The 140,272-nt window shown below is 38.4% G+C and overlaps 6 protein-coding genes and 2 long non-coding RNA genes across 17 annotated transcripts; 3 read left to right on the forward strand and 5 right to left on the reverse strand.

The window, feature by feature from the left end:
• Nucleotides 1-10,644: 10,644 nt before the first annotated feature.
• Nucleotides 10,645-14,227, forward strand: LOC114282792 (uncharacterized). The gene is made up of 5 exons (XM_082917483.1): nucleotides 10,645-11,759; nucleotides 12,628-12,758; nucleotides 13,334-13,607; nucleotides 13,747-13,819; nucleotides 13,985-14,227. Exons 1-5 carry the CDS (start codon nucleotides 10,645-10,647, stop codon nucleotides 14,225-14,227), a joined length of 1,836 nt encoding a protein of 611 aa, XP_082773609.1.
• Nucleotides 14,228-47,423: 33,196 nt separating this feature from the next.
• On the forward strand, nucleotides 47,424-68,702 carry LOC114282809 (2,3-bisphosphoglycerate-independent phosphoglycerate mutase). 3 transcript variants are annotated; one of them, XM_028225553.2, is made up of 9 exons: nucleotides 47,424-48,317; nucleotides 49,149-49,276; nucleotides 50,945-51,095; nucleotides 51,198-51,401; nucleotides 52,058-52,482; nucleotides 56,355-56,547; nucleotides 56,657-56,752; nucleotides 67,577-67,732; nucleotides 68,250-68,702. In XM_028225553.2, the coding sequence occupies exons 1-9, from the start codon at nucleotides 48,138-48,140 to the stop codon at nucleotides 68,412-68,414; spliced, it is 1,698 nt and encodes a 565-aa protein (XP_028081354.2). In that variant the 5' UTR covers nucleotides 47,424-48,137; the 3' UTR covers nucleotides 68,415-68,702. The 3 variants fall into 3 exon arrangements, with proteins under 3 accessions (XP_028081354.2, XP_028081357.2, XP_028081355.2); XM_028225554.2 differs by having other exon boundaries at nucleotides 47,772-48,317; nucleotides 49,163-49,276; XM_028225556.2 differs by lacking the exon at nucleotides 49,149-49,276 and having other exon boundaries at nucleotides 47,479-48,317.
• Nucleotides 68,703-68,949: 247 nt separating this feature from the next.
• On the reverse strand, nucleotides 68,950-81,215 carry LOC114279103 (uncharacterized). Of its 3 annotated transcripts, none has more exons than XM_028221299.2 (9): nucleotides 80,300-80,423; nucleotides 79,390-79,602; nucleotides 77,136-77,283; nucleotides 76,876-77,026; nucleotides 76,642-76,767; nucleotides 76,468-76,548; nucleotides 70,431-70,623; nucleotides 70,071-70,341; nucleotides 68,950-69,499 (listed from the first exon to the last, which is right to left on the reverse strand). In XM_028221299.2, exons 2-9 carry the CDS (start codon nucleotides 79,588-79,590, stop codon nucleotides 69,249-69,251), a joined length of 1,422 nt encoding a protein of 473 aa, XP_028077100.1. In that variant the 5' UTR covers nucleotides 79,591-79,602; nucleotides 80,300-80,423; the 3' UTR covers nucleotides 68,950-69,248. The 3 variants fall into 3 exon arrangements, with proteins under 3 accessions (XP_028077100.1, XP_028077099.1, XP_028077098.1); XM_028221298.2 differs by having other exon boundaries at nucleotides 79,390-79,692; nucleotides 80,300-80,419; XM_028221297.2 differs by having other exon boundaries at nucleotides 79,390-81,215.
• Nucleotides 81,216-81,368: 153 nt separating this feature from the next.
• LOC114279101 (mediator of RNA polymerase II transcription subunit 33A) lies at nucleotides 81,369-105,032 on the reverse strand. Of its 6 annotated transcripts, none has more exons than XM_028221291.2 (12): nucleotides 104,660-105,032; nucleotides 102,996-103,106; nucleotides 100,960-101,313; nucleotides 95,008-95,306; nucleotides 94,802-94,893; nucleotides 94,336-94,717; nucleotides 93,955-94,165; nucleotides 93,756-93,870; nucleotides 92,932-93,093; nucleotides 86,038-86,713; nucleotides 84,460-84,666; nucleotides 81,369-83,042 (listed from the first exon to the last, which is right to left on the reverse strand). In XM_028221291.2, the coding sequence occupies exons 3-12, from the start codon at nucleotides 101,235-101,237 to the stop codon at nucleotides 81,949-81,951; spliced, it is 3,516 nt and encodes a 1,171-aa protein (XP_028077092.2). In that variant the 5' UTR covers nucleotides 101,238-101,313; nucleotides 102,996-103,106; nucleotides 104,660-105,032; the 3' UTR covers nucleotides 81,369-81,948. The 6 variants fall into 6 exon arrangements, with proteins under 6 accessions (XP_028077092.2, XP_028077090.2, XP_028077094.2 ...); XM_028221289.2 differs by having other exon boundaries at nucleotides 104,290-104,994; XM_028221293.2 differs by having other exon boundaries at nucleotides 104,645-104,960.
• On the reverse strand, nucleotides 87,042-87,383 carry LOC145822293 (uncharacterized). The gene is made up of 2 exons (XR_014363390.1): nucleotides 87,247-87,383; nucleotides 87,042-87,204 (listed from the first exon to the last, which is right to left on the reverse strand). It is a non-coding gene; the product is annotated as an uncharacterized LOC145822293 (long non-coding RNA).
• LOC145822294 (uncharacterized) lies at nucleotides 90,598-92,110 on the forward strand. Its single transcript, XR_014363391.1, has 2 exons — nucleotides 90,598-90,899; nucleotides 91,662-92,110. It is a non-coding gene; the product is annotated as an uncharacterized LOC145822294 (long non-coding RNA).
• Nucleotides 105,033-108,360: 3,328 nt separating the features above from the next.
• On the reverse strand, nucleotides 108,361-111,677 carry LOC114273138 (PKS-NRPS hybrid synthetase cheA-like). The gene is made up of 7 exons (XM_082917484.1): nucleotides 111,615-111,677; nucleotides 111,191-111,268; nucleotides 109,921-111,107; nucleotides 109,291-109,840; nucleotides 108,855-109,119; nucleotides 108,623-108,690; nucleotides 108,361-108,537 (listed from the first exon to the last, which is right to left on the reverse strand). The coding sequence occupies exons 1-7, from the start codon at nucleotides 111,675-111,677 to the stop codon at nucleotides 108,361-108,363; spliced, it is 2,388 nt and encodes a 795-aa protein (XP_082773610.1).
• Nucleotides 111,678-113,581: 1,904 nt separating this feature from the next.
• On the reverse strand, nucleotides 113,582-115,399 carry LOC114279104 (unknown protein 1). Its single transcript, XM_028221300.2, has 2 exons — nucleotides 115,091-115,399; nucleotides 113,582-114,649 (listed from the first exon to the last, which is right to left on the reverse strand). The coding sequence occupies exon 2, from the start codon at nucleotides 114,611-114,613 to the stop codon at nucleotides 113,885-113,887; it is 729 nt and encodes a 242-aa protein (XP_028077101.2). The 5' UTR covers nucleotides 114,614-114,649; nucleotides 115,091-115,399; the 3' UTR covers nucleotides 113,582-113,884.
• Nucleotides 115,400-140,272: the final 24,873 nt, after the last annotated feature.

A 140,272-nucleotide genomic window follows, 5' to 3' on the forward strand; every position in this document is an offset into this window, starting at 1 on the left:
GTTCTTGACTTAGAAAGTCTGTATAAAATCCGTGGAGGATTGCTCCATTTGTAAAGAGGTTGTTAGCACCCCCGTGAAGCTAGAGCATAGTGGAAAATTTCAAGTGAAGCTTGAGCAGTGGACGTAAGCCGAGTTGAAGCCGAACCACTATAAATTTGTTTGTCTCTCTCTCCCTTATCTCTTTATTTTATTTAAATTGCTGTAGTTGTATTTCACATTTTCACTGTGCTAAAATCATTAACTGACATAGTTGTTAGAACACTTGTTTTAATTATTTTTTATTTCATTAACTATATTTATCTATTGTGCTAGTCATAATTTTTATTAGGGTATTATTAATTTTTAATTGTAAAAACCTAATTCACCCCTCCTCTTAGGCTGTCTTTTGGATAATAATTGGTATCAAAGCCTGGGGCTTTTGTTTAGATTTAACAATCTTGACTTTTTTATCCATAGCAACCATGTATTCTACTTACTCTGCTGTAGGACAAGCTAGCAATAGGCCACCTCTCTTTGATGGTAGTAATTACATTCATTGGAAAGAAAAATGACTTTGTATCTTCAAGCTATCAATTATGCTTTGTGGCTCATTATCACTAAAGGTCCTAAAATCCCTACCAACGTAGTAGACCATATCAGTGTGCCTAAACTTGAAAATGAATTTGATAAGCGTGATTATAAACTCCTTCAAGCTAATGTTAAAGCCAAGCTTATTCTTGTGTGTGGACTAGATGCAAATGAGTACAATAGAATTTCTGGGTGCATTACTACTAAAGAGATTTGGGATAAACTTGAAATCATCTATGAAAGAACTAGCCAAATAAAAGAGTCTCGGATTGACATGCTCATTCATGATTATGAACTCTTTACTATGGAATCATTTGAATCTATTTTTGAGATGTTTTATAAATTTATCAATATTGTTAATGCTCTAAAATCTCTTGGTAAATCTTATACTAATGATGAGCTTGTAAGAAAAATACTTAGGTCTTCGCCAAATGAATGGGAAGCTAAGGTTACAGCTATCCAAGAAGCAAAAGACCTAGCAAAATTAGGCATTGAAGAACTCCTAGGCTCACTCATGGCTTATGAACTTTCAATGATGGATGGCAGCAAAAAGGAAGCCATTTGGGAAGAAAATGATGGAGTAGCCAACCTGTGTCTCATCACTCTTGGAGAAGAAGAATCTACTCAAGATGAGGTAATTTCTAATTATGTCGAACTTGAAAGTACTTTCAATGAATTACATGACATATTTAGAAATGTTTGTGTTAAGAATTCTAAATTAAAGAAATTAGTTACTTCTTTTTCAAATGATGTGGGTGTTTTAAAAATGAAAAATGCTACTTTGAAAAATGACTTTACACCTATTGCCAATGAGAAAAACATTTCGAAAAACAATGTTAAGGATTTAAACAAAACTCTTGAAAATTTTGTAAAATAAAAAGAAAACCTCAACAAGCTTCTTGGAAATAAAAAATGTGTTTTTGAAATTAGGCATTGATTGTGATTCTCCTAAACCTTTTATGAGATTAAATGTTCTTGAGACTAATCCCCATGGACCCAAGAAAGTATGGGTACCAAGAAAGAAATCAAGATATTTTGTAGGTGGAATCTCAAAGAACGCCAAGGATTTCGAGAGAAAATGCACAATAAGAGTGTTCAATCTAAAGAGCAAAATCAGCTCCTACAAGAAGAAGAATGATGAAATGAAAATCACCAAGATGAACAAAAGAGGTAAATGAAGGTATAACTCCTAACACACCTTTAAGCTTAAAGTTCTATATTCTTTAAGGTGTGATTTGTGTACAATAGGTTGTGTCTAACCATTGTTTCCATGTAACCTAATTGTACTAAGTTTGCTAAGTCATGTTCTGTTAGTTTCTTTCAAACATTCATTGAACTCAAAAATGAGAATTATATTATTTTGATGAATGCCTATTAGAATATGAATGATTCATGTATTAATTAACATTTTATATCATGCCATCCATTGCTATGAAAAAGAGATAAGAAGTGATAAATTTTTTTGTGAGCATACTTTTCACATCTTATATATGACTTCATACTAATATGTTAATTCCTTTTTGAGTCATATCTTTGTAAAATCAATTTTGATGTCATAGGATGTTTTTGAGATGTATACTATCTATATTTTGAATTCTATATTTGTGATCTCAAGAATATGCTCAATATGAAAAATTTATGCTTATATGCTTTACATTGGAATATTTGAATGAGTTATAAAATTCCTTGATTATGATCCATTAACAATGTCTAAATGAAAAAAAGTATCATACGTTTGTAGAGACATTGTATCTATCCTATTGAATATCTTTTGAATATGGATTATATTGGCATACATCTCATAAAATGCTTTTGATTGATAAATTGTTGAATTAATTGTTTATAACATTCATGTTGTGTTCCACATTAAGTAAAATGTTTTATCACACTTGAGTATGTGGATTGAATTGATGAAAATGCCTCTTGATAATGTTATGTGATTAAATGAGATTGTTGCATAATTTCTTAATAAAACAAAGAGCATAACACTATTTTCTTATGCATATTATGCTATGTGCTACAACTTGAAAATTCTGAAAAATAGCATTCCAAACTCTTGTTTGATCATTGAATTATTTTTCACCTTTTGAGTTTGTGATAAGAAGTGATTTGTGTTGTATTTTTATTAAGTAATAGTGATTGTTCTATGAATGTCATATTTACACAAAATCATATTAGAAAAGGATAACACCAACTTAGGGGGAGAAATCATTTTGTTAACATACTTGTTAAACCCTTTTGAGATGAACTCCTCATGAAAGAAAATTAAAGATTGAAAAGCTTCTAACTCATGAACTAAAGGTATGCCTCCTACACTCAAGCTTTTGAGGTAAAAATTTTACCTTATATCCTTTGAGCTAATACTGTTATTACTTTGATATGAAAAAGATTGATTATGCTTCGTATGATTTGCAATGTATACTTTTTAATGATACTCTTGCTTAAGAATCATGCATATGCTTAAATGTGTGCTATATATTGAAATTCATGATTTTTCTTGGCATATGGTTTGCTATACCTTGAACATGCTTCATTTTTTGGAATTACATTAGCGCCATGAAATTATATTGAGTTTAATCTATTATGAGCAATATTTGGTATTCTACATAATGCTTGAACTATGATTGTTGAATCTTCTAGATTGCATATTGGTATCCTTGGTAGATTGCATGTTAGTATCATTTTGGCATCCTTATTGGTAATATTTGGCATCCTATTTGATATTATTGAGGAGAACATTGCAATTATGAGCTTTCATTTATCATATCTCCTATCGATTTTGCCAAATGAAACAAGGGAAAGAATTTAAACTAGATTATTTTTTTTAAAAAAAATCCTCTCAAATTCTATTCTATTTTTGATATCACACTTATGAGCTTGCACCTCACATATTTTTTTTAATTATCTTGTATAAAATCTGTACGCTCTTGCTCAAATCGATTATTAGATCATGCTCAACTGCTTCACATATACTTTTAACAATTTGGTATCTGCTTGACTCTCACTTGAAAATAGATTAAAATAACATGAATTCTTCATAATGGATAAGCTCATTGATTCATTGTTGCCATATTATCTGTCTCATTCTTGACCTTTGGAACTTCTCCTTATTGTACCCATGGCATTTATCTAAACTTGATGCTACATTGTGATAATACTAGTGCCATCAATTTAAGCAAAAATACGGTTCAACACTCACGAACAAAACATATTCAAATTCGACAACATTTTTTAAGAGATCATGTTCAAAAAGGGGATATTCTACCTGAATTTGTAAACACCGACAGGCAATTGGCGGATATTTTCACAAAACCTCTAAGCGAGGATCGTTTCAATTTTATTCGTGGCGAGCTTGGAATGTCGATTTCTACTTTAAAAGTTTTGTTATGACTGTGAAACTTGAATTTTGTTAAAATGATATATGTGTATTGCTACATTGATATGGAAACATTTACATCAGTTGAATGCTCACAAGTCCTTCATACATCTATTCTCCTTAACAGTTTGCTATTTTGTATCTTGAGGTAAAATTAACTTTGCATACATTGATTTTTTTTTAAACCCTCATTGTATTTTTTTTGCATTACCATTCTAGCAATACCAACGACTCATTAAGTTTAATTTATGTTGGTATTATTTTATTTTATTTTGCTATTAGGCTTAATTTCTTTTATTTTTATTTTTTTCCTCATTATTATTTTTTGTTTAGGCTTAATTTTCTTATTTTTCTTCTCTACTTTTTAATTTCATTTTTCAATCCTTAAACATAAACACAAGAGCAAATCAAAATATAAATATTTACATAAATAAATAAAAAAACACTCTTCATTTTTTCACGGCCATACGCTGATCAAAATAAACATATTTACGTAAAAAAAAAAACCTTCATTTTGTTTACGGCCATACGCCGATCTTACTTCCTCGCCTCTTTCACCGCTCTCTTCTTCTTTTTATCACCTTGGGCGACGCTTGATGTCCCTACCCCCGTGCTTTCGTCGGGAGCGAGCACTCCCCGCCAACTATCAAATGCCAAGAACGACATTGCTCCAAATCGGGCCATAAAGGTGGTCTTCCGTTTAAGCTCTTTATTTTCGGCCTTCAGTGCGCTTATCTCTGGTCGCGCATCCTTGTACATGTGTTGGAGCGAAGAGAGTTAGGCGCTGACCTGATGGAGCTCACTCATCCTGTTCTGCAGTCGGTGAGCTAATTTTGTAACTGCAATCACCATCTCCATACAAGACGTTAGTGTGAAATGATTGGCTTCAATGTCTAATTGAGCTGCCATTATTTGCTGAATCAACATCATAAGAAGGTTGGGAAGAGTAGGAGCCGGGGCACTTGGCCAAGTAGTGCTTATAGGATCAATTAGGTCCGGAAAGAGAGTAAAGGGACGGGACGAGGGCATGTAGTAGGAGAGAGAGATGTAATCGAAAGGAGGGTCATTTTTGGCAGCCTTTCTGCTCTGCTCAGTCTCTCGAGGAAGAAGAAGATCGAAGAGAATGATGAAGAAGAGATAGAAGAGAGTGAGGTGAAGAAGAAGAAGAAGCAGACGAGTGTGATTAAGAAGAAGGCTAAAGATAAGAGGCTGAAGAGAAGAAGACAATGAGGGAGAGATAGCCGAGGCGAGCGGCAACCAAGGAGAGCTACTTTTGTCGGCCAATGAAACAAAAGCCAGGCCGCGTGGGAACCGCGTTTTGCGAAAAAAGAGAGAGACGCGGGAGAGTTGTATGTATATGCATATGTGTATATATATATGTGTGTGTGTGTGTGTATGTGTTTTGATTATCTATTTTTTGATGCCATTTATCCCTATCATTTTCCTCCTCCTCCTCCAGATTCTGACCCATGATTTCATTTTGATAATGTCACAGGGGGAGAAAACTTATGATGTTATGATGTTATGTATTATGGTATTATTTTTAAATTATGGTATTATTTTCAAACTAATCTGATGTTATGTATTTATAGTTTGATATTTTAGTCTCATATCATGTCTCTAATTAAAGCATATTTATTACACATGTATTAACCTATGTATTTAGAAATGAATTCAGGGAGCATGACTTGAGGGAGAAGCTTTTCTTACTCCCAAATCAAATCAAAACATCATTGTGTGCCATCATCAATTGAAAGAGAAAAATAGAATCCAAACTTTATTTTGATAATTTATTTAATTATATTTTAATTTATTTGGAAAAGAAAAATAGAATCCAAAATTTATTTTGATGATTTATTTAATTATGTTTTAATTTATTTGAAAGAGAAAAATAGAATCAAAATTTATTTTGTCCCATTATTTCTCACCTAAACCTTTATCCTAAATGTTGTTAGAATGTATTTAATATTTGATTAAATCAGGAGTTCAAATAGCCCAAAAGAGAGGTTCAAACATCCCAGCACAGCAACAGTTCAAAAGGTTCAAGTGAAAGATATTCAAATTTGTAATGATGGAGTACAACGGCTATAAACGGCTATAAATTCAAATGAATACAACGGCTATAAACGGCTATAAGTTTCATTATATACTAAAGCCTTTAATGTAAACAAGTTACAAAAAAAACCAAAAAATATTTTTTGATCTCTAATCACTCACATCTATTCTCTGAAAAATTCTCTGAGAAGTGTTTTTCAATTTTTGTTTATATCCTCTCTAAAAAATTATACACTGAGCCTTATAGCATTAAGCTCATCTTTTCTGTGTGAGATTTACAGAAAAATCAAAACTTCATTTTATATATCTATCTTTGAGAGATAATTCTTGTACTTTCTGTGAAAGCAAAAACACCTTATTTTCAATCTTGTAAGAGTGTAGTACACTCAGAATTCCTGACGTAGAAAGTTTGTGTAAAATCCATAGAGGATTGCTCCATTTGTAAAGAGATTGCTAGCACCCCTGTGAAGCTAAAGCATAGTGGAAAATCTCAAGTGAAGCTTGAGGAGTGGACGTAAGTCGAGTTGAAGCCGAACCACTATAAATTTGTTTGTCTCTCTCTCCCTTATCTCTTTATTTTATTTAAATTGTTGTAGCTATATTTCACATTTTCACTATGCTAAAATCATTAACTAACATAGTTGTTAGAACACTTGTTTTAATTATTTTTATTTCATTAACTATATTTATCTATTGTGCTAGTCATAATTTTTATTATGGTATTATTAATTTTTAATTGTAAAAACCTAATTCACCCCCCTCTTAGGTTGTCTTTTGGGTAACAAAAACAAGGTCTTATACATTTACAAAACATGACCACATGACTTTCGGAACCTCCTCGGGAGGTAGAAGGGTTGGCTGACAAAACAAAGCTCCAGGCGATCATCATTGAGCTTGGTCACGTGCCTGATCACCTACATACATAAATAATAAAGTAAGAAGAAGCCCAATGAATATTAATAAAGTAAAGAATTTTAATTGAATAATGTCCCATATTAGATTTAGAAATCAGAATTTAGATTCATATTCTTATTCAGATCATATACAGAATTCAGAGTTCATGCTTAATCATACGTGGTACATCCATTAGCGCTAACAGAACATAACAGATACAAAACAAATGCAGGACAGATGGTGGTTATGTATAACTAGTTCCTTAAAGGAATCTCCAAATTCGAGTAACAGATAATAGATATGCTAAGCTCCAAGATGGAGCCTCTAGTACGGGTAACAGATTACAGATATAATAAGTTTCATAATGAAACCTCCGATACTGGGTAACAGCTAACAGACATGATGCTAAAAATGCCACGAATACATGTTAGAAATTGGACAATCATTTATTGTACAGAGCATAACATTTCAGAAAACAGATCTTATTTCATCATACAGAAACTAAATGAAGTTGAACATAACTTTACTAAGTTATTACTCACAGATGGCTCCAGAAGCAGACAGACAGAGCAGACAAATCAAATAGCTTACGGAATGTGACCTACACAAACATAACAAATACACATATTAAAACACACACTCGGATAGTACTTAACTTATTTCATTTCGTTCTTAGTGTGTTTCTAGTCCTTAATCTCATCATTATGTCTTAATCATGGCCTCGGAATGCCTAGCATGCAATAAGGATGACAAAACATTGTAACAACCCTGACCTACGATTAGCCGTTAAACCATGATTATGCATGCCTAATAAGTAATTAAGAAGAAATCCTGAGTTAACTACATGTGCATTGCATTATTTGTGTTTATATCTATCTATCGTAGGAATATATGTTCATGTTTTTGTTTTGTTCTGAGAATTGAATGCCTTATTGGCATCCAAACACAAAATTGACTTGATTTATGTGTTATGTAGGAGTTTTAGCATTTTACGGTAGGTTTAATTAAAATACGATTTGGAACGATTAAATTAGAATAATTAATATCAATTAATTAACCAACTCTTAATTAAGGCTATATAAGGCTAATTTGACCCTACTAGTTCATAATTACACCCTTATTTCCTCATCTTCAAGCTCCAAAACGTGTGAGAGAGAGAAGAGGAGAGAAATTGGGATCAAAAGCTAGAGAAAATGGAGATTGCTAGGAATTGTTGAAGAATTGAAGAGCATTTAGAAGTTTAAGCCTCTACACTTGTGAATTCAAGGTTTAAGATAAGAAATCAAGCCTTTGGTCTTGCTTTTGGATTGGTGAGTTTATGAATATAAGAGGTTTAAGTGCTTAACATGATAATTGAGCTTAAGAGCTAGAAATGAAGGAATTTGCATTAAATCATGCATGCATGCATATATCATAGCATTTTGAGTTTGAATTTCAAACAAATCCCTCATGCATGTGTCTATCTTGACTTTGTTTTGAGAATTCATCACATTTTTTTACCATTTGACCTTAATTGATCATGTTTTGGAAAGTTCAAGTTCATAACAAGTCATACATGTCATGTTCATATCATATTTTTAAAAGTTTGAATTTGTACAATTTCAAGCTTTTGGGCCTTAATTTTGCAAAATTATTTTGAATTCTCAATGTTTTACAAGTTTCCAAGTGTTTCCTCAAGTTTTGGGCCCAAGAGAATGTGTTTTGTTGGTTTGAAAATGAATTTTGAAGCTTGGAAACAAATCTGGAAACTCCAGATTTTGCCTCTCCGCTCAAGCGACAAATCCTGCACTTGAGCGACCACCTTTATTTTCGTACTTTCGCTCGAGTGACCAAAAGTTGTCTCGAGCTTAAAATCCACGCTCCCAAAAGTTTAATATTTTTGCGGACCACTCGAGTGACAAGAGTTGCGCTAAAGCGAAAACTTTAGTCTAATGCTCGAGTGACCATCGAGAGGTCGTCGAGCGGAAAATTCAAGCAACTAGTACTTTTGCAAAGTTTACACATCGCTCGAGCGAATAAAGTTGCACTCGAGCAATCACTCACATATCTCCCCTGTTTTCAACATATTTGCCTAAGTGTTTTCAAGTGCATTTTAGCATGCTCATCACATCCTAGGCATTCCTAAGCCCTAGTTAAGACATAATAATGAGGATAAGAAGTAGAAACACACTTAAAGAAGAAAGAACTCTGTTAATAATTTCGGGTGTGTAATTCAGTACACATTCGTTCTGTATCTGTGTAGGTCACGCGCCGTAAGTTACCTGATTTGTCTGCTCTGTTGTTTGTTTTGGAGCCATCTGTGAGTAATAACTTAATAAAGCTATGTTCAACTTTATTTGTTTTCTGTATGTGGAATAAGATCTATTTTATGAAATGTTATGCTTTGTACAATGAATGATTGTCTAGTTTCTGACAAGCACTCGTGGCAATAATTTCGTGGTTCAAGTATATGATCTGTTCCCAGTACTGGAGGTTCCTTTGTGGAACTAGCAAGTATGTAATCTGTTCCCAGTACTAGAAGTTCTTGTATGGAACTGGCAAGTATGTTATATGTTCCCAGTACTAGAGGTTCCTGTGTGGAACTGGCAAGTATGTTTTCTGTTTCCAATACTGGAGGTTCCTTTGTGGAATTGGCAAGCATGTTATCTGCTTCCAGTATCAGAAGTTCCTTTATGGAACTAACAAGTATGACCCTTAATGCTCTGTATTTGATTTGTTTGCGCTAATGGATGAACCATATATGAACAAGCATGAACTATGATTTCTGAATATGATTTGAATAAAAATATGAATAAGAATTTGTTTTTGATATAAACTCAGATTTCTTAATCTAGTAGGACATCATTCATTTAACCCTTTGCTTTGTTATTATTCATGGGGCTTTGCTCATTATTTATATTATGTATGTAGGTAAGCAGGCGCGTGACCAAGCCTAAGCTGCTGCCTAGAGAGTTTTGAGTCAGCCAGCTACAGTGCCTCCCGAGGAGGTTCCAGGTTTATCGAAGTCAAGCTTGTGAACCATGTTAAAGACATCTATTTTGATTTGTTTTGTTGTTTGTACATTAGGCTAAGTCGCTTTTTGGTTGTATATGCATGTTGCCATCAGCCTTATGTAATGTTGACGTCATGTATGTATGTATATAAGTTTTAAAATTTATGTCCCATGTATGTTAGCACGGCTCAATGGACTACGTATATTATATATTTAATTCCGTAGCCCCTAATTATATGTTATTTTATTCAGAGGCCTTTGGTAATCCAAGGATTACTGGCCGGTTACGATGCTAAACTTATAGGGACGGGTTTGGGTCATGATAGTGTGGTATCAGAGCACGTGTTATACCGCACACACGAGTCCATATGAGCTATAGGATGTCCTAGAAAAGAATTAGGGACATTTTATTCACATGTGTGAGTGTGTGTGTTCTATAAATGTGAATATTGAACCTGACTATGAACATATGAAATTGAAATGAATGAACTGAGGTTGAATGATCTGAATATTGTGAAAGGGACTATTTGCCTATGTTTATAAGTGCTTTGTTTACCTCTAGCAAATGGAAAATACAAGAAGTAGTGATGCCAATGAATCCTTTGAGACCTGAATGAGTCGAATGGAACAAATGCTTGCAGTTTTGACTAAAGCAATGACGCAACAATAGAGGTAACAACCTTTACCTCCTCCGCCTCCTTCAGTCCAAGTTGAACCGGATAACAATGATATTATAAATCTAATTCAGAAGTTCATGAAGATGAAACCGCCGACTTTCTTGGGTGGTATTAAACTCTTAAAGGCAGAAACATGGTTGCTCGAAATGGAGAAATTGTTTGAAGTATTTCCTTATTCCGAGACACAAAAAGTTCTTTTGGCCACCTACACTTTAAAAGATGAAGCTCGGAGATGGTGGTTATTGATCCGAACTAATAATAGGAACATGACATGGATTCAATTTAATGAGATCTTCTATGACAAGTACTTTCCCCAATGCTTCAGAAATCGGAAAGTGTTAGAATTTCAAGAACTTATGCAAGCCAGGATGTCTATAGCCAAGTATGAGGCTAAATTCATTGAGTTAGCCTGGTTTGCTCCATACATGGTGGATACTGATTACAAAAAGGCACGGAAGTTCGAAGGCGGTTTGGATCTGGAAATGTTTGATCGAGTAGGCGTTTTAAAGTTGCCTACATACATGGAGGTACTTGATAGAGCATTGATGGCAGAGGCCATTCTGGCAGCAAAGAAACAAGTTCCAGCTCCAACAACAGAATTGAGAGGTAAAAAACCTGGATCTAATTTTCGGAAAGGTCGTTCATCGTTTACAAACAAAAAGCAAAATATTGGGTCATCAAGCATTTCAAGACAAAGCAATGGATCCATGTCAGTCTGTTCTAAGTGTGGAAAGAAACATAAAGGCATGCACTACCGTGTATCTGGTATTTGTTTTCGGTGTGGCAAGACTGGCCACATGATTCGAGATTACCTGCTGAGATTTGATAATGCTAATTGTCCTACAACAAGTTCAGCCGGATCTGCTCCTGCAATGAGGACCAATGCAAGAACTAACGCCAGGGGCAATACCGAGAATGAAACGCTAAGGCAAGGAAGAGTGTTCGTACTAATGCCTGGGTATGTACAAAATACTAAATCTGTGGTGTTAGGTATAATCCCTATCTATGCTCAGAATGCCTATGTGTTGATAGATTCTGGTTCCACACATTCATTTATATCGTATGCTTTTTCTCGGAAATTAACTAGACCATTAGAACTTATGAATTGTTTACTAGCTGTGTCTACACCATCTAGAGGTTCTATGATATGTGCTTATGTATACCCGACATGTGAAATTATGACTAGTGATAAGATATTGTACGTTGATTTGCTGCCTTTGAGCATTTATTATTTTGATTGTATTCTGGGTATGGATTAGTTAACAAAATACTATGCCACCATCGATTGTGTGAGTAAATTTGGCATATTTAGACCACTTGGTATGCCTAAATTTGTATTCGTTGGGAATGAGGTAATTCCTCCACTGTATTTGATTTCTTTTGTGAAAGGCAAAATGTTTTTAAGAAAAGGATGTCGGGGCTACTTATGTTGCGTTTTGAATGTGACCTCTGATAGTTCTACTGTTGAGAACATCCCCGTAATAAATGAATTTTCTGATGTATTTCCAAATGAATTGCTCGGAGACTTAATTGATAGGGAAATCGAGTTTACTATCGATGTTATACCCGGGACACAACCGATTTCTAAAACCCCATACAAAATGTCCACTTCTGAATTGAAAGAATTGAAAACTAAACTCTAGGATTTGTTAGACAAAAAGTTTATCTGCCCGAGCACTTCATCCTAGGGTGCTCAAGTCCTATTTGTTAAGAAGAAAGACAGATCTTTAAGGCTGTGTATAGATTACTTGGAGTTGAAAAAGTAACTGTCAAGAACAAGTACCCACTACCCCGAATAGATGACTTATTGACCGACTTTAGAGAGCACAAGTGTTCTCCAAGATAGACCTTAGATCCCGGTATCACCAGCTAAAAGTTAAAGCAGAAGACATTGAGAAAACTGCATTCAGAACTAGATATGGGCACTATGGGTTTTTAGTAATGCCATTTGGGGTAACAAATACACCTGCAGCATTTATGGATCTGATGAATAGGGTTTTCAAACACTTTCTTGATGAATTTCTTGTTGTATTTATTGATGATATACTGGTTTACTCCAAAAGCAGGGAAGAGCATAAGAATCATTTGAGAACTGCTTTACAGATTTTAAGAGAAAATAAATTGTATGCAAAGTTATCCAAATGTGAATCCTGGCTTGACAGTGTAGCATTTCTAGGGCATGTAATCAACAAGGAGGGTATCTCTGTTGACCTATAGAAAATCTAAGCTATTGTGGACTGGCCTAGGCCAACTAATGTGTCAGAAGTTTGAAGTTTTCTGGGGCTTGCTGGCTACTATAGAAGATTTGTGAGAGACTGCTCAAAACTTGCTATGCCATTGACACAATTGACACAGAAAAATGTACCATTTGATTGGAATGATCAACGGGAGTCAGCCTTTCAAGAATTGAAAACTAAACTAGTAACTGCACCATTCTAACCTTGCCTAACGAAACCGATGGCTTTCAAATTTACAGTGATGCTTCTTACAAAGGTTTGAGGTGTGTGTTAATGCATAATGGGAAGGTAATTGCTTATGCCTCTCGGCAACTCCGTCCACATGAAAAGAACTATCCGAGCCATGACCTGGAACTCGCAGCTGTGGTTTTTGCACTAAAGATTTGGCGACACTACTTATATGGAGTGACATGCGAAGTGTACACTGACCATAAAATTCAAAAATATTTCTTTACCCAAAAAGAACTAAACATGAGACAGAAAAGATGGCTGGAATTGATCAAAGACTATGACTTATAGATCTTGTATCATCCAGGGAAGGCATATACCATTGCAGATGCAGTAAGCCAAAAATCTATGAGGAATTTGTCATGTCTGCTCACTGGTCAGATAGAGTTATTATGTGACTTGGAGAAGAATGAGATTGAAGTTGTACTGTATGAACAACGTGGGATATTGGCCGCCATTTCTACCCAGCCTGTAATCATTGAAGAGATTAGAGAGAAGCAACTTGAAGATGAGTTTTTGAAGAAAATTGTTGATGAGATTGACTCAAAACCAAGGCCAGGACAATGTATTGACATTTTAAGGTAAACTTTGTGTACCGGACCATTTTGAATTAAGGAAACATGTTATGACTAAGGTCCACAACTCCAAATTTGCTATCCATCCAGGGAATACAAAGATGTATCATGACCTAAAACAGACTTCTGTTGGCCTGGAATGAAGAAATGTATTGGAGATTTTGTGGCAAGATGCCTACATTGCCAAAAAGTTAAAGGCGAACATCAACGATCTGCTGGTTTGCTATAGCCGCTCCCAATACTGGAATGGAATGGGAGCACATTACCATGGACTTCATTATGGGATTGCCTCGCTCTTCTTGAGATATGGATTCTATTTGGGTCATAGTTGACCGTTTAACTAAATCTGCTCATTTTTTGCTGTTAAAACTATTTATAATGAGGACAAGTTGGTTGACGTTTATATGAACGAGATTGTGAGGTTGCATGGTGTCCCAATATCCATTATATCTGACAGAGATTCGAAGTTCACGTCAAGATTTTGGCAGAGTTTGCAACAGGCTTTGAAGACTAAACTGCGATTGAGTAGTGCTAACCACCGACAGACAAATGGCCAATCTGAACGAACCAATCATATTTTGGAAGATATGCTCAGGATGTGTGTGTTGAACTTCCAAGGGAATTGAGAGATTTACCTTCCTTTGGCCGAGTTTGTGTACAACAACAATTACTATTCAAGCATTGGAATGGCTCCTTATGAAACTTTGTATGGTAGAAAGTATCGATCTCTGATTTGCTGGGCTGAGGTAGGTGATAGACTATTGTTGGGACCGGAACTTGTGCAAGAACAATTGAGAAAGTGAAATTGATTCAACAACGTTTGAAAACTGCATAGAGCCGTCAAAAAAGTTTTGCGGATATCCGGAGAAGGGACAGAGAATATGAAATTGGTGACCATGTATTTATCAAAGTAACTCCAATAAAAGGCCAGACATGATTCGGGGTGAAAGGAAAGCTAGCACCAAGATACAATGGCCCGTATGAAGTTTTAGAGAAAATCAACTCAGTAACATACTGGGTGGCCTTACCTCCGGTCATGGAAAATATGCACAATATGTTTCATGTCTCAATGCTTCGGGATTATTTGAGAGACACGTTGCACGTGATCGAGCCAACCCATGTACTTCTAAAAGATGACTATACGTACGAAGAGAGTCCAATTCAGATTACGAATCATAGAATCAAACGACTAAGGAACAAAGAAATACCCTTGGTAAAAGTTGATTGGCAAAACCATGGAGGAACATATGTAACCTGGGAGACGGAGGAAGATATGATGAGAAGATACCCTGATTTGTTTCCTTTGGATCCGTTGTTCTTCCAAAATAAAGGTAATTCGAGTTTGGAGGACCAAACTCTTTAAGGAGGGAAGACTGTAACAATCCCGACCTATGATTAGCCGTTAAACCATGATTATGCGTGTCTCATAAGTAATTAAGAAGAAATCCCGAGTTAACTACGTGTGCATTGCATTATTTGTGTTTATATCTGTCTATCGTAGGAATATCTGTTCATTCTTCTATTTTGTTTTGAGAATTGAAGGCCTTATCGGCATTCAAACACGAAATTGACTTGATTTATGTGTTATGTGGGAGTTTTAGCATTTTATGTTAGGTTTAATTAAAATTCGATTCGGAACGATTAAATTAGAATAATTAATGTCAATTAATTAACCAACTTGTAATTAAGCCTATATAAGGCTAATTTGACCCCACTAGATCATAGTCGCACCATCATTTCCTCATCTTCAAGCTCCAAAACATGTGAGAGAGAGAAGATGAGAGAAATTGGGATCAAAAGCTAGAGAAAATGGGGATTGCTAGGAATTGTTGGAGAATTGAAGAGCATTTAGAAGTTTAAGCCTCTACACTTGTGAATTCAAGGTTTAAGGTAAGAAATCAAGTCTTTGGTCTTGCTTTTGGGTTGGTGAGTTTATGAATATAAGAGGTTTAAGTGCATAACATGATAATTGAGCTTAAGAGCTAGAAATGAAGGAATTTGCATTAAATCATGCATGCACGCATATATCATAGCATTTTGAGCTTGAATTTCACATAGATCCCCCATGCATGTGTCTATCTTGACTTTGTTTTGAGAATTCATCACATTTTTTTACCATTTGACCTTAATTGATCATGTTTTGGAAAGTTCAAGTTCATAACAAGTCATACATGTCATGTTCATATCATATTCTTGAAGTTTGAGTTTGAATTTGTACAATTGGTAAGCTTTTGAGCCTTAATTTTGCAAAATGATTTTGAATTCTCAATGTTTTACAAGTTTCCAAGTGTTTCCTCAAGTTTTGGGCTCAAGAGAATGTGTTTTGTTGGTTTGAAAATGAATTTTGAAGCTTGGAAGTACTCGAGCGAAGACCTTAGTCTCACACTCAAGCGACCATCAAACTGCCGTTGAGCAAAAAATTCAAGCAACCAGTATTTTTGCAAAGTTTACAGACTGCTCGAGCGAATGAAGTTGCGCTCGAGCGACCACTCACGTGTTTGGATGTCCGCTCGAGCGAAGGAAGTTGCGCTCGAGCGAGGCCCCTGTGTAGCTCGGCTTTTTCGCGCCCTCTCTTTCAGAAGTTTGAAAGAAGCCCTACAGTTCGGACTCCCATGATTCTAAATCTAATCTCATAAGTGTAATGTAAAATTGATAAACATCAAAGATTCCAAATCCAACAAATCTTTTGGAAAATCAATTTTGAATCCAAAAATGTAAAAATTGGACTGTTTTGCTAGATACAGAGTAGCCACCTAAATATTTTATTTTGGAAAAATTTAGGAAACCCATGACTCCTGCCAAAGGCCATGTGTCCGTCATCACCAAGATTCTCTCGGCTCGGGAACTTAGGTACGAGAGGGGAATGTCATGAATTGAGCACCCTCGCTCGCCCGATCAAAAATCGACCTCTACTAATTATGATATGATTTTTATCAACATTGTATGCTTTTTTTCCGGTTTATTAGGCTAGCATTTACTATGTGATGCGCGCACACAAGGTATAGACTAGTTTGCCTGAATTGGAACAATTCAATTTCATGTTTGGTTTTTCGAAAAGGGTTTGATTTTGCCACTTAACAAAGTGGGCTTAAAATTTATGAATTTGCTACTTGACAAAGTGGGCTTAAATGTACATTCATTGAATCATTCCAATTCAGGCAACAAGCCTTCATCTACAGGCACTCAAACAGTTTTACAAGTAAGCATTTAGCCTCATAAAAAGCATGCTAGTCATGGCAGTCACTCACACTCATGCAAGTATGCTAAGGTACTAAAAACTCATCTAGTACTCCAAACTAAGACAAAACAAAAGAGTTAGAAAAATATACATGATACCTAACGATACAAGATGGCTAATGCAACACATGCAATAATGCAACTAAAGTAGGCTCGGCTACTTAACATGTTATTTGCAACAATTTCATAGTATGCGTTTAAACACGTATTCAACGAGGTAATAAACGACAATGCAAGTTTGAATGATAAACTGAGCCTCGGTGCATGCAAGACAATGAATGGATGAAAATATGCGATATACTAATTGAAACGTGATGCTCCTAATCTAACCATAAAAAGCGGATAAATAAAAAAAGAGAAAGACGTGGGGTTGGAAGACATACACATTATTACAACATTGATGCCCTTGCGCAGGAAGGCCCAAATGAATAAACTAACTAAGCTAAACTACTTAACTAATTATTACAAAACTTGAATAAATAATTAACTACCTCTAAGCTAATTAAATATTGCAACAATTAAATAATTAATTATGCTAAGCTAATTAATTAATGAACTAATTTAATAAACTACTTTAAGCTAATTAAATAAGTACAATACGAAGCTAATTAGTTAACTACATTAACTAATTAATTATAAAGTGACTAATTAAACTAGCTAACTAATTAATCAACTAGCCTTAGTAAATTATTAAAACACGTAAGCGCAACAACTAAATGAGAAATGACTAATTTAAACTAATTAACTAGTCCGGGAAGCGAAGAAGGCCCATGCATACTTGGTTTAACTAGTTCGGGAAACGAAGAAGGCCCATGCATACTTGGTTTCCACCCGAAGAACGTCCATTGTTTACTCCCGAAAGCCTCTGTTGCACAACCCTTGCACTGGTTTTCCTCTTCCAGATCAATTCTGCTCAAAATTCACTGGTGGCCGGCCTGCCACCAGTAGAGGGTTGTCGTCCAACACTGATGGCCCGCAGACTAGAAATAGTGGCTGGCCGGCCACTGATGATACACCATTTCTTGCTGCAACAGAGAGCAAACAGAGCAAAGAGAGAGTATTCTCACAGGTTGTTTGTACTGTGTATCCCTCCTTATCATCAAAAACAAGCTCAAATGAGTGATACACTTGGTTCAAAGACCATCAATCAAGCAATTTCATTGCATGATGGCTAAAGAATCAAGGTGAACTAGTTTAATCAATGCACAAACAAGACTAAAACCTTCACCCTATCATGTATGATCAAGGGCAATGGAGACCTAGGAAACTTGACACATTTCATCACTTTGAGTATGAAATGCAATTAACGTCCGATTTGAACACACCAAAACAAAACAATTCTTGACTTTGCACAATTTTAGTTTCAACTTTTAGTTACTCATTTTAATTACCAACCATTCTTTAACCAATTTAGTCCATTTATGAGAAGTCCTCTAAAGAGAAGGAAGTGTCAAACAAGGGATAGTGTAAGGCAAGAGAGAGATGCCATGCCGTTGATAATGAACTCCCAAAAGAGGATTAAACCATTAAGCATGGACCTCAATCTCAAGCTTAAACAATCCTAAGATTGAAACAACCCTCAAAACAAACAAAGAGTCAAGAAATGAGGAAGGTTGCAGAGATTATGCTTGCTGAAATTAAAAGTAAGAAAAGCACAAAAACAATGCAATCAACTCAAACAAGTAATGTCTAAAGGCCTAAAACACCAAGCTTGTGAGGACACTTACACTAGAAGCATGCAAAACAAAACTCAAATGCAATAACCAGCTAAAAACAAAGGCAAGACAATCCAAAACAAAGGTTAAAACATGTTGGAATTAAGCTATAAAAGGCTAGAAAATTAAGCTAACACATAGAGCTAACTAGGCTAGCAAACATGACATAAGGAGGGGAGGCTAACCCCTCTAAATTTGGACGTCAAAACAAGATTTTCACCACTGAAAATACTCTAAAATTCAGTATTTAAAAGCTCAAAAAAAGATGGTTTGAAAGTTGGAAACAAAGGTAGATAGGCCTTATAAACAAGGAAGAAAGAAGGGTGAACCAACCCTTACCTTTAAATAGCCTACAACCACCAATTTTAGCCCACAAAAACAGAGCTTTTATAGTCCAAAAATAGCCCAAAATTAGTGGGAAAAGATAAGAAAAACAGGTATGCAAAGCAAGTTAAAAAAAAGCAAGTATTATACCTCTTGAAGGGAATATCAACTTTAGGCAACAATTCAAGCCAAAACCACCTTCTAGAGCTCCAAGAAGGCCTCAAGAAACCTTAGCTCAAAGATGAACCACTTTGGTTAAGGAGGTGTAGGCAAAAGTGTGGTGTATCTAAGCTACTATGCACAAACTTGTAAAAGAGAGAGAGAAATGTAGAGAGAGAGAATTTTTGCTCCAAAACTTTTAACCTTTAAAAATAGGGAGGAGACCCCCTATATATAGAAAAACATGCACTTGGTTGAGATATATCCCTCCATACATGTATAGGGAGATGCATCTAATTGTGCCAACAGCTGGCACAACTGTCAACAAAATATCTGAAAAAGGACACTGATGGCCGACAGGCCACCACCATTGGCTAGCAAAGCACAATTGGTGGCCGACAGTTTCAAACAGTGGCCAACTGGCCACTAGGGTTTGCAGGCTTGAAGGTTTTGGTCCAAAACAAGGCATAAAATGAATAGGGTTTAAAGGCTCAAAGACAGGGCATTCCGGCGAGGACGTCGGGCACTAAAATGAGCACATGCAGTCATAATCATCGAGTGCATAAACGATGACGTCCAAGTCTTAAGGACTGTCAAAAATGGGGTGTCTATATCCTGTTTTCAACATATTTGCCTACGTGTTTTTAAGTGCATTTTAGCATCCTCATCGCATCCTAGGCATTCCTAAGCCCTAATTAAGACATAATAATGAGGATAAGAAGTAGAAACACACTTAAAGAAGAAAGAACTCAGTTAATAATTCAGTATGCATTCGTTCTATATCAGTGTAGGTCACGCTTCGTAAGTTACCTGATTTGTTTGCTCTATTGTTTGTTTTGGAGCCATCTGTGAGTAATAACTTAGTAAAGCTATGTTCAACTTTATTTATTTTCTGTATGTGGAATAAGATCTGTTTTATGAAATGTTATGCTCTGTACAATGAATGATTGTCTAGTTTTTGACAAGCACTCGTGGCAATAATTCTGTGGTTCAAGTATATGATCTGTTCCTAGTACTGGAGGTTCCTTTGTGGAACTGACAAGTATGTGATCTATTCCCAGTACTGGAGGTTCCTATGTGGAACTGGCAAGTATGTTATCTGTTCCTAGTACTGGAGGTTCCTTTGTAGAACTGGCGAGCATGTTATCTGTTCCCGGTACTAGAGGTTCCTTTATGGAACTAACAAATATGACCCTTAATGCTCTGTATTTGATTTGTTAACGCTAATGGATGTACCACATATGAACAAGCATAAACTCTGATTTCTGAATATGATTTGAATAAGAATATGAATAAGAATCTGTTTTGATATAAACTCATTTCTGAATCTAGTGGGACATCATTCATTTAACCCTTTGCTCTATTATAATTCACGGGGCTTTCGCTTCATTATTTATATTATGTATGTAGATGAACAGACGCGTGACCAGGCCTAAGCTGTTGCCTGGAGAGTTTTGAGTCAGCCAACTACAATGTCTCACGAGGAGGTTCCCGTTTTATCGAAGTCAAGCTTGTGAACCATGTTAAAGACATCTATTTTGCTTTTGTTTTGTTGTCAGTATACTGGGCTAAGTCCCTTTTTGGTTGAATCTGCATGTTATCATAAGCTTTATGTATGTTGACGTCATGTGTGTATGTATATAAGTTTTAAAATTACTGTCCCATGTATGTCATCACGGCTCAATGGACTACATATATTATATATTTGCTTCCTTAGCCCCTAATTATATGTTATTTTGTTCAGTGGCCTTTGGTAATCCAAGGATTATTGGCCAGTTATCACGCTAAACCTATAGGGACAGGTTTGGGTTGTGACGAACATACTATTTAACACTTAGTCAAATTTGTTGAAAATAGGGTCCTCGCTCAAGCATAGCTTCCCTCGCTTGAGTGAAGGGTCAAAAATAAAAGTGGTCGCTCGAGCGCAACTTCCTTCGCTCGAGCGCAAGCGGTCTGTAAACTCTACAAAAGTACTGGTTGCTTGATTTTTCCGCTCGACGCACTCTCGACAGTCGCTCTAGTGTGGGACTGAAGTCTTTGCTCGAGCGCAACTCCGGTCACTCGAGTGGTCTACAAAATGTGTAAATTTCTGGGAGTATGCATTTTACACTCGAGTTAACTTTTGGTCGCTAGAGCGAAAGCGCAAAATAAAGAATGGTCATTCGAGCACAAGTTCTGTCACTCGAGCGGTGAGACAGAATTCTGTAATTTTTAGATTTGCTCCCAAGCTTCAAAACTCGAATTCAAAGTTACAAAATTGATCCTTTTGGGTTAAAAGCTTGAGAAAACATTTGTAAACTTGTAAAACATCATGAATTAAGGTTCATTACACAAAATCAAGACCCAAAAGCAAGTGAATTCTTCAAAACCAAACTTAAACAATATGTATACATATCATGCATGTGTTGTCAAGAACTCAAACCTTCCAAAATATGTACAAATTGAGTGTTAAAGTGCAAAACCACAATGAGCTCCCATAATTGAACAAAAATAGGTCCCTGGATGTATGAATTTGTTGGAATTGACACTCAAAATCCATGAAATGCACATGCATGTATGACATGTTCATCCTCTCTACATTCTGAGCTTAATTCTTGCATAACTCTACTTAATTCTCTAGAATTCATGTCCTAGATACCATGATTATACAATCCACGTGTTGAATTCCTTACCTCAACTTCTCAATCAAGCTCTAGATGGTGAAGTCACTAAGATTCCAAACCAAATCCTTGAATTCCAAGCTAATTCCTTTGTTTGAACTCAATTCTATCTTAGTCTCTCTCTCTACACGTTTGAAGTCTCCAAGATGGTAAAATGAGAATGTGAGTGATGCTCTATAATCAACTTAAGCCTTATATAAGCTTAATTAGTGGTGATTAGTTAAAGCTAATCAAATGGACATTAATTATTCTAATTTAATCGCTCTGAATCAAATTTCAATCAAACCTACCATAAAATTCTAAAAATTCCAAATAACACATAAATCAAGTCAATTTCGTGATCGGATGTCGATAAGGCCTTATATTCGCAAAACAAAGCAGAAACACAAACAGATATTCCTACAACAGACAGATATAAACATAAATAATGCAATACACATGCAATTAATTCAGAATTTCATCTTAATTACTCATTAAGCATTCTTGATCATGGTTTAGTGGCTAATCATAGTTCGAGGTTGTTACACATGCATGAGTTTTGCCTTTAAATTTGCATTTGGAAGCTCAAAACTCTGTTTTGAACACCTGAAAAATTCGCAGACTACTCGAGCGACGAATCTACCGCTTAAACAAAGAATGCAAGCCCCCAGGAGTTTTGCAGACTTAAGCATTACGCTCGAGCGGCAGAATCTGTGCTTGAGCGACCACCTTTATTTTCGATCCTCAGCTCGAGTGACCGAAGTTGCACTCGAGCATAAAATGACAGCTTCTAAAAGTTTTACAAAATTTTGCAGACTGCTCGAGCAACCAAAGTTGCGCTCGAGCGAAGACCCTATTTTCAAAAAGTTGACTAAGTGTTTCAAAGTGCATTTTGGCATCCTCATTGCATCATAGGCATTCCTAAGCCTTAATTAAACCACAATAATGAGGATATGAATTAAAACCACACTAAGAAAGAAATATACTAAGGTAATAGATTACAGAGTGTGTTTCAATGTATACAAGCGTGTGATAAGAAAGAATAAGAAGCTAATATAAAGAAAGCTAAGCCGTGATGGCCATATGAATATGTAATAATAAGGCATGTTTTGTGCTATGTACATTTTGATTGTAGGTCGAGAATTGGAGACCGATCAACTGTTTCTAGAAGCCCACTGTGAGTAATATTATTGTAAAGATATGTTCATATAAATTACGTTCCAAATATGATTTGATAAGGTATGATTTCTGAAATGTTATTTGTTTAAGTGAACGAATATCCTATGTTTGAAATCTATTATGGAATCTATAGATAGTCCCAAGTCATGGGAGACAGCATGTTAATGCGGGTCCATGACATATATGTGTAGACACCCCATTTCTGACTGACCTTAAGACTCAGACGTCATCGATTAAGCGCTCGATGATTGTGTATGTTTGTGCTCGTTTCGAGTTTCTGGAGTTTTCGGCTGAGTACCTTGCCTCCAGGCCTCTGAACTCTTTGTGTTTTGGCTTGGTTTGTAGACCATGCCTTGTTGCCCTTGCCTGGAGGGAGAGAGAGGTCTGTAGACCACTTTTTGTGGTCGTAGACTACTTTTTCCTCTTATAGGCTAGTTTCCGGTTTCCGGAGCCTTCGGCCAAGCGCCTTGTCTCGGAACGTCTTAACGTTCTCCTCTTGGCCTGGTTTTTAGACCATGCCTTGTTGCCTTTGCCTAGAAGGAAACAGAGGTCTGTAGACCACTTTTTGTGGCTGTAGACCACCTTTTGTTGTCGTAGACTACTTTTCGTGCCCGTAGACTAGTTTTCGAGGCTTTCGGCTGCGTGCCTTATCCCGTGGACTTCTGTCTTGCTTCCCTTTTGGTTTGGTTTTGAACCAAACCTTGTTTTCCATGATTGGAGGGTGGAATAAGGGGTGTAGACTAGTTTCTCTCCCTGAAGACCACTTTTCTTCCCTGCCAGCCAGTTTTCTGGTCGGCCAGCTGGTCTTGGTGGTCTGTGGACCACCAAAAGTGGTCGGCAGCCGTGCCACCACCTTGCTTTGTTTGTGCAAACCACTTTTTCTGGTCAGCCGACCAGTGCAAGTAGCTGGCCGACCACTTCAATTGGTCGACAACTTTCCTGCACTTTCTGTAGATGTTTTCCATGCCAGCTGTGCCTGCTATTGGGCACAGAAAGCATCCTCCATACACATGTATGGAGGGATTGATTCAAGCTTCAAGCTTGCTCAACAAGCTTGATGCATGTTTTTCTATAAAAAGGAGCTTCCTCCCTCTTGTCTCTGGTTCAGAAAATTGCGGAGAGCTATAGATACATCTCTATCTCTATATTTCTTCCTTTGCTCCATATTTGTACTTGAAAGTGTCTTTGCTTCACACTTTTGCACAAAAACACATAGTGAAACACCTTCAATCTTGGACTGAGGTTCTTGGAGGTTTGTTTGGAGCTTAAGGCTTGGTTTTTGTCTCAGAAGTTGCTGTCTTGCTTTGATTCTTCAAGGGTGAGTCTCTAATTCTTTTAAAGCCTTGTTATAGTTGCTTACTAGGCCACCTTTGCATGCTTATTTTGGCTTAACTCTCAACTGCAAAAGGTTTTGATTTTAAGTGCTTGAAGTATTTGTTTAAGACTTCTTTGGTATTGGGGGTGATCTACTCCCTTGCATGCCTTATTTGCTAGGCTTTTGAGCCATCCTTTTAAGCTATGGGGACCACCTCTTTTTGGCCTTCTCACCACTGAAACTCAGAGGAATTTCAGTGGTAGAAAGTGTGTTTTGAAGTCCCAAATAGGAGAGGGGACCCCTCTCCTTGTGTCTTGGTTGCTTGCCTTGTTGGCTCATCAAAGTAGCATGTTTGTTAAGCTTGTTTTGGCTTTATCTTACCATGTCTCAGGCCTTATTTCAGCATGGCATGCCTCTTTTTTGGCTTGGTTTGGTTACCTCATGCATGCATTCTACACTTGTAGTGTAATCTTGCAATCTAGCCTAACATGCATCATGCTTTGGACCATCATTCTAGCATGTTTTTGGCTCCACTCCAGCAAGCTTTCACTCATGTTTTACCATGCTTAAGCTCTGTTTTATGTTGTCTTGGTCATGCATGCCTTGCTTTGTATAGCCATAGTTCATTCTTGCTTACTAGCTTTGTGTTTTGAGTCCACTAACATGCATTGCTTGGGCTATTTGCATGATTTAGCATCACTTGATACATGATTTCAGAGCATGTTTCATGGCCATACACTCACATCTGTCACTCTTTCAATGCTTTGGAGGGGTTGTGCTTTATGCCTTAAATATGAGCCAATTTGTATGCCATCTTGCCTAAGCTTTTGGGCTGCTATAGACACCCCATTTTTGACCGTCCTCAAGACTTGACGTCATCGTTTGAACACTCGATGATCACCCATGTTTGTGTTCGTCTTGAGTTCTCGGAGGTTTTGGCTACGCGCCTTGCCTCAAGACCTCTCGACTTGTTTGTTTTGTGTTTGGTTTTACACCAAACACTTGTTGTTTTGCTTCTGAGGGTGGGAATTAGCTTGTTGGCCATCTCCACACCTCACCGACCATGGCCTGAGGCCACCGACCCTGTTTTCTTGCTACCTGTAGACACCCCATTTTTGACCGTCCTCAAGACTTGGACGTCACCGTTTGAACACTCGGTGATTATCCATGTTTGTGTTCGTTTGGAGTTCCCGGAGGTCTCGGCTCGCGCGCCCCGCCTCAGGATCCCCGAACTCGACCGTTTAGTGTCTGGTTTTGCACCAAACAGTTGCATCTTGCCTTTGAGAGGCAGAGTGGGGCTTGTAGACCATCCCCACCCTTCACCGGCAGTGGCTAGATGCCACCGGCTAGGTTTTGCTGCCACCGGCAATTTAGTTTGCCGGTCGGCACTATTTGTTGCCGGTCAGCACTTTTTTGTGCCGGTCGGCACTTTGTTTGGCCAAGATGGCATTTTTTGCCGGCCGATTGCTGTTCATCTGCTTTTGCAGATATTTTTGGACAGCTGTATAACTTTTGCTCCCCTCCATACACGTGTATGGAGGGATCTCCCTCTTGCAAAGCTTGTTTGGTAAGCTTTACAAGAGGCTTATAGAGAGAACTCTCTCTAAGGCAAAATAGGGGAGGCTTAGACATTTTTGAGAGAGAAAAGACAGAGGAGAGCTCTGGTTTTTCTAGGGTTAGGGTTAGATATACACTTTCTATCTCTATTTCCCTCTCATTTTGCACACTAGGTGTTTTGTGCCTTACTATTGCACACAAACACCTAGTGTTTCACCTTCCTCTTGGAGCTGAGGTTCCAAAGATTGTGTTTTGAGATTTTGGTGTTAGATTCAAGCTCAAGAAGGCCATTGGAGCACCATTGTTGAAGAGGACTACAAGGGTAAGAAACTAGTCCCTTTTTCCCCCATTTTTGCCTTGATTTTATACCTATCTTAGAGCTGTTTTTGTGCTTGTTGTATAACATAAAAAAGTTCTGTTTTTAGGCCCTCTTTATTGTTTATTAAGAGTGTTTTGTTGTTTGAGGGGTGTTGACCACCCTTAGGCCTCAAAAGGCCTCATTTTGAGCCATTTTGTGCTAGCTCCGGGATTTTGGTGTTGAGGTCTCTTCACCACTGAAATCTTGAGGGATTTCAGTGGTGAAGATGATCCTTTGAAGTCCCAAGAAGGAGAGGGCCACCCCCTCTCCTTGTTGTCCTTGAAAAGGGCACATTTTGGCCTCCTAAGGAAGCCTATGCTTGAGTGTGTGTTGAGCATATTTGGTTTGTTTTTCATGCTTATATATCCATGATATAACATGATTTAAAGTTGGTTTTGGAACCTTATGCATGTTTAGCATAGTTGCCATGTAATGCCATGTTTGTGCCTTAACATGATCTAGGTTGTTAGCCTTAGTTGGAGCATGTTTTAGGCTTGCATTTGTGAAGATTATGTGCTTATTTTGCCATGCTTTAGCTCTGTCCATAGTCGTTTGGGCCGATCTTTGCATGCCTTATATGGCTCCTTTGCATTTAGGCTTGTTGGCTTTGAGTATGTGCATGTGTAGCATGCCATCTTTGCATGAATTTGATGATTTGGGATCATTCTATATGTCATTTCAGTCCCATTTCCATGCTTGTTTGATTGCCTCGCATGCCTCTTTAATGCTTTGAAAGTATGTGTTGCAATGCTCCATGTTTTGGCCATGGTATATGCCTTTGTATTTGGGCCATTTAGATGCCATCTAAGGGGTCCTTTAGGTTTGTTTTAACATGCTAAACCTCTGATTTTGGTCTCTCTTTGCATGCCTTGTTTGGTCTTGCTTAGTGTAGTTCAATGCCTCATTGATTTGCTTTGAACGCTTAGGCCTTTTGGTGCATGTTTTGGCTTGATTTATAACTTGATTTGGCATCATTTTATAAACATAATTTTAGGGTTCATGTTGCATGCTAATTAGTCCATGATCCCTCCATTCAAGTGTGCTTGAATGTTGTTTGATTCATGCTTAAGTGTTGATCCTTATGTGCATGTGTGTGTGCATGCCATTTAGCCCTCACCTCTTAGCACATTGGCTACTGTTTTAGGCCTTTTTTAGAGCCGCCTAATTCATGTTTAAGTCCATCTTTGCACTCATTTGTATTGCCATATGCATGCTTGTATGCTTGCATGAGTTGATTGCCATGCCATGTTGCATTCCTAGCTTGTATGCCTAGGTTGCATTGCATTTCGCATGCATGCCTTGTTCCTTGAATTGGTGATAGGAATTGGGCCTTATTTGTTTGATTGGTGTGCATACATTTGAAATCAAAGATGCATACTCGGTTCTTTGGGCCACCATGCATGGAAATGCATGATTGGTGGTCCAAGAACCGAGGCACATGTCCCTTTGAGTCATCACAATGATAAGAGACATGGTTGATGCATACATGCCTTGAAATATGCTGCCATGCCTTGTTTTGCCCTTTGTTGCTGTGAGTTGCAGGTTCTGCAGGAATACTCTGCCGACCGGCAGTGTAATGTGCCGACCGGCACATTTTTCTCTGCCGACAGACCCTATTTTGTGCCGATGGCCATACTACACTGCCGGTGGAAGTTTCATTCAGCCGGTGATGATCCCCTCTGTCCAAGGATGTAGTCCTGAGGCTTTGACAGCCTCCAGAGGAGGAAAGGAAGGAAAACAGAGGCAGCTTGCGCATGGTGGCGCGTCTCCCGAGACGCTTTCCTGCTTTAATTAATTTAATTTAATTTGTTAATTAAATTAGTTAATTTGTAATATTAATTAGCTTGCGTAGTTAGTTAATTTGTAATATTTATTCGGTCCCTCCGAGCGAGGGCAAATCTGTAATAAGTGTGTGTGGGTGTGTGAATGTCTTCCAATCCCCACTTCTTTCTTCCCTTTTACTTACCTGCTTTGATGGTTAGTATTAGGTCACGTCTAATTTAGCATACCTTATGCTATGCATGCGTGCATCCATGCATTTGTATTACATGCATTAGGCTCGGTACATCACGCTAATTGCATCAATACTTCAATTTTCAAACTGAATACGTGATAATTGTGCATTTTCACATGACATGTATAGGATAGCCGAGCCTATTCTAGCAACATTTTGTATGCGATGCATTAGGCACTTCACATGGACTTGGATCATGCATATTTGCTAACAAGTTCTTTGTTTTGGCACGGAGTACTATGTAAGTATTTCTGCTTTAGCATATCGCATGAGTGTGAATGTTGCCATAACAGCATGCTTAACATGTGGCTAGATGCTTATGTGTTAAACTGCTTTGAATGCCTGTGGGTGAAGGTTGGGTTGTTTGAGTTGGAAAAACTCGTTGAAATCCGTATTTTAGTCTACTTGCGAGTAGCAAATTCCAAAGCATTTTCAAACCAAACGGATATGCAATGTTTATTTCCAAATTAGGCAATCTAGTCTATACTTGTTTGCTGCGCGCATAACATAGTAATGCTAGGCTAATAATTGGATTAAGAACACATAACGTTTTCAAAATTGGATATCACGGTTAGTAGAGGCCGGTCTTCGGACCGGGCGAAAGGGGGTGCTCATAGCTGACCTTCCCCGATCGTACCCAAGCTCCCGAGCCGAGACAACTCCGGTGATGACGGACATGTGGCCTTCGGCACCGAGTTAGGGTTTCCTAAATTCTCCCATAAAAAAATATTTAGGTGGCGACTCTGTATCTGGCAAAGCAGTCCATGTTTGGCACTACTTTTTCAAAAATCTGTTTCTCAAAACGATTTGCCAGATTTGGACTCTTTGGTTCAGATTAAGAACCACGACACAAATCGAGTCCGAACTGTAGCACGAGGCCCACGCGGGCGCTGTTACACTACCGGCCAAAAGTGTTGGCCGGTCGGCAATGTTTTTGGTCGGCCGGCCATTATTTTGATCAATCGGCCACTTTTCTTGGCCGAGACCTTTTCTCGAGGGAGCTTAACCTTTTTGAACCTTTGTTTTAGCTTCTTGAGGAAGCTTGAACCTTTTGAACCTTTGTTTTAGCTTCTTGAGGAAGCTTGAACCTTTTTTAGCTTCTCCAAGAAGCTTGACCCTTTTGCTCCAAGCTTCCAAGAGAAGCTTGAACCTTTCTTAGCTTCTTGAGGAAGCTTGACCCCTTTGCTCTAGCTTCCTCAAGAAGCTTGAGGCTTTTTGATTTAGCTTCTAAGAGAAGCTTGGCCCTTTTGCTCCAAGCTTCTTAGAAGCTTGGACCTTTGTTCCTCTATAAAAGAGGGCCTCTCCTTCCATTTCAAGGGTTGGAAAAATCTGATATATAAGATATATATATCACTCTCTCTCTATATCTCCCTCTCTCTCTACATTTGTGTAGGTTAGAGTGTTCCAAAGTGAGTTTTTGTTCTTGTTTTTGCACTAGAACACCTAGGAGTACACTACTCTTTGCTTACTAAGGTGCTAAGGAGTTGTTTGAGGGGTTTTTGAGCTGGTTTTGATCCAAAGAGGCTGCTGGTTTGGTGTTCTTGGAAGTGGTCTTCAAGGGTAACTTGTTTTCCCTCTTTTATTCTCCGTTTTTGTACACACTTTTAGACTATCTTGCACACTGATTTAAGCTTAGCTATAAACTGAAAAAAGTTTTGTATTTGCATTCTTTTGAAGTTTGTTTAAGGTCATTTTGGTGTTGGGGGTCGTCCACCCCCTCTTAGGCCTTGTTTGGCCTCTTTTTGAGCCTTTTTTGTTGAGCTTCAAGACCACCTTGTATTGGCCTTCTCACCACTGAAATCCAGAGGGATTTTAGTGGTGGGGATGGTGTTTTGAGGTCCTAAGAAGGAGAGGGGTGACCCTCTCCGTTGTTGTCTTGTTTACTAGTATCTTTGGCCTTACAAAGGAACCCTTATTTGCACACTTCTTGAGATTGGTTCAGACCTTTTTTAGTGAGTTTTAGGGCCTGCATGAACTCTTTCCAGAGCTGTTTTTGTCATTTAAGGCTTGCCTCTTGCATGTGTAGAACAACCCTCTTTATAGCCTTTCAAAGTAGCACCTCATTCTTGCATGTATTGGACACATTTCAGTGGGTATTTGGTCATATTTTGGCATTTCATGAATCTTTTTTCAGCTGGTTTGGTGGTCCCTCATATGCTCCATACGCTTGTAGCGTAAACCATGCTTACTAGCTTACATTGCATGTTGTTTTGGCCCTCCATTCTAGCATATTTTAGCCATGTTTCAAACATGTTTTGTTCATATTTTGGGCTGCCTTAGCTCTGTTTTTAGGCCTCTTGGTCGATTGGTGCTTGCCATGCATGGTTGTAGTGTAATAGCCTTGCTTACCTTTGAGTTTTGAAGCCCCTTGCGTGCGTTGCTTGAGGTTTTTGCATGTTTTGGTATCATAGGGAATGCTATTTCAAAGCTTATATGTGTGCCATATTCTCATGTTTTGCATGCCTTCGATGCGTTTGAGAGTTGCATCATTATGCCTTGTTTATGAGCCTTTGCATGAGCTTCATTTTGGTGCATGTCAAGCCCCCATTTTAGCTCATTTTGCCACTGTTTAGGGACTGCATGAGGTCTGTTAGGAGTTGGTTTCATCATTTGTGCATTGCTTTGCATACCTCTAGTGTAATGTGTTTCACTAGTTTCGGTATTTGAGCTTTCCTACATGCATTGCATGAGTCGTTGCATCATTTCGAAGTCATTTTGTATGCTATTTCAGAGCTGGAGTGTATGCCATTGTACCTCATGTTTCATCCTTGCATTGCTCTTGGAGAGTTGCATTTTGTGCCTTAGGCTTGGAGCCCTTGCATTGTGCATGTTTGCATGAATCTTGGGCCTTGTTCTCATCTCATTTGGCCACTGATTTGAGTGTGGCTGAGGCCCACTCATTTTAGTTTAAGTCCATCTTGCATTGTGTATGCCATGTTACAATGTGTTGTGCATGTTATGTTGTTAGCATTGTGTATGCCATGTCACTCCTTGCATTGTATATGCTAGGTGGTTAGTTGCATTGAGCATGCCATAGTTCATATAGCATTGTGGGTGCCATATAGTCTATAGCATTGTGTATGCTAGGTTGCGTGTTTGCATATTTAGGTTATATGCCTATTGCATATTGCTTGCTAGCATACTCATTTTGCATTAGTTTGCTTACATGCTTAGGTTGCATAGCATTGAGCATGCATCCCTTGCCTCTTGACCAATCATGATAGAGGTTGGGGCTTTGATGTGTTTTGTGTGCATTTCATTTGATATTGAAGTTGAACACTTGGCTTCTTGGGCCATCATGCATGGAAATGCGTGATTGGTGGCCCGAGGGTCGAGAACCATACCCCCTTGAATTCATGACATGATAGGGAGGGTGGTTGTGAACACATTTGCTTTGAAAATGCATTGCCATGTTTTGTCTGTCCTCTGCTGCTGTCAAACAAGGTCCTGCAAGAACAGATGGCCGATTGGCCATCTTTAGTGCCGGCCAACTACCAAAATCCAGCCGATGGCTCCACTTTTGGTTGATGACCATGTTTCCATGGCCGGTGGCTTTTTATCTTGGCCGGTGGCATCCCATTCTGATCAAGGGGTGGTTTAGAAATAACCTTGGGATTTGTGCAAGTCTCAGAGGCGCATAACAGTGTAAACAGAGGCAACAGTGGCATGGCATTGGGTTTCCGAGCGAAGCCAATCCGAGCATGCATTCATCCCTCTTCCTGAGGCTGTTTTACTGCTTTAGTAGCTTAATTAATTTGTTAATTAGTTAAGGGTTTTGTAATATTTAATTAGCTAGGGTAGTTAATTATTTATTCGGTTTGTATTATTATTCAGACCCTCCGAGCGAGGGCAATTGTGTAATAAGTGTGCGTGCGTGTGTGCATGTCTTCCAACCCCACGTCTTTCTCCCTTTTATTTACTAGCTTACGATGGTTAGATTAGGGCATGTTTCAATTAGCATACTTATGCTCGCATGTTTGCATCCATTCATTTGTCTTGCATGCACCGGGCTCGGCGCATCATACTAACTACATTGTATTTCAATTCCAAGTTGAATACGTGTTAGCTGTAGCATCATCACATGCCATCTTAGAATAGCCGAGCCTAGCTTAGTTGCATCTTGCATGTGTTGCATTAGCCATCTTAACATGAACTAGGATCATGCATATGATTACTAACTAGTTTCTATTTTGGCTCAGAGTACACAGTAAGCGTTTATGCTTTAGCATCCTTGCATGTGTGTGAGTGACTGCCATTATAGCATGCTTACCATGAGGCTATGTGCTTATGTGATATAACTGCCTGGTTTCCTGTGGGTGAAGGTTGGATTGCTTGAATTGGAACAATTCATTGAAATCCATGTTTTAGCCTACTTGCGAGTAAGGAACCTCAAACTATTTTCCAAGCAAACGGATATGTAATGCTTTGTTCCAAATTAGGCGATCTAGTCTATACTTGTGTGTTGTGCGCATCACATAGTAAATTCTAGCTAATTAACCGGAATAAGAACGCATATGTTTTCAAAACAAGATATCATGTTTAGTAGAGGCCGATCTTTGATCGGGCGAGCGGGGGTGCTCATAGCTGACCTTCCCCAATCGTGCCCAAGTTCTCGAGCCAAGGCAACTTTCGTGATGACGGACACGTGGCCTTAGGCACGAGTCAGGGTTTTCTAAATCCCCCAAAATAAAATATTTAGGTGGCGACTCTGTATCTGGCAAAGCAATCCATGTTTGGCACTTCTTTCTAAAAATCAGTTTTTCAAAACGATTTGCCAGATTTGGACTCTTTGATGATTTATCGGTCTTGCATTGCACTCTACGAGATTAGATACAGGACCGTGACATTGAGTCATGAACTGTAATAAGCCCAATGAACAAAACGGGATTCCCTCCCGGGACGTTCGGGGACGTCTACAGCTGCCATCTCAGTGTATTTTTGGTGTTATTTTGCCATGATATAACTCTGATTTTTGTTGGTGAAGTCATCTCATGCTTAGTTTTGGTAGGTGTAGTGTAATCCTCCTTATTGGCCTTGCATACTCCATGCTTCATGTCCTTCATGCTATCTTGTTTTGGCTATACTCCATACATGTTTTAGCATTATTTTGACATGCTCTAGGACTGTTTTGGGATGTCTTGGCCATATGGTTCATGTATTGCATAGCTATAGTGCAAGTGCCTATGTTAGTTTCAAGCTTTGATCCTCCTAGCATGCTTTATTTGTGACATGTGCATGATTTGGCATCATTTAACATGTTATTTCAGAGCATATAGCATTTCCATATCCTCATGCATGTCACTCTTTGGTTGTGTTTGAGAGTGGACCCTTATGCCCAGTTGATGAGCCATTACATGAGCATGTGTTCTTGCCTTTTTGTGCTTGAGTTTTGGTATTTTGGCCACTGTTTTGGCATGACTTAGGTCTGTTCATATTCGGTTTAAGTCTATTGAGCATTGTATTGCGTGCCTCTTGTGAGATGTTCTTTCCTAGCCTTGATGCCTTAGGCTTCTAAACTTGCCATGCATGCATTGTTCATATGTTGGAACCTCATGCATGCCATTCTAGCATTCATAGAAGAGCATGTTGTTTGCATGTTGTTGCATTACATTGTGTTTGCATTTTGTTGCATTTCATGTTGTTTGCATGTCGTTGCATTACATTGTGTTTGCATGCCATTAGCATTGATAGATTGATCATGTTGCATTACATTGTGTTTGGATAGGGTGTTAATCCAAACACGAGAAACGAGGGACGTTTCATACTTAAAGTGATGAAACGTGCCTCATTTCTCAGTCGCCGACCCTTTTGATCATGCATGATAGAGGTTAAGGCCCTTATGTGTTATTTGTGCATTCATTGAAATTAAATTGTGCAAACTTGGCTTCTCGGCCATCGTGCATTGCAATGCTCGGTTGGTGGCCCGAGAGTCGAGTACCACACTCCCTTGAGCTTAAGAAATGATAGGGAGGGTGGTTGTGCACACATACCTTGCAAATACACTGTCGTGCCCCTTCTTGTTCTCTGTTGCAGCAAAATGGAGCTTGGGTAGAATTTCTGGTCGGCAGACCAGAAAAAGTAGCTGGCCGACCACTTTTTCTAGTCTGCAGCATACTTAGGTGGTCTACACCATCATCAACTGGTCAGCAACCCTCCTGGGGGTTCCCATTTTGGAGTAGAAGCTATCTGGAGCTTTGTGCAGTGTTCTAAGATCAAATGCAAACAGAGGCAAGTTGGGGCATAGCGATGGATTTCCAAGCGAGGAACCAAATACATGCATTGTTTAACTTTCCAAAGCAGAGCTGAGTAGTGTAGTTTAATGCTTATTTGTCTAGCTTGAATTTGTAACTTAAATTAATTTGTTGATTAGTTAAGGTGCTATAATAACTAGTTGTAGCTAGTCATTCATTTTGTTGTGTAATAACTAGTCTAATTAGCTTTATTAGATTAGTTAGCTAGCTTAGCTTAGATGTAGCTTAGCTTATTATTCGGACCCTCCGTCGAGAGGACACATTGTTGTAATAAGTGTGCGTGTGTGTGATGCATGTCTTCCAACTCCCATTTCTTTCTCCCTTTTACTTAACCGCTTTCGATGGTTAGTTTAGGGTCATTTTCAATTAGCATCCTTATGCTTCGCATGCGTGCATCATTCATCTGTTTTGCATGCACCGGGCTCGGTACATCATACAAACTGCATTGTATTTCAATACCAATTTGAATACATGTTATCGAGTTGCATTCACATGACATCTTAGAATAGCCGAGCCTATCTTAGTTGCATTTCTGCAGGTGTTGCATTAGGCATTCTTAGCATAGCTAGGATCATGCATTGATTACTAACTAGCTTTTGTTTTGGCTCGGAGTACACTGTAAGTGTTTATGCTTTAGCATCCTTGCATGCGTGTAAGTGACTGCCATATTTAGCATGCTTGCCATGAGGCTAACTGCTTAAGTGATTAACTGTATGAATGCCTGTGAATGAAGGCTTCATTGCTCGAATTGGAACAATTCATCAAAATGTGAGTTTTGAGCCCACTTGAAGTGGCAAATCATGTTGTTTTCTAAGCCCACTTAAGGGTGGCAAAATCCACGACTTAGCCTACTTGCGAGTAGCACTTTCGAACCATTTTCGTAAACAAACATGAGATGTTTTGTTCCAAATCAAGCAATTTAGTATATACTTGTATGTTGTGTGCATCACATAATAATTATAGATTAATAATCGGAATAAGAACACATGTGTCTTCAAAAACAACATATCATGTTAGTAGAGGCCGATCCTTTGATCGGGCAAGCGGGGGTGCTCATTTCAAGACCTTCCCCTCTCGTACCCAAGTTCCCAAGCCGAGACAACTTTGGTGATGACAAACATGTGGCCTTAGGCACGAGTCAGAGTTTCCTAAATTTCCCTAAAACAAAACATTTAGGTGGCGACTCTGAAATCTAGCAATGCAGTTCATGTTTGGTGCTTTTTGATTAAAATCGATTTTCCAAAACGATTTGCCGAATTTTGACTCTTTGGTGATTTATCAGTCTTACATTGCACTTTGTAAGATTAGATTCAGAACCGTGACAGGAGTCTGAACTGTAGTAGCTAGAACTACAAATCGCGTCCTCGCGCGCGGAGTGGAGATCGAGGGGTCTACAATATGTGATTATGAGATCTCGTTAGCCACTTGTCAAAGTGGTGATGTGCTTAATCTGTATCCGGAACCGATTACTCTAGTCGGATGACAATGCGATATGCTTTATTAGATGTTTCATTATTATGTTCGGATATGAGAATTGATTTTGTTATGATCTGTTTTATGACTATGATATGTTCGGAATTCGTTCACTAAATTTTTACGTTAATGTTATTCACTGGACATTAGCTCACTGTGTGTGTGTGTGTATATATATATATATATGTGTGTATAGGTGAGCGTTCTAAAGACCAGGCATGAAGACTTCTGTTTGGATCTGCGTTCTGTTGTTAGCCAACCATTGTGCTTTACGTGGAGGTTCTTGAAGTGTCATGTGTTATAAGCTCTGGTTGTTCCTGTTCCTATATATGAGACTTCGTTTTATTTTTGTTGGCTGTACTTAAGATACTGCAGTTAAGTGTATGGGTATAACGTGAGAATAACTTTTGGGTATGTGTATATAGAGTTTAAATATCTTGTTTCAAATAAGTCTGCACAGCTCATTGGACGGTTATGTTTTTGTTATTTGTTTCCGCTAGTCCCTTATTTTGTGATTCTGTTTCAAAGGCCATAAGTAATCATAGGATTACTGGCTGATTACGACACTAAACATATAGAGGCAGGTTTGGGTCATGACACCTGCGCTCGAGTGACCACTTTTTGTTTTGCACATTCTCTTGAGCGACTCAAAGTTGGCTCAAGCGTAAAATTTGAGCTCCGAGTACTTTTGCAGACAACTGCGCTCGAGCGACAGAACCTGTGCTCGAGCGACCACCATTATTTTTGATTCTCTATTCGAGCATAAAACCGGAGCTCCCAAAAGTTTTGCAGAATTTGGCAGACCGCTTGAGCAACCAAAACTGCGCTCGAGTGAAGACCTTATTTTCAGCAAATTTAACTAAGTGTTTCAAGTAACATTTTGGCATCCTCATAACATCTTAAACATTCCTAAGCCTTAATTAAGATATAATAATGAGGATAAGAGTTAGAAGCGCACGTTAAGAAAGAAGAATGATAAGTGCTTTTGGGACAAATGTTCAATTGTATTTGTCACGTGTTTGTGTAGGTCACGTGTTAGTACCCGCCTGATCGATCTATTTTGTCCAAGTGATCTATTCTGTTACCGGAGGTATATGTGAGTAACAACTCTATAAAGTTATGTTTAACTATAAGTATTTTTTGACTGAAATGATATGCTCTATTTTCTGAAATATTTTGTGAATCATGAATGTCTAGTTCTCTGAAATGTATTTGTGGCATCCTTATGTTCATGTGGCCTCGTCGGGGATAACAATACCGTGACCAATATGCACGTGGCTCTTGCTTAGGGGTAACAATACTGTGGTCTATGTTCATGTGTCCCTTGCCCAGAAGTAACAATGTCGTGGCCTATGTTCATGTGGCCCTCGCCTGGGGATAACAATACCATGTCTATATGCATACAAAAAGAGTAATGCTAGGGATTATAAAAAAAATATCATAAAGATGATCATGAAAGATCCTCCACCCTTAGATTACACATACAATAAAACACCACACACTAATCAAAGGATGAAAAATCTTCATGAAGTATTTCATGATATTGTAGACGTCCCCCCGAACGTCCTGGGAGAGAAATCCCATTTTGTTCGTTTGGGCTCACTACAGTTCGGACTCTCAAATTGTCGCGGTTCTTAATCTGATCTCGTAAAGTGCAATGCAAGATTGATAAATCACCAAAGAGTCCAAATCCGGCAAATCGTTTTGGAAAACTGATTTGTAGAAAGAAGTGCCAAACATGGACTGTTTTTCCAGATACAGAGTCGCCACCTAAATATTTTTATGGGAGAATTTAGGAAACCCTGACTCGTTTGCCTAAGGCCACGTGTCCGTCATCACCAAAGTTGCCTCGGCTCGAGAACTTGGGTACGATTGGGAAAGGTCAGCTATGAGCACCCCCTCTCGCCCGATCAAAGATCGGCCTCTACTAACCATGATATCTAGTTTTGAAAACATTATGCATTCTTATTCCGGTTAATTAGCTAATCTTACTATGTGATGCGCACGACACAAAAGTATAGACTAGATCGCCTAATTTGGAACAAAGCATCGCATATCCGTTTGTTTGGAAATCGGTTTGAAATTTGCTACTCGCAAGTAGGCTAAAACATGGATTTCAACGAGTTGTTCCAACTCAAACAATCCAACCTTCACCCACAGGCATTTAGGCAGATATATCACATAAGCATATAGCCACATGGTAAGCATGCCGTCATGTTAACATTCACACTCATGCAAGATGCTAAAGCATAAAAAACTTACAGTGTACTTCAAGCCAAAACAATGAACATGTTAGCAATCAAATGTATGATCCAAGTCCATGTTAAATGGCTAATGCATCGCATACAAAATGTAATCTAGAATAAGCTCAGCTAATCTAAGAGTGGCATGTGGAATGCAACAAGTAACACGTATTCAAGTTAGATTTGAAATATTATGCAGTTAGTGTGATGCTCCGAGCCCGGTGCATGCAATACAAATGAATGGATGCACGCATGCATAGCATAAGGATGCTAAATTAAATATGTCCTAATACTAACCATCAAAAGTAGGTAAGTAAAAGGGAGAAAGAAGTGGGGGTTGGAAGACATGCACACATGCACCCACACTTATTACAAATTCGCCCTTGCTTGGTGGGACCGAATGAATAATACAAATTAATTAACCTACAAGCTAATTAATTAATTTATAGAACACTTAACCAATTAACGAATCAATTAAGCTACTGAAAGCAGTAAAAGGCCTCGGGAAGAGGGATGCACGCATGCTCAGATTGGCTTCGCTCGGAAATCTGCCACCATGTACAAGCTGCCTCTGTTTTCCCTGCTTTTCTCCTCTGAGACTTACACAAATCCCAAGAATGCTTCAGCATCACTCCCTGAGGGTTGTAGGATGTCACCGGCTAAGGAGGAACACCACCGACCATAAGGAATTGGTCATTGACCAAATATTCAGCTCTCGGTCAAATATTATTGGTCGGTCGGCACTTTAGGCAATCGACCGGCCATCCATTCCTGCAGAATCCTGTTTTGACAACAGCAGAGGGCAAACATGGCATGGCAATACATTTCAAGCAAATGTGTGCACCAACACCCTCCTTATCATGTTCATGACTCAAAGGAGGATGGTCATTGACCCTCGGACCACCAATCGGGCATTTCAATGCGTGATGGCCAAATGAGTCAAGTTGTGCATTTTGATGTCAAATGTAATGCACACAAACACAGAAGGCCCAACCTCTATCATAATCAATTCAAGAGGCAAGGCATGCATGCCAAATGCAACCTGTAGACACCCCATTTTTGACCGTCCTCAAGACTTGGACGTCACCATTGGAACATTTGGTGATTACCCTTGTTTATGTTCGTCTTGAGTTCCCGGAGGTCTCGGTTGCGCGCCTTGCCTCAGGATCTCTCGACTCGACCGTGTTGTGTCTGGTTTTGCACCAAACACTTTTGTTTTTCCTTAGAGGGGCACGGAATGCCTTGTGAGGCACCCCCACACATCACCGGCCATGGCTTAAGGCCACCGGCCAGTGATTTTATGCCATCGGCAATGTATATTGCCGGTCGGCACTCTTTGTTGCCGGTCGGCCATTTATTTTGCCAAAATGGCAATTTTGAATGGCCGATCACTGTTCATCTACTTTTAGTAGATATTTTGTGCCAGCTGTGATAGCTGGCACCCACTCTGCTCCCCTCCATACACGTATATGGAGGGATTTCCCTCTTAGATGGCTTATTTTGGAAGCCTTACAAGAGGGAGTTGCCTATAAGAAGAGGGCTCCTCTCTTGGCATTAGGGTTAGAAAAAATTGTTAGAGAAGCTCTGGTTTTAGGTTTAGGGTTTTGTATCTATCCTGTATCTATACCTCTCCTTCTCTTGTATTGTGTGTGTTTAAGCCTTAGTTTTGTACACAAACACACACTACCACACCTTTCCTTGGAGCTGAGGCCCTTGAAGGTTGTTTTTAGAGTTTTGAAGCTGGTTTGGACCTAAGGAGACAGCTGGTCCACCATTTGTGAAGAGGGTCTACAAGGGTAAGACTTTTGTCCCTTTTTATCCCATTTTTGCATAGCTTTTTAGCCTATCTTGAAACTGTTTTTGAGCTTTGTGTATAACATAAAAAAGTTCTGTTTTTAGGCCCTCTAAATAGTTGTTTAAGGTTGCTTCAAGCTTTGGGGTTGTTTGACCCCTCTTAAGCCTTGTAAGGCTCCATTTTGTGCCATTTTGGGTGAGCTCCGAGACCTTGGTGTTTGGGCCCCCTCACCACTGAAATCTTGAGGGATTTCAGAGGTGAGGATGGTGCCTTGAGGTCCCAAGAAGGAGAGGGCCACCCCCTCTCCTTGTTGTCCTTGGAAAGGACACTTTTTGCCTCTTGAGGGAGCATCTAGTTTAGGTTCATGTTGACCATGCCTTAACTAATATTTATGCTTATTTTGCCATGAAATAGCATTGTGTTGTGTTGGTTTAGACGCACCTTGCATGCCTTGCATACATGTCTTGTAATGCCATCTTTTAGCCTTAACATGCATCTAGGTTTTAACCCTTGTTCTAGCATGCTTTAGGCCTAGCTTTGTGAAGCTTTCATGTTTATTTTGCCATGTTTAAGGTCTGTCCTTAGTTGTTTGGGTCGACTTTAGCATGCATTGCATAGCCTCTTTGCATTTTAGCTTGTGGGCTTCAAGTATGTGAGTGTATAGCATGCATTACTTGCTTTGATTTAGTGATTTGGGACTATTTTCCATGTCATTTCAGTCCACTTAGCATGCTTGTATACTTGCATTTCATGGCTCTTTGATGTTTTAAGAGTTTGTGTTTCATACTCCTTGAAAGTGCATTTGTGCATGCTTCCATGTGTAAGTCATTTAGATGTCATCTAAGTGGTTTTGGGGGTTCATTTTGACATGCTAAAACCCTGATTTTAGTTGCTTGATTCATGCCATGTTTGGTCTTGTTAAGTGTGGTTCAATACCCCTTTAGCTTGCTTTGAATCTCGGACTTTGCTTGCATACCTTGATTGCGTTGTTTGGGTTGGTTTGGCACCATGTTCTTGCATGATTTTCAAGGCTTAATTTGCATGCTATATGTCCATGTTTGCATCCTCTTGAGTGTGCTTGAGAATTGCTCTTTAATGCTTGAAGTGTTGGAGATCATTTGCATGCGTGTTTGTGTGCCTATTAGCCCTTCATTTTCGAGCACCTTGGCCACTGTTTAGGCCTAGTAAGGGCTGCCTAAACCATGTTTAAGTCCATCTCTTTGCTTGTTTGCATGCTCACCTTGCATGGTTGCTTGCATACTTGTATGTACACATTGCATTGCCATGTTGCATCCTTAGCTCGCATGCCTAAGTTGCATTGCATTGTGCATGCATTGCCTCACCTCTTGAAGTGAGTCATGATAGAGGTAGAAACCCCTTTGTTTGTTGGTTTGCATTGCATTTGAAATCAACATGCAAAATTTGGTCTCTTGGGCCATCACGCATTGAAATGCGCGATGGATGGTCCGAGAACCAAGAACCATGTCCTTTTGAGTAATAAACATGATAAGGGATATGGTTAGTGCATACATTGCTTGAATTGCATTGCCATGCAAAGCTCTGTCCTCTACTGCTGTCAAACAGATTCTGCAGGAACTTTTTGCCGATCGACTGCACATAGTGCCGACCGGCAATCCATTCGTGGCCGATACCTTCATCAACAGCCGATGATCACATATTACTGCCGGTGGCCATTCTCCTCAGCCGGTGGTGTCTCCCAATGTCCAGGGAAGCAATTCTGAGACTTTGGAAGTTTTCAGAGGGGCAAAGCAGGAAAACAGAGGCAGCCTGCGCATGGCAGTGGACTTCCGAGCAAGACCCGAGCGCGCGTGCATTGGGCCCTCTTCCCGAGGCCTTTTTTTTCTTGCTTTCTTAAATTAATTAATTTGTTTAATTAATTTAGTTGGTCTGTAATAATTAATTAGCTAGGATAGTTAATTCATTATTCGAATTGTATTATTCTTTTGGTCCCTCCAAGCGAGGGCGAATTTGTAATAAGTGTGGATGAGTGTGTGCATGTCTTCCAACCCCCACTTCTTTCTCCCTTTTACTTACCTGCTTTGATGGTTAGTAATAGGTCATGTTTAATTTAGCATACCTTATGCTATGCATGCGTGCATCATTCATCAGTATGGCATGCACCGGGCTCGGCGCATCATGCTAACTGCATTAGTATTTTAAATCTAACTTGAATACATGCTACTTGTGTATTTTCACATGTCATTCATAGAATAGCCGAGCCTACTCTAGTGACATTCTGTATGCGTTGCAGTAGACATTTAAACATGGACTTGGATCATGCATTGATTGCTAACGAGTTCTTTGTTTTGGCACGGAGTACGATGTAAGTATTTATGCTTTAGCATCCTTGCATGCGTGTGAGTGTTGCCATGATAGCATGATTACCATGAGGCTAGCTGCTTATGTGATATAACCGCTTGAATGCCTATGGGTGAAGGTTGGATTGTCTGAGTTGGAATGACTCATTGAAATCCGTGTTTTAGCCTACTTGCGAGTAGCAAATTCCAAAACATTTTTCCAAAACAATCGGATATGCAATGCTTATTCCCAAATCAGGCAATCTAGTCTATACTTTTGTGCTGTGCGCGTAACATAGTAATTCTAGGCTAAGAATCGGGTTAAGAACATATAACGTTTTCAAAAACGGATATCATGGTTAGTAGAGGCCGATCTTCGGATCGGGCGAGAGGGGGTGCTCATCGCTGACCTTCTCCAATCGTACCCAAGCTCCCGAGCCGAGGCAACTTTGGCGATGACGGACACGTGGCCTTTGGCACCGAGTCAGGGTTTCCTAAATTCCCCTTTTAAAAAATATTTAGGTGGCGACTCTGTATCTGGCAAAGCAGTCCATGTTTGGCACTTCTTTCAAAAAAATCTATTTTCTCAAAACGATTTGCCAGATTTGGACTCTTTGGTTCAGATTAAGAACCGTGACACGAATCGAGTCCGAACTGTAACGGGGTCCCTCACGGACGTGCTACACAACCTAAGCATACGAGCTAAGTATGCAATATGAGCATAGGCACAAGCAATGTATGTTAGGCACACAACCTAAGCAAACAAGCATGCGAGGCATGTAACAACATATGCAAGCTAACAAGCATGCAAGATGCAATGCCAACGTGCAAGACATATTACATGTTGAGCAACCAAGACAAAAGGAAGGATGCATGCCAAATGCAATGTGATTCAAGCATGCAACACATGCAATAGGCCAAGTATGCAACAATACACAAGACGAACATGCAACAACATGCGAATGATGAACTTACACCAAGATGGACAGCTCTCTACTAGGCCCAAAACAGTGGCCAAATGCCAAGAACATGAAGTCTAAAATACATACAAACATGCATGCAAGTTGGCCTAAAGACTAAGGCACAAAAGAGGGACTTTTAAGCACACTTAAAAGGGGCAAGCATGGATATATAACCAACATGTTAAACTCTGAAAACATGCTAGAAAAGGTGCCAAACCAAACAAACCATGCAAGTAAGGCATGCAAGCAAGCCTAAAGCTTAAGGCTCACCAAAGAGGTATTGAACTACACTTAGCAAAACCAAACATGACATGATTTGAACAACCAAAATTAAAGTTTTAGCATGTTAAAACAAAGCTAAAAAAACACATTGACATGGCATCCTAGAGGCCTAAACATGATGGCATACGCAATGACGCATTCATGGAGCATGAAACACAAACTCTTTAAGGCCTTAAAGGAACATCAAATGCAAGCATACAAGCATACCACAAGGACTGAAATGATGCTATAAGTGGTGCCAAACCACTAAAACAAGCCAAGCAATGCATGCTCAACACTCACATACCCAAGGCTAACAAGCCAAAATGCAAGGTGGCTATACAAAGCATGTCATGGATGGCCAAAACAACAATGAACAGACCTTAGGCATACTAAAACTTGCATAAAAGCTTCATAAAGCTAGGCCAAAACAAGTAAGCATAGTGGTCTAGATGCTAAGTACATGTTAAGGCAATTTCATAGCATTAGAAGACAAGTATGCAAAGCAAGCATGGTGTGTCTAAACCAACTTAAAGCAGTGCTATATCATGGCAAAATAAGTACAAATGATACTTAAGACATGGCCAACATGAACTCAAGAAAGGTGCTCACACATGAGGCTAAAATGGCCAATATTTAAGGCAACAAGGAGAGGGGGTGGACCTCTCCTTCTTAGGACCTTAAAGTACCATCCCCACCACTGAAATCCCACTGGATTTCAGTGGTGAGGAGGCTCAAACAAGGTGGTCCCGGAGCTCACCAAAATAGCACAAAATGGGGGCCAAACAAGGCCTAAGAGGCGTCAAACAACCCCAAACACCAAAATAACCTTAAACAACTATTTTAAGCACTTAAAATCAGAACTTTTATATGTCATAAGTTAAGCTTAAAAACAGATGCAAGGATGGCTAAAAGCCTATGCAAAAATGGGGAACAAAGAGCAAAGTTCTTACCCTTGAAGATCCCTTTCAAGAACTGAGCTCCAGCTACTTCCTCAAGCTTGAACCAAATCAAGAACTTCAAGAACACCCCTTTGGCTCCTCAGCAACCAAGGTAAGGTGTGATACTAGGTGTCCTAGTGCAAAACTAAGAACAAAACACCTTTGAACACACACAAAGAGCAAAAGAGAGAGAGATATAGAGATAGATAGATACACAAGACCTAACCCTAATTCAGACCTCAGGAACTCTTTTTTGTAACCCTTAAGGAGGGAGAAGGAGACCTCTCTTTATAGAGGATCACTCTTGCAAAGCTTACAAAACAAGCTAAGCAAGAGTGAAATCCCTCCATACACGTGTATGGAGGGGGTGCAAAGTGGGTGCCAGCTATCACAGTTGGCACAAAATATCTACCAAAAGTAGATACACAGTGATCGGCCAGCCAAAAACGACAAATTGACCAAATAAATGGTCGACTGACCAAACAGAGTGTCGATCGGCCAAACATTTGGCCGATGGCAACAAAACACAACCGGTGGCCTCAATCCATGGCCAGTGAGGTATGGGGATGGCCAACAAGCTATTCCTTGCTCCTCAGAAGCAAAACACAAGTGTTTGGTGCAAAACCAAATACAAAACAGGCAAGTCGAGAGGTCTTGAGGCAAGGCGCGTAGCCGAGACCTCCGAAAACTCAAGACAAACACGAACATGGATGATCACCGAGTGTTCAAACGGTGACGTCCAAGTCTTGAGGACGGTCAAAAATGGGGTGTCTACAGATATATTTTTCATGATTCCTAGTATTATTCGTACAAAAATGTTAACCTTTATGGTCGTCAGAACCGACTAAGCATATGGGTCTTTATGACCAATCTGACCTGTTAACTAATGGATGTACCACATATAACCGTTTATGAAATCTGTATGAGCGTGTGAATCTAAATCTGTTCTGATCTGTAATCTGATTTTTGAATCTGTTCTGGACATCAATTATAAACCCTTTTACTTTGTTGTTATTCACTAGGCTCCAGCTCACTATGTTATTTATGTCTATAGGCAATCAGGTGTGGAACTAGACTTAAACTATTGCTTGGAATTCTGTTTTGTCAAGCCAACCACAGTACCTCCCAAAGAGGTCTCCAAGTGTTTCAAACATCCAAGTCAAATGCATGTGGTGTCTGTTTTATCTTTTCCCTTTTCTTTTGGAACAAGACTTTTATTTTGACTATACATAGAGCTAAGCCCCGTTTTTTTTTATCTTCTTTTGGGTGACGTATGGATGATGTATATAGTTATGACGTCACATCTATGTGAATATAAGTTTTAAATTTTCTGCCCCATATATGTCTGCACAGCTCTATGGATAGTATTGCTTGAATAATTGCTTTTGCTAGCCCCTTATTTTGTTAATTTGTTCAGAGACCTCCGGTAATCCCAGGATTACTGGTCGGTTACGATGCTAAACCTATAGGGGCAGGTTTGAGTCGTGACAAAAGGACTCGATCTTGAGGACGTTGAGTGGAGATAAATTCACTCTTCAGTTAAACTAGCCTATACCTGGGTTAGGGTGGCACGATTTAAGGGGTTCTTGAGACTCGACATTATTTGTGGCGGGGGAGTTCTCTAGGACTACCTTGACCCTTTAGGATAATTAGGAAGCATTGGTTTGGTATGGCTAAGAAGAGGGGTTCGTCGAGAGGCTGATCTCATCTTCAGGACTTTTCTCATCCTTAAAGAGGTCACATTCTTGAACAAAGTAATTAGAGAGAATATTTCCCCATGTGCCTTGCACATAGGACTCCACCATTTAAGTTGCCTATATATGTGGCACTCCTGCTGATCAAAAAATATATGTGGCACTCCTAATAGCTTTAAGATGAGGATTTTTAGAGAGAGATAGAGAGAGAGAACCTTTGGGAGTTCTCATTCCTTCCTTAAAAGTGAAAGTGAGATCTATGAGAACTTGCCATGATTATCTCTATGTAACTTCTTTGCCCTCTTTTTCACGCAACCTCTTCTTTCCATCAACTCTTCTCTATGTGAGTTCCCATTAGTTGTGACCATTGAATAATCTTAGTCTCTCCATATTTTTCTAGTTGCAACCATTGTCTGGCAGATCTTCTAATTTTCCAACAAGCCTTCAAATTTTCCAACGAACATTCAAAGTTTCTAGCGACTTTCGAATTTTCCGACAACGTTCTTGAACCCACACTTACAAACTATTGTGAAATAGAATAATCATCACCTAACCTAGGGTGGGCATCAATCACGTCAGATTGTATTTAGGCCAAGCTTGCATTATATAATAAAAATATAAACGCCATCTCAAGTTTGGCCTAGTTCAACATCGCCTTATTCTAGCTATTCCAATCTTGCCTCTTATAATCTTCAAAATTCAAACTTACCCATGCAAGTTATAATTTTTTTTAGAATAATGATATATAAACATAAAATAAGGCCTTGTTTGGGAACATGCTATTTTAGTAATTTTTTAACTTTTTAGCTAAAAAATGAGAGAAAAAAATTAGTATGTTTGGAATGATTTTTTTTATTTTTTACGAAAAAATGTGCAAAAAGTAGAGAAAAAAAAATCTTTGACTTTTTAGTATAGTTTATACATTTTTTTGATTTTTTTTAGTAACTTTTTGACTTTTAAACTAATACTATTACTTGCCAAATGAGGCCTAAGTATATGCGGAATTGGGATGCCTGTTGTGCACCCAACACAGCAGGCACTGTTGTGCAGCTTTATGGACTTATTTCGATATCTGTTTTGATAATCTGGACTATTCACATTTTAAAGTATATCGAGTAGAACATATTTGTAAAAAATTAAATTAATCGGATATCGTTAACCCTTTCATCCATTCATATTTATATTCATTTTAATACTTTAAATCACAATGTTATTTATTTTTGAAGATACAAATATGAGTAGATAAAAAGATTAACAATATCCGATTAATTTAATTTTTTACAAGTATATTCTACTCAATTTATTCTAAAATGTGAACGATTCGAATTATCAAAACAAATCCCATAATAAGCCTATAAAACTACACAACAATGCTTGTTGTGCATTCAGCACAACAGGCACCCCAATTCCAATATATGCTATAGCCTTACCCTTTTCTTTGAATCCGACTTCTTTGAATCTCCATTCATCAAAATTGTTACTTATTTTTCATTGAACTCCTACGGTAATTTAAAAAATATCCCTTTCTTTGGATCTCCACACTTGGCAACTCTCACCTCTGCCTGCAGGAACTCCCTTCTCCAAGTGGCGATCTTCTGCTTGCAACCGTGGCCCCACCCACCCCTCTCCCATTGGTGATCCCCTCCTCATTACTACCAGCAGCATGCACCCAGTGAGACTTTTAGTTATACCTAACGAAAACTTGATGATGCACGGGGGCTGTGACGCTGCTGCTGACACTTTTTGGGGGTATGTGTTGGGCGGGCCTGGACAGCAGGCCAGGAGGCCCCTGCATTTTGCTTCTTGGTAGTGGACTTGGAATTAGGCTTGGACTGGGCTTGGACTTGGGAAGGAAGCAACCAGAAGGTGGTAGATACAACTTAGAAGAAGAGAGAAATACGACTACTACTACTTTCTAGTAAACACTATTTCTCTTTTATAACATCAAATTAGCCTTTGGTCTCTTCCTTGTATTACTTTGTGGCGTTGCTCGTTTGTTTGTTTGATTGACTGATCGATCTTGGGGTGTGGGTCTTGTGATTTCTGGTGATTGATTGATTCATCTGTGGGAGTGTAATTTTGTGGTGTGTGGAAGGAAAGAATGGGGAGCTCAGGAGGAGGAGGAGGAGGATTGACGTGGAAGCTGGCAGATCATCCGAAGCTACCAAAGGGTAAGACCGTAGCGGTGGTAGTGTTGGATGGCTGGGGCGAAGCCTCTCCCAATCCCTACAACTGCATTCATGTCGCCGACACTCCCACCATGGATTCCCTCAAGAATAAGGTCTCTCTTCTTCTACTTCTTCTTCTGCTTCTTCATGTTTCTGGTTTCGTTCTACCCCTCTTCTTTTTTCACCATGCTTTGGCACTAAATGCACCGCGTCTCAGAGATTAGGTTACTCTTTCTCTGACCAACTTGAGACTAGCTTCCTCAACAGTTCGATTCATATTGAAAAATCAGCTTGCGCACACAAAATTGCTTGCTCTGCTTCTCAGAGTAGCACAGTAGTAGTATTTGCAGTTTCTCATGCCATGTTTTTCTTGTGGATGAAATTCATTCATGTGAATGGTGCAGTTCATGTATATGAATGGACTGGATGCCACATTTATTGTTGTCACTATGCATTTCATCCTATTATCGAAATCTCTGCTTTCCATATGAATAACCAATACCCAACTGTGGAAAACAATTTTGTTCACCTAACCCCCTCCTAATTGGATCTTTTAAAGCAGTGGACTCCAGTAAAATAACCCATCAAGAGGATTCGAGGAGGATTATTATATGTTCAGGACTCCCTAACTCTACGACTACTAGTAAGTAGTTGCAATGGACTGAAGAAAACTTTCCATTGAACACATGCTCTGCGTATTAGCCATTCCAAGTTATTTATTATTGGTATCCGTTAATGTTTTTCCTCCCATCAGTTGCTTTTTAACTTCTTTTTGTCACAAATCTCATCTGGCCACGTTAAGTAAGTGGTTTCTTCATTTTCATTATTAGACGCATTGTAGAAGATATTTACTGATTGGGATTGGGAGCCTCACATCACATTCTCTTTCCTATCCTATCCTAACAAATGATCCTTTCACATTCATTTTCTGTCTTACTTTATAGGGTGTCCCTGACAGGTGGAGGTTGGTCAGGGCTCATGGTACTGCAGTAGGCCTTCCATCTGATGATGACATGGGCAACAGTGAAGTTGGTCATAATGCTCTTGGTGCTGGACGAATTTTTGCTCAGGGGTGATGTCCTGTCCTTTTTCCAATTTTTATTTTTATATGGCCTTTTTCCGTGTGTAAATTTTCAGACATCATTTAGAATAATAATCTGTAGATTTGTCAAAAGTTTTAATGTTATGAATCTTATGATTAGTGCACTGCTTTAACCTACAAAAAGTTCATACTCATTGATAATCATTTGCAACTGTTGCCTGAGGCGGCATAGGAATTTCTTGTTTTAAGTTTATGTAGTGGACCATACTTGATAGTGTTCTTTCCTTTCAATGAGTAAGGGTGTTAAAATATTTGGTGGAACTGGTCAACTATTTCAGATTGGTCCAAACCAAAACCGTACAGTGAGGATGGTTAGGTTCCAATTCTAAGTATTTGATGTTTCTTTACACGTTTAATCAAGTTGGTTTGGATAATATTATGAATTTTTTAAGCACATTCATAAATTTTTTTGAATGTTTTCATAGGTAGAATCAAAGTTTTAAAAGGCTTTACTGAGGCTCACATCAAGACAGGCCTCAAGGAGAGGCTAAAGAGAAAACACATCGAGAGCTCATCGTAGTTTGAGACGTGCAACTTAGGTGTGCCTTGTACATTTTTTATACATAAGCATATGAGGATTACGCATATGGATAGCTTGTCTTGAGTTATTCTTAAAAGTTAATTCTAAGACATGGTTTAAATATAAAAAAAATTAGAACCTCTTTTGTAACAATATTCCATGGACAAAATCTACTAAATGACTAGGAAAAAGCAAAAAGCTCAGGTTCAAGTGAGAAGTTCGATGACTGAAGCTTAGAATGTCGATTTCACATTTGATGAGAACAAACAAGCTTCCTTCACTTCAAGGGATAGATCGGGGGTGCTTGGACAAACCTTGAACTCTATCCTCTAATCCTGCAATCCACAAGTGCTTTTATGGTCCTGAGCATGGTACCTAGGCCCTGCTCCCATACCAAATAATCATAGGTGGAGTGGTCATCCTTCAAGATGGAGACTTGGCTCAGTGGAGCTGTTGGCAAGCCAAGGGGCCAAGCACAGTCCAAGTGCTTGACTTTCTGATTGGTCCACATGTCCATTAGCTAGAGGTGACACATATAAGGCTTCTGGGAGAATCCATAATGAAGATGACGTGGCACAGTAGGGGGTGCCACGTATCAAGAGTAAGCCCATATACCAACACCTACTTCTGATTTGGATGGTCTTTTCCAACCTATGGACCTGTTTAGTGAATCTAAAAGCAGAAGCTAAAAATATTCCTCCCTAGCTTCCACATAATCAAATTATTTTATTATTTTATTTTTTTTGTATAAAATTTTTGGCTTATTTAAGTTATTTGCCTCATAAGTTACAAGCAGAAGTTGTACCAAACATTCTAGCTTAGATTCCTAAATTAAAAAGCCTTACAATCTGCTCCAACAAGTTGCACCAAATAGGGCCTATCCATTTTGATTTTGTACCAGGTGAATTAAAATATGATACGAGTGGGAGAAAGCTGTTTGCTTTTGGAATTTGGTCCAAACTATATGTAGTAGATTGTTCTATATCTATATTTTCTTTTTCTTCCCAATGTGTGATTTGTACTGTCAATACAATATGATTTTACTAGTCAATATAATAAGTGTGATTGTGCTGTATACAAAGTGAGTCACTAACTATGGGTTTTTTTATTTTTTTCAGAGCAAAGCTTGTTGACCTTGCTCTTGCCTCTGGAAAAATTTACGAAGGAGAAGGTTTTAAGTACATAAAGGAATGTTTTGAAAATGGTACATTGCACCTCATTGGATTATTAAGTGATGGGGGTGTCCACTCCCGGCTTGATCAATTGCAGGTATGCTTTGTTGTCAAAGACTCATTTTGAGATTTTTTTCCTGAGTTGATCTTCTCTTAGTGTGATTACTTACTATTGTTATTATTAATTTTTGGGGTGCAGTTATTGCTCAAAGGTGCAAGTGAGCATGGCGCTAAGAGAATCCGTGTTCATATACTTACTGATGGCCGTGATGTCTTGGATGGTACAAGTGTGGAGTTTGTAGAAACCCTTGAGAATGATCTCTCAAAATTACGTGAGAAAGGTGTTGATGCCAAGATTGCATCCGGGGGAGGTCGCATGTATGTTACAATGGATCGTTATGAGGTAAATTTTTTATGACTCTATAGTTCAGTGTTTGATATTTTGTCTAGCAATGTATTTGATAGACCTTCTAGACTATCTTTTGGCAAATGCATAGGACTGGAACGAATTGCAATTGCTCTAATAGTGGAGGTTTGCAATAATTGTGTTTGACGTGCATTATCTGAATGTAATTTTTGTTAGTAGTTTATACCTGCAGTGTTGATGTGGGCATTGTTTTGCCTTTTTTTATCTCTAGGGCAAGGTAGTCTGCCCTTGAGTGTCTCCCTCTTGAAATCTAATTTGGTCTCTGCAACAAACGATGTTGACATTTCTGCATCTTCCAAATCTCTGTACCGCTCTCTATAGTTAAATGGAAATACACTGTCATTTTCATATTTTAGCACAATGGTTTACAGTGCAATGGATTTGTGATGCACTGATTTTGAATGGGTAGCAACACCGAGGGAGGCGCTACCTTGCTTCACAAAAAGAGAGCAGATATGCAATACAATCATTCAGTGGTGTCCACGCAACTGAGTTTGCTGTATCACAAACATGTCTAACCTTCCCCCAGTTGTAATCAATGAAGCCTGATTGTGTATATCCTGTGAGCTACTGTTTCATTAACTCAATTATCTAAGGATATGAATTAACTCCTGTGGCTGGATGCTTCCCAGAATGATTGGGGTGTTGTGAAACGTGGATGGGATGCCCAAGTTCTTGGTGAAGCCCCATACAAGTTTAGGAATGCTCTTGAGGCTGTTAAGAAACTGAGGGAGGAAGCCAATGCTAATGACCAGTACTTGCCTCCTTTCGTGATTGTTGATGAGAATGGGCTGGCTGTGGGCCCAATTCTAGATGGTGATGCTGTTGTGACATTCAACTTTCGTGCAGATCGCATGGTTATGCCTGCTAAAGCATTTGAATATGAAGACTTCGATAAATTTGATCGAGTTCGGTTCCCTAAAATCCATTATGCTGGAATGCTTCAGTATGATGGTGAGTTGAAGCTTCCTAGCCACTACCTTGTTTCTCCTCCAGAGATAGAAAGGACATCTGGTGAATATTTGGTGCACAATGGTGTCCGAACTTTTGCTTGCAGGTTAGTTGGCACCAATTGATTATCTGATTTTATTGTAGCACTATCAATGTATGTCATTATTTCTTGGAGAGAACCATTCATGTGCTTCATAATTCATATTAAAATCCACCTACTCTCCACCTACTTCACCCACTTAAACCTACTCCACTAAACCTAACCCACTACACCACTACCACCTCACCTACTACACTCACCCTCTCCTATATAATGACCTACCACCACCTACTCCTCACCTACTACACTCACCCTCTCCTATATAATGAGCCACTCACCATTTGTAATAAAAATCAATCAACCTATCAATTAATAATACATATATTTTTAACATGGTATCAGAGCAAGGTTAAGCACTTAGTCTTTCTCGCTTCACCGGCGGGCGGCAACCTCGCCTTGGCCGCCCGCCGGACCTCAACCTAGTCCGCTAAAATTCTCTACACAAACCTTCACAACAACAATGGCGGATACCAATCGACGGCAACGTCCTGATTGCCAAGGCCCTCTCACGTGCCGGCGTGTACCGCATGTTCGGCTTTGTCGGCATCCCCGTCACCTCCCTCGCCAACAGCTTCTTGTTGAATGCATGGCAGAGGACCTACTTCAGTGACATCAGATAGGAGGGTGGAGTCCTGAGGACTCATATCTGTGGACAACAAATAAAAGAAGATACACGATCCCTGAAAGACAAGATAACGTGGAAGCCAGTCATCAACTTCAGTATCATCAATAGGAGGAGGTTCACCAGTTAGAACAACCTTTTCCTGATCATCGGTGTCAGATCCCCATGGTAGCCCCGGTAGACTAAACATTTTCAGCATGGATGCAGCACTTCTTAATTTTCTTCGAGACCATAAACGGCTATGGGACCTCAAAGTGTTATCTGTCCTCGGATGTGAAATAGAGGGAGTTTTTGCTTGAGGAAAGTCCACACCAGATGTTGAAACTTCAAAATGATCTGAGAAAACTTTTATTCCTCGAGGACCATCACCCATGAAGCTTTCTTTCACTTTGCAAAACTTTGCAGAAACTTTGTTGCAGAGATGGAGAAGGAAGGTGGAGGAAGAGGAGAAGCTTATGGAGCTTCGTTTGGTTTCGGCTTGTAACAGCAAGCAACAGCAGTCATGTTATAGGATGGGTCTGTGCTTCAAGCTTAGGCAGATGGAATTCTGCCCAACTTGTGGAATCTTGTTGCAGTATGAGTGGTGGTCTGCAACGCACATGGGCACCCACTCTATCTCTCTCTCCCTCTCTCCTCACGGACATCCACTGGGTCACCCACTCACTTTCTTTCTTTTATATATATCTATTATCTCTCTTTTTATTATACTATAATATGATATCTTTTAGTATAATAGTATGATATCTTTTATTGGGCAGACCTATGCACATGGGCACTTTATCTCTCTCTCTGTATCTGTTTATTATATTCTCACCCATACTCTTTTTTTTTTTTTTTCTCTTTTTCTTCTGCAGCCACTTTCTTTTATTTTAATATATGCTTCTTATACTATATTAACTACGGCACCCACGTACACTTCTGCACATCAACCACAGACTCCACCCACCAAAGCCATCATATTTTTTCTTCTTATTATTATTTTTCTTAAAAAAAAAACACAAAACCATTTCCAACTTTGCACAACAGCCCATCTTTTATTCATGTCGGGGCTCACCCCGATCACCCTTTTACATCAACAAAAAAAAAAAAAAAAAAACAACAACAACAACAACAACATACCCAACAACCCAAACAACCACATCCACAAGTGAGATTTTTCTTCTCTACTCTGCCGCCGGTCTCTTCTTCTTGCCTCCGTCCTGAGCAGCCCTTGACGGTGCTGCCTCCGTGTTTTTCACGCCGCCGCGCACGTTCACTCCCCCATACTCCTCCACTGCAGCATATGGCGGACCTCCGAATCGGAACATCACGGTGGCCTTCCGCTTCAGCTCCTTGTTTTCTGCCTTTAGCACACTTATCTCTGCTCGCGCATCCTTATACATGCGTTGGAGCAGAGCCAGCTGGGAGTTTAACTGTTGCACCTCATTAGTCCTACTCTGCAGCCGGTTCGACAAATTTGTAACCGCAGTCATGGTTTCCACACATGACTTCAGAGTATACTGATTGGCCTCAATATCAGTTTGCACTGCCATTTTTTGCTCCACCAACCGCATCGGAAAGTTCAACGGAGAAAAACCAGAGGTGTTTGGTTGAGGTTCACTGGCCACCGCACCAGTTATTTCTCTTGTGGACTCGTTCAGTTCTGGAAAGAGCGTGAGCAGACCACGGGACGAGGAGGCCAGGTTCTGGGTAGCTGGACGGGAAGAAGAGGCCATGTTGCTAAGTGTTTCAGAGATGGGTTGGTTACAGAGTCTTTACAGAGTGTTACCAGTGTATCTCTCTCAGCCCACGAAGAGTTTTTCAGAGGTTTCAGACTGGTTTGATTTCCACATGTTCTCTCAGCCTCCGCCTTCATTTATATAGCACATGACGAAGAGGCCGACACGCGCACTGTCGATCACGTGCATCGCCGCGTGTCTGGAGCGCCTTTTGATGGCACGTCTTTTTATGGATTGGGCACGCCTTTTGATGGCACGCCTTTTGAAAGATTGGGCACACCTTTTGAGGGTGCGACTTTTTAAGGGTCCGACAAGACTCTGTAAACTGTCCCGACATTGATTCCGGTTAGCTCCTTTATGGGTCCGACAAGACTCTGTAAACTGTCCCGACATTGATTCCGGTTAGTTTCTACAAGGGTCCAGCAAGACTCCGTAAACTGTCACAACAACTGTCACAGCATTATCTGCTACAACGGTCCGACATGACCCCATAAACTGTCTTCTACATCAGTCTGACACCGCCATCCAGTGTCCTCTACACCGTTATGACACCACCATACAGTGTCCTCTACAACGTTATGACACCCCCATACAGTGTCCTCTACAACGTTATGACACCACCATCCAGTGTCTTCACCAATGGTCTGACACGACCATACAGTGTCACCTATCCTCTTTTATTTTTATGTATTTTCTTATTTTGTTACTCTCTCCAAACTCAAGTTGGTTAGTTCCTATCCCCCTTGAGTTTGCGGGGGGCTATTAAAATCCACCTACTCTCCACCTACTTCACCCACTTAAACCTACTCCACTAAACCTAACCCACTACACCACTACCACCTCACCTACTACACTCACCCTCTCCTATATAATGACCTACCACCACCTACTCCTCACCTACTCCTCACCTACTACACTCACCCTCTCCTATATAATGAGCCACTCACCATTTGTAATAAAAATCAATCAACCTATCAATTAATAATACATATATTTTTAACAATTCACATAAACGAATCTTCATTATTCACAAATTTTATATGCGTGACTCAATGCTATCTTAAGCTGCTTATGCATTGTCGAACCCTTCTACATGGTAGACTGGATGGTAAACCCTATAATCAGTTGAATGAATTATTAGGATTCCATTATCTTCAATGAACTTGATGAAAATTTCAACTTATGTTCAGAAAATAACATACTAAACCCTCATTCAATCCATATTTATGGTTGATAATTTTTGCATGCAGAAAGCTTCTGTGATTAGTACCCAGTATATGGAAAGAGACATCCATCATTATTAATAAGGGTGAGTGAAATGAGGTTATATGAATGGATTGGAGATCACTAAAGTGTTTATCCTCTGAGAATGTCTAATCTCTCAAGTCATCTTTAAATGAATTAGATGTTATGTCATATTATTTGCTGGGTTCATGCATTGTTGCAAAAATTCACTAATGAACTTATTTTCAATTAATTCTGTCTTTTCTCCCTTTTCTTTTCTTAAAGAAATGTCTTATCTATTTTCTTCTTAACAGTGAGACTGTTAAATTTGGTCATGTTACTTTCTTCTGGAATGGAAATCGGTCAGGGTATTTTAATGAAGAAATGGAAGAATATGTGGAAATCCCGAGTGACTCTAGAATCCCATTCAATGTCCAACCAAAGATGAAGGCTTTAGAGATTGCTGAGAAGGCCAGGGATGCTATACTTGGCGGAAAATTCCACCAGGTAACTTAAGGCTTCTCTCTGTCTTATCTCAGGTATAAAAATAAAAATAAAAAATAAAAAAAAAGTTCAGGTTGTATATTTTGTCATTGCGCTTTCACTTTTTTTTTAGGTGCGCGTTAACCTACCAAATGGTGACATGGTGGGCCATACAGGTGACATTGAGGCCACAATTGTGGCTTGCAAGGCTGCTGATGATGCTGTGAAGGTATGATGGGTTTGTATTTCTATGTATTCTACCCTAATATTTTTGAATAGCCTGTTCCACATCGCTTTGTAGTCTGAATTATTTCAATTGGCATTAAGTTTTGTGCTTCTAGGCATTGGACGTAGTGTCACGACCCGAACCCGCCCCCATGGGTTAAGGACATAACCGGCCAGTAATCCTAAGATTACCTACGGCCTCAAACCAAAACAGACTTAACACATCAGAGTAAAGGGGCCAAAAAGGGAAGCAAAATTTAAAACTTTGTCCGTAGAGCTGTGCTTACATGGCACATCAAAACAAACCATACATATGTACGTTAATAACTCACAACAGAAACATAGCGACATAGGTTTTGTACAGACAGGATCATCCAAAACTAAGTCAACCCATAAAACTATAAGCAGACATATACAAAGCTTCGCCAACCTGACAAAATGTAAATATATAACAAAAGGCGAAGACGGGTCTCATGCGTGAGACACGAGGGCTGACTCTCTCAAAACCTTAGTTGTTCCAAGCAGACTTCACTGGAGTTGGGTTTACGCTTCTCTTGGCTCACCTACAAGACACATAAATGAGCGTGAGCGATAGCCCAGTGAATAATATCAAATATGACAGTTACATAACGATGTATAGAACAACATGCTCCAAACGGCCTTGGGCCCAATACATACTTCTATTTAACAAATATATATATATATATATATACAACTATACAAAATTCAAATCAAGTGTCTGTAGTTCCAAACATTCTGGCCTTTGGCCCATTCAGATTTCCATTCATATCAAAACGGCCTTCGGCCCGTTCATTTACGTCAAAACGGCCTTCGGCCCATACATTCATGTCAGAACGGCCTTCGGCCCACTCATTCATGTCCAAACGACCTTAGGTCCACTCATATATGTCAAAACGACCTTCGGTCCACTCATTTCTATCAAAACGACCTTCGGTCCATTCATTTCTATCAAAACGACCTTCGGTCCATTCATTCATTTCAAAATGGCCTCCGGCCCAATCGATTACGACAAAACGGCTTTCAGCCCAATCATTTATGTCAAAACGACCTTCGGCCTACTCGTTCATGTCAAAACGACCTTCGGCCTACTCGTTCATGTCAAAACGACCTTTGGCCTACTCGTTTATGTCAAAACGGCCTTCGGCCTACTCGTTCATGTCAAAACGACCTTTGGCCTACTCGTTTATGTCAAAACGGCCTTCGGCCTACTCGTTCATGTCAAAACGGCCTTTGGTCCATTCATTTACATTAGGACGACCTTTGGTCCATTCATTTATATCAGGACAACCTTTGGTCCATTCATTTACATCAAAACGACCTTTGGTCCATTCATTCACATCAAAACGACCTTTGGTCCATTCATTCATTTCAAAACGACCTTTGGTCCATTCATTCATATCAAAACGACCTTTGGTCCATTCATTCACATCAAAACGACCTCTGGTCCATTCATTTCTATCAAAACGACCTCTGGTCCATTCATTTCTATCAAAACGACCTCTGGTCCAATTACTTTCATGTCAGACTTTTGCCCACAATCCCAATCAGCAATTCCAGCAATTCATAAAGCTTATGAGGGAATAGACAATTGGACATTCACAATTATTCGAATATCGATATTACTCACAGTGATCGGCTTGTGGATTCGCCCTGGAACTTGACCCTACACGTTTCATGAACACAAAAGGGTCATTAACAGTTCAATCCGTTCTTTAATTCACATATTCCTCTTTAGGCTTTATTATTATCTCATCAACTCATTTACAATGCTTAACATATGCCTAAGAGTGCTTGCAACTGAAAGAGAACGGAAAACAGAACACAAAATGCAAAAACAGAATTTCAGAAAATATGGTCCCCGCTCGAGCGTGGACTTCCCCGCTCGAGCGGACCCTTAGGTCTGCAAAAGTACTGGTTGCCTTCAATTCCAGCTCGAGCGTGAGCTCGGCCGCTCGAGCGTACTGCCTGTCTACATAGCTCCCCGCTCGAGCGTCAACTTCCCCGCTCGAGCGGGAACCATGTCTGCAGAAAATGCTGGGAGCTCGATTTCTCCGCTCGAGCGTCACTTCACCCGCTCGAGCGGACGTCGAAAATCTGGGAATCCCAGGTTGAGTTCTTGAGCTCCATTCCGACTTTTAACCAACAAATCATGCATGTTGTAGCTCAAATATCACATATAAGTATACTAACAAGGTATAAACACCAAAACACCTTATTATGGAGCTCAATTTCAAGGATTAAACACTTGCATGTCTCAAATTGACACCAAACTCAATTCTATCATTCATATTCATGCATTCAAAGCTCCCATCTTCAATTATTCAGACATGCATGCCCATTTGACTTCATATTCACTTCAAATAATGTAATTAGTGCTCATTCCCATAAAATTTAACAAAGACATGCTTGCATGTGGGATTACACTACCAATCTTTCACAATTTCACAATTTACATGCTAGATTTTGTGATTCCTTAGGAGTTCTTCACATGCATGTACATATCAAGCCTCAATTTCAATAAAACCAACTCAAATCATGCTCTTGATCACAAACAACCCTTGAACACACAAGATTACACATTAAACTCATGAATTCAAGAATCAATGCTTACCTAGGGGCTCAATTCTTCCAATTTGGTCAAGCCTAGAGTTGTCTTCAAGACTTCCAAGATTCAAGAGCAAAACTTTGATTTCCTCCCCTCTCTCTCTCTAATTCGGGTCTCTCCTCCTCTAGAGAGTTAAACCAGCCAAGAATGAAATAAGATGAGGGAGTTGAATACATAAGGGTCCCATATAACCCCACTAAGCCTCATTAATTTAATATTACATATTTGAGCACCAATTCATTAATTAATCAATTTAATCTGGCCTGAATCATTTTTCAATTAAATTTCACCGTAGACTCTAAAAATTATGCCAATCACAATGGCGTAATCGATTTCGGGTTCTGTGGCCGATAAGGCCCTCAATTAAATTTCCAAAGCTGATTATTCAAACAGATATTCCTACGGTGAACAGATAGAATTTCAAACCACATATTTTCACATAGTGGAACACAAAATCATATCAAAATACATAATCACATCATGTTAAGGACCAATTAACATATTACGGAACAGGGGTATTACAGTCTTCCCCCCTTTAGGAAGTTTGGTCCTCCAAACTTAATTTACCTTTAGCTAAAAACAATTCGGAATACCTTCTTATGCAATGGTTCCAATCCTTTTGATAGTTAGTTGCTTAGTCTCGAAATCGGCAACACTCTGCTCTCAATCAGTCAAAGACTCAACTTTTTCCCCCACACGAGACTTGTATGGTGTCACACTGAAACTAGAGTGTAGGCTGTGGTTGTAAGCAAAGTCTGCCAACAATGGATAGATCTTTCAAATTCCCTGAAAAATCTACTGCATAAATTTGGAGTATTTCTCCCAGTGTCTAACAAGTTCTTTCTGATCATACATCAATTTGCGGATGGAAAAACAGCGCCGAATCATAATTCAGTTTCGTATCAAATTCGTAATTTGTCCAGATCATATACAGAAATCATAAGTCATGATTAAGTTTACGTGACACATCCATTAGCATTAACAGAACAGAACAGAACGGAACAGAACAGAACATATACACGTGAGGTTACGAATAACCAGTTTCATAAGGGAACCTTCGGGTCCGGGTAACATAACAGAACAGAAACTGAGCCCCCATTGCCTTTTGAAGGCTTTTCAGGATTCAAACACATTTTAGAATTTCTGCCTAAACAATAGGTACTGGGACTCCATGTAAATGAGCGATCTCATCGATGTAATCAACTTCTAACAGAATATACGTGTTCTCACTTCATTCAACAGTTTACAGTTTCAAATTTGGTTCAATATGCAATTCCCTGCTCCATCGAGTCTTTCCACATTATCTGATAGTTGTCAAAAGCATAAGACAATTCATATATTAATCCTCATGACGTCAAGGGTAGTATCAAAACAATCAATTACATGTCAAACACAATTTACACATCTTCGGATAATCAGGGTTTCTCAAAGCTCCTTGGATGTTAAAACATCTACATAATACCAAAGATGACATTCTAAACGAAACAAAGGAATAATCGTCTCGGAATCGAAGCACACCCGTTCGTGACCGTCGGTGGCCGATTCCAGATCGATTAGTCAAACCCACCCGTACGAAACCGTCGGTGGCAAAAGATATCTCAATCAAAGGTGCTACATAGGCTTAACGTCCCCTAGCACGAAAGGACACTCTAAGAATGTCATCAAAGCAACACAACACCATTCACTATAACCTGATTTCTCCAAAATCTGATAACACTGAAACGACCACTCTCCCTTACAAAACATGTTCTGATCAGTCAAAGACAAAAGTTCAGTACTGCTCAAAATCAAATCAATCTACCATCATCGGTTCCCATATCGTCAAACAAACAAAATGGAACAACACTCCTCACGACACCCAATCACGGGGTTTGTACAATTCGGTTCATTTTTAACACATATGTCCTCAATAGTTGGGGATTGGTTCTCAACGGTGTTCATAGTTAGATCAATCTGTTGACAGCCCACAAAAGGTCTTTCAAATAAGTCAAGTATTCCAAACGCATTCAAGTTTTGGGCCTATCAGTTTTTCTGCCAAGAATAATCTGGCTATTTATCCACAAGTAATTCTTAATCCCCTTTTTTACAAAATCAAATTAGATAGAGGGTCTTATCGGTCGATCCAAGCAACGGTCTTGTCAGATTAGATCGAACAAGGTTCCATCAAATTATATCAAATGAGGGTTCCATCGGAACAATATCAGACCAAGGTTCTATAAGGCATACTTCGTTTGCTTAGGTACATGGTTGATAGTTTCTCAACTGCCCTAAGTTCATCAGTTTCCAAAGTCATATCAAAATCATTCATCACAACTGTTCATATCCAAGTGTTTCAAATCACGTACAATACGGTATCGTCCACATAGGTTCAGGTATAGTTACATAAGCATGCAAGTGTTCATATCAGGAGGTACGTATCATAATCAGTATAGCAGTTCCCAAATAAGCCTTATATGCAAGAACATGGTGCACAGTAATACATTATACAAAGTTCCTCGGGTACACATAGTATGGGATTGTTACGCAAAAGTTCCAAATTAGTCACATCACCCAGTCAACTTTTTACCAATCAAAATATATGGTCTCACAATTATGGAGTTCATCATTTAGGGCGCTCAACTTGGTCACACGATTACAGAATCATAATTCTAGTGGTTTAGTCATTGAAGACGGTAACATAATAAATCATCCTGAGCATAGGTGTAGATATATATGTGCATGTGCCGAGTCAATCAATATCCCAAAACGTATTTCACAAATTTCCCAAACGGGGCATATACCTCTAATGAATACAGTCTCGATCATGTGGGTCTAACCAATCTAGATACACATGCAGCAGATATGAAATATATGCCGATCCGGATCAAATAATATCCCAAGCGAAGATGTACAAACGTACTAATTCAGAATCAATCAACACATAAGCATTCATTTGTAAACAGTATAGATACCTGGGATAACGGTTACAACATTCTGAGTGCTTTCTGGGATGAGTGTCATTACTCCATTCTGAGTAGCAATTCCTACCACTGGTACGGATTTAGCCAAGGCAGAGGATTCATTCACATTTCGTTCAATCCGGGGACAATTCCTTGCCGTATGGTTCGTTTTACCATATCTATAACGAGCCCCAGAAGTCTGATAACAAACTCCTCAGTATTTCTCACACTGGTGGTGGCAAAGGTTCTTGCCGTAGCGGCAACTGACGCTGTTGTCTCAAGATCCCTGCCAATTCTTGTACTACTCTTTCCGGACTATCAAGTCGGGCTGTGGAAGAACCTTCCAACCCGTATGCCCTTACTTTAGGGCTGAGCAAGTGATCCGTGAAATCCGTAATCCGATCCAGTCCAGTCCAATCCGATAGGTTTGGATTGGTTTTTTGAATCCGCGGTTCGGTTCCGGATTGAAGAATTAAAAATCCGTAGTCTACGGATTGGTTCCAGATTGAATCCCACGGTTCCGGATTGGAACCAATCCGAACCGTATACAAATAGTCTATATTTTTATTATACATCCTCTCCCATAGTATCTTCTTTTAATTTTATATAAAATCTAAACTCAAACCTAAAACCGTATAATATTTTCTTTTATCACTCTTGTTTGTTGGTTTTTAGTTTTAATTTGTAATGGTTTAAATACTTATAGTGAAACCAAATTTTCTCATTGTTGTTTAAATTTTAGAACAGTATGTCGCTATTATAGAAAAATATGTTGCTATTGTGGAACTAATATAGCGCTATGTTTATATTTTTATAAAATTAAAGTGTTATAAATATATTTTTGTTATTTAATTATGTGAATCCGTGGTCCTAAACCGATCCAATCCGTATTTAAATGGATTGGTTCGGATTGGTTCCATGATTTAAACGGATTGGATTGGTTCCAATTTTTTAGAAACCGTAGATAACGGATTGGTCCTGGTTTTATCCCAATCCGATCCAATCCGGACCATGCTCACCCCTACCTTACTTTGCCCATACTCTACACAAATTCTTATTAAACTTTACCAAATACTGGGATGCCCAGTACGAAATTAAATACAAAATCACATGAGTACATTCGCACATAAGCACATTGTTATATTCTCCTTTCACATACCGTACGCAATTAATCACTTACGTAACAGATAATTGCATATTTATCAAATATCGCATGCTGAACATTTACTAAGTGAGTATATACTCAAATCATGTTCATATTTCAAATAGACACCCGTAGGCAGGGTTGAATGCACATAAACAACTTTTCATGTATGTGCATTATATCAAAACAAACTTGTTGTACACATTAGTGTAACAATTCATATCTCATATTCGAATCATGTGTGGTACTTCTTTTAGCGTGACATATCATGTTGGTCAAGCATATCAACATATCTCATACATAGGCCACAGTATTATTTCCCCCGGGCGAGGGCCTGTGCCACGGTATTATTTCCCCCGGGCTAGGGCTTCATGACCATAAGCCACAGTATTATGTCCCCTGGGCGAGGGCCTCCGCTAAGGATACCACAATTATGTTCCAGGAAAATTTGGACAATCATCCGTACAAAACATAACATTCCAGGGTACTTGTCGTTTCATATCATTAACAAATATTTAAAGTTAAACATAGCTTTACGGAGTTCTTATTCACCGTCTGATTAAACTTGCATTATACAATATACAAAAGATTCTACAAATATGCATATACTAGAGAGCATATGTAACCAAACAGTTTGCAATGCAAGTATAGCACAACTTATAGCACATAATTGCCCAAATCAAAACACTTAAGCATATTCTCGATGCTTTCGAATTCATACTTATCACATGAATGCATCCTAAATCTTTTCTAGACGCTTATTGCTCTTTTGGACAAGTGCGTGAGTTATTAACTCGTGCTCTGATACCACTCTGTCACGACCCGAACCCGCCCCCATGGGTTAAGGACGTAACCGGCCAGTAATCCTAAGATTACCTACGGCCTCAAACCAAAACAGACTTAACACATCAGAGTAAAGGGGCCAAAAAGGGAAGCAAAATTTAAAACTTTGTCCGTAGAGCTGTGCTTACATGGCACATCAAAACAAATCATACATATGTACGTTAATAACTCACAACAGAAACATAGCGACATAGGTTTTGTACAGACAGGATCATCCAAAACTAAGTCAACCCATAAAACTATAAGCAGACATATACAAAGCTTCGCCAACCTGACAAAATGTAAATATATAACAAAAGGCGAAGACGGGTCTCATGCGTGAGACACGAGGGCTGACTCTCTCAAAACCTTAGTTGTTCCAAGCAGACTTCACTAGAGTTGGGTTTACGCTTCTCTTGGCTCACCTACAAGACACATGAATGAGCGTGAGCGATAGCCCAGTGAATAATATCAAATATGACAGTTACATAACGATGTATAGAACAACATGCTCCAAACGGCCTTGGGCCCAATACATACTTCTATTTAACAAATATATATATATATATATATATATACAACTATACAAAATTCAAATCAAGTGTCTGTAGTTCCAAACATTCTAGCCTTTGGCCCATTCAGATTTCCATTCATATCAAAACGGCCTTCGGCCCGTTCATTTACGTCAAAACGGCCTTCGGCCCATACATTCATGTCAGAACGGCCTTCGGCCCACTCATTCATGTCCAAACGACCTTAGGTCCACTCATATATGTCAAAACGACCTTCGGTCCACTCATTTCTATCAAAACGACCTTCGGTCCATTCATTTCTATCAAAACGACCTTCGGTCCATTCATTCATTTCAAAATGGCCTCCGGCCCAATCGATTACGACAAAACGGCTTTCAGCCCAATCATTTATGTCAAAACGACCTTCGGCCTACTCGTTCATGTCAAAACGACCTTCGGCCTACTCGTTCATGTCAAAACGACCTTTGGCCTACTCGTTTATGTCAAAACGGCCTTCGGCCTACTCGTTCATGTCAAAACGACCTTTGGCCTACTCGTTTATGTCAAAACGGCCTTCGGCCTACTCGTTCATGTCAAAACGGCCTTTGGTCCATTCATTTACATTAGGACGACCTTTGGTCCATTCATTTATATCAGGACGACCTTTGGTCCATTCATTTACATCAAAACGACCTTTGGTCCATTCATTCACATCAAAACGACCTTTGGTCCATTCATTCATATCAAAACGACCTTTGGTCCATTCATTCACATCAAAACGACCTCTGGTCCATTCATTTCTATCAAAACGACCTCTGGTCCATTCATTTCTATCAAAACGACCTCTGGTCCAATTACTTTCATGTCAGACTTTTGCCCACAATCCCAATCAGCAATTCCAGCAATTCATAAAGCTTATGAGGGAATAGACAATTGGACATTCACAATTATTCGAATATCGATATTACTCACAGTGATCGGCTTGTGGATTCGCCCTGGAACTTGACCCTACACGTTTCATGAACACAAAAGGGTCATTAACAGTTCAATCCGTTCTTTAATTCACATATTCCTCTTTAGGCTTTATTATTATCTCATCAACTCATTTACAATGCTTAACATATGCCTAAGAGTGCTTGCAACTGAAAGAGAACGGAAAACAGAACACAAAATGCAAAAACAGAATTTCAGAAAATATGGTCCCCGCTCGAGCGTGGACTTCCCCGCTCGAGCGGACCCTTAGGTCTGCAAAAGTACTGGTTGCCTTCAATTCCAGCTCGAGCGTGAGCTCGGCCGCTCGAGCGTACTGCCTGTCTACATAGCTCCCCGCTCGAGCGTCAACTTCCCCGCTCGAGCGGGAACCATGTCTGCAGAAAATGCTGGGAGCTCGATTTCTCCGCTCGAGCGTCACTTCACCCGCTCGAGCGGACGTCGAAAATCTGGGAATCCCAGGTTGAGTTCTTGAGCTCCATTCCGACTTTTAACCAACAAATCATGCATGTTGTAGCTCAAATATCACATATAAGTATACTAACAAGGTATAAACACCAAAACACCTTATTATGGAGCTCAATTTCAAGGATTAAACACTTGCATGTCTCAAATTGACACCAAACTCAATTCTATCATTCATATTCATGCATTCAAAGCTCCCATCTTCAATTATTCAGACATGCATGCCCATTTGACTTCATATTCACTTCAAATAATGTAATTAGTGCTCATTCCCATAAAATTTAACAAAGACATGCTTGCATGTGGGATTACACTACCAATCTTTCACAATTTCACAATTTACATGCTAGATTTTGTGATTCCTTAGGAGTTCTTCACATGCATGTACATATCAAGCCTCAATTTCAATAAAACCAACTCAAATCATGCTCTTGATCACAAACAACCCTTGAACACACAAGATTACACATTAAACTCATGAATTCAAGAATCAATGCTTACCTAGGGGCTCAATTCTTCCAATTTGGTCAAGCCTAGAGTTGTCTTCAAGACTTCCAAGATTCAAGAGCAAAACTTTGATTTCCTCCCCTCTCTCTCTCTAATTCGGGTCTCTCCTCCTCTAGAGAGTTAAACCAGCCAAGAATGAAATAAGATGAGGGAGTTGAATACATAAGGGTCCCATATAACCCCACTAAGCCTCATTAATTTAATATTACATATTTGAGCACCAATTCATTAATTAATCAATTTAATCTGGCCTGAATCATTTTTCAATTAAATTTCACCGTAGACTCTAAAAATTATGCCAATCACAATGGCGTAATCGATTTCGGGTTCTGTGGCCGATAAGGCCCTCAATTAAATTTCCAAAGCTGATTATTCAAACAGATATTCCTACGGTGAACAGATAGAATTTCAAACCACATATTTTCACATAGTGGAACACAAAATCATATCAAAATACATAATCACATCATGTTAAGGACCAATTAACATATTACGGAACAGGGGTATTACACGTAGTGTGGCTGCAATAATGTTAAATTGTCCAATATGAGTATTTTTTTTAATTATAAGAGTTGATTGATTCTCCAATTGCATTCCCTGAAATTGATTAGTTATCTTGTAAAATGATCAATTGAGTTTGGAAATCTGTTAAGCAGCAAAATGATAATTAAGTTTCATGAAACCTTATCAGTTATCACAAAAAACATGTGGACTGTGTTCAGGTCTATCTTCAGTGGTGCCTTCCTTGAATTTCTCTCTTTATATGTTGGACTCTGACCAATTCTGCTGATTGTACTGATCTTTATCCAAACCCCAACTGCAGATGATTCTTGATGCAATAGAGCAGGTGGGTGGGATATATGTTGTCAGTGCTGATCATGGAAATGCTGAGGACATGGTGAAGAAGAACAAGAAAGGGGAGCCTCTTCTTGACAAGAATGGCAATGTTCAAATACTTACATCTCACACTCTTCAACCGGTAAGCATTATGTACTCTTCATGTTTTTTGGCAAACCACAGAGAAATAAAAGACAAGGGGAAATCTCAGAACACCTGCTTTGATAGCTGGAAGTGGATAAATTATATTGTTGGGCAATCACCTTCCAGTTGTGGTTGTCTACAATTGGCAAATCGTGAACTACTGCTTGGGTTACTATTGGGCAGCTCCTTTTCAGGTTTAGTCATTTTGATTGAGAATAACTTGGCAGTGCTTGGTTTGCTAGATAATGCTTGTCACACTGCAAGTTATAAACGTTTCAAGATCATATGGCTAGTAATTAGGCCCACAATTAACATCATTAGATCAGATTGTGTGAATCTTGTCTTGGGTTTTGTTTCACAGCAATTTTATGGTTTTGCCTCTTTGCATGTGAGCTATGCAGCACAATATTGTTCTGTGTATTTTGCTTGATATAATTTGAGTTTCGTTTGTGCTATTAAATTGGTTTAATCAAGCTCCAAAGTTGCTAATAAATTGCCTGGGTAATCTTATTTAGGTGCCTATAGCAATTGGAGGTCCTGGATTGCTGCCTGGAGTGAGATTCCGCAAGGATGTTCCTGATGGTGGGCTTGCAAATGTGGCTGCAACTGTGATGAATCTCCATGGGTTTGAGGCTGCTAGTGACTATGAGCCAACTCTCATTGAGGTTTCTGATAACTAGTTCAAGTGCAACAAATTAAAATTTTGACTTGTACATGGTTACAATGTGCACTGGAAATATATTTCCTTGTTAGTGTCGAAAATAATTACAAGTCAAGAGTATTTTCAGCAGCCTAGTACAATTTCAGTTTGGGCACTGTCGTGCTGCAGTTGACACAATAATATTAGGGCAACTGTTCTTCTGTTTTTTTTGATAGCCTTCTCCCAAGTTTGGACAATAACTATGATCACCATGGTCCTGTATTTGGTTGTTTTGAAGGACAATCTCATTGGAGAATTTCAATCTCTCTATGATTCTCTCTTTTCTCTCTGTTCTCCCCGCCAATTCCTATTTGCAAACAAAGATTTGTACAACTATAATCCTTAATGTGAAAGGTTTCAGATAATCTTTTTAACATTAAATTCATCATGATAGCACTCAAATTTAATATTGAAATCAATATTTTAAACCCTTAGTCTCAACTTTGAGCTATGCTTTAAATGATTAGTGCCTAAATCTTTTTACTTAAAATATATAAATCCAAACACAATTTACATTTCAGTGCGTAGGAATCATCAAATAAAATTGAAAACATTGTGCATAAGATGAGTACATATGTAAATCCTGCAGGTTGCCCAGAGCTCTGATACTTTTTATCGCCTTCATTACATGTCAAACAAGCATATCCCCAAATATATCCCAAATATACATATACAGAAGGCAAATTTGAGTGAACACTTCAAGTTGTCTAATGATACAATACATCAAAAAGTTAGATAGGGGAAGCCTAATGAAATGATCATTATCATCTGGAAACACAATTCCATAGCATCATGTACAAAAGTCGCATGATCTTCAGTTAGACCACACATGAACCAAACCATGCCGATTACCAGTATAGATCTCATTTCGTTCTTCATCATAGAAAAGGGCTGTTATGTCTTCTAATGCCTCCGCAACTGTGTTTCTCATATGATAAGAGTGATGTTGCTTCTTTGAGCTGCTGTCAATACTGTAGTACTCATCAACTTTAGGACTGCCATTGCCCGCATTTATTTTAGCCAAGCATTTCCCAGTCAAGATATTGCTGATATTGATAGACCCAGCTACACCAAATAAGAAACAGTGAGAAACAACCCAATGTACTGTAATAGATTCCCCTTCCTGATTTCAAACTATGGCAACAAACTTCAGATCACAAACGTAATCATTACCCTATTTCTGCTGACGAATGTGCCTCAGGGAAACATATGTTTCAACATAATAATAGCATACAATCATTCTTTAAAAGTATGGTCACTCTCATAACATATCTCAGATGAACGTTCTAGAGGTTTCAAATGGAAAAACTAAGAACATGAATTTCTCAACAAAAATAAAATAAAATAATGACGTTTGGTCCTCCAGCCCTTTTTTTCAGGCTGAAACACCACCAATGTGTTCATGCTCTAAAAAATTAATATGAACGTGCCTATATGACAATCTGAGAAGTTCATATGATTTTTTAGATATTCCTTAAAATGTGCTTAAATAATCTGAAAGACTTTCAATCCAACATACAATGGGGGAGGGTTTGGGCATGGAAAGGGGATCTGGACCATTCCCAGCTCTAACCACAAGGTGTCATGGTCTTCTGGCTGCCATTCGTTAATAACAAGATAAGTACACAGAATTTACCATTTCTCTCCATCCAATGATCATCGGAATCAGCCTTGCAGTAAGAAATAATAAGATCCTGATCACTCGTTATATAAATGTTGTTAGTATTGCAGTCTGGATGCCACAATAGGTGATCCTCAAATGAAGTAACAAGCTCTCCGCGGAAGTTCCAAACAGCAACAGTTCGATTTCTAAATGTCAGGAACAGTTGGTTCTCATAAAGAAAGATAAAAGCTGATGGAGTCTTGAACTCAGTTCTGCTAACTTCTTTAAGTTCAGCATTGCGCACCTACAAAGACAAACGGGCAGTCACAAACACAGGCATACAGACAGTTACAGCTGTCAACAAGATGTAGAAAATGAAAAATCTGATCGTACATCAAGAATCTGGAGATTCTCATTATCTTGCTTGACTAGAAGCTTTTCATTGAATTGTTCTATGAAGTCCACCTTCTTATTGCGATGAAGTAAATGATTGAAGTCTTTAAGAACAGTGCCATCTTCTATTGATAGTATCTTCAAAGGAACATGGCTTTGAACTCTATTGAATATCAATAACATAATGCCTGGACTGTTTCAAATCAAGGAAATGTGACAGGTTAATGCATGAAAGCTTCTTCTTCATTTCTTCTTCTTTCTTCCTTTTCCTTTTCTTTTTATTTTTAACAAGGGCACAAGGAAACCGAAATGTGGAAAATTATACAATTTGGATCAGTTAGATAAGTACATGTGTAGCTTTCTCTGAGAACAAATAGAGCAACAACATCAAAAGCATAACAAAAATATAAGCAAATGACCACATACAGGTGACCTCATGCTGAACATTGCACAGTACTGTGTTTAACAGCTTAAATCAAGCAACTATAAGCTCAATCAAATGCTGGAGGGGCTAATAACTACCCCTTCATATTAATTAATTTTATCCCCATGTGGCCTAGAGTGAAAGCATAAAGGGTGACAAAAAAAAATTTCTTTCCCGCAAAATGTTTAAATTAGCCCCATAATTTTTTTATAATTCTCCAAATGGATTACAGGCAAAACACAAATGATAGGCAAGACTGTTTTGCTGGCCCTATTTAAATCTGCTCTAACTCTATATCTTTCATCTTATTAAACCTAGAACCAACGATCAACCAGACCTAACACTCCATCTCTCTCCCCCTTCACAGACATATGTTTGTACATCTATTTATATGCATATATGTATGCTGTTAGGGAGTTTGATATGCAATGTTGCTTTCCTAACAGCTTAAGCTTTTGGGAATAGTGTTGATCAAACATACATGTATAGCAATCATTTTTCACACATATATCAAGCATCTGTTGTTTAGAGAGAGAGAGAGAGAGAGAGAGAGATTGATTACTTAACCAACTACAAGTCATAGATACTATATTGGGTGCAGCCACAGGATCCCTGCATTGATTGGAAGCCCGAAAGAAACCTCTCAAAAAAAATTTGGACCTTAGCTGATCTCTAGTGTCACATTCTGACAAATCTTGATGCTATCCCTCACAAGAAAGCCCTGGGAGGTTATGGAGAATGCTAGAAGCTTCTAGAACTCCCTAGAGTTTTGTAGAGACTTGTACATAGTTGTAGATATTTGTAGACCCTTCTAGATATATACATTCTAGAATGATTCTAGAATAGTCTATAAAATAGAGTTGGAGGAAGTGTTTAAAACACTCTCCATCATTATAGTTCTAGAATATTCTTTGTAACCTATAAAAGGGAAAGGGCCTCATTTGCCCAAACCATCCAAAAGTAATCCAAAGCATTCCAAAGCAATACAAAGCAAACATTCTCCAAGAGCTGTGTGCAATCTTCTCCTAGCTCTCTTCCAAGAAGGCACTTGCACTATCTCTTCATGGGAAGAATTTAAGAATGAACTAATGAGGCAATTCTATCCCGAAAATGTGGCACATGAAGCCCGATTGAAAATGAGGGAGTTGAAGCACACCCGCTCTATCCAAGACTATGTCCAAGATTTCTTCGGGTTAATGCTTCAAATTCTTAATATGAGTGATGATGACTTGCTTTTCAACTTCACAGCTGGTCTTAAGCAGTGGGCACAGTTAGAGCTACAACGAAGGGGTGTCAAAGACATTTCCACTACACTCACCGTGGCCGAGACACTGGTGGAATATACAAAGCCAGAATCTTCTAATTCGAAGTCCACCAAGGATGGTCAAGGCAAAGGTGGGGTAGCAAAGTGGGCCAAGGAGTCTAAAGATTCTAAGACTCCAAGACTCCAAGAAACAGAGAAGTTGGAAGAAAGATGCCAAGAAAGACATCAAGCCTAGGGACAACTACTTCATTTGTGATGGGCCACATTGGGCGCGGGATTGTCCTAAGAGGAAGAGCCTTAGTGCAATGCTTGAGAAACAAGAAATGGAAGAGCAAGCACACATGGGGTGTCTAAAACTGCTCAATGCACTCGAGGCAAATCCAGTCCCAACAAACAACAAAGATCGGTCCTTGATATATGTAAATGCCAATATCAACGGCAAGGCTACTCAAGTGATGGTGGATACGGGAGCATCACACAACTTCATCAAGAATGCCATAGCCAAGTGGTTGGGGTTGAAGTTTGACAAGGGTCAAGGCTGGCTCAAGACGGTGAATGCGGAAGCCAAACCACTTGATGGCGTGGCTCAAGGGGTAGAGCTACACTTAGGGACTTGGCAAGGGAAGGTGGACTTCTCCGTAGCACCGCTTGATGCATGGAGTTTCTGCAACAATTCAACGTGGTGCCCCTCCCATGCTATAACTCTATGCATTCTCGAGGGTGGTCCATGCATGGTCTCCACAATGGCCAAGGCAAGTTCGGACAAGAAGGTACATTCTGCAATGCAAGTCAAGAAAGGCTTCAACGAGGGAGAGATCACCTATCTGGTTACCCTCCAAGGCGAAAGAGGAAAAAAGGAAGACACTCCAACGGAGCCACCAAAGGAGAATGCCAAGGTGCTAGTGGAGTACAAAGACATCATGCCACCTGAGTTGCCTAAGAGACTTCCACCTTGGAGGGAGGCGGACCACAAGATCGAGTTGGAACCAGGCGCCAAACCACCCACAATGGCACCTTATCAGATGTCTCCGCCGGAGCTAGAGGAGCTAAGGAGACAACTAAAAGACTTGCTGGATGCAAGCTTCATCCAACCATCAAAGGCACCATATGGAGCACTGGTGTTGTTTCAGAAGAAGCATGATGGATCATTGCGGCTATGCATCAACTACCGGGCTCTCAACAAGATAACCATAAAAAACAAATATCCTACTCCGATTGCCGATCTATTCGACCAACTTGGGCATGCAAAGTTCTTTTCTAAGCTTGATCTAAGGTCGGGGTACTATCAAGTGCGGATTGCGGAAGTTGATGAGCCAAAGACTGCTTGTGTAACTCGCTATAGCCCTTACGAATTCTTAGTAATGCCCTTTGACCTCACCAATGCACCCGCCACCTTTGCACATTGATGAACAAGATCTTCCACCCCCTACTTAGACCGGTTGTAGTGATCTATTTAAATGACATAGTCATCTATAGCACCACTCTTGAGGAGCATGTTGAGCACTTACGGATTGTCTTCAAGACACTAGGGAAAATGAGTTGTATGTTAAAAAGGAAAAATGCTCATTTGCAAAGGACGAAGTTGCCTTCCTTGGCCATGTAATCAAGGGAGGCAAGCTTCGCTTGGAGGAAGGAAAAGTAAAGGCAATCAAGGAGTGGGAACCACCCACCAAGGTGACGGAGCTGCGGTCTTTTCTTGGGCAAGTCGAAGAGGGCACCATTGGGCATCACGGCAACTTATGACAAAGAGGTAGTCTGTCTTAGCAGACCAAGTGGTTCGACGACAAAACTATGCCCCACGTCATAAATACTTCGTGAAATGGAAAGGATTGCCTAATTGTGAGGCTAGTTGGGAACCAGCAGAAGCTTTGTAGCAATTCGAGAAAAAGATAAGACGGTTCCATGAAGAAGACGTGACGAGGGCGTCGCCGCATTAGGTGGGGAAGAATATCATAGACTGACAAATCTTGATGCTGTCCCTCACTAAAAAGCCCTGGGAGGTTGTAGAGAATGCTGGAAGCTTCTAGAACTCCCTAGAGTTTTGTAGAGACTTGTACATAGTTGTAGATATTTGTAGACCCTTCTAGATATGTACATTCTAGAATGATTCTAGAATAGTCTATAAGATAAAGTTGGAGGAAGTGTCCAGAACACTCTCCATCTGTATTACATGGGCTCGGCACTTTAGGGCGAAGTACTCGTGTTGACACAACATGACATGACACGGGTGTGGGTGTGGAATCTGTATCAGATTCGCCTGTTCTCCCTCGGACACGGCTCTTTACACATAGCAAAAGAAATGAAAGAGGAGAGAGCAAGAGAGAACCTGGTCGAAGCTTCATCAGTCGAACACCCCAGACAACTTCAAAAAGCCTCTCTCTCTCTCTCTCTTGCCCTCTCTCTCTCTCTCTCCCTCACAATCGCAATCGCTATCGCGATCGATCGCTTCACTTTTCTCTCCCTCTCTCTCCGTCGTTAACTTGATTCATATCTATCCGTACCTATCTATATAATAATAATAATAATAGTTAATAACTATAATAATAATAATTATTATATAACATATAATATATTTATAAGATAATATACTTATATATATTAATAAATAAAAAAATAAACACATGTATGTAAAATAAAATAAAAAAATTAATTAGAACACATTATTTAAAAAATATAATAAATAAATAAAATAATTAATGTATATTAAAATAAAAATATTTATAAAAAAATTAAAAAATTTGCCATGTCCCCTGCCGTGTCCGTGTCCTCATTTTTTAGAAATTGTCGTGTCCCGTGTCCATATCCATGTCCGTATGTATGTCCGTATCGGTGTCCGTGCTTCATATATTTTTATTTATTATTTATATAATATAACTAATCTTTATATAATAAATATATATTTTCTTTAAAAAAACTATTTAACGTATCCTCGTACCCGTATCCAAATTTGGATACATATCCACGTATCCTTAATTTTTAATTTTGAAGTATCCGACCCCTAGATACGCACCCGCACCCGTACCCGTACCCGAGTCCGTGTAACATAACTCTCCATCATTGTAGTTCTAGAATATTCTTTGTAGCCTATAAAAAGGGGAGGGCCTCATTTGCCCAAACCATTCAAAAGTAATCCAAAACATTCCAAAACAATACAAAACAAGCATTCTCCAAGAGCTTCTCTCTAACTTTCTCTAAGCTTTCTCTTGTGTGCGCAATCTTCTCCTAACTCTCTTCCAAGAAGGCTTACTTAGGTGCAAGCAAGGCGTGGTTGGCTTGGAAAAACCAAGACCGTGACACTAGGAAGGTTCCCTAGGCTTAAAAACGACCAAAATTTTTAATTGTGTAAAATGTCAAAAATGTGACGTGATAACCTTCGAGAAGGGAAAGTCATTGATACAATTTAAAACAATAAGATAAGAACATTTCATTTCACTACCAAGAGGAAAATTGTCGAAAGCTAAAAAAATAGTAAGGATTTGGCAACCAAACTACATTAGTTTAAAATTTGATTCTCTCTCTCTCTCTCTCTCTCTCTCTCTCTCTCTATATATATATATATATATATACAAGTGAGTTTGTCGGGTTTCATTTTAAATTGTTTGCTGCTGGAAGGAGAAATCTTCATTGAACAACATTGTCCGCTGTACTCCTCTCCATTTTTCTATAATAATTCTTATGGTTCTGCTCTTTCCTACCATGACATATGCAAGCTACTTAAATTTGGCAGCAATGAGATCTTATGAATGCAAGGAAAGCTCAAATATCACACATATTATTTGCTCCTTGAGATTGTAGATCAATGGACTGCCAGTCATGGATTTAAGGTATACTGAAAAATTTCTCACAATGTTAAAGGAACAAAAGATTTTGTGATGATATGCTATCTTCCCAATCTTGTTCAGTTTTCCCAAACTAGTGGTTGAGTTTTCTCCTAAAAAGGCAACTAATGCAACCTATTTAACCCCCGACTTACATAAGTATAGCAATCTTTTAGTCTAGCAAGAAGTAATAGTAAGAATTATCTAGTAATTCTGTATCTTTATTACATTGACCTCCCCTGAGTTTCCCCTAACAAACCACAGTCACACACACAAACCATATGCATGCTAGACTTCTAAACTATGTGATCACAAAAACAAAGCAAATTCCACTTACTTCAGAAAAGAGAAATAAATTCTACAATAAATATTTTGTTATGATGAAGAAATATTGTTGTGTGCACTTTGGACAAAATAATTCTTTTGAAGATATGCTTTGGTGTTTTTCCAAATGTGCAGCCTCAATACTATGCAAACAATGAACAAGACGCCTGTGTCTCAGAGAGAGAGAGAGAGAGAGAGAGAGAATACCTGATCTTGATTTCTTGTACATGTTTATCTGATATAGAGTACAACATTGTATAGTTTTTTAGGTCAAACACCTTGTATATACTGACAGAAGCAACAAATATAATGTAAGATTCCACAATAAAATACTCTGCAGTCGAGTAATAATTGAAATATTATGAGTGGCAGAATAGATACCTATCTTGAGCCGAGTAAGTAAGAACTTTTCCATTAACATCATCAAATTCCACAAAACCAGGCCATTTCAAAGACTCGGATTCAAAAAGAGGAAACCCAGCATCTGGTTTCCCCCTCTGTATATACCTAAAGAATTAAATGGGAATAACATCAGTAAGAAAACAATAAGATAATGCAAACATATGGAATTAAAAAGAAGAAAAAGCAAGGCCAATAGAGAAAAGTTCAACGCACTCAATCCTCGTGGATCTGCATTTCAATGAGCTGAAGTTATCTGAGGCATAAACCGAAACTGTGATAAGTGAATCATTATTCTTATTGTAAAACAAGCTTCGAATGACTTCATCAGGACTAACATTCAAGAAACATATCCTCTTATTTGTCTCTGCATTTAGAATGTCAGCAAAGATCACATTAAAGAGCAGTTGCAGTCTTCACAAACTGAACTTTAAACATGACAGAAAATCCTTTGAAATGTATAGGCGTGCTACTACCTCTACTAAAAGCGGCACAAACACCAGAATGTGCAAGAGCAAAGACGGTGTCATGTGCTGCGACTATCTCAATAACTTTTGTCCTCTTCATCAAGAAAGGCAGTACCAGTGAGCAATGGCCCTTAGGATCATGAGTGTCATATTCCTCCTAATGCAAATATAAATAGACAAATAAGTACAAAGAAACATACAACCTTCAAAATATTAAGCATAATTTAAGTATGTAAAAAGATCAATAAAGCTACACTTACCACATTCTGTCCACTACATGATATGACACACTTACAATGGTTGGATATTAATGAGATTCATGTGGAACTTAATGTATTAATGGTTGTGGATGTACCACATTAGATGGTAAAAAGTTGTGGTTATCCTATAATTAAATATTGGTAGAATATTAAGATAAGGACGGCCTCAATACTTGTCCATTTTGATGCTAATAACATGATAAAAGGGAAGTGCTCATGGAAAGTAATGATTTCACTGCTCAATGCCATGACATGATAAAAAGAAACTTGTGATAAATGCTGATTTCATTTTCAATGCTATGTAAAATAACAACATATCCAATAACTTTTTGCACCATATAAGCCTCAAACAACACATTTTGTCCCAATATCATAGTACTCTCAAGCCAACAGAAAAAAACATTTAGAAGGGAATGATCGGGTACGTGACTAGTTATCTATTTTTGGTTAACATCTTCCCCAAAGAGGCATAAGACTAACTCTATACTTCATATAGAAGGGCATTATCAAGTCAAAGCAAAGACGACCGTCTTAGCCTTGGGGGAGAAAAGACTATCATGCAAGAATTTCCCATCCACCTTGACTAACATCACCTTGCGTCTGTTGGCAAGACTTAGGGAGCTTGTTGAACTTAGTATACGATCACAGTGTGGCCTCCAAGTTGCGTTATGGTCCTAACTAGGACATGGGAATCACATGACTTGGTGGCTATGTGTAAGGGATCAACCAAGTGAAGACGATATTTCTACCTCGGCCTGATCAAGGTACGAATATTGAAATATGCCTCTACCTTGATTTATCAGCTTAGAGATTGAATCTTATCGAGTGATCCCTTGGACACATGGGATCTCAATATTGGCTACTTAGCCTCCAAGTGGTTAATTTCCACAACCCTTGGAGGCTAAGTATTGATTGTCAGCACTTTTGATTGTGGTACATCTAATATTGGTACATCCACATTAGATAACCACAACCCTTGGAGGCTAAGTAGCCAATATTCACTCCAACCCTTGATCGTCAGCACTTTTCATCTCTCCGGTTCACTCCAACCCTTCTACAAGTGGTTAATTTAATCAAAAGAAATTACGTAATGGTAGTTAAAAACTTGTTTTACTAAGCATCTTCCACAATAAATGTCATGTCTTTATTGATCATGAAAACCAATATTCTATATAAATTGAACGTAATGTGTTCCCATCACTTAAATCAAAAATAAATCGAAACTTACACATGATGAGCTATGGTTGTTAACTGTTAAAAAAGCCATCCTTAACATACAATTTTTTTTCCCATTAAAGATATGCATATGTTGAAGCTACATAATATAGAATTTCATATTGAATAATTCACATTGGAAATAAGTTGCAAAGACTTTAAGCAAATCTTTATGTTTGATTGCATTAATTTATGAAAGAGTATGGAAATGTTGCTGGTTGAAGAATCAAAAACAAATTATAATCTTTAACGGCAAACTATCAGCATCACAATGGTTTCCATTCATCAAATGGTGGTATAAGTTCAGCAATGAACCTTGGTTCCGGTTCGGTTGTTTTCTGGGAAAAACAATCAGTATGCTTGGTTTGAGTTTTCTGGATTAAGTTTTTTGAAAATTGAGTTTTTTGGTTTTCGTATTCTTTTGTTTTTAGTGAATATTTTTTAAATTTTAAACATTTTTTTTACTTTTTTAGATGCACCTTAGTTAGATGTATCTAAAAAGTAAAAATATTTTAAAAAATATTTTAAAAAATTAATAAATACATAGAAATACAAAAAATGTACTAAATTCTTATATTTTTTTTGTATTTTTGGTATTTAAGGTGTTGTTTTCAGTATCCTAAAGTACAATCTTAGCAAAACACACACACACACACACAAACAAACAATATATAAACTAAAAAATAAACATTGAAGTTGGTGAGCAGTGCAAGAAAATATTTCGATTCCACAAGGGTAAGTTACAATCCATCCAAAAGAGGGGAAGGGAGTGGGAAAATGAAACAAACCGTCAAGTGCATGTTGCGGAACCTCTCCTGAGCATTGGTCATGGAAAAGGAACGGTCGCGCTTAGAAGAAATCTCTCTCCTTTGCAGCTTCTTCACACTGTTTACAAAGTCAGCTCGGGGACGTTTATTCGCCAACACCCGCCTCCTCATACCACTGCATGGCCCCCGTGGGCTTGCAGATATCCGCCTTCCCCCTTCCATATCTCTCTCTCTCTAAAACTCACCCCACCCCACCAGGATAAATTAAACTCTCAAACAAATTTTCCCATTCCAAATCAAATCATCTTTCATTTGCACTAAATTCTATTTCAATTCAAAAACAAGTGGAGAGAACCATGATTCAGATATCGAAATCTCAAGCTTCAAGAATAATAATAATAATAATAATAATAACAATAATCTCAAGCTTCCAGAAAAGAATGAAGGGATAAAAAGTGGAAGCAAAATTAAAAGAAATACTAATCGGAGGGAGATATCAAGAGATCAGCACTACGAAACTGTCCTAAAGAGTAGTAGCAAGTAACATCACTCACTATTATTACCCCCCATCAAAGCCAAAAGCCAACTCCCCAAAACAAAACCCCCTTTTCCCTCAAACTCGACCAAACCCTAATATCTGTTACATTAATAAAAACTAAGGATAGATACAAATTAATTAATTAATTAATTAAACAAATGACTGAAATAAAACAGAATAATCACTGCTTTTCGAATATATAATATGAGATGTAAATTCTGGGGAAGAGAAAAATTTATGTTAGAAGAACAAGTGTCGGGGAAGAGACTACAATAGTTAGAGGAATGAGGGAAAGGAGTTGAGTTGAGTTGAGTTGAGTTGGGGTTTTACGTAGTTAATTCCACAGGTTAGTAGAGATAGATAACGAGCTATAGATAGAGATGAGTTTTGTACCTCCGACTTTTTTTCAAGAATCCCGATTGTCGTTGGTCGGGTTAAAATTCAAAACTCCAATCTACCTCGTATCTCATCTCATAGCATCGCATCTCATCATCTTATAAACAAAACAAAAATGGACTACAAGTACAAATAATAATATATAAATACTTTTAAATTATAAATACATCCTTTTAAATTTGTTTAAAATACAAATTATTCTTTTAGAGTTTGAAAAATTATAAATATTTTTTTATCAGAAATTTTTTATTTAACAAAATTAATTGAAAAAATAAAATTTTTAACTGTTCACTTATACAATAATAAAATTATCTGAATTATTAATTAAAATAAAATTTTAACATTATTAAAAATTGTTAATTAACTTGATAATCTATTAATAAAATGACCTATTTATTATGAAATTAAAAACTTTATGGAGCATAATGTAATTTCTAGAATTACAATGAATAATTTATAATTTAAGTAAATCTCAAAGAGTGTATTCGTAATTTATTCAAAATAAAAAATCACATATGTATTAATTTTGGGACATACACTTCTCCAAAAAATAAATAAATAACATGGTTAAAATTTTGATTTATTGTGATCGTCAATGATATTGTATCACAACTCTTAGTTCAATACCTCTAGAATAAAATAGATATTTTGATCTTATATTAGCTCATTTACAATATGCGTTTTCCCGGAGGATTTCACTACAAAAGTATCCATATATTTTTTTTCCTCAACAAAAAAAAAAAAAAAAAAATCAACTTGCTTTGAACTCTTTAAAATTTCATTTGAGATCAATTTATTTATAAAACAAATTAAGCATTATTAATACATTTTAAAACTCATCAGCTTCGTTTAGAGATGGATAAACCACATTATTACATATTTCAACTGGATCCAACCAATATAAATGTTTAAATCTTATTGGTATTGCGTTCATTTTCTTCAAGTTGGCAAATCACTGCAACAATGGATGTGTGTAATTGGCATATAAACTTGTTTCTTAACCTTTATATTTACAGTTTTTATTTATATTTATAAAAAATAAATAAATAAATAAACAAAATTGAAGTATGCAAAAGATAAACTTCTTTTTGGTTTCTATTTTACAAAAATTATTAAATTCTTGTAACTACAAAACAATTTCACTTGTTTAGAAAAATAGTTTTCATTTTCTCCTCTTCTCCCATGCCTCCTGCCACCACATAGCTCATTAGCACCATTGGTACACACATCCAGCCACTCCCACCTCCAGCCGTCACCGATGACCTCTTCAAGCCACCACCCTTTGCCAACACATCAGACCTCCCCCATCTCTAGCCACCATCACCAATAACTTCATCTGCGAACCAACAACCACCTTTGACCATCACCTCTTGCTAGAAACCATCTCTCTCCGACTACCGACAACCACTTCCAGCCATCACTTCCTGAGGCCAACAACTACCATCGACACCACCGCCAACCACCTCTCACCAACAAAAACCACATCTAGTGACTAACAACCACCTCAAGCAACCATCTCCAACCAGTTTCGGCCACCATCTCCTATTCAAAATAAGTTTTTAAAAGGCATGTACCAAACATGTTTTTTTGTTTTCGCTTTTATCAAAGATAAACATTAACTATAATGTTACCAAATGGCAACTTAATTAGATTACATTTACCAGTTCAGCAACAGATCCCATGGTTGCAACCCCACCTCTTTCAAGGAGGGAAAGAGCCAGTTCACACTCATGCCATCCTCTCAATCCAGTGGCCAATTTCCTCAGCGTCTCGTGCTTCACTTCCCGAATCCACACTGGAGCAAAACTCACTACCAAACCAACTAAACAAGAGACGTAAGCTTTCCACGTGGTCAGATCACATCCCAGCGATATGTTCCCATCCAACACCCCTGCAACGAAGTCCATGTGGACCCCAACCACACGCAACCTCTTGGAGAATGCCCATGACGGAGGTTTGTCGCCAACACCCCATATGCAAGCCCCTGACATAACCAACAAGTATGCCATGGAATATCCCTCCAGTATCCGGGAGACAGCATTCGCCCCATCACCATGTTTCGTGTCCCTTGCAGAGAGTAACCACATCGGGATAGTCTCCTGATGTAATTCCTGCACCAGCTGAAGCCCACCTGCAACACACAAGAGGCTTGCACCGAGTGTGGCCACCTCCTTTGCCCTGTCAATGGCAACAGCTAGAGATGCTCGGCTAGACTTCAAGGGGTTGGAATCCGTGCTCGCCCATCTCGCAGCTAATTCCTGGGCAGAATTGGCAACAAGCTCCACTATAACATGATTCACATGTTGGACATGGTGTATTGTACGACAAGATCGGAGGAAAAGAAATCCAGGTGCTACGCGAGTGCAAAGGCCTGGAGCTGAGATAAAACTGCCCAAGAGACCATTCACTCCATTTGGATTAGTCAATGGAGAGGCTGATAGATGGAGTGATCCAAGAAATGAGGTGAAGCAACTCCTCAAAAGTTGAGCTACAGCTTCCTGGTTTTGCCTGAATACAGAGCGAGAACAAGATACAACAATGAAGTCATGCCAGCGGCGGACTTTCTGGGACCAAAGAGAGCTAATTATTGGCATGCTAGGCCAAGGGCACCCTGAGGCACAGTTCTCCAAGGCAGGTCCAGCAACAGCATGGATATACTCTAAACTCTTATCAAGTTTAAAAGTAATTGTTAAGCTGACAAGAGCTGCCATTGGTAGTGGAAGCATTGCTGGTGAAACCCCTGCAGAATCGAATCAAAGGCCTTAGTAATCTCAGTACAACGTTTATTTCAGATTTAACTACTAAGTGAAAGCATCTCTCTCTCTCTCTCTCTCTCTCTCTCTCATACCAAAGAACAGACATCAGTGGCACAAATTGTTTGCAAGCTTTATAAAGACTTAATAGAACAGCAGAGGACTTGGAAGGGTGTCATAATAGCCATCGTTGAGTTATACTGTTTCTCTTAATGGAATGATAAATCCATCAATACAGACTAAGAAATGAATTGAGAATTTAAACCAAATAAAGAAATATGGGTGACAATAGAAAGAAATATAGAATGCCAACTGAAATTTTTTGTTAAAAGCCAGAGGCAGTACCAGTGAAGGACAAAAGTGTCATCTTGAATGGTGTCATCCAAGCAAAAAACACAAGGACAAAGTAGTGTTGTCTGTTATTAAGGGTCCGTCACAATAGTTGTGTTTTTGGATGATTACAATACTTTTGCTTGCTGAACTTTACCAGGAACATGGATCATTATGTTATGCAACATGTGGACAAGAACACAATACGCCTCAGAGTCTAATATGTGGTACAAATGTACAGTATGAGTCTGCATATCTAAAATGTGAAGAGAGAATTCTGTTGGAATATGTCCCACATCGCTTGGAGTTGCTCCATTAGTGTTAGTTATAAGGTTCTAGTTTCCTTCTCTTTAACACCTGAGTTTTAAGGAGAAGTGTGGACTGGACTTTTCAATTAATTCTAATTGCAAAAGTGGTTTTCACTAGATCAATTACACCAACAATGAAGGTTAGCATCATTAGAATGTGCATGTCGCTAAAACATCCCTTTTATGTTGATATCTCAAAGTTTTAATCATTCTCCCCTTCCCCCTATTCTCTAAAGCTATGTTTGGATCATGATTTGGGTAGGGATTTGGAAACGGAAAGGAAACGGTGAGGGAAATGTGAATAAAATATGAACTATTTTTTTTTCATTTCCTTACTTTTCTTTCTTTTTCCAAATCCCTACTTAAATCCATGATTTAAACACAGCCTAAGAAAGTTTCTTTGTAATTCTTGATTTTGTAACTTCTACAGAGAAACTAAGTAAAACCACTTCTTCAAGTCACTATCTACCTATTGAAACAAAAGACTCTGCATTCTAGGGTACACATTCAAAAATGCGTCCCACTAGGATATTACTATTCTTTCGTATGGAAGGGTTTTCCTACAAGAACAAATTAAACACACTAAGGCAGATAGAATGCCTAAATCTGGCATTAATTAGTGGATGTGGGTGCAGATAACAAGAGTCAGAGCATTGCAATGAGGAATTGACCAATAAACTGTGGAATATTTTGCGTTATTTTTAATCATACAGTTTAAGACTTTGAAAGACAAATATACTGAATACAAAACACTCATTTAACCTACCAGACGAACAGCTCGGAAAATTAACACCAGCACCAGCAAGAATTTCCTTAATTTCAGACTCAATAGTTATGAGGTTTGCTGCCGGACTAGGCCAGTCCGTTCCATTCATTGACACCGGTTTCCATATACCACGAGTAACTTCTGCAGAAAAGTAACTAATTATAGCTCCAAGAGAAGCAGGCAGAAAGTCGATAAGGTCCCTCAGGCCTGCAAGGCATTTATGGGCACATCAGAGGCATGCTAGTTGATGAAAATATATAAAACATACAAAAACTTCTATATAAATTTCATCTTCAAAATTTCTGTAATACCATCTGTTATACGGTTGATTATTAGGTAGACACAAGAAAAAGAAATAAAAATAAAAAACAAGGGCAAACTTCATTTAACCCCCTCGTGGTTTGGCCCATGTGCAGAATGCCCCCTTGTCATTTTGAAAATAATCACATAATCCCTGTGTGTTTTGTGCACTAAATTGCACACTAGCTTCCATTAATGGAACGTGTAAATTGACAATTATACCCTCATCTTTTTATGTTTCTGAATGTAAGTCATATGCATATATATATATATATATATATATTCAACAATTCACACCTTTCCAAAACAACTGTTTTTTTTTTTTTTGACATCTCCCAATCTGAGAGTGTAGAGAAGCACAGGCAGCCTCCATTTCTGGCGAAACCCCAATCCCTCCTCTTCCCCTCAGGCAGTCCACCACTTCACCTCATCTCATCTCCGGAAACCTCCATTTCCGGCAGGCCCCACCCTTCCTCTTTCCCTCCGGCAACCGCTTACTGCTCCACCCCTCCCTCCCTCTCTCTTCCTCTTTTTTTCTTTTTCTTCTCCAATAATTATACAATAACTACACCAATAGATATAGAAAAAGTAAAATCAAGAGAGAGAAAGAGAGTTCAAACCGTTGATTTTTGAGAAAATTGGAAGGTAACCATCAAAGAATTTAGACATAAACATAGAATTCATTCACCGTCACATATATGGTAACTACAGCTACAAATCTTGTTTAAAATAAAAAGAAAAACAATAAAATTGAGAGAGAGGATTAAAGGCAAGCAAAATAACTTTTGAGGATCAACTGGGTAATTGTTGAAAGAGGCTCTTTCAAGATTGAATTTGCTGTATTTTTCTTTGGGAAAGTTTTGAATGTTTCTGAATTTTAGGTGGAGGGAGGGAAGAGCTTTGCTGGGATATTTTGTATTTTTTGTCTGAAATTGGAAGGGTGGAGCAGGTGGCACCGGTGGAACTGAAAGGGAAGATGAGAGGTAGAGGAATGGCAGGTTTGTAATTTTAGAGACTTATTAGGGTGTTTTGGTCTGAAAAAAAAAAAATATCATTCATACCAACTCTCAACAAATGTGTGTGAATTACACTTTTGGTTAGTTTTGACAAAAATTGTAACTATGCATTTAGTCCATAAACTACGTGAGAGTTATGTGGTTATTTTCAAATGATAGGGGGACAATCTGCACATGAGCCAAACCACAAAGGGTAAAATGAAGTTTGCCCAAAAAACAACATGGAAAACAAATAAGCTATAAATAGCAGCCGTCATTGAACCTGTTGTCAGATCCCGTGATGAAAGCCTTCCATGAGCACAAGCTGTTAAAATTGCCTCAAGAACAAACGGGATGGCTTCCAATATCTCCCACGCAGGGAGTACAGGTCTCTGATAAGCATCTTCTGCTGTACTAGCTGAGGAACCACTAACACTGCTGCTGCTCGATAGCATGGAAGAGTCACTGGACATGGTCCCACTTTTAGTCATCTTCCAGAAAATCATATTCAAGATCTTATTAGCAACTTGATGGACTGGATTCCCACTACAGAGACCAGAAAGTGTGGAAGCTATACAGGATTTGTTTTGACAGTACCAAGCCCGTAATTTTGGATAAGAATCAATATATATGGGTTTATCCATTGTGGATCCATGCATGTTTGAACTGCTGTCCCTTTCCTCCTGGGAAACAGAATTATGTGATTGAATGCGGCTATTGCGCAATAACAAAAGATACTCCAGTGTAAGCTCACCCCCAATGGCCCCTCCTCGTCCCGTAATACACTGCTCAAGGGGAGGTCGGTAGAATTTCCACAGGCGAAGAAGAAAGAGAAATGCAGAAGAAAAGACCATGTAAATTGAAGATTCATCGCCAGTGCTTGACTTGGGACTTGATGTTGGTACAAGTGACCCAAAAGTCTCACAAAGTGGCATTAGAGAAACTGCAACTTCAGGCACCTGTAGGAACAATAACTTTGAATCTATAGGACTCCAATAGTAAATTGCAATTAAAATTTTGAATTCATCACAGGAAAGCTAAGATCGCAAGAAAGCTAAGAATGAGAAGGGAAACTGGATGTTGTAGAATGCAGTTTGTTCCAACATCATAGCCATACTGTTAGAATTTACCATCAACTACACACCACTACCACCTCACCTACTCCACTAAACCTAACCCACTACACCACTACCACCTCACCTACTCCACTAAACCTAACCCACTACACCACTATCACCATCCACTACACACCATCCACTACACCTACATCTATATAAGGAACCATTTTGTAATAGACAATATACAACAAACAAATATCAATCAATAATACAGTATTTTTTAACATTTTTTAACATGGTATCAGAGCAAGGTTAAAGATCTTGGCGTTCATCGCCTTCCGGCGGGCGGCAACCTTGCCTTGACCGCCCGCCGGAGCTCAACCAATTCAAACCTCCACAACTGCCTATGTCATTCACTAAATCACTATCTTTACCTCTTTACTACCAGCTACAAGATCTTCTAGTGTGTTGCTCCATAGGAGGGTTTACACCGAAAAGCTAATAGCACATCCTATTTTATCATCGACCTCAGAACTTCAGATGTATTATCAATCTCCAGATTCCAGTTCCACATCTTGTTCATAGTTCACCCTGAACTGCTACAGTTGCTTGCTTAAAGGACTTAGAGGACTCCGTGCTACAGTTTCTTGGTCTTTGTGAGGTTTCTTTCCTCTTCAGTATCCATACCATTTGCAGATTTTGAATATGAAGCACATTCGATGTTGCTATTTACAACCACAAGATCGTGATTTGCTGCATCAGGCGAGGATGCTTTCTTTGGCCGAAACAGCCTGCCGGCGTCATCGTCTGGGTGGTCAAAGCCGGCAAGATCGTCGGCGGAAAGGAGATGAGATCAAGATCTGAGATCGGACAGGAGATCTTAGCAACCAGCGGAGGTGACATTCGTATCTAGCAGAAGCGATCCAGTCGACCAACTCTCTCTCTCTCCCTCCTCCGGCAGCGGCGATCGCCAGCGGCAACAGTTCCAGCGTCGGCTCCCTCCGTCGGCTTTGACCAAGATTCCGGCTAGGTAAAATAAAGATTAATGTTGCAGCTGCTCTTGCCCTACTTTTCCTTTCCTTGAACCTGTTGAAATCAAAACCATGGAGGCCAACGATGTTGACGACGAAGAGTTTGGGTTCTCAAAGAAACTATTTTCTCGCAAAAGAGTTGGGCAGTTCTGGAAAGAAATCAACTCACAAGTTCTCTCACATCTACTTTTCACAGGCCTTTTGCTTCTCTCACATCTGCTTTTCCTACTTGGGCAGTGGACTCACGTGGATGGTGAATTTTGGCCCACGGTTTTGGTTTCAAAACAAGCACATGGTTTGGTTTGGTGATCTTGCCTTATGGTGGGGCAGCCAAGTTTGACAATTTTTTATTACCAGTAATGAGGTTGTCTAGTGGCTTGTTTGGAAATGGGGCCCATCACTACACATTGTTGGTAAAGTCACATTTTAGGTGAAGCTTTGTTTAAAAAAAAAAAAAAAAAAAAAAAAAAAAACAGAAGACGAAGAACTGCACACCACACTCCTTTTATTCATGTTGGGCTCCCCCCGATCACCATTTTACAACAACAACAACAAAAAAAAAAAAAAAAAAAAAAAAAAAAAAAAAAACACAAACCAAAACAAAACACCCACACCCACAGTGGGATTTTTCTTCTCTACTCTGCTGCAGGTCTCTTCTTCTTGCCTCCGTCTTGGCCAGCCCTTGACGGTGTTGCCTCCGTGTTTCCCATTCCACTGGGCCCAATCACTACTCCCTGCTCCTCCACTGCAGCATATGGTGGCCCTCCAAATCGGAACATCACGGTGGCCTTCCGTTTCAGCTCCTTGTTTTCTGCCCTTAGCACGCTTATCTCTGCTCGCGCATCCTTATACATGCGTTGGAGCAGAGCCAGCTGGGAGTTTAAATGCTGCACCTCATTTGTCCTACTCTGCAGCCGGTTCGACAAATTTGTGACCGCCGTCATGGTTTCCACACATGACTTCAGCGTATACTGATTGGCCTCAATATCAGTTTGCACCGCCATTTTTTGCTCCACCGACCGCATCGGAAAGTTCAATGGAGCAAAACCAGAGGTGTTTGGTTGAGGTTCACAGGCCACCGCACCAGTTATTTCTCTTGTGGGCTCGTTCAGTTCTGGAAAGAGCGTGAGCAGGTTCTGGGTAGCTGGACGGAAAGAAGAGGCCATGTTTTTTGGGTTGCTAAGTGTTTCAGAGCAGGGTTTACAGAGTGTTTCAGACTGCCAAAATTCAGAGGTTTCCAACTGGTTTGCACAGCCTCTGCCTCAACCTTGGTTATATAGCCGAGGCAGCCACGCGCATCGCGAGCCTCTTGCCACCAGCCGACAAACGGGCACGCAAGCCAAGGCGCCCACGTGCCTCGCCATCATGTCTGGCTCGTCTTTTGATGAATTGGGCACGCCTTTTGATGGCACGCTTTTTGAAAAATTGGGCACACCTTTTGAGGGTGCGACTTTTTACAAGGGTCCGACAAGACTCTGTAAACTGTCCCGACATTGATTCCGGTTAGCTCCTTTATGGGTCCGACAAGACTCTGTAAACTGTCCCGACATTGATTCCGGTTAGCTCCTTTATGGGTCCGACAAGACTCTGTAAACTGTCCCGACATAGATTCCGGTTAGTTTCTACAAGGGTCCGACAAGACTCTGTAAACTGTCCCGACATAGATTCCGGTTAGTTTCTACAAGGGTCCGACAAGACTCTGTAAACTGTCCCGACATTGATTCCGGTTAGTTTCTACAAGGGTCCAGCAAGACTCCGTAAACTGTCACAACAACTGTCACAAAATTGTCTGTTACAACGGTCCGACATGACCCCATAAACTGTCTTCTACAACGGTCTGACATGACCCCATAAACTGTCTTCTACAACGGTCCGACATGACCCCATAAACTGTCTTCTAAATCGGTCTGACACGACCATACAGTGTCTCCTATCCTTTTTTTTTATGTATTTTCTTGTTTTGTTCCTCTCTTCAAACTCAAGTTGGTTAGTTTCTATCCTCCTTGAGTTTGCGGGGGGCTGTTAGAATTTACCATCAACTACACACCACTACCACCTCACCTACTCCACTAAACCTAACCCACTACACCACTACCACCTCACCTACTCCACTAAACCTAACCCACTACACCACTATCACCATCCACTACACACCATCCACTACACCTACATCTATATAAGGAACCATTTTGTAATAGACAATATACAACAAACAAATATCAATCAATAATACAGTATTTTTTAACATTTTTTAACACATACAAAGAGGAAAAAGAATCAAATGTTAAATGGTCTCACTTATACCAAAATATCAAAAAACGGCTGAGTCAACCAGTTAAACCCAATGTCAAAATTCATATATCATATGCCCATAAAGTCAAAAAACCTGCTTTCACCTAGAGTAAAATATTATGCTTCAGAACAATGCCCTTTAGCCTTATAACTTCACCAGTGTAACAGCTCTAATTAGGGGTGTGCAAAAATCTGATTAACCCGATCAAACCGACCAAACCGCGAGTCATACGGACGGTTTCGAAGGTGATTTGGGTCTGCTGCGGTTTTGAAATCTCAACCCGTTTACATTTCAGTTTGGGTAATGGGTACAATGTCTGCAAAATCGAGGAACCCAACCCGACCGAATTTTATATAAATAAATCATCTGTCTACCTTTCCACGCGGCATGACCTTGTTAGCATAGTTAGTGATCCTTATCCTTCATCTACCGACACACAGTCACTCTCTCATTCATTCAATGCATTTGAGACTTTTCATCTATCTCTCTTCCTCATCTCCCAATATTCATTCAATGCTTTTGAGATTTTTCCTCTCTCTCTCTTTCTCTCTCTCTTCTGGTTTTTTTCCTCATCTCTTTCATTGGTTTTTTTCCCACTTTACAGACTTCTCTTTCCATCACTAGTCTCTTACAATGGTTGTCTCCCCTCATCAATCTCTCCTCTCTTGATTATCTCCATTAACTAACGTCATGGTGTCACCGATATTTTTGTCGAACTCATCACTGTCGGACACTCTTCATCATCAACGAACACAAGTAGAAGGTAGAGCATCAGATTTGTAACTATTTTGGTATTTTTTTTTTTTAAGATCTGTAACTATTGGGGTTGATTTCTTTCTAATCTATAAATATTTTGATAAGATCTCTTAGATTTGTAACTATTTTGACCTATATTAGATCTGTCTGTGTGGATTTTTTTATTATTTTTTTTGTGAAATCATCATCCACTCCTACTGATGTGTTCTTCACTGCAACCGACCGACATCAACCGCCAAACCAAAGATTTATTTCAGTCGATTTTGAAGGAGTAGGTGGTCAAGAACGGATGTGAAGTTTTCCAACCCGAGAGATTTGGTTCGGTTGACGGGCCAATAGCAAACCCGAACCAAACCGACCCGTGCACACCCCTAGCTCTAATCATAAGATTAATATGGTTGGAAAGTCATTGAACAAGAAATTTCTGTAATTTTAATCTAGAATCTAATCAGTACAAATAACATTTATGTGAAATGAAACATAAATTTGATATTTCCAACATCTGGTATCCCTGCTATCACTCTGAAGACCTCTACTTTTTTTCTTTTTCTTTTTTTGTCCTTCCAAAGCCATAACTACTTTGGAAATAAAAAAATATTTTTTTCTTTCTTGTCCAACTACTTTGACATGATTACCACCCCCCCCCCCCCCAAAGAAAAAAATAAAAAATAATCTGCTTTGACATGAAAGAGAACTTGCACAATCTTTTACAGAACTTTTCTATTTGATTAGGTGTTTGCACCCATTTTTGTAAAATGTCTGTTGACAGGGTAACAGCAAGCTACAAATGACACATGGCAGCAAGAGGGAGAAGTTGTGGTGAGGAAACTTGGTCAAAGTGTGGAAGATGGCGTTGGCATGGAAATGCAAAAGGAGTGGTTTGACAGAAGCAGTTATGGCCGGTTAAGAAGGAAGTGGCATGCAAGTTTAGAGGAAAAGGACATGATCTACAAAAAAACTTGAAGAAAGTAGGAGGTGGCTAGAAAAGAGGAAGACATTAAGCAAGGATCTGGAGCACTATAAAAGGGAATCGAGGGCAAGAGCACAAGGATACAGAACAACATCTCAACACCAGCATAGCATAGCATAGTATAGCTAGGGGTAGATTTTCCTTAGGAGTAGTTTTAGCCTTGTAATTCTCAGCATATGTTTGTAAAACTTTGGAAGTTTTACTCTTCAAAAAACTTTGGAAGTTTTAATAGAATTCTCCGTTGTTTACTTTTGTTCACTGTCATTGTCACAAAGAAGTCCTCGAATCCTTCAAGGCATTGAACCTCAACATAATTGCCTGATTTCCTTTGATTGTTTGGTAAATTTGTTGTTAAGCCTCTGTCAATTGGGCCTTAACAGAAATCTTACTAACATTAGGACTTTGTGTAAGAGAATACTCAACACAGCTCTGCTATTAGACAAGATCTATAGTCTCAGAACAGCTGATTGACATTTCAAAAGCCTGATCAGACTTATAGGAAGACCAAGCCAAACGATCCTTTCTCATTGAAGCTCAAGAAATGTCCATGTTAGTCTCCAAGTCCTAGGAATTGTGCCCAGCTTGAGACCCATAATGACTTCAGACCCTCAAGATCACACTTAACCTCATTTTAGACAACTTTGACCTCCCAAAAAAATAAAGAAAATTATGCATTTTTTATTATTAGTGTTAATATTGAATTAGGCCTTCTTTTGCCTTCTTTTGTTTGAGCATTGAAGGTTATAATGGCTTTAACCAGTTTTTGTATGTGGGTCGCATCCCCTTTTGATGCTCTATTAATATATTTTACTCATCAAAACACTATTAATATTAGCCTTTTGATGTTTCATCTGCCTAGTTTGCCCACATAACTCATCACCATGATTTAAAAAGCCAACAGTGGCCAATTGTAATGAACAAGTTAAAATTGCATAATGCATAAAGCATTTAGTGCCGAAAAAAGAAAAAAAAAAAAAAAACTAGGACTATCAGCAAGAGTGGAAAGGAAATGCACATCATACAAACTAAAAAATGAAGTGTAATTACTCCAGATATATACTCAACTTACCACACCATGCAAAGAAAGAATATGAACAGTATCAATAGAGGAAGCCCCAAAAAGGATTGCACTTAGCATGGACATATAATCAACCAGATGACTCCTTGACGCAGTAAAATTGGGAGGTACAGGAGGAGAAAGAAGCTTGACCACAAAGTGCACCACGTGTTCCTGCAAAAGAACAATTTTGAGGAAACAAGTTTTAAGTTTACAGGTTAGTTGAAAACTTTGAATCCTAAATTTTCAAACATATTCAAGATATTGCAGTATATAACAGCAGAGATTAAGACCAACAAGAAACACGATTTCGCCACAGCTCAGCCATTCTCACACCACACAAGGTAAGACGCTATAAAGAAGAGGTGAAGCCAATTGCTTATAGATTAAGTATAAGGATATTCAATTTGAACCATTTTACGAACATCTTTTTTCCAAAAATATAAACACATTTTAGTTACAGTATGTGGAGTGTGGTTCTCAAAATAATAAACCAGTACTTGCTTTTGTGCTCTCACGCTAGAGGCTTGTAGGCCTTTATACTATTTTTCATAGGACAATCAAGATGACTTTTAATTCATTGTTATGGTATTTGTGAGGTATACAGAAGTAGCATTTTATCTCAAGAACTTCTGCAAAGTGCAAGCACATTCCATCTCAAGAACCCTGCCCTTCTTGTTGTAAGCAATCAATCAAACTCAAAGAAACTGATTGAATATTATCTGTCACATAAAAAGGGATGCCATAATGCAGCTTCGGGGCAAAAGTGGACATAAGAGGGTTTAAGAAAAGTCCAAGACTCAAAGGTAAATATATTCAGTAGTTAAATAAGCTACCTGAATATTCCATCCACGACTGAGGGATGCACCACATAGAATCTTCGCAGCAGCTGATTTCTCCTCCTCCAATCCATTCAATGCAATATAATACAATTTCTCAACCTCTGGTAAACTTTAAGAGGAGAGAAGTGTACATTCAATTTAAACAACAGATTTTCCAATAAAAGAATGAAACTAAAAACTGCTTTCTAACTACCTTGAAGCAGGAGTCATCATGAGCGCATTTATTAGGGGACCGGTAAATGGAGCTCCTTCCATAAACATTGACCAAGGAGATTTCTGAAGAGGTGATGGATCTGAGAACGAGGTCACTGATGCAGGCACATAACCAGGCCAAAAGTATACTGAAGTGTCTATTAACTTTCTTGCAAGACAAGCTTCCACTATAAGGTGCCTCATGTCACCTCCTGCAAACAATGGATAATGAAAATCAAACAAAACACAGAAAACATTAGCACAAAAAGAGGTCAAGTGTAAACTAGAGAGATGGTTAAATATAATATTTGCATGTAGTATTGTTTCCAAGCGCAACAAGTTGTGAGAATAAGGATCAAACTCCACAAGTCATAATGATTACCTGCCTTTACAGAAGTATCACTATGACCACCTCCACTTATTCCATCCTTCACATTCTTAGAATTAAAGATGAAGCATGCTGCTTTAGAAGCTGCATTATTAGCTGCATTAACAACAGATGCAGGAGAGCATAAGAGGGAAGTATAGTGTCCAAGGACCTGAAGGGAGGAAATTAGTCCCTGTCTTCTTAAAGCATGATCATTGCCATCCATTCCACGTCCATAACCATTCTCCATACATCTAGATGCTACACCTCCTGGAACAGAAGAACACAATGAAGCATCATACTCCAGAACACGAGCAATTGCCAAGGGGGTGATAGACAAAAGGGCACAAAGGCGGGCCTCAAGATGTGGAACTGGGCCTTCCAGGGGTTCACGTTCCTGTAAAAAAAAATGGAGGAAAAAGTAAATATCGGATAGTTATTGGTTCCATGAGAAGAAATGCTTGTGTGGATTTATCTTAACTCGTTGCACGAGCCGAAGGGCTGAAAGCCAGAGTGCCAGGAATGTTTCTTGCCAGCTTGCCCTGTTAAATACTTTAAGTGTATTGATTGTTTCTGCACTTAGGTCATCATTATTAGAGAATTACTAAAAGTATTAAACATCTACAGTCAAAATTATGAAAGCTTAAGGTGGAAGAAGTTCCAGGAAAAAGTTTTTACAGGATTCACCTGTAAGTATATCAATAGCAGATGTGACTGGAAATTGCTTCCCATCCATAGCATTCTCCATATAAATATCAAAAGGAACCCAACAAGCAAACCTACCAGATTCAGAATTACATAATCTGATATCAATAAGCACCCCAATGAGCTGTCGCTTGTTTAACTGGTATTCGTAACCCATTGCCCTCCGGATATTTGCAGTTAACTTTACCAAAAGCTGATTTGCAGACTTTAAATTTGGGGATGCTACCTTATGAGCTTCAAGAAACTGCATCCTCTGCAGGAGGCCACTGAATTTTTCAGGCCTATTCCCCCCAACCCCCAATCAGAAAGTAAAAAAATTAAAATAAGACAATAGTTGTAAGCCAGTTACTATATAAAATGAAATAAATAAATAATTAAGAATTAAGCCAATGACATTCCAATAGCCAACAAATAATATACCAAACCATGCACACCCATGCCACAATATGGCTAAGAGAACTTGACCTTATTATAGAAACTGATAAAACTTGAGGCCTTGATCAAGCATCTCCCATACACATTAAAAAGTCAATGCTCCAAACTTTTACTCCCCAAAAAAAATAATTCCAATTTGAAAAACATTCATTCAAGCATATATTCAGTATGCTTGTATACAAATCATAGATACATACTAAATTCTTTTCTGCACATGAGTCTATGATTCATTTTTAATCATCAAGTTTCAACAATCCAAATGAAAACAGAAACTATAGGTATAAATTTACATGCCTTTCTCACCTTTTAGCATCTCTTAATTAAGAAGACACATAATTGACCATTAGAGTCAAAGCTTACCCGTACTTGGAAGTTGGTGCATCCATGTCAAACACATGATGTTAGAATTCATGGCAAATGATTTTAATTCAGAAAACTCAACAGAAACATATCAAATGTGTTAAAATCCACCTACTCTCCACCTACTTCACCCACTTAAACCTACTCCACTAAACCTAACCCACTACACCACTACCACCTCACCTACTCCACTAAACCTTCACCCACTTAAACCTACTCCACTAAACCTAACCCACTACACCACTACCACCTCACCTACTCCACTAAACCTAACCCACTACACCACTACCACCTCACTTACTCCACTAAACCTAACCCACTACACCACTACCACCTCCACTTCACCTACTCCTTACCTACTACACACTCACCCTCTTCTATATATAGGAATCATGAATCATTGTAATAGATATCAATATATCAATCAATAATAATACATACAATTTATTCTCTCTCTTTCTCTATACATTATTTCTTACATGGTATCAGAGCTGGTTTAAAACCTAGTATTTTCGCTTCCCCGGCGGGCGGCAACCTCACCTTAGCCGCCCGCCGGACCTCAACCTATTCCGCTGATAAAATCAACAAAGATTTGTGCAACTGTAGTCATGTGTGAGGCTGATGGAGAAGAATTCTTCACCTCATATGACGAGACAGTCTGGAACTGGAAACACTGCAACATTCTGCTCTGGAATTCTGCAGCAGCTAGATTATAGCTTGGTTGAGTGCCAAGCTTTGGTTCTTCCACCCACTCTTGAACTTGCCCAGCAAAGTGTGAAGGTTCATGCTTGTGTTGGAGGGACTAGTGTGCGCGAAGATCAGCGCATTCTCTCCAGTGGGGTTCATGTTGTTGTTGGTACTCCTGGTCGTGTGTTTGACATGTTGCGGAGACAATCACTTCGCCCTGTTTACATCAAAATGTTTGTCTTGGATGAAGCTGATGAAATGCTGTCACGAGGTTTTTAAAAATCAGATCTATGATATTTTCCAGTTGCTGCCACCCAAAATCCAGGTTGGGGTGTTCTCTGCCACAATGCCACCAGAGGCTCTTGAAATCACCAGGAAATTCATGAATAAGCCTGGAAAGAGAAAAAGCTCATGCTAGGATTTGCGAAGTGATTCGCTGCAGGAATTTTGGCTTTGGATGAAACCCTTACCATACTCCACTCATTCTCTCCAACTGTTCTAACTTTTTATTTTTATTATTATTATTATTATTATATCAAATAATCAATGCACTCATGTTCCCCACTAACAGTGTCCACTTTTGACCCAAACCATTTTCAATCCATCATTTCTCCTTCACCTTTTGCACCCCACTCACCGACTCTCTCTCCACTTTATCACATGGGTTTGTCCCTCTCTCTCCTCCATTTGATTTCAAAAATCACTTATTTTTATTTATTTTTTCCAAGTCACTTTTCCTCTTTTTTAAATACCCCACTTTATTTTGAAACAATCGCACTGATGTTTTTCATATAATCCATCTATAAATATTTTTTATCTATTTTCTTTCTCCCTTGTTTTCTTTCATTTTATTTTTATTTTTTCAACAAAACACTCCCAAAACAAAAAAAAAAAAAAAAAAATCTTACAAACTTGTCATTTCTTCATGCCGGGGATCAACCCCGATCAGCATTTTACACCATAAAAAAAAAAATAAATAAATAAAATAAAAATAAAAAAAACACAAAACAAAACAAAACACAACCAACACAAATCGGAACAGTGGGATTTTTCTTCTCGCCTATTCCGCCGGTCTTTTCTTCTTGCCACCGTCTTGGGCGGCCCTTGCCGGTGTTGCCTCCGTGTTTCCCACTCCACTGGGCATGATCACTACTCCCTGCTCCTCCACTGCAGCATATGGCGGCCCTCCAAATCGGAACATAAAACTGGCCTTCCGCTTCAGCTCCTTGTTTTCCGCCTTTAGCACGCTTATCTCTGCTCGCGCATCCTTATACATGCGTTGGAGCAGAGCCAGCTGGGAGTTTAACTGTTGCACTTCATTTGTCCTGCTCTGCAGCCGGTGCGACAAGTTTGTGACCGCCGTCATGGTTTCCACACATGACTTCAGAGTATACTGATTGGCCTCAATATCAGTTTGCACCGCCATTTTTTGCTCCACCGACCGCATCGAAAAGTTCAAAGGAGCAAACCCAGAAGTGTTTGGTTGGGGTTCACTGGCCACCGCACCAGTTATTTCTCTTGTGGACTCGTTCAGTTCTGGAAAGAGCGTAAGCAGACCACGGGAAGAGGAGGCCATGTTCTGGGTAGCTGGACGGGAAGAAGAGGCCATGTTATGGTTGCTGAGTGTTTCAGAGATGGGTTGGTTACAGAGTGGTTTTTACAGAGTGTTACCAGTGTATCTCTCTCAGCCCACGAAGAGTTTTTCAGAGGTTTCAGACTGGTTTGATTTCCACATGTTCTCTCAGCCTCCGCCTTCATTTATATAGCACATGACGAAGAGGCCGACACGCGCACTGTCGATCACGTGCATCGCCGCGTGTCTGGCGCGCTTTTTGATGGCACGTCTTTTTATGGATTGGGCACGCCTTTTGATGGCACGCCTTTTTATGGATTGGGCACGCCTTTTGATGGCACGCCTTTTGAAAGATTGGGCACACCTTTTGAGGGTGCGACTTTTTAGGGGTCCGACAAGACACTGTAAACTGTCCCGACATAGATTCCGGTTAGTTTCTACAAGGGTCCGACAAGACTCTGTAAACTGTCCCGACATTGATTCCGGTTAGCTCCTTTATGGGTCCGACAAGACTCTGTAAACTGTCCCGACATAGATTCCGGTTAGTTTCTACAAGGGTCCGACAAGACTATGTAAACTGTCCCGACATAGATTCCGGTTAGTTTCTACAAGGGTCCGACAAGACTCTGTAAACTGTCCCGACATTGATTCCGGTTAGTTTCTACAAGGGTCCAACAAGACTCCGTAAACTGTCACAACAACTGTCACAACAGTGTCATTTACAACGGTCCGACATGACCCCGTAAACTGTCTTCTACAACGGTCCGACATGACCCCATAAACTGTCTTCTACATCGGTCTGACACCGCCATCCAGTGTCCTCTACACCGTTATGACACCACCATACAGTGTCCTCTACATGGTTATGACACCCCCATACAGTGTCATTTACAACGTTATGACACCACCATCCAGTGTCTTCACCAATGGTCTGACACGACCATACAGTGTCTCTTATCCTCTTTTATTTTTATGTATTTTCTTGTTTTGTTACTCTCTCCAAACTCAAGTTGGTTAGTTCCTATCCCCCTTGAGTTTGCGGGGGGCTGTTAAAATCCACCTACTCTCCACCTACTTCACCCACTTAAACCTACTCCACTAAACCTAACCCACTACACCACTACCACCTCACCTACTCCACTAAACCTTCACCCACTTAAACCTACTCCACTAAACCTAACCCACTACACCACTACCACCTCACCTACTCCACTAAACCTAACCCACTACACCACTACCACCTCACCTACTCCACTAAACCTAACCCACTACACCACTACCACCTCCACTTCACCTACTCCTTACCTACTACACACTCACCCTCTTCTATATATAGGAATCATGAATCATTGTAATAGATATCAATATATCAATCAATAATAATACATACAATTTATTCTCTCTCTTTCTCTATACATTATTTCTTACAAAATGTGAGAGCAGGTCTGATGTGTTGACTTTTGTACATTTTGTGGGGGATTTGCTTAGATAGTGTGCTTTTGCAGTCCATTCTGGGTTGCTACTTTCCTTGTAATCTTTGCATCGTCTTGATGCTTTTTTAATAAAGTTTGTTTATTTATCCAAAAAAAAAAAAATGTGAGAGCAGGTCTGTTAGAATTAGTGAGTGAAGGATAAGAGGACCAGAACCCAATCCAATCATAAATCAGTAACAAAGTATCCCTCAATTCTCATCCAACCTACAGCATCTACCCATTTTATTTGATCACTTAAAGTAAAAGCATTGAAGGAGTGTGAGCAAATGTTTTATGACAAGGCTTATCGTGATGCAGTAGAGATATCACATCCAGAGAGCTCTCGTATCAGTAATTGCCATAAAAATTCAAATTAAAATTTCTTAATATGTGGCTCTTAAATTTATAAAACTGGAGATTGTGTAAGGAAATTTTTATTCTGAACCCAGAAAAATTTGTATATTAAGGACTCAATACATAATGAAGATCATAATGAAACAAAGAGAAATTGTATTTGGGCTATACAAATTTACAAAACTATAATTCTTAAGGAATGCCCTTATAATGAAGAGAAGCCAATAATTAATAAAACAATTGTTTTATATAATTAAAAACAAGCATAATCTCCCAGAAACACCAGATAGGGATCCCCATTTCCATTGAGGCATTGACTATTTTAGCCAAAATCAAAAAGCAAAGGACTCAAATATCCAATAAATCAAATTACCACAAAAACAAATGCAACAGGATACACTAGATTTTGAATAATAGTATACAGACAAGGGCTATAATAATGCAAAACATGACATAACATAAAATGTCGCAAGAACCCCGAACCCGAAGAATACTGCCAAACTATGTCCTCCATATACCTTAAACATTTTTTAAGAACATCAAATATAGTCTGATAACGGAAGATGACAAGAAGCAACATTTATCAACTGTAAGCAACATGAAAAGTAATGAAGTTAGCCAAAAGAAAAAGGAAAGAAAATGTAAAATTTAATGTATAAAGAGAAATAGAGAGAGAATAAATTGTATGTATTATTGATTGATTTATATTGATGCTTTGATGTATTACAAGATTGATGAATTACAATTCCTATACAATCTATATATAGAAGAAAATGTGGTAGTAGGTGTAGTGGAGGTGATAGTGGGTTAGGTGAAGTGGAGTGTGTGGTGAAGTGGAGGTAGGTGAAGTGGAGTGTGTAGTGGAGTAGGTGAAGGTAAAGATGGGAAATTCTAACAGAAAAGAAAAGAAAAATTGAGCTTTTCCAAGTAGTTGAAGTATTTAAGTCCAGTTGAGTGTGAAAGCTGTGTACGATCCAGTTCTAAAAAACTAAAAAGCAGAGGTTCATAGCAAAGTAATTCAAGGTCAACTATAAGCAGAAGTGAAGCACATACATATTTAAGTAAACAAGGCGGAGTAGAACCGTAGCCTTTTTGTTCTCTGTTAGTTTTCCCAACAACTCAAAGGCCACAAAAGAATTTGATCTCCTTATGCGTTCACGATGGTCATTTCTTTTATATATTTGACTTTCTTTAGAGTCCACATCCATGTTCTGGTTATCTTCACTTCTAATCTCTCCATTTGCTTTATCAACAGATGTCATTTGCAATCCCCAGTCATATGATGTGCTATCAATTAAGCCAACGATAATGCTGAAGAAGCACAACACCATAGCATGTCCAAGCTCCAGAACCTGAACTCTGTAAGTTTGGGAAAGCTGAAGGGCAACATCAACAGATTTTATTATCCTGCAAAATAGCAAAGGATGTGCATCACTGAACATGATTCTATAAACCATGCCTCCATTGCCAAAATATTTCAGCTGGAATTCGCACAAATGAAAAAAAAAAAAAAAAAGAAGCTTGGACAGCCCAGATCAAGAGAAATCAGACTTGGAATGAACCCCCTTTCAGTTCAGTCAAAATGAAATGTAAATACTTTTCTATGACTTGCTTGTGTGTTTCACACGCACACAAAGAAACAGAGTCCGTTTCACATAACTTCAAAGCTAATAATTAACAGGCTATGACCATTGCAAAGATTATTTTTGGAGGATAGGTAGGTCTTCATAAAAGCTAATTAGAAGAGGTTATTACCAAATGCTGATATCAACTTGAAGTGTTTTTTGTTTTTGATTTTTTTTTTTTTTTTTTCATTGGGGGTGGGGTTTCGATTACTTAGCAAGCTGAAAGGTGCCGTGTGTGGAAGCCTACACACTTCTTCAACATTTTTCAAGGCCTCTCATTTTATCTTGTAAAAGGGTGCAAATTCCGCCTACCTTCTTGTGTACATCTCTCTTCATGTCACTACATGAGGACAATGGGTTCAAATTGAGCCCACCTCCTTGTCTACCTCACTTCAACTCTCTGTCTTGTGTGTCTTCATAAGTTGCAAAGTCCCTCCCCAACCACCAATTCTCTCTCTCTCTCTCTCTCCATCCAAATCAGATACACCGCCTTATTCAGTATTAGGTGTTACACGGCTTTGAATAGAACTTAACCCCAAAAGTTAGCTCAATAGGTGAGGGTGCCCTCACGCTTATATACTTAGTACTCGGGTGATGTGGGACTCCGCTTCACACCTTCCCTGATGCCCAGTATGCTCACTCGACAACACCTGTGGTGTGCAGGCCAAGGACACGCACCCTACCCATCCCTGAGTACTCTGGCTCTAATACCATAGCACACGGTCTTGGGTAAAACTCAACCCCAAAAGCTAGCTCTTAGGAACCGTCCCTCACATGTGACCCATTTTTCACATGGAGAGACAAACAGAGAACCAAACAGAAGTATAAGCAAACAACCAAACAAAGCTGAAGAAACCAAACGGGGAAAGAATACGAAATGCCAACGGAAAGACTTGAACCCAAGACCTCTCTCAATCCAAGCTCTGATACCATGTTAAGTCACCAATTCTCCCAAAAGCCTAAGCTATTAGGAAATGGGCCGAACAATGTATATCAAGCTATCTAAAAGTAGACACCTTACATCAATACAAATGCAAAGGATGCAGTCACTAAAATCATATCAACAAAATGATTTAGGATGGTCTTAAATCTTAATCTACTCAACATGGCCAATCAATGGCTGTTACTGCTTTGGCTCCATTGTTTATATGGTGAGTTCCTCAAAGCACTTGTGGAGTTAGCGCTTCAATAAAATACAAAGCATTCCAATATGTAAAAATAAAAATAAAAAAACCAGAAATACATGGATGGAGAAAATAAAGCATTAGCATGTAGAGAAAAGGGCTTATTAGCATTCAGGGATAGAGAAAGAGAAAGGGGTCCATGCAGTAGCATGCAGAGCAAAGGGCTTATTAGCATTCAGAAGTTGCATTCTGATGTTTAAAAGAAAAGCCAACATCAAACAAAAAATTATGGGAAGACAAAAATAAAAGTTCATGTCGAAAATGGCATAAAGTTACTCACTTCTCTCTACAACCATCTGTCCCGAGCCCATCAAATGAAAATGCATATCTGCTCAAAAGTTCAAGATAGAGTCTATATGCCTCTGGTTGAGACCATCGATGAGGAATAACCCTGTAATATAGATGTAAGGCAAAGAGAGGTAAGAAACTTACAGAATCAGCAAATTAAGAGTATCCAGTGTTGCAAAACCTCCTTTCTATAAAGAGAGTGCACTCCCCAATTAACCTCTCATAGTTGACCATTCATCTTATTAATATTTAATAAGTAAATAACAAAGTCAATAAATTTGTGGAACAGTCTTGCTCTTGTGACATACTATATTACTTGATAATTAATTATGGAATAATCCAACTCTATTGTTTTTCATTGGCATGAGTTCACATGTACAACCCTACATTGTGTCTCTTGGTCAATTAAATCTGTAGGTGGTAAATTTGAGGTGACAAGCCATAAAAAATGTACACTTGACCATTGACATGATAAGAAAACTTGCTTATGTGTCCATGTTCTTCTCATGAATGGTTACCTGTGGCAATTAATGATTTTCATGACATTTGCTAATTTTTTGATGCACCATTCCTTTTATTTTATTTTTTAAAGTTTTGTCCTCAAAATGAAACCAAGGCACGTCCGCAAAATATACCTAGGGTCCCATGAGCCATTAAAAAGTTGCAAGTTTTGCTAGATATTATGAGGACTCTAGGGTAAAAAGGCTCAATTGGGCTTGCTATTAAGTGAGCATATAAAATAAAAAGGATCCAAGCGGACTCTTCCCCTAGCAACCAAGATGTAATAAAGCGTCAAGTAGATCTCATTTGGAAAACAGAAAATGGACTAGATATAATCTTCCTGACTTTTCTAAGTTCCAACATAAAGAAGACATCCCAACCAATAAATAAATTTAAAAAATAAATAAATAAATAAATAAATTTGAATCAAACACAGCTCATAATGAAAGAAAAGCCAATCCAATTTTGAAAAAGTCTACTAGTGAAGGTTAAGGGAAGATTTTAATATATAAAGCATACATTGTAGCTAAAAATAAAGAGGTCAAACCTTGGAAAGTGATGGGAGGAATGTCCATGATTTTTTTACAGGACATTCACCCAATTGAAAAGAATCTTAATGAATCAAAAGAAAGAGAATGAAGCTGAATAATCAAAGGGAAAGAATCTGTAGAGGAGAATAAGATATAAAGCAATTGTAGAGAGAGAGAGAGAGAGACCTGGAAGTGAGGAGAATAAGTTATAAAGCAATTGTAGAGAGAGGGAGAGAGAGAGGGAGAGAGAGAGACCTGGAAGTGAGGAGGGCGAGGATTTGAAGAGGGGAGAGGAGGGCAGAGGAGAGGGCTTGGTCGAGGAACTTCCAGAGGGAGGGGTTGAGGTGGTTAAGGTTGAGGTTGTTGTTGTTGTTGTTGTTGTTGGAGAGACAGAGTTGAGAGACGAGTAAGTGACCCAACTCTGCACTGGGGAGCCCTAGACCGGCAGAGCCCACGCATTTGGCGACTTCCATTGCCCAAAGCAGCGGAGGTTCCTTCCTCTCCTCGCATCCTTTCACCGTCTCCATCACCCTCTCCTCAAATTCATTCATCTTATTTTTCTTATGATTATTATTATTATTATTAGGATTACCATTACCATTAACCATACCCATCTCCCACTCACCGCCGCCTCTACTACTTCCCATTCCTCTTCGCACGAGCCAGCTACCTCTCCCTCTCTCTCTCTTTCTCTTCCTCGAGCTGTTATTGCTACTGCGCTGCTTTTATATCTCCTCCTCCTGCTGCTACTGCTGCTTGCTGTATCATCATAATTTTAAGTGAAGACGATAAAAATCAAAATCAAAAAAAAAATTATATATATATATATATATATATATACTCTATGTTAATTTGGAAGCAAAACAAAAACAACAACTGCATTCATTGGTTTTTTTTATTATAAGAAAATAGAAAAATAGATATATGTGGAGGGGAGAGTGGGTGGGTCAGATAAATAAAGCGTGGGCTGGGCGGGTAGGTGTGCCTGTTGCGCGCGCAGGATCAGCTAATTTTAGGGAGCTTCTATATGCGCACACTCTTTTCTCTCTATACAAATTTTTCTCAATACACATACTAAAAAAATAAATTTTAATATATTTGACTCACTACACACACTTATCATTCCACATATATTCCCAAATGTAAATCATACACACACACACACCCCCTCTTACACACACACCCGTCTGTCACCCCTCTCACACACCCATCTGAGAACCCCTCTCACACACACCCATCTCTCACACTCTCTACCGTTCCTCCCAAAAGCTTCATCCATCCATCTGTGTCATTGAAGTATTGGCATTGAAGAGCATTGAAATCTTCACATTTTAGGTTAGTTTACACAGATTAGAATCTTCTCATTCCTATTTTATTTGTAATGTAGGGTTAATTTTTACCATTTTCCGTCCACCATTGCAAGTGATTGCCGTGTTTCCTCATTCGGAACCGGTTAGTCGAATTTTTTGTTTTTGTTCAGTAATCTAGTTTTGAAAACAAGAATAATATTCGGCATTAGAGTTCCGAATTTTCTGCTTCTATTCGGCACTATAGTTCCGAAAATATTTACTTGTTTCGGCTTTCAAGTGCCGAAAATAATTTTTTTTTTCGGTTTTCAACTTCCGAATAGTAGCTTTAATTTCGGACAACAACTTTCGAACAGAATAGGTATTTTCGATTGTAAACTTCCAAACAGGTTTTTTTTTTTTTTTCCTTCTTAATTAAAACACTTATTATTTACACACACACTCATTACACACTCTCATTAATTTTACATACACACTCATTACACACACACTTATAATTTAAAACACTCTCATTAATTTTACACACACTTTTATTTACACTTAGTATTTTTTGCAGATAATATGGATTCTGAATATCAACGTGTCCCACCTACTGCTTCAAATAGACGACGTCATGAATTGGATGTAGACCATGAACGGGGACAAGGGCGTGGGCGAGGACGAGGTCAAGGTCGTGGTCGAGGTCGTGATCCAGTTTCGGTAGAATATGATATTCCCAGTGGCAGTCAAAGTGGGGGCCGAAGCCAAAGACGAGTTGAAGGTTATGATATGCCTGACATTGCTGTGGAGGATACCTCTTTACCTGATTCTCCTCCTGTCCAAGAAGAGTACCTTACTCATGCTTTTCCAGGTGGACCGACTGATCCGTCAATACTGCGGAGTTTCAATAGTCATGTGGCTGCAGCTATTTGGCACGGGGAGGTAAACATTCCTCAGTAAACTGAAATTCATTTGTATATGATTTTTTTTTTTTTGTGTGTGTGTGTGTATTATATGGTAGTTTGTAATGAGATATCATTTGTGTTGTAGGAACGAGGGCCCCTAAAGTGTCATAATCACTCTTCCAAGATCCTTGTATGGCCATGGTGGTTAGTAGAGAACAACACCAGATTCAAAGCCATTATTGAGCAGTCTGGACTATCACAGTTAGCTCGTTGCACTTATCGGTTCGTCAACAAGCTTCTAATCTCCAGTTTTGTTGAGAGATGGCAACCTAAGACGAACACATTTCACATGACAGTTGGTGAGATGACCTTGACCCTGGATAATGTTGGCACTATTCTTGGCCTTCCCATTATAGGCAAATCAGTCGGCATACCAGATGTGACAGATCATCATGGAGTTACATTACTCGTTTATGGCTTGGGGATTACTGAACGTGCAGCACATGAAGAGGTTTCTTCTACTGGTGGCAATTCAGTCAGGCTTGAATGGTTACGAAGTCAGTTTGCTGGTGTCACAGATTCAGACCCCGATGAGGCTATACAGTGCGCTGCAAGAGCTTATTTGTTGTTTCTGTTGGGATATACACTCTTCAGTGACAAGAGTGGCGGTAGGGTTCCCGTTGTTTACCTCGGCTTGTAGATGGATTTGGGCTCCATACATACTTATGCCTGGGGTGCTGCTGTATTAGCATTTTTATATAGACAGTTGGAGTTTGCTAGCCGATCTGGGGTTAAGCAGATAGGTGGTTATATGACTCTTTTGGAGACGTGAATTTATGAGCACTTCCGAGCATTCCGACCTCATCAGAATATGGGCTACAATGAAGACATGCCATACGTGTACCATTGGGCATCTAGGAGAGAGGTGGGTTCCTCCATTGACCATTTGAAATCTTTTCAAGCCGAGCTTGACAGGTTAGTAGCTACTGATGTAAGTTTACTTATCCTGCGATAATTTTAACAGTTCCATTTATCTTACCCTTTATGTACTTTAATGCAAAAACACTTTACGTTTACAGGTTATTTGGGATCCATACCACAGCTGCAGAGACCGGCATCCATGTAACCCGGTTACGTTCTACCATGGATGTTTAAAGTGCTTAGACGTTGTTGAACCCTATCATCCAGATAGAGCTTTGAGGCAGTTTGGCAAGGTTCAAACCATTCCAGATGCACCGCTAGCTCCCAGTCGTGGTGCGCGAGGCAACATATCTGCATGATATATAGTCATGTACAGATACTTGGATAGGATCTGGGAGGCTTGGGATAACCACGTGTTATCTGAGCAACGGAGGAGCACACCAGTTCGTCAGCCTTGGGAATGTGTACCGGGTTATATGGATTGGTATAAGAATATCACGCACCTATATGTCGAGCACACTGATGAACCGTGTGTCCATGACCATCAGGATTTCAGCGAACATGCGGATGTAATCTATTATCCTCTCTTATGCATATGTAACTTTTTTTTTTTCTGATATGTTCCCTAAAATGTGATATTCTTTTCAAATGCAGCATATTGAACTTGCACTGCAGATTTCACATCCTATTATTGACGCTGGTTATCAGGAGGGGATTCGCCATCCTTATCGACTTTACCAGGCTATCGAGAGTATGACACATGTTCTTGAAGGTCAGCACATTGACGAAGCTGGACCTAGTTCTGCTGGAAGTCGCTTTCCATCTTCGACATTGACATACAGTCGTAGGCCTAGGCGTAGGCATACAGCTTATTCGTGACATGTTATTTTGTTACATGTTATTTTGTTAGTTGATGAATCTTTTTTGGTGTTTTTTGTAAGATGACATTGTTGTAATGGTAACAGTGGTTAATATTTTCTTATTAGAATTGAATGGCAACAATGGTATTGTAATGACATTGTAATGACATTTTATTATTAGAATGGAATGGTAACAATGGTCTTTGATTTTCTAAATGATATTTTCTTATTACAATGGAATGGTAACAATGGTCGATAACATTCAATCCACATTGTAAAACATAACACATCAACATAAAAAACACATCCATTAATTTCTTTCATAATTCTAACATTGTCAAATGCATACATGTGTCATGCGACATCAACAACATCAAAAGTCTCTCGAGTAGCTACATTATCATGAATAATGTCCTTGAAATGTTGAATGCGGCGCACATATGCATCATCCCAGTCGACAGCGCAAGGGTGACGGTATTTTCTCCAATTAGTGGCAATAGGAGGAACTGGATGGCCTGGCTGCAACAAAACCTGCACCAAATATCAATTGACTTAGTGGTCATACCTCATAACTTATTGTACATGCACAAACCCAATTGATAAGTTTCTGTTATACCTGGACGAAATGATTTCCGTTGACAAACCCAATGGCAATCTCACGTCTATCAAGTTGAGGTATTGGCACTGTTCAAAGAGGTAAAAATGTGAGACATTACTGTAAAGACAAGTGGTGTAACACAAGATTGTAGCACGATGCAACAAGATGCCCCATGTCTCGCATAGTCATCCAATGTGAGTATCCAGGACTGTCTTCAAAGTATGACAATATGCTTGTCAATTCTTCAAACCTTTCATAGGACCTATAAAGTATAATGTATTCCTCTTTGTGTGTGTGCAGCTCACCCAATAGGTCACGCTAACTTCAGCCCAATCATCTTTTGTATGACCAATTGAAGCAGCTATAGCCCTGAAACCACAATTCCCATCTGCAGCTACATCCTTGACAAACTTGATGTATGGTTTCAACCCAGCAGGAAAAGCATCAACATATGCACCAGGTTTCACTGTTCTAGTAATGTATGCCTTCCCTTTCAGATTCACCTTCTCCTTTCCCTTAACAGGTCACTTCTTCTTGGTTTGCAGAGTAGAAGCTAATGTAGTGATTTCAGTGTCCCTAGGTGAGAAGGAATCATGTCCAGATTGCACTAACTCCAATGCACACGGGTCACGACGAGTAGAAACATTGATCTTCTTATGATCCCGAGGACGTGTTTTGGGCTTCACCTCCAGCTCAACAAGAAAAGTGCTTCCCGGATATACAATCTCTTTCAACTTCTTCAAAAGCTCCAACCGCATGGTTCTATCACTTTCATTAAACTTGTTCACAAACAACTCTACTTCTGCATGACAAGTCACCTCCATTTCCTCTTGTTTCTTACGTATGGAGATATGAAGTTGCCTCCACTGTGAGTGTATGGTAGCAAGTGGTATAGGATGATCTTGTCTGATGTAGTCAGCAATCTCATGGGCGCAAGGTAAACCATGAGTGTGGCGAAGGACGCATCCACAAGCTTCAACATCAATACCAATGGAATTGGCTCTCTTACTCTCAACAAGCAAATACTCCAATGCAGAGATAGACACATTACCCCGTAGCTCCCTGAATTGAGAAGGTTTAAATTGATGTTGCACAACAGTTAGACTTTTCTCAAATGAAGCCTTGATATCAGTGTGTTGCAACTCAAGCAGACTGTGTATTTTCTCAAATGATGCCTGAAATGAGACTTGACATGAACCCAATTGTCTTTTAAGTTTTGCATGTGCACTCTCAGCCCTGTTCAATTCAATGTAAGTCAAAGTTAAAATAAAGTACATGGCACTTATTAATAACATATTGAAGAAAAGTAATCTTACTGGTTCGTTGTAACATTTCCACGATGCATACACGTGTCTGTCCATGCCGCCACAAATTTGTCCTTGTAAGGAACCAACCAAGTATCCATGACGTATTTGACTGCATCAGGATAACTACTGAATTCCTTAAGTAATGATTTAAGACGCTCCTTGTATTGAATTTCAGAAGATGAATACACTACAGAGTTCCACTCATGGTTGAACTTCTCCCATTTTTGCTGTGTCTCAAACATTTTCTTGCATTTGGTCAACACATTCTTACTGATATGCCAACGACATAATAAATGTCTGGTACTCGGAAATATCTTCTGTATGGCATTCATCAAGGCTAGCTCTCTGTCAGTAACAATAACTGTTGGCACAACAAACCCATCCATGACATCACGCAATGTAGCTAACACCCACGTATAGTTATCGACCCTCTTATACTGTAAGTATGCAAAAGCTACAGAGAATGTTATTTCAGTTGATGTCACTCCCACAATTTCAAGAAGAGGAAGCCGATATCTGTTGGTTTTATATGTGCAATCCATAATTAATATACGTGGGAAAGACCGAAATAAGTCCAAACTGGTAGGATGTGCCCAAAACAAGTCTGTCACAGTCATCGTGGACTCTTCAAACCGATGGCGCTCAATGTAATTATACTTGGCCAATTCACCCAATAAGTGTTGCATCTGTGATCTTCCAGCTCTCTGTACCACCCTGTTTCGATGGCGTACATTGTAAATGGTTTTAAGTGTGTTTACATTGAAGGCATCTCGCTGTTTCAAGGTTACTAGGATTTCTTTTGGCCGAACCATGCTTTTTGACATATCCATTAACAATGCTTTCTCATCCTTTGATAGCCTCCCCGCATATGAATGTCCCTCGAGGTGCTCCGCAGGTGGATGATTATGCAATCCGCATACTACGGTCAATGTCCATTCATCATGTGTGGTAAACCTGTGAGCCCTCATATCAAAAGGACAACCACACTTCTTCGTACCGGTTATTCTTGATGTATTGTTGCCATCATGTTTTAACTTCTTTGTTGCTCTATATTGGCCACTCTCCTCACAAGCAAGATACATCCTGGGTCTTTTTTTCCCTCCACCATAGTCTGATGTTTTGATTACAATGACCAAACCATTTCTCTTTCCAACTTCACATACCCAGTTGAGCAATTCATCCTTACTTTTGAATACCTACAAAGTTAAATAAATATTATCAAACATTTACATTTGGTGAGCAATTCGAAACATAATCGTTATAATTTCGTAGACTGAACCTGTTCAGTTGTGAATTGAGTGGTGTAATCTAACACAAAATCCGCGCAAACCTGACTTCCTTGAGTTGACACATATTCCTGCATGTTTTGTATAACATTACAAATTTTTAATGGCATTATAAAGATTAATTTGCAATTTGAAACTGTAAATTTGGTATGCAGTTTGCAAATTTGGAATATAAAATGGAAAAAAAAAATTTACTTCATTCGGAAGTAGTTGTCCGAATTTTTTTTAAAATTTCGAAAGTTGAATGTTGTAAAAGTTACCTTTGTTCGGACAACAACTTCCGAAATTTATTACTTTGTTTGGACATCAACTTCCGAAAATACATAATTATTTCGGTACTAGATTTCCGAACCAAATAACACAATTCGGCTCTGGTTATCCGAACGACGCTGGGAAAAAAAAAAAATTTAAACTCACATTTCCTTCGCTCTGCTTCACATGAACACTTATTTGCTGATTTTCAGAAGACAAATCCTCCATAACAATGATGTTTTCCCTACGAATGACGAAGGTTGATGAACTTAGAAATGCCAAAGCCCTTTGATTTCACTTCTACCTCAATGAACATCATATACAAAAATTGATGGAAGAAGCTATGAATGAGCATCCACAAGCTACACACACACGATGCAACAGATGTGAATTCGCATCTGAGATGTGCATTGAGATGTTTTCAATTAACAATGGTGTCTAAAATAGTAATTTCACTTAGAGATAAAATTGTAATAAAATTAAATATCATTAAGTGTGTGTATTGAGGGGATTAGGTGTGTGTATATAGAAGCTCCCCTAATTTTATTTAAAATACACCTTGTAATTTATTTAAAATATAAATTATTACTTATAATGTGTAAAATTATAAATATTTTTCTGTCAGAATTTTTTATTTAACAGAATTAATTAAAAAAATTAAATTTTTAACAATTTACCTATATAATAATAAAATTATCTAAATTATTAATTGAAATAAAATTTTAACATTATTAAAAATTATTAATTAACTTGATGATTTATTAATAAAAAGACCTATTTGTTATGAAATCAAAAACCTTAATGCTGTGTTTGGTTGAGAGATTTGAGAAGGGATTTGGAAAGAGACATGGAAAATGTAGGTGAAATGTGAAAAAAAATATGCATATATTTCACATAATTTCACACACCTTTTCCCTTTCCCTTTTCAAATCTCTCCCCAAATTCCTCAACCAAACACAGCGTAAGGGATATAATGTAATTTTTAAAATTACAAAGATAATTATAATTTAAGTAAATTTTAGGAGGTGTGTTTGTAATTTATCCACATAAATATGATGGCATTCCCCCAATCAGCTCAGGAACCACAAATTTTCCCTAGTCCCTTGCACATATTTGCTGGCTTTGGCTGAGATAACGCCCCAAATTACCGTTTTTTCAACAGAAAGCCCTTAGTGTTGGTAGAAATTATTAAGTGTTCAATGCAACACTGACATGGTGGGTAGGATCTACACAAATTTATGGTAAATATTCATTTGTAGCACTGAATAAATTGTGCTAGTTAGTGTTGGTCTGTAAGAGTGACACCCTCACCCTCACCCTCACCCAGGTTTTTAATGGTTTTTTTCTTACTAATCTTTTCCCCATTCTCTTTCTTGCTTGCTTCCTTTCCCAGTGTTTCACCTCCAAAAGCAGCAGACTCCGGCTTCAGGGGCAAACATCTGGGCTTGCATCCATTTTCAAGGACATGCTTAAAATAATTGGGGAGTCAAGAACATCATTCATAAGTTTAGGAAATTCTACTTAAAAACTCTACAATGAATAATAATAATAATGATAACAGCTATTCACCCCTTCAACAGATCTTCTTTATCAATCTTTTTCTTCATAATTACCTCCCTCACCAGAACACTCAAACTCAAAGTTAGTTTGTAATAATGATGACTACATGCTACTGCAGCGCAAACACCCTCAGAAAGAAATCATTCCCTCTTCCTGCAATGAAGCCTGGATACAAAATCCAATGGAAAATGCATTTTACCCCCAGCTGGGGGTGACACCCAGTGAGGTGTCAGCTGGGGGTTGGTCCGAAAAAAACAGTTTTTTTTTTTTTTTGATTTTCGACCAGTGGGGCCGCGCCACGTCACTGGGGGCGCGACCCCCACTGGGTGTATGAAGCAAAACCCAAATCCAATTTATTCATTCCCCTCTAATTGTGCTTATTTATCTAATTTATTCATTATTTCCACCAAAATCCAAAATATTGCTACTAATAATACATTTATTCAATCAAGCATATTCAGATCCATGACATGAATTACCAAGAGAAACATACATATGAAGCAGTGATGAGAGCTTGCTCATCAAAGTAGTGGAGAGAGAGAGAGAGAGAGAGAGAGATTTATTACACATGATTTTTGCTTAAAAAGCATGCAATGCTTACTATTTTCCAAATTTGGTTCACGTCAAAAATATTATAAAAATGTTACTCCCCAAATATACACTTGGTCAGAGAGAGAGAAATATCTCAAAATCACATGTATATAATTCCTCAAAGACAAACATGTTGGCATTTCACAAATTGGAGGTACAAGAATATCATTCCATTACACCAACTAACAATGAGTAAGCAGTGCAGTCATAAAAACCAAACTATCCGTAGATCACCAAAAAGAGTCCTGTAACCCTGGCATTTAAACTTGCTTCATAACCCAGGATTAGAATTCAAGCTTTCTGCATAAACTCTGGTCAATGTTCCTCAACTTTCTTGTTGGCTTCATAGGAGCACGAGGGCAGGTTTCAGCAATTCCACTTAGACGAGTTACAGAAATAGGGGTCTTAAACGCATCAGCATCAGAACCCAGAGGTAACATTTCAGCAAGGAGAAACCCCTCTGTCTGCTTTGAAACAATAGCTTCCAAAAGAGCATCATAGACTGTTTCCAGTAACATTTCATCATCTGAGATGGTCTCAGCATCAGTTTCATGATTTCCATCTCGAATACATTTTACAGAAGAATCAAAATCGAGGCGCCGTGCAGCATTGCTCCGTGATTCTGGCAGATACTTGTTAGAATGTGGAGCCAGCATGATCTTTTCCGGACCAGGAGCAAATGGGTCAAAAACACCCTCCTTTGGAGTGCGGGGGCTTCCATCACTGGAAGCGTATAAGATATCACTCTGGTGAGAATCAAAGAGGGCAGCTTTGGGTGGTGGTGAAGAATCCAATGTTAGTGGGGACGTGAAATCAAAGAGGAAGTCTGTATTTGAATCAGGAGTGATAGGCCCTAGAGAAGCTGCTGCTGTGTCCGTGGATGACATTGGCGAAGGTAGCTGAATAACATTATTATTATCCTCGGCATCCAGGACGACAACATAATTCACATTCAATTTCTGAGAGAGAATTTCTACATTATCCGGTTGATCCACGCTGAATTCAGTATCCATATTAATCTCCGAGAATGAATTGAAAAAGAAACACAACTGTAACACAATTGATAATGGAAAGGGGGGAAGAACAAATTAGGGATTTTATCAACGAGGAGGTTTTTTTTTTTTTACTACTTTCAATTGTTTCGTTCTAGGAAGAAGAATAACAAAACCCAAGATTCTCAAAAAGAGATAGCGGGAAAAAACAATTAAAAGACAGGGTTCAAAAACAAAAACCCTAACCTAGAAAGCAAGCAAGAAGCACATGAACAACCCACATACAAAAATCTCAAACATCACGATTAAAAAGAAAGGAGAAAAAAAAAGAGTGAAGTTGTAGAAATGCAAGCAACTCGAACATAACATGATTAGAGAGAGAGAGAGACAGACACACACACATAGATGGATGGATCCGAAGAAACAAAAATGTAGACAAGTGGAGGAGGTCCCATGAAAATACTTTGAACGGAGAAAGAAATAGAAATGAAAACTTACTAACTCCGTTGGGGGGGCTCCAATTTATGGGAAAATAGATTGCAGAAAAAACAAGTTGAAGTTGAGGTTGAAGTTGAAGTTGAAGTTGAAGAAGCTGAAACGGGAAGACGAAGAAACCAGCGGAAGCACGACGGGCACGTATAAATGAGAAAAAGTAACGGATCCGATCCGACCTTGGTAAAACTGAAGTCAGATCGCCTCTATTTGTGTTTTTCGTGTCTTTGCTAAATTACACTCGGAGACCTCCCTTCGAGTTCTCTTAATTCCTGAGACCTCCTCCCATCTTTTCGAAATGACACTTACCCCCCCTCCTCTCACTTCTCTTTTCATATCCCGAGCCCGCAGCTGCCCAGCCCTATACATTTAAGACCAGGCCCATCATCTCTGACGTCCTGAGTTTGGGGTTTGTTCATTCTAAATTTCAAATTCCTAAATCTCATCCATAGGCTTCACAGATATGAATATCAAATGAGCTCGCGGCTTTTGAGTTGGGCTTGGCCCATATGAGTCTAATTTCGCCAGGCTTTTGTTCAACTTCTTTTTCATACACAAACTTTTGAAATACATTGAAACAACTACAGAACCCCGACATCATCAATAATGTGCTGCATATGTATTTGTTAGTGCCAAAAAAGGCTACTACGTGTATATTCTTGGATTCAACTTGTATTTTATTAATTAAAATAGTAGGATTTATCATTTTGATATTAATTTTTAAAAAATCGAACGACAAGTATCATGTGATGAATAGGAATCGGAGATGTTGCTGTGCAGACTGCATTGCAACAACTATTGTGCAGCAAAATGGGCTCATTTCGGGACCCATTTCAATAGACTAAATCGTTCATATTTTAGAATACATCAAATAGAACATGTCTGTAAAAATTCAAGTTAATCGGATATCGTTTACCCATTCATCCACTCACATTTGTATCTACAACAATAAAAAATAATTGTAATTTAAAGTATTAAAATGAATACAAATGTGAGTGGATGAATGAGTAAACGATATCCGATTAACTTGATTTTTTACAGACATATTCTACTTGATGTATTTTAAAATATGAACGGCTCAGATTATCGAAATGGGCCCATTTCGCTACCCAGTAGTTGTTTCTGCGCAGCCCACGCACCAGCATTTTCAATTCCGATGAATAATATAGAACACCATGCTAAGATCTAGTTCAAACAAAAAATACTCTAGGACCATGTTTGTTAGAATCAACTAGATTAAAACTATTAGTTATGGGATTGATTGGATTGTGTATTAGACCAATTTTTTTTTTTTTTTTTTTTAATTTTCATTTTGTATCATATCTCTATATTTTCTTTTCCCTCACATCAAAAAACAATAAATTAATTTGTTTTTATTATTTTCGAATAAATTAATTAGTTTTTTTTTTTCAGACAGTTTTTAAGCCTCACATTTGTCCAAACAAACACATGACTAAGATTATCAAATGAGTTGCGACACATACTGGTGAGATGGATGAGATCAGAGAGTGATGGTCATGCTCAGGGACACAAATATAACTAGGATTCCTTTCACCGACCGTTCAAACTTGAAAACTTTTACACTTACCTTTCCTTTCCTTTCCTTTCTAAAAACCAACGCCTTTTTCTTCTTTTCCTTTGGTTTGGGTTTCGTTTCAGATGGGTACGAGTAGGGGTGTGCGCGGTGCGGGTCGGTGCGGTTTGAGAGAAAAATAGAAATCGTATGGCGGGTGGCGGATTGATAAAAGCGTCACTAGAATTTGCCATTTTCCTTATCAAAAACCGGCGGTTCGGTTAGTAAATAATGGCGGATTTGCCTTGGCGGTTTGGGCGGATTAGCGGTTTATAAAAAATATAATTCAAATTTCAAAACTTAAATCAATGAGTAAAAAAAAGACGGAGCTTTCTTCTGATGCAGCAAGTGTAGCAACAACATGATAATATCAACGACTATGCCATCAATTCATTACAAGCATCTGTGGAAGCTACAATGATCAAATACAATACATAAAATTAATATCATTTGGGGTTTACAATATATTGAAAATGTTTACTGTTGAAAAGTATTTAGATTGAAAAGTGAGCTGATGCAAGTTTGCAACATGGCCAGAAAAAAAAAAAAAAGATTGAAAAGTGAATTGGAATCCAACTTTATTTTAGATTACTGATGCCTTGAATTCCCCTCGAGCAGTAATGTAATACTATATTCTAAGGTATAGAACAACATGCAAACTTAAGTAAAAAAGAATTTTTAGAATCTTATAAAACATGATTTAATAGCGGTGCGGGTCGGTGCGGTTTGGAAGAAAAATAGAAACCGGCGGATTGATAAAAGCGTCACTAGAATTTGCCATTTTTCTTATCAAAAACCGGCGGTTCGATTGGCAAATAATAACGAATTTGCCTTGACGGTGCGATTCGGTGCGGTTTTGACAATTTTGACGGTTTCGGCGGTATTATGCACACCCCTAGGTACGAGTCTGTCTTTGACGGGAAGGTAAGATCCGAGAAGTTAGTTGTATCACTAATTTTTTTGGTAACCATGAAGATTTCAATATCAATATATCATTATCAACTTACTCAACCCATTCGCCACGTCCTTACCTGCCCTCTATTTTATTTATTTCTTTAATTTTTTTAATAAGGCGTTGGGGGCCACAAGTCTAAAATTGATTTTTTTTGTTTTTTGTTTTTTTTAGTCTAATGCGGTATTTAGTTAAGGGATTTAGAAAAAAAATTATAAAGGAAAAGAGAAAAGGAGTGTAAAACTAAGTGAAATATAGATATATTTTATTCACATTTCACTTACATTTTTATTTCTAAATTCCTTCTCAAATTAGGGGTGTTCGCGGTTCAATTGCAATCGGAAAATCTCTAATCTGCCACCCGTTTGCCAAATTAGCGGATTGGAAAAATCAATCCACATCCGTCTGCCAGATTGACGGATGGGTGTGAATCGGTTTAGCAGTTTAAACTTTTACAAATTTTAAACATAATACAATAACTTGTTAATATTTTTTTTTTATAACAATCCAACTCAACATTACCAAAACATTATCAAGTAAATTGTCAAATACCAATAATAAACACATATAAGAAAACTATGTATTATCGAAAACTATTTCATTAGATTTTTTTAAAAAATAACAAAATTAAATCTTATATTTTTCACACAAAAATATTAAATATCAACACTTGTCATTTGATGAAAGGATTTTAAATTGAAAATACAACAGAATATCTGAACTCTTTTTCAATTGAAAATACAAATAGAATATCTAAACAAATTGAAAACACAAAATCTTATAAATTGTTAAGGGTACTCGCAGTTTGCTAGTTCGGTTGTAGCCAAAACAACATCAAATCCGTCATTCATCCAAAACTTGGCGGATTGGAAAAAATCAATTTACAACCATTCGCTCGTCATCACGCATTCTTCCAAAATGCTGCGGATCGGTTTGGTTTGGTTTGGTTCGGTTCGGTCAGTTTCGGCGAATCGAAATATTCGCTGCTCACTTCTATCTCAAATTCCCTAACTAAATACAACGTAAAGGTCCGAGAGTTTATTTTCTTGGTTCATAAAGACAAGTTTCAACAAAATGACTAAACTATCCCCTATATATATATATATATATATTGTTTAAGCCTCATTATCGAACTAGCCCTAACCTAACCCTCACACACTGTCTATCTCTCTTTCTCTCTTCCCACACTTTCTCTGAACCGCCGTCCCTCCTCCACCTCACCAGTACCGTGATCGCCACTTCCATTGCCACCACGCCTCCCTCCCACCTTCTCCACTAAGATCTCTCATTCCCGCTGCTCAAGACACTGCCATCGCGAACCACCACCGCCGCGCCATAGCGAACCGCCGTTGCTTTGTCTAGAACCTCTTTCTCGTTCTCTCTCTGTCTCTGTCTCTCTCTCTCTCTCTTCTCCTCTTATCTTTTCAGAGAAAGAAAGACTAGAGCCAACCTGTTATCCACTCTGGTTTTAGCTAACAGTGTTGTGTTTGTCCTTTAGACCCCGTTTGTTTTAGGGTATAGAAGGAGGGTTGGGATTAGGATGGAGGTGGGACCCATTTAGTGTTGTGTTTGTTTGTAGATTTGGGAAAGGGATTGAGATAGAGGAGGAGATTAGGTTGGGCCTTGGAAAGGGGATTGAGATGAAAGAGGTGAAGATGGTATTAGAAAAATAGTCCGCCAAACTAGAATTTTTTTATTTTTTTATTTTTTACTTGTTGGGCATTTTTTTTAAACATTAATGTTTATTTTTTTGTATTTTTTTGTTAAATAAAAATCATTGTTTTATTTGTTTTATTTTTTTTGAAAATTTTTTATTTTTTTTAATTTTTTACATGTTGACATTTTTTTTTGAACATTAATGTTTAATGTTTTTGTATTTTTGTATTTCTTTTATTATTTTATATTTATTTTATATAAAAAATAATTTAACAATCCCTACACCAACAATTATCATCAAAACAAACACAATTTTACTTAATCCTCTCACTATCAATCCACTCACTAATAATCCCCTCCATTCTACCTCTGAAAATAAACGAGGGCCTTAGGGAGTGGTGGTGGAAGCCCTCTCCCTCTGCCTCCTTACGGTGGAAGTTGCGGTGGCAATTACACACCGCGCACTTTAAGGCATCTACGGTTTCGTTGGCGCTGCTGTCAGATTCCGCTGGAATCTTTCTCTCTCTCTCTCTCTCTCTCTCAACATATATAGATCGATTATCATTTTCTTAGATCTTAAAGCTACAGAAATGTCGAAACCTTGTAAGAACAATCGGTATCATCGTCAAACCGAGATCACAAAAATAAACTAGATCTAATCTCTTCTCTATTTCTCTTCTCTGTTTGTGGCTTGATCTTAGTTACCTTTTGGAGCTTGATTTTTGGATTTGATTTGTTTGTTTTGATGGATTATTTTTGGTTTGAACGGTGATGGTATGTGTTTGTGTGGTAGATCTGCATCTGTATTTTTTTAGTTGTTGTTATTGATGATGATGAAACACATATGACAAAATTTGAACAGATAAGTGAGATCGGGTTCAAATTTTGAATGGATATAGGACAAAGTTGTTCAAAATTTCAACAGATAATAATAGTTTGTGAATTTTTGTGTAATATTTGATTACTGGAGTAGATAATTCCAACAAATAGAAAAATTAGTTTGTGAATTTCAAACAGATATGAAAATGGGTTTTCAAATTTGAGTAATAGGTAAGAAATTGTTATTTTAATAGATAAAAAAATTGAACAGATAAATAGAATTTAAGAAAAAATTAAACAAATAGATAGAATTTTAAGAAAAAAATTGAACAGATAGTTAAAATTTTGAACATATAGGCAAAATATTTAGACGGAAAAAAATTTAAACGGAAAGTTAACGAAAAGTCAAACTAATAAAAAAAAAGTCAAGAGGTAAAATTGGAAAAAAGAAAATGTCCAGAGGTAAAATTGGAAACAAAATATCATTCAGGATTTCTCATCAAATTATTTCATAAAGTATAGACTTTTCACCAACAAAAAAATATTTACTGAATCTATGACTTATACTCTCCTTAGATTGAATTTATCATTAAATTTGTCTATTTAATAAACATAAATATATATATATATATGTAAAGGGGGTTGGCTTCCCTCTAGTTCGTGATCGGATTGGAGAGTACTATTGGGCCCCTAAGACCCACCACGGGTCCTATTTCAATAATCTGAACTATTCAATGTGTAGAATTCATCGAGTACTATATATTTGTAAAAAATCACGTTGATCGGATATTGATAGCTCCGTGATCAAATCAATTTTGTATAAAAAAAATGGACGATGAAAAAATAAACGGTTGACAGAAATCTGATCCGATAAAATAGCTATCGATATCCGATCAAAGTGATTTTTTACAAGCATATAGTACTCAATAAGTTCTACATATTGAATGGTTTGAATTATCGAAACAGAACCCGTGGTTGGTCCTCACGGGCCCAACAGTACCTTCCAGTCTGGAGGGAAGCCCAGTCCTATGTAAAAATATAAAACAATGTATATGTATTTTACATATACATTGTCACCAAAATTTTCTTACTTCAATTTTTATTAATTCAATCTTATTATTTGTATTGTCACAAAGCTATGTCCATAAATATATGAAAACAATATGAATAGATTGTTGGGAGGATATTTGATTGGAACTAGGGCTGTGCATAATACCGCCAAAATTGCCAAAATCGCACCAAATCGCTCCAAAAATTTCAACTCTGGAGGCGCGGGTTGGGCGGGTGGAAGGCCCAATGTTGGCAGGTCGGCGCGGGTGGCGGGTGAAATTTGCCAACCAGCAGGTCAAACCGACCCGACCCGCCTATGTTTCAAAAAAAAAAAAAATTCACCTGTTACACACACACACACACACAATAATTCCACCATTAAACCTAATACCTACACATTTCAATTTCATCTCATTCACACACACATCGCCGCTGCTGTGCACAATATTGCATCAATTCATATACACACGAATTCATCGCCATTATTGTGCCGATTGGCTCACCGCTGTTCGCCTATCTTCACCACCGCCGCTGGTTTCTCCTTTCCTTGTCGATCGGCTCACCGTTGTTAGCCTCTTCTCATCGTCGTCGACTCGTCGGTACTCTCGCTGCTCTCTTTCACTCTCTCTCTCTCTGCTCTTTTCTCTCTCTATCTCGATGCTCTCTCTGTTCTATATATATATATATATATCCCTGCTCTATATGTATAACATCAATGATACTATTTCATAAAGAGGTTATAATAATGCAAGGCTGTAAAGAGGTTATAACATCAGTGATACTATTTCATGAAGAGGTTATAATAATGCTCTTTTCATAAAGAGGTTATACTATTTCATTTGTGAATTTTTGTGCTTAAAAGTTCGTATTCCAGACAACCTCACAACGAAGTTCAAGGGGTATCTGGTTGGAGGTGTTTATCAATTTCTCTCTCTTCATGAGAGCTTCTCTCTCTAGTCTTGAAAGTTTGTCTATTGTTTGGTAGCTTCCTTGAGAACCCCAAACCCTTCTATTGTACTGTGTGCATCTTCCTCTTCTATTGCACTGTGTGCATCCTTTTATTCCCTCTTTCTAAGTCCTTTCTAAGCTTGAGCTTTTCTTCTATTTTACTGTGCTCTGGGTCTTCTATTTCTTCTTCGTTTGGGTGTTCTGCTTTACTGATGGAAACTCTTGACCTCTCTGAAGGCTGCGATGAATGTGAGGATGTTTCGGAACTCTGTTTGGTGGGGAAGATTCTAGCCCTTAAGATTCTTAATCGGACAGCTGTTTCCAACATTCTCCAAAGTGCGTGGAAGCTGCGCTCGAAGTTGGTGATCTTACCGTGGGGTGATAATGTGTATATGTTCCAGTTTGCTGATAGTAAGGACCGGTGTAAAGTGTTAGACGAAGCCCCTTGGTCGGTCATGGGGAATCACCTAATTCTCCAACCTCACCATCTTGGGATGGCTGTTTCTGACTTTGAGTTCCGTTGGTGTCCCTTCTGGGTCTAGGTACATGGTCTCCCCCTCGATAAAATGACTAAGACGCACGGGGTAACTATTGGGAATCATCTAGGTAAACTGATTACAGTTGAGGCCCTTTCTGATGGGTTTCTCTTGGGAAGGAGTTTTTTAAGAATTCGAGTTGAGATCGACGTTACTAAACCTTTGCTGCAGGGTTTCATCCTACATCATCGAAATCCGTCTAGGGAAGACTTGGCTGATGTTCGTGTTTTGTATAAGTATGAGAAACTCTCTGAATTTTGCTATGCTGTGGTAGAATAGGGCATGACAACACGTCTTGTAAGTTCACGTCTACAGCCGATGGTGCTACCTCCGGGTATGGGCCTGACGTGTGCACTGGTTTGGTCAAGTCCATTGGGGTTCATCCTGATTATCACCGCAATGCACCACAAGCTTATTTGGCTCGCCGTTCCGAGAGAGGCATGTTGTCGGAGCTCCGCACTACTGCAGGTGGAGGGATCAGAGACCATGTCCCTGCAACGGTCGGGGGCGTGCTTGTACGTTGTGAACGTGAGGAAGGGGATCCTTTAGCTTGTGTATCAGCTCATGAATCTGCTTTGTCGCAGGGTGATACTTGCTTACCTATTTCTGCAGGTATGCAGACTGTTCCCTCTCCCTCTGAGTGTATGCAGGATATGGTGATATTCCCTACTGCTAAGCTTGCTTCCACTCTTTCCAACCCTCTTGGGCTTAGCTTTTCTCCTAACAATTCTTCAGGGCCAAGTCTGGGTGGGCGCTCTGTGGGCCTCCATGGACCATGTTCTGGGTCTGGGCCTCCCATGGGCTCTACACCTCGTCTTTTCAAAGTAGACCCATTGGGGGTTTCAGATTCTCCAACACCTAATTATTTTGTCACTGAACCTGCAGATAGCCCACCTTCTTTGGGTATCCAATCTTCTCCTAATCACTCCCCATCTTTTAATTCGATAGACTTGGGGCTGAAGGTAACAGCTTCTAGCCCAGTTCAAGACAACTTTCATAGTTCTGGCCTGGATTTATGTCTCTCTCGAAATTTCATGGACCTCTCTCTCAAGAGAAAAGCCCTGCATGAGGACCTTCCCACAGTCCGTCACCCTAAACTCTTGAAATGGGATGGTCTGGATGAATCTATGGACAATGTGGAGATGCAATTCTCCTTGGGTGCTCAGTCTAAGGTTGTGAGGAAGGAGAAGAAGGCTAGGTCTTCTGGGCGAAAGGTTGGAAGGCCAAAAACGGTTCAACTAGTTGATATGGTGGTAGGCAATTCTGAGTCTGACATGCCTGTGTTTTCGGGTGGGTTTATCTCTGTCACTCTTCTTGATTCTCATCCTGAAGACTGTTGATGATCAGCTGGAACTGTCAGGGGTTAGGCGTCACCTGACAGTCTAGATCTTACGAGGGTTGTGTCTAACCCATCGCCCTACTGTGGTTTTCTTGATGGAAACCAAAAATAAAGCTACGAAACTAGATCAACTTTGGCGTAAACTTCAGTTCTCTCTTAGTTGTTATGTGGACCCTGTTGGTCTTTCTAGTGGTTTGGCTCTCTGGTGGACATATGAGGTTCAAGTGGATGTTCGTTCGAAATCAAAAAATATTATTAGGTGCCTAATCTCCAGAAATGAGTATCCTCCTTGGGTTGCTACTTTTGTGTATGCTCCTCCTCAACCCCTTGCGATGAAGGAATTGTGGAAACATCTTATTCATTTGGCGAATGCGAATTAGTATCATTGGCTTATGTTGGGGGATCTAAACCAAGTGGCTTCCATTTGGGAGAAACAGGGCGGTAATGCTTGTAATCCATCACAGTTAGCAGATTTCCAGGAAATGATTTTTCAATGTGATTTGGTTGACTTGGAATTCAAGGGCAATGCCTATACTTGGTCCAATAATCAGGTTGGTGTAGCGAATGTTTGGGAAACATTAGACCGTGGCCTCGCTACGATGGAATGTCGCAACTTTTTTTCCTTTGCTCAAGTCTTTCATGATATCTGTATTGGTTCAGACCACTGCCCCTTGATTCTTAATTGTTGTGTACCACCGAAAAGGATCCCTCGGATTTTTAAATTTGAATCCATGTGGGTAACCAATTCTGGGTGTGCTTCTACAATTCAATCTGCTTGGTAGCGCTCGCAATCTAGGTCTGCAATGTATCAACTGGTGCAAAGATTGAAGAGCTGTCGGCGGGACCTCCAAGCATGAAGCAGGAAGGAGTTTGGCAACAATAAACTCTTGATCGAATCTTTGAGAAGCAATCTTTCTGTACTCCAAGGGTAACCAATGTCAGCCTCAAATTCACGTGCCCAAGACAAGGTGAAACCTGAGATGGAATCGGTGTTACTCTGTGAAGAAATGTATCTCCACCAACGGTCAAGGATTAACTGGCTTCAATTTGGCAATAGAAATCCCAACTTCTTTCATGCTATAATTAATCAGAGGCATCAGCGGAATCAATTGGTTAAATTACAAATGGAGGAAGGGGCGTGGTTGGAAACTGATGCCGAGATTGATAGCTACTTATTCAATTACTTCCGTCAACTTTCAACAGCGAAAGGCCCAGTCGTATAGAGGAAGCCGTGGATGTGTTGGACTCGGTGATTACTGATGCTATGAATTCCCGTTTGATCCGAAAGGTAAGTGACTTGGAAATCAAGGCAGCTGCTTTCCAGCTTGGGTCCTTGAAGGCACCTGGACCTGATGGTTTCCCGGGCTTTTTCTATCACCAATTTTGGGATGTGGTAGGTGGTGATGTTTGTGTAGTTGTGAAAAGTTTCTTCTGAAATGTGTTCCTGCTAAAGGAAATGAACCACACCAACTTGGTACTTATTCCTAAAGTTCATATCCCTCAGAAATTGTCACGGTTCAGGCCCATCAGTCTTTGCAACTTTCATGTCAAGGTTATCACTAAGATTGTTGCGAATAGACTTAAAGAGGTGCTCAGTGCTATTGTTTCCCCACAACAATCTACTTTTGTGCCTGGGAATCTTATCCAAGATAACATCACTATTGCCCATGAGGCTTTCCACACTTTAAAAATTCGCAAGGGCAAGGTGGTTGACTTGGCCTTAAAGTTGGACTTTAATAAAGCTTATGACAAGGTGCAATGAGAGTTTATTCAGGTTGTTATGATCAAGTTGGGCTTCAGTCCCACCTGGGTTCATTGGATTATGCAATGCGTCACTACAGTATCCTTTTCGGTCTTTGTTAATGGGGCTCGACGAACCAGTTTCCAACCCTCACGGGGTCTTCGTCAAGGAGACCCTTTGTCACCATACTTATTTCTCCTTGTGATTGAAGTGTTGTCTCGGTTAATTAACAAAAGTGTTTCTGAGCATCGGTTATCTGGTTTACAAATTAGGTGATCTTGTTTTATTTTATCCCATCTTCTTTTTGCCGATAATGCTATTCTCTTTTTTAAAGTAGATGTGGAGCAATGTAGAGAAGTTCTCAATGTCCTCCAGCTCTATAGGAGTGCCTTGGGCCAGACAATCAATGTCCACAAATCGGGTATTCAGTTCTCAGCCAATATGTCTCTTCTCTCACAACACCAAATCTGTGGCCTTTTGGGCATTTCCTCTGTTAACACTGGTGCCAAATATCTAGGTCTACCATCTTGTTGGCGAAGGTCCAAATCTGAAGCCTATGCTTTCTTATGTGATCGGGTGCTCTCAAAGCTTAGCGGCTGGAAAGCTAAATTCTTATCTCAAGTGGGTAGAGAGATCCTCATCAAAGCGGTGGTCCAAGCCATTCCATCCTATGCCATGGCATGCTTTTTGTTCCCCAAAAAACTTTGTGACAAGCTTAATTCCTATATTCGCAACTTCTGGTGGAAAGGCGACCGGGGAGGTGGGGGTGTTCATTGGGCTAACTGGGCAAAATTGACCCTTCCTAAATCTAGAGGTGGCCTTGGTTTTCGGGATTTCTCAGCTTTCAACAAAGTCTTGCTTGCGCATCAAGTTGGAGACTTCTAAATTCCCTCATTTTTTCTTTGCTCAAGTTATGAAGGGTATTTATTACCCCAATTCGGACTGTTTGCATGCTTCGCGGGGTGCTCGCGCATCTTGGGCCTAGGCTAGTATTCTTCAAAGTCGTGAGATCCTACGTGATAGATTACGATGGCAAATGCATAATGGCGCTTCTATCAACTTTTGGGATGACAGGTGGATTCCATCTGTGGGTGAGTTCAAGATCAAATCTCCTAGGTCAGCTCATAATTCGGTTTATTTGGTTAAAGATGTCATAATTCCCACCCTCAATGAGTGGGATCATCGGAAGATTAGCAACTTAATCTCCCGTGAAGAACACGATGCCATTGCCTGAATCCTAATTTCAATGGAGGACAAGGCAGATGCCTTGATCTAGCATTACAATTCTATTGGGTCTTATACTGTCAAGTCTGGCTATCAGTGTGCCTTACTTTTGACAACAGATCCTCCAGCCAATATTCCATCCTCATCCACCCAATGGTGTGAATCTGATTGGAAATTTGTTTGGAGTCTCCACCTCCCCCTCTCCAAGCTTAAGCATTTTGTTTGGAGAGTGTGTAACAACTTCTTAGCCACCAAGCAGAATCTTCACCATAGGCGTTGTTCAACCTCAGATATGTGCCAGGTCTATTCTCAATCCTCAGAATCTATTGAACATGTTTTCTTTGGTTGTGCTTGGACTAAGGCTGTCTGGTTTGGGAGCGGTCTGGGCTTCCGTGTTGAGCTTCACTCCATCATTTCTTTCCAACACTGGTTTGGTGAAATCAGAGCCTAGATGACTGAGGAAGAGAGTTGCAAGCCTCTTCTCTGCCATGTTATTTGGTTGTGCTGGAGTATTTGAAAGGCCCGAAATGCTTACATTTTCAACCATGAGCCAGTTGATCCTTCCCATGTCAGGGAGAAGCACTCACTATTTGCTTCGTGATGACAGAGGTTTCCTTGTGGACGGTTTGGCTCGTGAGGTTGCTCTCTCTTCAGCATCTCAGGGAGAAGCACTCGCTATTCGTTTTGCATGCCTCATGATTAGCTCCTTGGGTCTGTCTTCGATGGTGGTTGAAGGTGATAACAAGAGAGTAATTCATCTGTGTGTGTCTGAAGATGCCCCTCCTTGGGAATTTTGCACTGGTATAACTGATATTAAATCTGTTGCTAGGCAATGTAATTTGAGTTTTTCTTGGTGTGCTAGGACTGCCAATGAGGCAGCTCATTGGACAGTCCAAGCTTGCCTTGGTGGCTATCTCCCTTGTAAGTAATTGGACTTCTTATCCTCCTGTTGCTCTACTAGCAGTTCTCTAGTTAATCTATTGATCTGCTTCGTTCAAAAAAAGAAAAGACAACCTCATAACTCATTTTTTGTTTTTTTTCCTTTGAATTACAATGCTCAATATTTTCCCATTGGTTCAGAAAGCAGCATGATAATTTTCATTTTTGGTAATCAGTTTTTGTTCAAATATGAGATAGGTAATTGATATTCTGTTCCGACTTTTGTTGTTTCTCCTTGAACATCAGTAAAGACAATACAGAATGTGCTCTCTCTCTTTTGTTTATAATTTTTATTTATATATACTTATTATTATCATTGATAATTTTTATTTATTTACTTATCATTCATATAAAATTTTTATTTTTGTAATAGAGAATGGATGAGGAAAATACACGTTTTGTAATTTTAATTATATTTTTTATGAACCGCCAATCCGACCGAACCGTCAAGGCAAATCCGTCATTATTTGCCAACCGAACCGCCGATTTTTTATCAATGACATTTTTATCAATCCACCACCCGCCATACGATTTCTATTTTTCTCTTAAACCGCACCAACTCGCACCGCGCACACCCCTAATTGGAACTACGTCAATTCATGTCTAAATGTAAGTTTATAACTTTTTAGTTTCGTTTATAAAAACTTCAAAAATATTTACACTTTGTATCGTCGTACATAATGCAATTAGCCAATTACAAAAGTAAAGTTATGCTTGCAATTTATTAAATAAAGTACATTTATTTTTGAATTTTATGTAAAATTTTATTTTAATCTTTATATAACAAACAAAAACAATACTAATTTTTTAATGTATCTTATATATTGTTTGCAGAATTTGTAAATTTCAATCTCATGTCAACACCAAATTGAGATGTTTTATGAATTCATAATATATAGTTTTTTTTTTTTTTTTTTGTAAAAATTAGGACATATTATATTTTTTTTTTAAAATTGTATATATTATGGAGATATTTACCAATAAATACAATCATACAAACAACTAGTCTAAGTAGTTCTAAGTTTTTTCTATTGATCTGTTAAGCCTATTAGTGGAGAGTTTCTTTCCGTACCGTTCTATTTTTTATTTTGATAATATTTTGGTGGATAGATATACTATTTTATTAATGTGGCAGATATGATGTGATACTCCAATGTGGCAGGTACTAATATGACACTCCAAAAAACTTAAAAACTCTTTAGTGTACTTTTTCTAAATGTGTCAACGTTGAGGGTATGATGTGACATTCCAAAACTTTTACTCCAAAAAAAATAAAAATTCCTTAGTGTACTTTTTCTAAATGTGACAATGTGACGAGTATGATGTGACACTTTAAAAAAAATAAAAACTCCTTTTCAAACGTGACAACGTGGAGGGTATAATGTGACACTCTAAAAAAAATTAAAAACTCCTTAGTGTACTGTACTTTTTCCAAATGTGACAACGTGACGGATATGATGTGACATTTCAAAATAAATAAAAACTCCTAAGTATACTTTTTTCAAACATGACAATGTGACGGGTATGATGTGACACTCTAAAAAAATTAAAAACTTCTTAGTGTACTTTTTCCAAATGTGACATGTGACACTCCAACGTGACGGATATGATGTGACACTTTAAAAAAATAAAAAACTCTTTAGTATAATTTTTCCAAATGTGACACTCTAACTTGGTAGGTATGCTGCGACACTAAAAAACACTTCAATATACTTTTTCCAAATGTGACACTCTACTGTGGTGGGCAAATAAGTCATTATACATCCAAAACGAATAAATGAATCATAAGAAAAAATATAGGACTATATGGATTACAAGTCTAAAATATGAGACTTATTGGTTAATCTCCTTATATTATGTTGTACATATTTTATTACGAAATATATTAAAAGTAAATGTTATATTGTACATAGTTAAAAATATTTAACTTGCATTACATTTCACACATAATACATATGTATATCATTATAAAAAAATAAAAATTACATAATATAATTTTTTTTTTTAATTTGCACACACATCACGTATGCCTCGACCACTAGCAAACAATGTATATGTAAAAATACACATGATACATTATCATTGATTTTTCTATCTAAATTTTTTAATTAAATCCTTGGTTATTATAGAAAATCTTTCAAATTTATTAATTTATGAACTATTTATGATATGTATTATCATTACTATCTATATTCTATATGTATAATTTTAAATTTTAAAAATAAATTTTAGCCATATCTTTTATCAAAATCTAAGTCATATCTAATTTGAAATTAAAAAAAATTAAAATAATATTTAAAATATAATTTTATCCTTGTAAAATTTGAATATATTTGTATTTTTTTGAAAAATAAAATATAAATGTAACATGAAACACATGTGTTATAAAACTATGAATAAGTTTAGGAACCTAGATTTTGGGTTTTTGATTTTGAACCAGAATGAGTTGTGTGGTGGAAATTAAAATTGTGTATTATGGGATTCACATGTACAATGAATTTAGATTACATATTGATATTTCTGTGTATATTATTTTGAGTTTGTAGTATTACTCTAAACCTATTGGTCTATCTAACTTTAAACAAAAATTTAACCATAATTAACCCTACAACTAATTTAAAATTTAGAAGAAAAATCGAAATGAAATTTTAATACAATTTATAAAGGGTTGTAAAATTCAAGTGTACATGTCCTAATCCTATCAAGAAAATATGAAATTAAAACTTAAAATTTTAAATATAAGTTTTAAATTAATAATTAACAATTCACTCATTATAATTATACACTACTAATACTTTTCAGTACACACTATTAGTAGATGGGTTGTTTGTGATGACCTAAATAAGTGTACTTTTTGTCTTTTTATGAAAAGATGTGTAAAAAAATAGAAAGGTAATGTAATGAAAAAAAGATAAAAAGATAAAAATATAGATTATTTGAAATATGCTAAACTTGGCAAATTTATATTCCAACAATATCCTTTAATGAAAAGACTATTAAGGACAACATGGGGTGTATTCTACCCATCCAAAAATTTTGAAATTTAAAAATACAAAATACTTTTCACACATCATCATCCCTGTAGGGTTTAGGGTTTTAACATATAAACATTGTATTTTTTTATCATTTTCACCATTAACATACACTCATGATTTCAATGTTTATATTTTTGAAGATTTAGGGTTTAAGAACATTGAAATCAATTAGTTTTGAAGATTTGCACACTATAGATGATACTGAGATGGTTGGTTTCGATATAAACATTGAAAACGTTAATTTGAACATTAAAAAAGTTAGTTTATGACTTGGCTTTTGAGTTTTTTATTTTTCTCATTCGTATGTTGGGAATATGAGTTTGTTCGTCATGTTCGGATAATTAGAGTTAAACTTTTACACAATGTTCGATTATTTCTATTTGAACAAAATAATTTTGTTCAAATTATTAAAATTGATCACATATTAAATGTTCATACATAAAAAACCGAACATTTTAAGTTAATTCGGTTAAAATAAATTAAATTTTTATTTGTTATTTAGATATAAATTTTTGAACGCATTAAGTTTGTTTAACTCTGTATTTTTGAATATAACTAATTTGATGAATTCGATAATTTTTTTACAGAATTCGATACCTACCCAATGTAGCAATGTTAAAACTGATTGTATTGTTGACTACAAAAGTGAATTTGTTACCAAAGAAGTACACCCATGTTTCATCATTTTCACCATTAATATACACTCATAAATCAAGGGTGAGAATGGCAATCTGAAATGATGATGAGAGATGAGAGTTCAATACCGACAATGAAGTTCAATATTGACAAGAATAAAGGCCGCAATGAAACACTCTGCCAACTATTTGAAATAACGAGACGATAAGATGAGACACGATGAGAATTCAATACCAACTATGGAGATCAACACTAGCGAAGATGAAGGCCGAATGAAACATCCGCAGACGATGGAGATCAAGATCAATGAAGATGGTCTCTATTATAAAGATTGTGGGGTTTTTTTTGTTGTATGTAATGGTGAAGATGAAAAGTTTTTGTGTGTGGAATGGTGTATGAGAGGGAGTTTTGATACGCATTTAGGGCCGAGCTAGGCCCAGTCATTGCAGTGGACCGATTCGTAGGCCGTAGTAAAAAGGACTTCACAAATTGGTCCTAGCTTTGTTAGCTCGGTCTAAGTATGGTGCAATTGCTGGACAGTCTTCACTGTATTTAAATAGATTAAATTCTGTTGTGTACTAAACAACAACAAGAATATAAAGAAATAAAGGAAATGAGAGAATTTGTTTGATTACAAAAATCAAACTAGAAATAAATAAATAAATAAATAAATAAAAACAGATTTTATTTTGTTACAAAAACAAAATTAAAATCTGATTTAATAAACAAATAAAATAGAATAATAAATTAAACAACTTACTTGATTAATTTCTTCTAATAAATATCTGATCAAGTCCAGTGTTTGACACTGTGTCCTTAAGACAGATTCGTCATCTCCTCGGTGCTTTCAGAATATGGACGTCTATCTTCCAAGATGAAATGATCAACTACAAACAATAGCAGCACTACAAATTGTTTGCCTAACGAACACACTAAATGTTTATACTCTTTCTTATAAAAATTAAATGCAGCAAAATGAAGAATAAATTTGCAGAGGTGAAGTACGAAATTTCTGAATGTATTTAACATCAAATGAGGGCTGTCATATTTATAGATGTAGTGGTGGCTGCAGGTTTTGAATTAAACAGATGCAAACCTGTTTGAACAGGTATGAAACCTGTTTGTTTTTGAATTTAAACAGATTTGAATCTGTTGGGTTCAAAATTCAAACAGATAAAAAACGGGAAGGGCCCTGTTTTGGTGTACAGTAAAACCGGACTAGTTTATTTCCAAAATTAATTTGAATTCTGGATTTTATTTTACCAAAAAATAAAATAAAATTCAAATGTTTTTGACCCAAAGAGAAAGGTATTGGGCCAGACAAGCCCAACCCAACCTCACACCACGCACCCGCGCCCAAGCCCAGGCCCAGCCCAACCCAACCGACCGGACGGACGGCGGCGCGGGTGCGCGTGTGTGGTGATTTTTGGGTCCAATGGGTTTAGTTCATAACCTCCCTCTCTAAAACACCTCCCTCTCTAAAACACTTGGGTACCCCTTGGGGCACACCCCAAGTTCCAATCTCATGCCTTATAAACCCATTCAAAACTTCCCACCAAATCAATGTGGGACAAACCTTATTCAAACCTTTAAGGATTTTCCACCAAAACTCCATTTCCATGGAGCATGCTTTGGCTACAATTTCTCATTCACTCGGTAATGGTTTTGAGCAACCAAATATACCACGTAAATCACAACGCAGCATAGAACGCGTTACCACTTTGACCCGCGAAAATCGACGCACGGGACCCACCTAAAAAATAGACCAAACTTTGAAAAAAATTCTGTTATTAACCCAGAATTTCTAAACCATTTCCAACAATCCCCCACATGAATGGAATTTGATGACAACGGAAATGCAACAATATGCAGACTTTATCGAAAGAGTATAAGTCGAAAATATCTTGCATCAGGGTAGGTAGCTTTTGGCCTTGAACCTTCCCTAGTGATAACCTATCAGACTTACTAGCTAACCAATGGACGCGATGCCTTGAATTGTTCAGCCGTTTGTGTAAGCCAAGACAATAGATTTCACACAAAATATTTTCTAACACATCGTGGTTCTCACTGTTGTGTTCATTTTGGCCTTGAACGCTCCTGGTTTTCATGAGTGTTTCTAGAGAATTTAGCCTCTTCATTCTCATAGAACCGGCCCCAGTTCGACACTCATATAAGTGATTCTTATTGTAAGTATCTCTTTATACTTGTCTTGATTTTTATACCTAAATCAAGATATAAGTAATCATTAAAAGCAAAGATTATCCTTATACCCCTGCAGACAATACATGTTGCAAATATCACTCTCACCATAAGAATGGGTAAGGAATTTTAATCCCTTGGTGATTTTTGGCAAGCCATACATAACTTAGTTGTCCCTTTGAACTTAGTTCTTGGGATCTCCAATCATATAAGTAGGGTTACCATTATGACGACTCTTACGTAATAGGCTTTAATTTCATCCCCTTCGATGAACTATACACTAGTTCTTTTGTCAAACCTTTTGTTAACGGATCCGCAATATTCTCTTTAGATTTTATATAATCTATTGAGATTATTCCATTTGACAACAATTGCCTTATGGTATTATGTCGACGGCGAATATGTCGTGACTTATCATTATACATATGATTTTGTGCCCTACTTATTGCAGATTGACTATCACAATGAATGCAAATAGTTGGCACAGGTTTTGGCCACATTGGAATGTCTTCTAAGAAGTGACGAAGTCATTCTGCTTCTTCTCCGGCTTTGTCTAAAGCAATGAACTCGGATTCCATTGTGGATCGTGCGATGCAAGTTTGTTTCGTGGACTTCCAAGAAACAGCAACGCCTCCTAGAGTAAAGACATATCCACTAGTGGATTTTGAATCTTTAGTATCCGATATCCAATTGGCATCACAATAACCTTCGAGTACTGCTGGATATCGAGTAAAGTTCAAACCAAGATCACGGGTGAATCTTAGATATCTAAGAACCCGAATGATCGCTTTCCAATGGTCTTCTCCAGGGTTACTAGTGTATCTACTCAATTTACTGATAGCATAAGCTATATCAGGACGAGTACAATTCATTAGGTACATTAGGCTTCCAATGATTTGGGAGTATTTAACTGAGACACTGCATCACCTTTATTTTTTGATAAATAAAGACTGATATCTACAGGTGTTCTAGCTAATTTCATATCATCCTTGATAAATTTACCAAGATTTTACTCAATATAATGTGATTGAGATAATGCATATTCGTCAGATGTTTTAGTAATTTTCATTCCTAATATAACATCTGCGACCCCCATATCTTTCATATCAAATCTTTTGTTAAGCATTTGCTTAGTTGATTTGATCATGTTTTGACTACTTCCCATGATAAACATGTCATCCACATAAAGACAAACTATGACATAACCTTGGTCAGTGTTTTTAACATAGACGCATTTGTCACATTCGTTTATCTTAAACCCATTAGTATGCATTGCATGATTAAATTTTTCATGCCGTTGCTTAGGTGCTTGTTTTAATCCATGAAGAGATTTTCCAAGCCGACAAACTTTCTTTTCTTGTCCCGACACTACAAACTCTTCGGGTTGCTCCATATAGATCTCTTCATTTAGATCACTGTTTAAGAAAGCTGTCTTAACATCCATTTGATGTATTTTTAAATTAAACAACGCTGCTATAGAAATAAGCATGCGAATGGATGTTATTCTTGTCACAGGGGAATATGTGTCAAAACAGTCCAGACTTTCCTTTTGTCTGTAACCTTTAACTACAAGTCTTGCTTTATACTTGTCAATTGAACCATATGCTTTCATTTTTCTCTTGAATATCCATTTATATCCAAGAGGTTTAGAACCTGATGGAAGATCCACCAATTTCCAAGTATGATTTTGTATAATGGATTCGATTTCATTATTAACAGCCTCTTTCCACAAAGGTGCTTCAGGACCTGTCATTGCTTCCTTAAAGCTTTGAGGTTCATTTTCTAACAAGTATGTCAGAAAATCTGGACCAAAGGATTTTGATGTTCTCGCTCTCTCACTTCTTCTTAGTTCATCATCAGTTAAATCCTGTTGGTCGAGACCATTACTAGCCTCTTGTGTTTGATTGTCATTAGTATCTTGACTTTGTGTACAATCATAAGTTCTTTTCTGTGAACTTAATTCCTGTCCTTTCTTGTAAGGAAAGACATGTTCAAAAAACACAGCATTTCTTGACTCTATAATAGTGTTCACATTTATATCAGGTATTTCTGATTTATAAGTCAGAAATCGATATGCACTACTATTCTGAGCATAACCAATAAACACACAATCTACTGTTTTTGGTCCAATCTTAGTCTTTTAGGAACAGGAACTTCAACTTTTGCCAAACACCCCCACACTTTTAAGTATTTGTAGGAAGGTGGTCGACCTTTCCACAATTCATAAGGAGTGTTGTTGGTTTTCTTGTGGGGTATTCTGTTAAGAACAGAATTAGCAGACAATATTGCTTCCCCCCACAAGTTCTATGGTAAGCCTGAACTTAGTAACATGGCATTCATCATTTCTTTAAGGTTTCTATTCTTTCTTTCAGCAATTCCATTTTGCTGAGGAGAATAAGGTGCTGTAGTTTGGTGAATAATGCCATGTTGTGCACAAAATTCATTTAATGGTGCATCATATTCACCACCCCTATCACTTCTAACCATTTTAATGGTTTTACTGAGTTGATTTTCAACTTCTGTTTTGTAGAGTTTAAACATTTCTAAGGCTTCATCTTTACTTCTAAGTAAATAAACATAACAATATCTTGTGCAATCATCGATAAATGTTATGAAATACTTTTTGCCTCCTCTAGTTTGAACAAATTTTAGATCACATACATCTATATGAATTAATTCTAGAGGTTCGGTTTTCCTTTCAACCGATTTAAATGGAGCCTTAGTTAGTTTCGCTTCTACACAAACTTCACATTTATGATTAGGATTAATTTGAAACTTTGGTATATAATCTAAACCAATTAATCTACGCAAAGCATCAAAATTCACATGTCCTAATCTACCATGCCATAAATTTGACTAAGTAAAAGATGCGTTATTCTTATTCATAGCAACTTTCGGTACAACTGTCATTACATTCAACTTAAAGAGACCATGACTCATGTATCCCTTACCAACATACATACCACTCTTTGTTAATACAAATTTATCAAACTAAAAAACAAGCCTAAAACTATTTTTACTTAACAAAGAACCAGAAACTAAATTCTTCCGGATGTCAGGTACATGCAGTACGTTGTTGAGGGTCAGTTATTTCCCTGATGTCATCTTCAAGATCACTTTCCCTTGTCCAGCCACAGTAGAAGTAGAAGAATTTCTCATGAAAAGTTGTTCACCATTTGCAGTCTCATCGTAGGTAGTGAACATCTTCTTGTCCGCACAAATGTGACGAGTTGCTCCAGTGTCAACCCACCATTCCTTGGGATTTCCAACCAGATTAGCCTCAGATACCACAGCAGAGATGTTGATGTCATTCACTCCGTCAGAGATGTAATCTAATTCAGTTACATTGGCCTGATTGGTAGTCTTCTTGCTTGTACTTCCATGATCCTTCTTAGGGTGGCGGTAGTTAGAAGCTCGATGTCCAGTCTTGCCACAGTTATAGCATTTTTCTTTGAATTTCTTGTTGCTATCGCCTTGTTTAGGACCATCTCCAGTAAACTTCCTCTTTTTGTTATGTGGTTTGTTACCTTGTTCAACCACATTAGCCTTGGACTCAATGGGATTTTTCCCATTCCTTTTTTCAGCCTTTCGGTTATCTTCCTCAATTCTCAGTTTTACAATAAGTTCATCCATGGTCATCTCTTTGCGTTTATGTTTTAAATAATTTTTGAAATCTTTCCAAGCCGATGGTAATTTTTCCACTAAAGTAGCGACTTGGAAAGACTCGCTTAGAGGCATACCCTCAGAATGAATATCATGTAAAATTAATTGAAAACTTTGAACTTGAGAAATTACTGTTTGGGAGTCTACCATAACAAAGTCCAGAAATTTACCGACAACAAATTTCTTCGTACCGGCATCCTCTGTCTTGTATTTATTCTTCAAAGAATCCCACAATTCTTTTGCTGTTTTCAGAGGACTATATACATTATACAGCATATTATCAAGGTCATTGAGGATGTAGTTTCTGCACAGGAAATCTGAATGTTTCCAAGCATCTACAGCGGCAACAACTTGCCGATCACTTTCACCCTCTTTAAGTGCTGGAGCCTCTTCATGGAGAAACCGAGTCAAATTAAAAGTTGTAAGATAGAATAACATCTTCTACTGCCATCTCTTAAACTCATTACCGTTAAATTTTTTCGATTTTTCTCCATGATTTATTGGTACATGAACATGGTTCTGGATAGGGATCGGTGTTGGTGTAAGAATTGGAGTACCACTTCCAATTGCAGTAACCATAATCTCTGATTACAAAAATCAGAAAAATTAAAACACAAATTAATTTTCTAGTTACTAAAACCAGAAAATAAATTATTACACAAAAAAATTTATTTTCCTTGTTACTAAAACTAGAAAAATAAAATACCACAATAATTTTCTGTAACACAAATTAATATTCTGTAATTGTTAATGACACCAGTATATTACTACTAGTTGTCAAAGAAAAGAGACAGTATGTTACTACTATCTGTCAAATAACATAAACCACTATTTGTTTTTTCAACCAGAATATGTCTTTATGAAATCACAGAAAATTAAATACAATGAAGATACCAAAAATAATTCTGTCTTAAGATTGTTGGACAATCTTCACTGTATTTAAATAGATTAAATTCTGTTGTGTACTAAACAACAATAAGAATATAAAGAAATAAAGGAAATGAGAGAATTTGTTTGATTACAAAAATCAAACTAGAAATAAATAAATAAAAACAGATTTTATTTTGTTACAAAAATAAAATTAAAATCTGATTTAATAAACAAATAAAATAGAATAATAAATTAAACAACTTACTTGATTAATTTCTTCTAATAAACATCTGATCAAGTCCAGTGTTTGACACTGTGTCCTTAAGACAGATTCGTCCTCTCCTCGGCGCTTTCAAAATATGGACGTCTATCTCCCAGGATGAAATGATCAACTACAAACAATAGCAGCACTACAAATAATAGAAGCACTATAAATTGTTTGCCTAATGAACACACTAAGTGTTTATACTCTTTCTTACAAAAATTAAATGCAGCAAAATGAAGAATAAATTTACAGAGATGAAGTACGAAATTTCTGAATGTATTTAACATCAAATGATGGTTGTCCTATTTATAGATGTAGTGGTGGCTGCAGGTTTTGAATTAAACAGGTGCAAACTTGTTTGAACAGGTATGAAACCTGTTTGGTTTTGAATTTAAACAAATTTGAATCTGTTGGGTTCAAAATTCAAACAGATAAAAAAGGGAAAGGACCTTGCTTGGGTGTACAGTAAAACCAGACCAGTTTATTTCCGGAATTAATTTGAATTTTGAATTTTATTTTACCAAAAAATAAAATAAAATTCAAATATTTTTGACCCAAAAAGAAAGGTATTGGGCTGGACAAGCCCAGCACAACCTCACACCATGCACCTGAGCCCAAGCCTAGACCCAGCCCGACCGAACGGACGGCGGCACGCGCGCGCGCGTGTGTGGTGATTTTTGGGTCCAATGGGTCTAGCCCATAACCTCCCTCTCTAAAACACTTGGGCACCCCTTGGGGCACACCCCAAGTTCCAATCTCATGCCTTATAAACCCATTCAAAACTTCCCACCAAATCAATGTGGGACAAGCCTTATTCAAACCTTTAAGGATTTTCTACCAAAACTCCATTTCCATGGAGCATACTTTGGCTTCAATTTCCCATTCACTCGGTAATGGTTTTGAGCAACCAAATATACCACGTGAATCACAACGCGGCATAGAACGCGTTACCACTTTGACCCGCGAAAATCAACGCACGGGGCCCACTTAAAAAATAGACCAAACTTTGGAAAAAAATTCTGTTATTAACCTAGAATTTCTAAACCATTTCCACCAACAATTACTTCGGTCGAAGAGATGGCTACAAATAGCTCGGTCCATATACTTCGGTTCAAGGTATAGTTGATCAGTAACCGAGCTAAAGCATCACTAGTGGACGCGCCGAGCTGAATTGTAAGGGCGAAGTGGGACCGAGCTAGGTGAAGCTCAGTTAAATCTACCGCTTAAATGTAGCAGTGTTAACTCGGTCGTGTTATTATTCAGCCGTAGTAAAACCATCTCACTTGGTTAAAGTAGTGAGGGGGGTGTAGAAAGACGAGCACTACCTTTCTGATTCCTATGAGGACTCTGCATTAAAGAATAAGAGTCCTACTAGGATTGTGCCAAGCAAAATCTATAAAAGCTCATGACATGACCCATGTACAGGTATCACAATTTTGATTCTCAAATACACGAGCTTTTGTCTATTTTGCTGACTTAGGCATCAGAGAGGTATCCGGCACACACCCGCCGGCTAGCTCACGTTTGTGTTTTCAGGGAATAAAGCGATGACGTTTGAAAGAGCGTAAACTTGATTAACAGGATTATACGAGAAGATTATTTCGTGCTCGTACAATGTATGTTCAAATAGTTAGTGGTGTGTTAATATAAGACTAGTATTGGAAAGTTAAGGTGTAAAATAAGATATTTTTAGACCCTAATTATTTTTTTGTGTGTGTATACTAAGTAATTGTGTGTATTGAG

Source organism: Camellia sinensis, chromosome 3, assembly GCF_055761805.1.
Source record: "Camellia sinensis isolate YWXY chromosome 3, ASM5576180v1, whole genome shotgun sequence".
Classification (NCBI taxonomy): domain Eukaryota; kingdom Viridiplantae; phylum Streptophyta; class Magnoliopsida; order Ericales; family Theaceae; genus Camellia; species Camellia sinensis.

What these genes read in the sequence shown, in the direction of transcription:
- LOC114282792 (XM_082917483.1), top strand. Translation starts at nt 10,645, where the DNA reads ATGAAACCGCCGACTTTCTTGGGTGGTATTAAACTCTTAAAGGCAGAA. An exon ending in GCATGTAATCAACAAGGAGG is followed by an intron (nt 12,759 to 13,333) that starts GTATCTCTGTTG and finishes TGTATCATCCAG; the next exon opens with GGAAGGCATATACCATTGCA. An exon ending in CGAACATCAACGATCTGCTG is followed by an intron (nt 13,820 to 13,984) that starts GTTTGCTATAGC and finishes ATTTATAATGAG; the next exon opens with GACAAGTTGGTTGACGTTTA.
- LOC114282809 (XM_028225553.2), top strand. Translation starts at nt 48,138, where the DNA reads ATGGGGAGCTCAGGAGGAGGAGGAGGAGGATTGACGTGGAAGCTGGCA. An exon ending in CCCGGCTTGATCAATTGCAG is followed by an intron (nt 51,096 to 51,197) that starts GTATGCTTTGTT and finishes TTTGGGGTGCAG; the next exon opens with TTATTGCTCAAAGGTGCAAG. An exon ending in CTGCTGATGATGCTGTGAAG is followed by an intron (nt 56,753 to 67,576) that starts GTATGATGGGTT and finishes CCCCAACTGCAG; the next exon opens with ATGATTCTTGATGCAATAGA.
- LOC114279103 (XM_028221297.2), bottom strand. Translation starts at nt 79,590, where the DNA reads ATGGAAGGGGGAAGGCGGATATCTGCAAGCCCACGGGGGCCATGCAGT. An exon ending in TGCAGATCCACGAGGATTGA is followed by an intron (nt 76,768 to 76,875) that starts GTGCGTTGAACT and finishes TTAATTCTTTAG; the next exon opens with GTATATACAGAGGGGGAAAC. An exon ending in AGAATCTCCAGATTCTTGAT is followed by an intron (nt 70,342 to 70,430) that starts GTACGATCAGAT and finishes TTGTCTTTGTAG; the next exon opens with GTGCGCAATGCTGAACTTAA.
- LOC114279101 (XM_028221289.2), bottom strand. Translation starts at nt 104,681, where the DNA reads ATGGGAAGTAGTAGAGGCGGCGGTGAGTGGGAGATGGGTATGGTTAAT. An exon ending in TGCTATTGATATACTTACAG is followed by an intron (nt 94,894 to 95,007) that starts GTGAATCCTGTA and finishes ACCTAAGTGCAG; the next exon opens with AAACAATCAATACACTTAAA. An exon ending in GTCGTGGATGGAATATTCAG is followed by an intron (nt 93,094 to 93,755) that starts GTAGCTTATTTA and finishes GTTCTTTTGCAG; the next exon opens with GAACACGTGGTGCACTTTGT.
- LOC114273138 (XM_082917484.1), bottom strand. Translation starts at nt 111,677, where the DNA reads ATGGAGGATTTGTCTTCTGAAAATCAGCAAATAAGTGTTCATGTGAAG. An exon ending in GGAAATGTTACAACGAACCA is followed by an intron (nt 109,841 to 109,920) that starts GTAAGATTACTT and finishes TGAATTGAACAG; the next exon opens with GGCTGAGAGTGCACATGCAA. An exon ending in CTTTATAGGTCCTATGAAAG is followed by an intron (nt 108,691 to 108,854) that starts GTTTGAAGAATT and finishes CTCTTTGAACAG; the next exon opens with TGCCAATACCTCAACTTGAT.
- LOC114279104 (XM_028221300.2), bottom strand. Translation starts at nt 114,613, where the DNA reads ATGGATACTGAATTCAGCGTGGATCAACCGGATAATGTAGAAATTCTC.